Raw genomic sequence first — 121,318 nt, 5'->3', positions numbered from 1 at the left:
TTTACTTATTTTAAAATTATAAAAATTATTTCTTTGTCATCTATTATTAAAAGAATAATAATTATTATAAATTAGACACTAAAAAAGTTTTTCTTATAGATTTTTTTTTTCTAAGAGGGTACGCGCTAGATTTACTTTATAATTTAATCTCGTAATTTAGACAAGAAGAGATGATATATTTTGATTAAAAATAAGATATTTTATCTCAAATAAATTGAGATGATTTTAATTTTTATGAATTTAATAAAATAGTGGATTTCTAAATTATTAAAAAATATTTTTAATTATTAGATAAAAATATTAAAAATATATTAAAAATAAGAAAAATGACGGTGCAACTGCCTGGGTAATCCCCGTAGCATAGCGTCTGACATGACATTAATAAAAAATGACGCGGTTTTAATTTTTGGTCAATTACAAGTGCAGAGCCACCCTCCCATCCCATCCCATCCCATTCCCACGAGTATTATTTTATGTATCTTCTGAAATTCGGTTCTGCTTAACAATTAAGAATTTTCAGATAGAAATTTTAAATTTTAAAATTAAATATTAAAATATTATATTTTAATATTATTATTATTTTAAAATTTAGAAAAATTAAAAAAAATTTAAATTATTTATTATATTTTATATAAAAATTTAAAAAAATTGTAATGATGAGATAAAAATTTTATATTTAAGATGAAAAATTTCATTGATCAAACAGTAACTTAAGTCCTCCATTGATGCCACTGTTGAGGCTTCTCTAGTTCCTATCGTTTTGAGCCTTTTCCTCTAGCGCTGGATACCTCCATTTATCTCTTTTATTTATACTTATCTTTGACATTCTCCCCCCAAACTAAAATCAAACAAAACTTTATTTTGCAAATTTACTAGTTCTTCTAGCACTATTTGTCGGTTTTATGTCTCCGTGACTTGCTTCAAAACTTGAAGCGAACCCAGAAAGCAAAACTGGTAAGTCGATTGGCGCTTTGCTTTGTGAGTTTGGTAAATTTAACTCATGTGGGCCTGAGTGGTTCTGGAAAAGATAGAGAGATAGTTCTATCGTCCATTGGTGTTTTGCTTGGTGAGTTTGACGAGGATTCAAGAAAATTCTTTTTGCTTTTTCTTTTTTTTTTTTTCTTTTGTTTCCTTTTTCTTATTTTCATATTAAAGAAGCTGATGTGACATTGTGACAAGCTGTCAGTTGCCCTCGATTTTGCATGTTGGTTGTCCTTAACAGAGCTGTAAAAATATTTTTTTAATTGACTGTACTTCTTTTAATAATAGATAATACTGTTTACTGTCAGAGAATAATTATAATTGTTGGCTGTTAGTGTTTTTTAATGTTCATTGTCCGAGATTAATTGTAATTATTGAAAAACTTTTTAGATGACATACAAACTCAAGAATCATCATTTGGATACTCAGATGAGACCAGCGGTTTGGGAATTCAAAATGGGCTGTTGTTGGGTTTTTATGCGTGGAGCCGAATTTGTATTTGCAACAGTCCAATATGATAATTACAAGAATTTATCGTAATTTTTTAATGCATTTTCAATGAGGCTTATTTTGACTCTTGATCCGACCCAATTTACTGACTAGAGTTTACTATATTGTATTATTCTTTTGTATGACCACCGCACTATATTTGCCCATGATCATTTTCGTAAAATACATGTAACTTTTTTTATAGATGTAGACATGTTGTTGGATCATATAACTCTTATGTCGCGTGATTGATTTTATTTTTTATTTTATTTTTTTCTCATAATTCCTAACATTCGTACAAATAATTTTCTTTACAAAAATGGAAATCAACACTATCTAATTCATGGAAAATGATTTGCGCATCTATATTAAAAAGGGCTTTGCTAGATACAGTCAGAAAATGCAGTCGGCTATACGGAATGAATAAAAAAAATTATTTTATATTCAGGGAGACCTACATGAATAAAAAAAAATTATAAAAATAATTTTTTTTACATATAGGTCCCGTATTAATTTACTTTTTTCTCCATGACTGCACGCCGACTGTATTTTTCGATTGCAAAAAGTATTTCTCTATTAAAAAATAAAAAATAAAAAATATTCGTTTGAAAAGAAAATTCAATTCTATTTTTAAAGTAAATCTTACCTTTTTTTTTTTCAAATGAATTGTCAAGACTTACACGCATCTTCTACAATTTGAAAAGATATAGACATAGTATTTATACCCACTGCAATAAATATTGTATTATTTAATTTAAATACAGTAGAGGCTATACGACGTGTCCATCTCTCTCTAAATTGTAAAGGAAAACACTAAGGCCACCGCTGGCTCAATTTTTTTTTAATTTTTTCTTTTTTTTAATGATTAAGAAATTTTTTTTAATATTATTATAAATTTTTTATATTTTTTTAAAATGTTTAAAACTATTAAAAAATGATTTGAAAAAAAAAAACAAAAAAACTTTTTGGCCTAACGGTGACTCCCAGCTGGAGCCACCAACTGTGCCTGTAGCACCGTCCAATTGTAAAATATATTTGAGACAAAAAATTGTAGAATACGTTAGTCATTTTATTATACAAATTGGAAAACTAAAAATAATACTATAAATTTTTATTTTGCTAATTTTTATTGGTTACAAGTACTAACCTTATCGGTCCATTAAATATGAAAAATACTATAATCACAACAAATTTCACAAATTGCCATAATTTGGTGTGGCTCTTTAGATTGTAAAATTATTTTTATTGTAAAATATATTTAACATATCAAATAAAATCACGTCAATTTGTAAAATTATTTTTATATGATTCTTTTATAGATATAACACTATTCTTATAACACGTGGAGCCTGACAACCCATAATACTAATAATAATAATAATCCTATCTAAAACTGAGTAGCTCGTTCTTGTGACACAGAATTAAGAGGATCAAGCACAGTCGCGTATTAATCTGTGTACCAATATTGATTCATTCATACTTAAAATTATATTAACATTATTTTCAATAAAATTTACTTTTTAACCAATCACATCACATTGGTGTACAGATTAGTATATAATTATATTTACAACTATATTTTTTCCTTTTGGTAAAGCTTCAGTACAAGGGAAGGTTTCCATTAAATATTTACTGTCTTTAGGCTTTGGCTAAAAAGTTGTTAATTGGTTGCAAGTTGCAAAAGTGTTGATAATGTACGTATAAAATAATACTGTTAAACAGCAATATTGTACATAGGCTTAACAAAAGTTAGCTAAGATGTTACAAAAATACTTTACATTAGCTTAGCCATTGATCAATCAAGATGGAGTACTTTTGTTATTATAATGTCATGTTATTAGTGTACTTAACTACTGCCATTGTTTTTAGTGGACTTGGATGCTCATTTTCTTTATACAAAAATACAAGCAACTCGTTTGTTTGGTTTTTTTTATTTTTGTTGGTTTCTTTATGCAAGTGATATTATATATAAAACTATGCAGGTACAAAATACAAGATTTCATAAGGGTGAGAGTCTCTAACAATCTTTTCAAAACAAACAAAAGCAACACCAAGAAAAATAAAAAAGCGTGTTTCAGAGCTAAAAGTTTGGTTTCCACCCAATCTTACTAAGGGAATGTCGCTTGGAGCGGTTTTAAAATAATATGATGAACAGACGATTAAACTTCGACTTAAAGCTGCAATTGAGAAATGTGTGTTACTTTTTATTGATTTGGTCCAGTTAAAGGGGATTCTCACGACCACTTTATCTTGATCCTTAGGAGAAAAAACAAGAACTTAGAGACATAATAACTAGAAGATGTGTCGATACACCATCGAAAAATCGTCATCGGCTGTGTTGTTTATTTTATCTATATATAATATTACCCAAAGCATGGTAGATTCCGAGTATATAATGTAATGAGCTACCAATTAAATTAAAATGCTTTTGCTTGAACTTGGTCCAAATTCCAAACGACAAAAAGAAAGAAAGTGGGTGCATGCAGTTTGGATGCAATATTTTGGGAAAAATTTGATATTGAATTTTCGTATTTATTCCAAATCTTAAATGAGATGTGAAAATTACTAATTGGTTATATTGATAAGAATTCACATATCATTTAAATTAAAAGATTTACTTAAAGTCCTTTGTCTCCTGATGAATAGAGAGGAGATGTTGTTATTTTATCATTTGATTACGTAGGAGAAAAAACTTTTTATTTTCCCTCTTATTCAAATCATTTATTTGTCGTTCTTATAATTATAATCAGTTTGTCTAGACTCTACGCTTCATTGAGTAGCTTATAATAAAAATACAATATAAATCACATATTGGTTAATTAAAGCAACTTTTAATGAAGTCACTCACCCCTCAAATTATAGGGTAAAAAGGTGAGAGAGAGCCCGAGAGCCTAATCGACTTCTTTAACCCACCTCCTCCGTAAACCTTCATGAGAGGGGTAGGAGGAGCCACCGATTTAGCTGCTACATAGTAGCTTTTTTTCTTGCTTGTTTACATGCTTTGTCATCGATTTTTTGTTATTATTTTCTTTCTTTTTCCACTAGATTAGAAAATATTTTATCTATTGCTTTTTTACTGTTGGACTGCCACATGCGCCCCACCATTGTGCTTGCCAGCCACCAATCTTCAAAACTCCAATGGACAAGCCGCCAAACGACTGCCACGTGATCTGTTTATGCCACTCAATCTGTGTGAACTTTTGATGCGCAAATACGTTTTTCGACATTCTACCACCACATGCACAGCAAAATTGGACTCTCCACCTCAAAGTCATTTGGTTCTCTGTGCCTCTGCTCCGTCTTTACCAGCGCATGTAGGATAGACGTTGGCTCTACCATGCGTTCCTCCCAAATGCCACTGGTGATCCAAATTATCGGATTCTAGCTATTAGACTATGTTACATTCTAATTGAGAATCTAGGGAAAATAGGCCTGAGAATCTTCATCTGTGGCTCCATAACTAATGGCTGTAGTGCTTCTTTCGCGAATGCGGATTACATTTTATTGCAGCGGTCCCCTCCTTGGCTAAGGAATAAGGGCTTGGGTACAATTTGTTGATCACATTGCCCTTTTATTTTTATTTTTTTCTTGTATATTAAGCAATTTCCCGTAAAGAGATTTTTGCTGGAGCTTGTCATCTCCTCTTGTATAATGATATTATCTCTTTTAATTTAATGCAAATTTGTTGAAAACAAGTCAAAATATTTTTCTTTTATTATATAAAATCAAATCATTTATAGTATAAAAAAGTGACAAGATCCATTACAATTGAAGACCAAAAAAAAAATTCCTTGGGCAAACCAACTCAAATTAGAGCTGCCAAAAGGTTAACCCGGTTAACCTGTCCTTCCAACGTGATGGACGGTGTTCTCAACGTCCCCGAGCTGCGAGTAGAGAGCATAAAGCCATTTGCAGTTTTGGCACGGACTCGGCATTTCGCTTTTTTTTTTTTTCCAATGAAGCTAAATGTACTATTGGACCCCAGATTAAATAATAATTCTCGGAGTCATTACATCTTATATAAGTGCGGGACGTGTGATGTAAATAGTAGCTGGTTTGTAGTTTTGCTCCAGATGAAAAGCCCCCCGTTCCCCCTTGTCGCTCACGCACAAGGGACTGCGCCCTCGCCTTTTGCGGCTGCATCAGCATGTGAGCCCTGAGTCACAACTGACACATATCTCAGTGTCGGCTTATACGAACTTAGCCATTCCGTCCACTCCCCCATGTCTCTCGCTCGTGACGCCAACAGCCAATAAAACCGACCCAAAAGCCCATACACTGACCGACACACCCGCGCGCATCAAATCAACCTGAGCCACCGCCACCAATGGCCTTCTCCTTGGCTCCCGGCCTGCTTCTTCCTCTTCTTGTTGGTTTGCTAAATTTTGCTTCAAGCACCCACGACTACCAAGACGCGTTGTCAAAAGCCATCTTGTTCTTCGAGGGCCAGCGCTCGGGATTTCTGCCACAGGACCAGCGGATCACCTGGCGTTCCAACTCGGGACTAAGCGATGGCTGGATGTACAACGCCGACTTGACTGGAGGATACTACGACGCCGGCGACAACGTTAAATTCGGCTTCCCCATGGCCTTCACGACGACAATGTTGGCGTGGAGCGTGATCGAGTTCGGCGATTCCATGCCCCCAAATGAGCTAAGGAACTCACTGGTGGCGATCCGCTGGGCAACGGATTACTTGCTCAAGGCTGTGTCTCAGCTGCCCAACCGGATTTTTGTGCAGGTAAGTAATTGCGACAGTGGTGGTTGTGTAAATTAACTGTTGGGGGTGGGGCAGTTGTAATATTTTATGGCTTAGTTGATCTAATCTTTGAATTGATCGAGGAATGTGGTTCTCTTGACTCATGTGGTCCACTGGGTGGTCGAACATTTGACCTTTTTGGCCCACCGCCCACACAAGCTGTCTCTTGGGCATATAAGGGCTAGAAATCTTAATTATTTAATTAACTCGATTTGGCCTAAGAATAATAAGACAATATCTTAGACAATATTGTTTTTTATTTTCTTCTTCAACCTGAGTAATTAGCTTTGATTAAAATCGAAGGATTGAGAAAAACATAATCTTAAATTATTGCTCAAATTTAAGGATCTAACGCTGAAGAAAGATTGACAAATAAATGAGTCTTACAATATCTATCGTCGCACATTTTTAATGTTTAATAAATATTATAAGATAAAGTTGAGGAAATCTTGATACATTTTTAACCAATACTCTTACCTCTAGGTAATTTTGCAAATTAGTCATGCAAGATTGGACTCCTTTTCCCCTTAAAAAGTATGGATAAGAATGTCTAGAAATCGTCATCACCAGAGCTTTATGCTGCGTGGATATGGATTCACACGCCAAGGATGCCCGTGAATGTACCAAGCTAATATGGTATAAATTATCTACTAAAGTAACGTATTAACAATTTATCTACTAGGTGGGGGATCCAAACATAGACCACGATTGTTGGGAAAGACCCGAAGATATGGACACTGCCAGGACTGTTTACGCCGTTGATGCACCAAATCCGGCTTCTGATGTTGCCGGAGAGTCCGCAGCAGCTCTTGCAGCTTCATCCATAGCTTTCCGATCATCGGACCCGGGATACTCAGATACTCTGTTACGAAATGCCATCAATGCTTTTCAATTTGCAGATAGTTACAGAGGAGCTTACAGCGATAATTCCAATATTAAATATGGCGCCTGCCCATATTATTGCGACTTTGATGGTTATCAGGTATGCTTTATTAACACAAGACAAGCTAAATCCGTTGCATAGAAGGATTAAAAAAAAAAAAAAAGGATCAACATTTATGTACGTGTTCTAATCAATTTGAGGTGAGTTCTTATAATTAATCAGTAAATTAACTTCAATTTAATTTATTTAATTTTGGTGGGGTTGGACAGGACGAGTTACTTTGGGGAGCAGCATGGCTAAGGAGGGCAACTCAGCAGGATGCTTACCTTGATTACATACGAAGCAATGGCCAAACCCTTGGAGCCGATGAAAACATCAATGAATTTGGGTGGGACAACAAACATGCTGGCCTTAATGTTTTAGTCTCTAAGGTTAGTCTGACAGAATAAAACTGGTTTTGTTTTCAATGCTTTGAAAAATTGAGTCTATTTTGTTGAGATTGATTGATTATTTTTGGTCTTTTAATTAGGAAGTCATAGAAGGAAACATGTATTCTCTCCAGTCGTACAGAGCCTCGGCGGACAGCTTCATGTGCACGCTCGTACCCGAATCATCGGCGTCGCACATAGAGTACAGTCCCGGAGGGCTCATATACAGGCCCGGAGGCAGCAACTTGCAGCACACAACATCCATTGCATTCCTTTCATTGGTCTATGCCAATTCCTTGGCTAGAACATCTCAAGCTATTAATTGTGGGAGCATTTACGTAAGTCCGACTAGGCTTCGCCAACAGGCCAAGCGCCAAGTTGATTACATTTTGGGCGATAATCCTATGGGTTTATCTTATATGGTTGGGTATAGCAACTACTATCCGCAACGTATTCACCATCGTGGCTCGTCGTTGCCATCCATAAAGGACCATCCCCAGTTCATTGCATGCAAAGAGGGTTCCATATACTTCAACTCAACAGATCCTAACCCTAATGTCTTATTTGGGGCTGTTGTTGGCGGGCCAGGTGAGGATGATGTTTATGAGGATGATCGAATTGATTACAAGAAGTCGGAGCCCACAACCTACATTAATGCTCCATTAGTTGGGGCACTAGCATACTTTGTAGCTAACCCCAACCCCAGTTAGCACAAACACAAATCTCTGATCTCTCTCTCTCTCTCTCTTTCTCTCTCACAAATTCGCCGTCATCAACGTTTGAGCAGCATAGGGAAAGATGCCTCTCGTCTTTGGCAAATCAAAGAGAGCAGAGGTTTATGGGGAATTAATTTGCTTGATTAATTCTCGAGTTATAGCACTTTCCAAGTCACAAGAGCTTGTTGTGACTTTTTCAAGGAGGATTATTGGAAGTTTATTTCAACATGCAAAATTGAAGTTTGTTGCTAATTCCAATTTTTCTACATTGAGCATTTAATATATATTTGTGTTTTTATTTCTAACTGCATTGAAGTAGTAGAGCATGAATATAGCGTAGCAGATCCAACATCATGTTATATATAGTTATTATTAATATCTATAATAGTATCCTTATTGCTGATGTGATCTGGATATGATTACAACGCATGATGTGCAGCAGTGCCCAAAAGAAATTATGCCCATCATGAAAATCTGTTCCCTGCCTTTCAGCACTTGCGTTTTCGTGTCAGGTGTTGGGCAATGAACGGTCTAACGTAGAGATCAACAACCATTTAATCATGGCGTCTTACTTAAAAGGCCATTCACATTGTAGTATGCATATGTAAAATCACCTATTTTGTATAGAAAAATTTTTCTTATCATCCTCACACTTCATACATCACACTTATTTTAATTTTTTTTTTATTTTTTCTATAATAAATATATAATGTGTAGATGATAAATATAATAATTTAATTAGTTTAATAAGAATAAAATGAAATAAAAAATAAAAATAATAAAAAATATTATTTTAATATATAAAGTGTGTGGTGTAGGATGATGTGTAGCATTTCTCGTATGTATATTCACATTATCATTTTAACAAAATTTTTACATTGGCTTATGCATATTTAAAACAAAATAATAATAAAATATTATTATTTTATTTTATTTTTTGCCTAAATTTTTTTTTTTAGAGTGCAATTTCCATGTACTGATTTTATACATGCAATCAATACCCAATACATGGAAATATTTCAGTGCCACCGAACCTGTAGAATGAAATAATCTTCATTATTTCATGCATCCATACCCAGTTTCATGCATCCAAATTTACCAACTGTATATATAATAAAATTCATCAAATTTAAAGAGTATCAATCAAGCTTTCATAGAAGGAGAAATTCATCAAATTCATCAAATCTGTTACAACCATGGACCACGACCCAAGTGAGTCTTTCCCACCAACCCAATATACACCAAACAGCACATATTAAACATGTACTCAGATTAATACATTTGACTAATATCAACATTCAAAACTTACATTTGACTATATCAACTTCAGAACTTATATGTGACTAATTCTATGTATCAAAATCAACTTAATACAAGTTTCAAAAAGTTGATTTTGATACAAATTCATTACAATAACAACAACCAGAAAACAGCAACCAGCAATCAGAAAACAGCAACCAACAAATTGTATCATCTGTGAAACAGCAACCAGCAACAAGTCCAGTGGTTCCAGCACCCTTCAACAGCAACAAAAACAGCCTTGCCATTGGGTCCTCCAGCAGCTCCAGCAAGCAGTACAAAATATCCCACCAACAACAAATATTTACCCAACAAAATGTTCCCACCCACCACCAACCACCAACAAAATAAAAGGCCCATATAGATGTATAAAAAAGGGCTTGGTGTTCATAGCAACCAGCAGTATATAAATATCCAAGCTATGTCACCATAGTGTCAAAAAAAATATCAAAAACTGCACAAAACAAAGCATACAGGACTATGTACGAGATATGGCCTTATTTCTTTGTTCCTCAATAATTTCCATTTGAAGATTATGGAAATACTCTTGCTGCAAAGAATTCATGGAACCAATATCCAATTTCATAATTTTCATATCATTTTTCCTCTTCTTTTCAGCTAATATTATAGATCTTTCTTCTTGAGCCTTAATTTCCATTTTAACCTTTTTCTTCTTAATAGCAAATAACTCAGAATTGCAGTTTTCTAACCTCATTATGCTTTATTTTCTCTCCAACAGCATAATCTTCCTATCATCTGTCATTTCTCTTAAGGCTTCACTAAATTCTTTATCTTCTCTTTCCCTACTTTTTCTTTTTTTCTCTATTTCTTTTTCAGATTTTTTCCCCAGAGGTCTCTCACACTCCATGGGAACATTTTCCATTGGGTCCTCTAATTGTATTGAGTTTAGAGTACTACCTGAACGTGAGACGTTGTCTCTTCTTCTTACACTCTCCATGTGTGTTTGCCATTTCAGTTGATTTCTTAAAAGATTCCAACAATGATCCAAGGTGAAGTTGGTTTTTTGGGTCTCTCGGTACAAAATTTTTACCTTGTCAATTTATAAAATAATAGAACAATCAGTAGGACAAATCTGAAATTATTTTACACAATGACAAAATAAACGATTATACCTTGTCTAGCTCGGTTACACCGCTTGGATGCATTCCTTCAACTTGGGCCAAAGAACCACAAAATTTATTGACACATTTTTGAATGTTGACCACCGATTGGTCAAAGATGGTACAGATCGTTTTTTGCTGTTAGGTTTTTTATAAGTGGAGTAGTAATCATAAATTCTACTCCACAACTGTGTGGAGGTTTAGTCAGTCCTCCATATGGAATCTGTACTAACGTTAAGCCAAGCTGAAATGAGGAGAGTATCTTCCTTAATAGTAAATGACACACCCCACTGAGATTTATGTTTAGATGCCCTTTTTTCCCTTTGGGGTTGTGTCGCTTGGACATCAACGAAAGCAACATCCACAGTAGGGTTGCTTATACCACCCTCACCACTTTCCAACAATGTGGTGAAGAATGGATCCTCATCAATTAAAGTATTCATCTTTTAACAAAATATTGAAAGACAAAATGTTACTAAAACAACACATATTAAGCAAAACAGGGCCAACATGTTTAAATATTTCAGATTAAGTAAGGCCACATGTTTACAAAATTCAGATTATGTAGTTTTTAAGATGATGTACAGATTTATCTAAATATAGGACATAAAACAGGACACATAACAGAACATAAAATAGGACATAAAACAGTACAAAAGTCATCCATTTTTCTTGTAATTGTTCTAATAAAAATCTAAAATCTGGATGCAACAAGATCAAAACTATGTTTTCCTTCACTTGGTTCTGCCTAAGAGAGGTCTATACCAGGTAGAGATACACACTGACACATAAATGTAATTAAATGTAATGTAATGTAATGTAAAGTAAAATGAACAAGAAGCTAGAATAGAAGCTGCAGTCTATGTACAAAATTTCTATTATTATTTTTCTTTCTTCTATAATGGCTATCAGCTTCAGCAATAAGGTATCCCGGTACATATGTTCTAGTGGAAGCAGTCAAGTTGTAAGAATATGGGATTTGCAGAGGAAGAGATGTATTAAATGGTTGAGAGGCCATACCAATACAATAACAGGTGCAGTGTACAACTGCAAGGATGAACAATTGCAGTGTGTTCTCTCATAAAATGAATTGTTAGTGGGATTTCCTTTTTTTTTTTTATTGAATTTGATCAATCCTGACTTTTAGGATGAAATCAGGTGATAAAAGAAGCCAAGCTGGAGGAAGAGAAGGGAATTGTAGTACGGTTTGTAATAGGTCACATGTGGGTACTTTATATGATTGTAATGATGATCTTGAAAATGTACTCTATTTTTTCATCAATTTTTTTCTTTATTAAGTCTTGTAAACTTTATGGTCTTTCTATCAAGAAGATTATGGAACTAAGAGGTTTGTTTGCGAAGAAAATGTACTTGAACAAGAAATAATTTATTTTTTTGACTTTTCTATCAGCATTCATAAATCCTATGCTCTATCTCCTATTGTGGTAAGGTGTGTCCATGCATGATCTATCTAGCTCCTACTGTATAGATCAATAATGACTCAGATATAGTACTTCCAATTTTGAAACTCTTGCTATTTTAATGGATGGAGTTTGATTTATTCTCTCTCTCTCTCTCTCTCTCTCTCTCTCTCTCTCTCTCTCTCTCTCTCTCTCTCTCTCTCTCTCTCTCTCTCTCTCTTTGCCCATTCTATTGCTAGTGCCACATCAGGCGGTATTCTTGATAGAGCTATCGAAGCAGAGGAAAAAAAGCATGGGGATCTTTTGAGGTTGGTAATGCTTTTCTCTTTGTTCTTCTCAAACATCCCTGTTGATCTTCTTTTGACACTAAGAATCTCTGTTTGTGTTGAACTTAAGAAACAGCTAACTGCATTATTTTTTCCATCTAAATTTCATGGGAGCAGGACCATGTTGAGGGTTACCTTGAACTGTCAGCCAAGACAAAGACATACTTTGCCACTGCTGTTGCATTGTGGGATGCAGATTTCTATGTCAAAGTTGATGATGATGTACATGTAAATATAGGTAAAAATGCAACTTATTAACAGCACCCCTGTTGCTGCGTACATGTGGATATTTATTTATTGTTAATGCAGAGAGGCGCTTAGTTTTATTTTTTTTCCTCACTAATTGTTTGAGTAAAAGAAACATGTTCATGTAGAGCCTAAAGACTTTTGTCTGCACTTTAAACCTTTCGGTTTTTTTAGAATAGTGTTATTGTGATGTAAGCAGTGTCTTTACAAGACCATAAACTACAACAAAATAGTATTGTTGATTTGCCGGGAATAGAAATCGAAATGACTCATCAAAGTTCAGAAATCAACAAATCTTTGTCACTATTTTACTGGTTTTGAGTGAGAAGGGGATGGCAAAAACAACATGGCATGCCATGAGATTCACAGATCAGAAACCTAATCTAAATCAAGAACAACATGAAATTTCCAAATGGCAACAGAAAAACATCCACACACTTTCACCAATCTAAAACCCTAACTGAAACCGTGAAGATAAAGGGAGAAAGCATACCTGAAATAGCAAAAAAGTAAGAAAATCAGCAATCTTGATGATTCCCAGCAGCAGTCGCAGGCTCCGTCGACGAGAGGTGCACGGATTTGCTCCTTCTGGTGGGTGGTTTCGGTCGAGAGAGGGATGAGATTTGGAGAGGAGAAACAGAGTGCTATGCAAATGAAATAATCTCGTTGGGGGGGTGTTTCTGGGAGAGAGAGCGTGGGATGAGAGAGAAATAAACATTAAAATATAACTTAGAGACTAAACAGTGGATATAAAAAATTATAAATGTACTGTTTATAGTTAGCTAAATTTTTGGAGATAAAGAATCCAATGCAACTCAATTTATGTTAATATTATGTAAAATTGACTTTGCATATGTGGATGCATAGTCCAATGTGGATGCTCTAAGGGTGGCAATATGACATTAGGGTGGCAATATGACAATACATGACGTGTTAAGTACGATATGATAATAACATATTAGAATTTAGTCTTAATGGATTCTAATCGACCCGTTAACACGATTTGACACCCCTAATCCTACTTCGAGTTATCAAACATGAGAAATATTACTCTTTACAGAGAGATCTCTTTCTATGATCTATAATTTTTAAAGCTTATATATCCTCACATGCTTCTAAAATTCTCTAAGAGACTTATGGGAAATAAAATTCTCTAAAACATCTATTTGATTTTTTTATTTATTTAATAATTAAGGAAGTAATTATTAGTATATTAATATATATTTTTTATTTTTAAAATATTTAAATATTTAAAAAATATGAAAAATAAAAAAACAGAGTTTAGCCTAGGGCACCACTAAGCCTCATAGTAGCAACTCCATAATTAATGCAGTATTTAGTTACCAAGCCTAATTCAAGTCAACTCAATTCATATAATTTAATCATTGTAACTTTTCCAACTTCCAACACAAAATATAATAAACAATTTAACTTTTTCAAATCTTAATTCAATTTTTTCAAATTATAAAATGATAATAATATTAAAAAATAATATTTTAAACTTTCATCTCAACTCAACCTATTATCCAAACAGGACCTAAATAGCCCCCTTCATTTGGAGAAATTAAATAAAACTCTATATATGCATGGAGTTGGGACCATGAGTAGTACTACATGTGTCCCCATCCTGCATTATCCTCTCGATGGCTAAATTCATCCCTAGTATATAAATCATGTTAATTAGACTTGTTGGTAGAGGTACGGTAAATTAACAAATTAACGTCGAGATTAGGGCATAAAAGGGAACAATTATTTAAAGAAAATTAAGGTGGATAAGGTACACTAGCAAGTGAAACACATGTATAAACACGTACACCTAGGATTATTATTAATGCAGGAGACTGATGATGGACCGACATATTCATTAGACACATTAGTGGTTGGAGGATGAAGATGATGCATGGCCCTCCCTCACCTACCAAAATTAAAGTGCATTACGGCCTTTTAAAGCTAGCGGCAGATGCATCTGCAATTCCATGCCAGCCACACTCATAAATTGGCTCGGTACTTTTTGGTTGGGGAGTTATATATGCTAGCTGCATGGAGTAAACCCAAGCAAATTTAGGTTATGTTTGCTTGCCGAGCTGTTATCAGATAATTTATGAATGAATAAATCTACTATGTCACCTAAATGTTATCGTTTCAAATGACCGGTTATAAAAAAAATTATTATTTCTATTTAATAATTAAGAAAATAATTTTTAGTATATTAATATATTTTTTTATTTTTTAAAAATATTTAAAAAATATGAAATGAAAAATAACATAAAAATAAAAATACAAACTTGTGCTAGGCAACACCCCATCGGTCATTGTTGAGCTATAGCCTAGCATGATTATTTATAAATAGTAATGAAAAAATAATGGATAATAATAAGAAATTAATAAATAGTTTATAAATAATAGTGAATAGTAGTGAGAGTCCGTTTATACTTTAATCTTGTAAGGCAAGTTATTTTTTTTAAAAAATGTTTTAGCATACAAAACTTATTTTTATTATAAAATAAATTTAACGTATTATATAAAATTACCATTTTATAAAACAAATCGTTTTTCGTTTATTAGAATTAAGGGTGTACAAGAAATTGTGGAACTAGCTGTGACCAACTCAAATCGGCCGCCAGAGGTTGGAACAGGCCGAAACCGCCAAGGAACCGATTGGCAGGCGGCAACATTTTAACAAAACCGATGGTCGCGGTTTGAGGTTAGCTCAAACTGTTAAATCGGCCGATGTAATAATACCTTATTTTTTTAAAGTTATATTAATATAAAACGACGCCGTTCCACTTAAATTGGAACAGTGTCGTTTTACTCCTACATTTATATTTTAGACATAAATCAAACGACGTCATTTATTATTAAACCAAAAGACGTCGTTTTATCTATAAAGTGTAAAAAAAAATGAGTAGAACGGCGCCATTTGGTCGTTTAGATAATATGTTGTCTTCTTCCCCGTTTTGATGCTTTGTTTCTCATCTTCTCTTTTTTATTTGCAACTCTCTCTACTCTCTCAAATGAACGACACTGTTAGGGGAAACTTAGAATCGACGGTGAATCACTAGGGTCGATACAGCTAGTTATTCTCTTTCCCGTCGATCGGTTATGGTCAGTTACTTTACTGTTTTTCCTTTCGTCGGCAATTTTTTCCAAAAACCGTGCTGAATATGTTGATTTTCACCTATAATTAGAATGATATTTATGTAATGTACGATGATCACTGTGTAGTAAATTGTAGCGCGCAATTGTCGTTCAAAAATGGTAGATGCACCGATAATATCCAATAATATAGAATTTGGCTTAAATCTTATTTGAAAAAATGAATGGTTAAAATTATTTAAATGAAAAAATAAATTAACTTTTCTATCCATCTTCAAATCTTATTTATTTACTTTTAATGTATGGGGGTGAACTTTTAACACTGTATAAGTCGAACTCAAGAATATAGCATTTTTTACTGTTTATACAGCCACGTAAACAGTAAAAGCTTTTGCTTAGTAAAATTCTACACATTATACATAATTTTTTTATTTAGTCTTTTTCTTCCTGATTATGTGGTGGTATATAGATGATGAGTAGATGAATTTAATTAATTTTTTTAAAAATAAAAATATTAATTAAAAATAAAAATAATGTGTTATGTGGTTTATTAAGATTATGAGTGTTGAGCAGTCATTTTACGTAGTGAAAGTATAACATCTAAGGAATTGAAGAGTTATTTATAACTCTTGTTAGCAAGAAGGCATCCTCCGTTGTAGTCTAGTTGGTCAGGATACTCGGCTCTCACCCGAGAGACCCGGGTTCGAGTCCCGGCAACGGAACTTATTTTTCGATAATTAACCCTTTGATATCTAAAAGCGGGTTGATCTATGTGAGCTTGTATTATAAATTACTGGGCTTCTTGACATTATTTACATAGGTGTTAGGCAACAACATAAAGGCCCAACCTTGATTTGGTAGTCCGACAGCCAGAAGAATGAATCAGGCCAGACGTAATTAAGAGATTCATTCTGCTAAGAGGAAATCCAGTCCAAATACTTGTTTGCGCTGTGGATATAGGCAATTCAATTCAATTTGGAAAATGATAAGATGATTATTATTATTTATTTAATAATTAAAGAAATATTTTCATAATAAAATTATGATTTTTTTTAAATATTTAAGATGATTAAAAAAATACACATTGGTAGAATATCCGTAAAATTATTATTATTTTATTTAGTAATTAAAGAAATATTTTTTAAAAATGTTATGATTTTTTTAAAATATTTAACATGATTAAAAAAATGAAAAACTCTGCTTGCACATGGGGTGGGGGAATCCCTGCGTACACGTACAGCCACGTGTTATAATGAAATGATCCGTTTCATTATTAAATGTCACAGTTGAAATTTAAAATACAGTTGATCCACAACTCCTTCGATTTGAAATCTTCCTGAATTGACGAGTGTAAAGAAGAAGCATAGAAGAGAACCACAAAGACTGCCTCTCATCTTTCTCTCATTCGCATCTGAAACCTCATCCTCTTCTAATTTTTTTTATTTTTTTTAATTCTTCTCATCTGAAACACAACACCCATCTCGTATAGCCACGGAACAATTTTCCTCAAGTCTTTAAAGCATTCTTCTATTATTTATTTATTTATTCATCTCATCTGAAACGCAACACCCATCTCGTATACCCATGGAACAGTTTTCCTGAAGTCTTCAAAGCACTCTCTCTCTCTCTCTCTCTCTCTCTCTCTCTCTCTCTCTCTCTCTCTCTCATCTGTGCTTTCTTTTTTGCTGTGTCTATGATTTTTATCCGAAACTTCCATATTTTCATTACAAATCTCAAGACCCATATTATCTTGCACTTTCACGTTCATTTGTTTTAAAAAAATCAAACCTTTGATGTAAATATGGAGGAAGAAGAAGGTTTCAGTGAGTTGGGTTAATCATGTTTATTTGCAGAGGAGGGAGAGAGTGAGAAAGTGAAGTAAAAAAAATAAGAGAAATGCTTTTTACAATCGGGCTAGGGAGACGCTGCGGAGTCGTGTCCGACGTGGCTCTAGTTTTACTTAAACGGTGTGTTTCGTCTTATAGGGTTAACCAAGCGTTTCGTCTTATGGGGTTAACCAGGCGTTTCAACTGCTTCTCTTTCATTTCTTTCGTCCCTCATTTTCACTAGAATCACCATCCCCCATTTCCCCTTCTCTTTGACTGCAACTGCAAAATTTTCCATCTCGTTCTCCAGCTTCGATCCCATCTCATTCTCCAGCTTCGATCCAGCCATTCCATTTATGAGGTTATTTTTGGTGTATGTTTATGAGAGAAATATTTCTCTTCGTTCGATTTCACCATCTCCTTCCGTCGTACTCTTCATCTGAGAAAATCGCCGTCTGTCGTTTTCCATCTTCAAGATTGCATGTCTTGATTCCTTCATTTTCCATCGCATTCACCGAAACCCCAATCCCAAATTTTTATCTTTCTCTTCATTTCTCCCTTTTTTTCGAAAATCCTAACCCTAAAATTTTCCCTTTTCACGAAAGCTCTAAAATTTTTCCATTTTTTTACCGAAAACTAGGGGTGTCAAATCGTGTTAACGGGTCGTGTCAAAGCATGCATATTATACTATATAGCTCAACCCTAACCCGACCCGTTAAGCTCATTGTGTCAAAATCTCAAACCCTAACACGACCCGTTAACATAAAGAGTCGTGTCGTGTCAACCCGTTTTGATCCATTAGTGAATATTACGAAATAAGTTAACACGACACAATACGACTCGTTTCAAACTATTTATTTAAATAGGTTAAAAAGTCCGAAATTAACCAGTTTGACCTAATTAAATTTAGCATAATTTTATATAAATTTAAAAATCACAATATTTATAAATATTACAAAGCTAAATACAAGTCCAAAATTACAATCCAAACAATAAACATATCTATATTAAAATTCTAACAATTTTACTTATAAGTATAAGGGTATAATTGTAATTTTGACTTTCTTAACGTGTCATAACGGGTTATAACGTGTCATAATGGGTTGACCCGTTAAGCAATCGTGTTTTAACGGGTCAACCCGTTTTGACCCGAACCTGTTAAGACTAAACCCTAACCCGCTATTATCGTGTCGTGTTCGTGTTTGGTTAACGGGTCGTGTAACATATTGCCACCCCTACCGAAAACCCTAATCCTAAAATTTTTCCTTTTCCCGAAAGCCCTAAAATTTCACCATTTTTTTACCGAAAACCCTAACCCTAAAATTTCTCCAATTTTTTTTTTTTTCCTGAAAACCCTAACCCTAAAATTTCCCCTTTACCCGAAAGCCCTAAAAGTTTCCCAATTTTTTTCCAAAAACCCTAACCCTGAAATTTTTCCTTTTCCCGAAAGTCCTAAAATTTCTCCATTTTTTTACCGGAAACCCTAACCCTAAAATTTTCCCTTTTCCCCTTTTTCCCAAAACCTAACCCTAAAATATCCCGACATGGTCTTATTCTCGAGATGACTGACTAATTCGCTTAAAGCTTGGTAAGCTCTCTAACCCGTTTATTTGAAAAGTAATTATTTATAATACAATAGGTTCTCTAATATTTGGCATCTGATGAGTTGTTAATGCATTTGTAGGTTTGATTGAGTGTGCAAGAACCCTGACTCAAATTAGTTCTGTCTGGTTTGGATTGCTACATTATTGTGTTTTAATTTGAGGAAATCAGTTCTAATTTTTGTTTTGGATTGCTACATTATTGTGATTTAATTTAAGTAAATTAGTTATGTTATTTTGTTTGGATTGATACGTTATTGTGTTTCAAGTTAAGTAATGTATTTTAACTTAAGTAAATCAGGTATGTTTTTTGGTTTGGATTGCTATATTATTGTGTTTTAATTTACGTAAATCAGTTTGTGTGTTGGTTTGGATTGATACATTATTGTGTATTAATTTAAGTAAATCAGTTTTAATTTAATTAAATCAGTTCTGTTTTTTTATTTACATTATTGTGTATTAATATAATGATGCATTAATGGTAGCTTTGTCAAACTGGTTGATGGTGGCTATTGTTACTCCATGCTATTTATATTGAAGAAAAGTGATTCTATTTTCTGGTTTTGAAGATGTACATTATTGTGTTTTCATTTAATGAAGCATCTAATGGTGGTTTTGTGAAACTGGTTGATGGTTGCTATTGTTACTCGATGCTGTTAGAATTGAAGTAAATCAATTCTATTTTTTGATTTGGAAGAGGTACATTATTGTGTATTCATTTAATGAAGCATATAATTTTATATTTGCCTTATTGGTTGATGTTAGCTATTGTTACTCGATGCTATTAGAATTGAAGTAAATCAATTCTGTTTTTTTATTTGGAAGAGGTACATTATTGTGTATTCATTTAATGAAGCATATAATTTTATATTTGCCTTATTAGTTGATGTTAGCTATTGTTACTCCATGCTGTTAGAATTGAAGTAAATCAATTATGTTTTTTGATTTGGAAGAGGTACATTATTGTGTATTCATTTAATGAAGCATATAATTTTATATTTGCCTTATTGGTTGATGTTAGCTATTGTTACTCCATGCTATTAGAATTGAAGTAAATCAATTCTGTTTTTTGATTTGGAAGATGTACATTATTGTGTATTCATTTAATGAAGCATATAACTTTATCTTTGTCTTGTTGGTTGATGTTACCTATTGTTACTCCATAGTGTTAGAATTGAAGTAAATCAATTCTGTTTTTTAATTTGGAAGAGGTACATTACTGTGTATTCATTTAATGAAGCATATAATTTTATATTTGCCTTATTGGTTGATGTTACCTATTGTTACTCCATGCTGTTAGAATTGAAGTAAATCAATTCTATTTTTTGATTTGAAAGAGGTACATTATTGTATATTCATTTAATGAAGCATATAACTTTATATTTATCTTATTGGTTGACATTACCTATTGTTACTCCATGGTGTTAGAATTAAAGTAAATCAATTCTGTTTTTTGATTTGGAAGAGGTACATTATTATGTATTCATTTAATGAAGCATATAACTTTATCTTTGCCTTATTGGTTGATGTTAGCTATTGTAAAATGTTTTTATTTTTTTCTGTTGTTTAGATTATTGTATTGTGAATCTGGTTTTGGTTATAATGTCATCATCATCAATGTCTTCTGCATCTGTTGATAATCGTACTTTGAGTACACCAATGTGCTTCTGTGAGGTTGAAGCCACACTGAAATACTCAAATACTAGAAGAAATCCTGGCCAAGCCTTTTTAGGATGTCGAAAGTACAACACTGAGGTAATTACAACATTCATTTGGTTACATTTGCATTACGTTTTCAGAACTACTCAATATTCTTGCATATCTAATCTTTTGCATTAAAATGGTTACGGACTACTGTACTGCAAATTTTTCAAGTGGGCAGATAGTGAAGATATAGAACAAGACCTTCTGAAAAGAAAAATGATTCGCTAAGGAAAGAGATAGACCTGGTTAAGATGCTCGAGGATATTGAGAAAAGGGAGATTCAGCTCAGAAAGAAAGCGAATGAGATCAATAAGAAAGAGATTTTGCTGGCTAGCCTAAATGAGGAGATTATGAAAAAAGAGTGGATGCTTCTTCAGCAACAAGCAGAAATCAAGCACTCTCGCACACTATTCCGGCTATTTTGGGCTGCGGTCATTTTTTTGATTTGTTACGTACTAGTATGTAAGTGATGTTGGATTGTACTAAGGTTATTGAGAAAATTGTGTAATTGCATTTACTATTAAGTAAGTCAGAATTAGGTGGTAGTACGCCAGAAAATGTATTTTGGTCATTTTGAATAGGATATTGGTGTAATTGTATCACAGGAGGTTGAACCTATGTGATACGGAATTGCCATTGCTTTTGAACTCTTGTGGGAATTGTAAAAGGTTGAACAATTCTGGTCTGATGTTTAATACAAGAGTAATTATACTTAGCCGAAATATTCTGGTATGATTTTGTAATGAATATTCTGGTCTGATTGTTAATACAAGAGGAATTGTTCATTATCTGAATCAGGATGAATACCTATACATTATCTAAATAATATAATGTTGTTCCATATTGGGCATTCTGATTTTTCAGGTAACAAAACTTTCCCATTCAACAAAGCTTAAGTTCTTCCATGGTAAAGTTCCTGGTAAACATTATTGTCCAGGTAACTTAAGTTCAACAACTAAACTTAAATCTAAAATGTAAAAAAGGCAACCGTAAAGTGCAAGAGTTCATATAACCCACATAATCCACTATCCCTTTTAATAAAAACAAAAATAAACATCCAATTGTCACAGGCAAGACTTCATATAACCCACAGAACCCACAAAAAATCATGACAAATCTGCAATAATTTGTCATACACATAAAAATGGCACATAACCATGTTGTCTCCATCCAACCCATAAATCACAACCAATACAAAAGCATTAGGATCTAAAAATCTGCAACTCCATCAAAAGAACACAACCAAGTCAATTATTGCTGCTTCTCCACCAACAATATATAAAATCTGAAACTTTCAAAGAATGATTTGAAAATGTTGCTTCTCAATCAACCAAACTCTTCAACAGCTCCAACAGAACATTTTCATCGATCTACTGATTCTCTTCCCCCGGTTGTGATCCATCCAACCCAAGTTGCATTTGTAATGAATATAAGATAAGTTTCTCAATTTTCAAGTTAAGTTCATAAATTAAGGGAAAATTCATTATTTATTTTTTATTACACTTTCTTGAGTCCCCATGAATGCTTCTAGTAGCTACGTTCCACTAATGTCAACAGTTGAGCTGCTTAAAACAATCTGGTGATAAATTACAACAATAACCCCATAAGTAGCAATTCAAATCAGTATATAACAAATAAGCATATAACAAGATAGGAATATACAACTTTCAGTAAACAAAAATATGGGAATATACTTCTTCATGCAAGTTTCCAACAATGGGGTTATCTATATGTGATGGGCCAAATAAATTCCTGCATGTGTCTCGGATTGGTGCATCTCCTCCGTCTCCCTAATAATCACATAAGTTATAAAATGTGTATGTATTAATTTTTTTTAAAGGAAAAAATAGACCCGATGACAATAATAAAAACTATTATTAAGCAAAATGAATTTTTAAAATGGTGCACCTGTTTACGTTTCCTTTTTACAGGTGCCTTTACAGGTGGTTTTTGCTTCTTCTCTTTAACCTTTAGCACCCGTTTCTCCATCGTGGAAGCTCTCCTCAGAGATGGGGGCCTGCCCTTCCCTCTCACAACTAGTGGACTCAGCACCGCCTTTGAACTATCAACTGTAGTTGGCTCCAATGTCAGACAATGCACATTGGAACCTATTCGCGTCATAGATGGTGCTTGTTGATTATGACGATATAAGCCAATCATCCCATATAACTTTCTCTCTGCATCCTCAGTGTGCTCATTGGAACCTGCTGCATAAGTTATCATCTAATAATAGATATTCAACAGACGGGAATATCTGTTAGCATCTATATGGTGATCCCCTACGTCATAGCTACTGCAAATTAACGTGTATCTCCTTTTGATATCTTTTCTCCATTGATCTAAAATGTACTTAGCCGGCAATGATTTTATCTGGTTACATTAGAATATAGCCAAAATATATGCCTACACAGTATCCCCCTCATCTGAAATAACCCGCACGAACACTTTGCATCACAATCTTCCTCATTAAATTCCACAGAATATGTAACGCACTTACTGAACTCTTCAACATGAACCTCATCATCGACCAGATAAGTTTTAATTCCACCATCCCTTTTAAGTATAGATGGATCCATATCGAGCACACCCATGACTTGCTGCTGAACTTTCCTAAATTTAGCATTGGTGTACAGCTCTTAGAATTTTTTTTCAATTGGAGATCTAGATATGCAGGGAATACTGACATTAAATGAGTGGAAGTTTGAGTTATTTTCATTCTCAATTTTCTTTTTCAATGCATTGTCAAACTGGTCAAAAAACTCATTCAAGTTGGTTTTCGCATGTACATAACCATCAAAAAAAGCATTCATGCTCTCGCTTTGCTGGGCTGTACTCATTCCAGCCCAAAAGAATTCTCTTAGAAAAACTGGCACCCAATGGCCACGCTCAGCATATAAACTTTGCAACCAGGTGTTCTCATGCAAGTTGAAAGTGTTAATGAACCCCTCCCAACAACTCTCAAACTCTTTAATACTTTGTGTATCATATACACATTTCATCAACTGATTTTTCAGTCCAGTTTTGTAGGCACTATAAGAGCCAAGCTTCTAGGGAACGTTTTTTAGAATATGCCATAGGCAAAATCTATGTCGTGTTTCCGGAAAGACAGTAGCAGTTGCATTTTTCATTGCCTTGTCTTGATCTGTGATAATAGTTTTTGGAGTTATACCATTCATACATTACAACCAAGTCTCAAATAACCATGTAAAGGTCTATGTATCCTCACTAGAAATCAACCCTGCCCCTAGAAGAATTGATTGCCCATGGTGAGTTACACCAACAAAGGGTGCAAAGGGCATCCCATATCTATTCATCAGGTATGTGATGTTGAATGTTACCACATCACCAAAATACTGATAGGCTGCCCTATTACGTGGGTCTGCCCAGAATACATTCTTCAACCTCCCGTCATCATCTAAATCCATCAAAGTAAAAAACCCATCGTTCTTGTACTGCATCCTACAAAAGTACTCTCGAAACGCTCCGACACCACCTTTCCCAAGTCGTAGATGCCGTGCTTTGTCAATATAATTGCGACAATTTTTCTCTAAAAATGGGAGGTTCTCGAATCCACCGACGCCAACAACAAGAGATCCAAAGCTCTTGTTCATTCAAATGCCAGCCAAGTCGTTTGTATCTAGGACTCTTTTTAAGGAGTCACTCGCCTCTCGGTTACATCGAAAGAATCGGGATTTCTGCGGATTGAGGCCGTGATTATGGGTATTCTGAACAGTTGTCAATTGCAACTTTCCCTCTACTTTTAAGGCATTTATCTTTGCCTTACAATCCGTCTTTCCTGTTGGACGGGGTTTGGCGACATTTAACATCCTATTCCGAGCTTTCCCACCACGGTCACAACCAAGGGTGACATATCTGACACTGCCATCCTCTCCCCTCTCACTCTTTTGTGCCATCACTCCAAATCCACATTTCTTAGCATATTCTTTATAATACTCAATTAATTCTTTAAAAGAATTAAACTACATACCCGACTTTGGCTCCTCAATTAAATCATCACCATCTATTTGCATTATCTGAGGTGTCCCAATACTTTTGTCATCGGTTTCCTTAGAATCTAGTTTATCCTCTTTACTTGTTTCAACAATTCTAGAGGAGGTACATGGCGATTCAGTTTCCCTATAATTTACTCCATCCTCTTTATCTTTATCAACTGTTGTGCTTGTAGCGGAACATGTATTGATGACAGGTATTGGAGGTCTCATCCCATATTGAAATGGATATTGGTTGTCATCTGGATATGGCAAAAAAGTCGGTGACCATGTAGGCATTGCTCCATAATAACCAGGCATGTAATTTGCAAAGCTCGGACAAGTTATTGGTATATCCTAAAATAAAAACAACAATGATAATTAGCATTAAAGCTCAATGTTAAAATTTTAAGAACTCAAATATTGTATTTTTTAAACAATATAACATATTGGGGTTGGTGTATTTGAGGTAGATGGTGTTAACGGATGTGAGTGTTCTTCCCCTATTCCCATGATGACAATCCCAAGAACACCTATATATGCACACAGTGAGTATAGATAATACAGAAAATAATTCAAAAAATTCTAACTTTGTCATTAAGAAGTTAAGATGGAAAAAATCGAGGAAGGTAAAAATGCTTCTAAGCTACTAATCGAAGCAAGTGGTTCTGTTTCCGAATTGTAGATTTTGCAACTTTAGAAAGACACCAAATTGTATATAATTAAATTGTGATAGCCTTGTTTCACTTAGATTATAGATTCGTAGATTGTCCACAATCATTAAACAAATAATTTATGTATATATCTAGTCATTAAATTGCACCATATATAACCTATTTAATAATGAGAAATTAACATGTTCATATATAGGTGGGTTTTGATATCTTATGGGGTGTAGGAAGGAAGTCCATTAATAATTAGGTGGATTCAAATGGAGTAGTACATCAATGACTATTTCATGAAAAATCAGTTTTGCAACTTTACCAAGATTTATTAACATATATCTTAGCTTTGCTAGATCTAAAAAAAGCTATGTAGGGATACTTCTATACACTTGCATATTGACTTTCAAGCTCTTATCTTCACACAGAAGTTGCATACCCACCACCTATTTTTAGACTGCTAAGAAATGCAACTTACAAAGCTAGTAATTTGGTATGTCATGCTAAATTGTTCTCATAGATTAAAGCTGTGTTTTTTTTTGTTACAATATTTCTAAAGCTGTGTTTTTTTTTTTGTTACAATGTTTCTAAAGCTGTGTTTTTTTTTTTACAATATTATTAAAGCTGTGTTTGTTACAATATTTCTAAAGCTGTTTTTTTTTTTCTTACAATATTTCATCTTATCTTTGTACCATTAAAGCTTGTGTTTTTTTTTTTTTTTTGTTACAATAATCCTACACACATTTTCCTTTTCTTTAACAGGTCATAGATGACTGGTTTTATAGTATCTTTGTACCATTAAAGCTGATTTTTTTTTTTTTTGTTACAATAACCCGCACAAACACATTTTCCTTTCATTTAACAGGTCATAGATGCCTGCTTTTATAGTCTTCAACTAATAACCATGTAAAGGATAGATTAAAGCAGAGGAACAAATCAAGCTACAATTTTTTTGTTAAGGGTTCATAAATAGCTGTATCACTTCAACAAATCTACCAACAAACTCATCTGAAACCAATGCATTATTATCACGAATCTACCAACACACCAACACGTCAAAGCAAAGCAAATGAGTAAATTTTTACCCAACGCAGACAGAGGAAGAGCAGCAGATCTATTTGTTGCAGTTTCTTCGCCTCAATGTGCAACAACTCACCGAATAAAAGCTCCACTAGGTTGGCTCAGCCTTTAACGAAGACCCTTTTCAGCTCCGACAAAGATTCCGGCGTCCTTCCACCCTTCCACTTTACTTGTTGAGTTCTCAGAATACAATGGAAGCTGACGGCTTTTGAGAAGGTATTCTCCGTTCCGTTCAGCCTAGTACGACGGCAATGCACATTGTCCTTCCACTCGATGGCGACGAGCGGTGATGAGCAGCGACGACAACCAAGAGCAGGAATAATGTATGTCCTGAAATGGCGTTCCCCCCATATCTTTTTATATTTCCGTTTTTTTTTTTAATAAATACAGATGACGTGGCTTTATTTACTGCACGATTGTGCGGCGATGTATGTCCCAACTGTACCTAGAACTATTGAAAAAAAAAAAAAGTGAAAGGCCTATTGTTGTCGTATACTGATATATAAGTTAAAGATAAAGCTGAGTGGTATACTGCCACATCAGCGATTTTTCCAACGGTACCCAACGACGAGTACCTGTAGCAAAACTCTAAAAAAATACCATGTCGGGAGAATATGAGTAAAATCTTTGACTTCTTGTTTTATAAAAATTAAATTATTCTTTGTTTACAATTTAAGTTAGATATTTAAAATATATATTTAATAAAAATATTCAAATATCAATACAATAAATTAAAGTTAAAATACAATATATATATATATATATATATATATATATATGTTATTATTATTATTATTGTTGTTTCTAAGCAAGGTATCGGTGATAATTAGCTCTGTGAAGGGTTCCCCTCGAGTCCCTTGCGCATTGATCCCTATTTGCGACATTGTGCTTTCGAATCCACAAAGGTAAGCCGCTCCCGATGCTCTATTTTTCTTGCCTTCGAATATCAATTCCTTCCTTATCTTCCCGATATTATTAGTGTTCTTGTAGAGTTTTAGGGCTTAAGCTTCATCTCTACGCTTGCCTACTTGCTTCTATTGCTTTCAATTTTTTACCGAAGCCAAGAATTTTGCCTCTTTTTTTTCGAAGAGAGATGTTGCTCCCCGAGGCTAATTAAAGACAGTTAAAAGATTTTCCTCAAGGTCCGAAGTGCCAGAATTCCATGAAAAATTAGAGCCTTAATTGTGTTAATCACCGATTATCCGAAATTGTTATTGTTCTTGCAGAGTTTTAGGGCTTTAGGGTCGTCTTGAAGCTTGCCTAATGGCCTCTATTTCTTTCAATTTTTACCGAAGCCTAGAATTTTGCCTCTTTTTTTTTTTTTTTTTTTTCAAAGAGAGATGTTGCTTCCTGAGGCTAATTGAGGACAGTTTAATGATTTTCCTTAAGGTCCGAAGTGCCAGAATTACATGAAAAATTAGAGCCTTAATCACGTTAATCAACGATTTTCTGAAGAGTGCAAGTTGATAAGATTATCCCAAAGTTTAAGCGGATAAGACTGTTGGTGATTTAGAGTGCTATCAAAGTGATGATCCTGAATTCCGATCAATATTTTATCTCCAAATTAAAATGTCATGATAGGTTGCCCACGAGCTGTCTCCTTCATATATGAGGGTAGTGTTGAAAAATATATTGATGATTTTCGTAATAAGTTTATTCTTTTCTATCACGTTGAGCTTTGTTAATTTGACAGTTGTCTTCTTTTGCTCCAGTTTTAACAATATTCTTAATTCCATGAAATCTGTATTGTTTTTCATATTATGGTATTCATTAGGAGCCTTATCATAGATTCATATGTTGTTTGTTTATAAACTAGTGGATATGGTATAGATGACACTTGCTATTGATGCCCTTTTCTTGCCACATTTGTGATCTCTTTTAAAAAGATTGAATAGAAGGAATCTCGAGTCTGATAAACTGCATATTTGACCCAGGCACCCGAACTGCCATAACTCTCCTGCTGTTTGTGTGGTCATTATCCTAGTACTACTACTACTACTTGCTGTCATAGTGTGTGCAAGTGCCGCGCACTCTTTGAAAAAAGTGAGTAATATGAGATCCACATGAAAAATTAATTTTTTAATGGTGGACCCCACACTTTTTCAAAAGGAGTGCGTGGCGCTTGTATAACCCATGACTGAATCTAGCATTACTCGAAGCAATATCCTCTCATATGTGAAAGAAATGGTTGGCACCAGTGTTATGGTGCTGCTGTGCAAATGGTAGCAAGGAGGATATATCTTTTTGCATTTGATAGTTTTTTAGGTCTAACTGATTATGGATAAGGGACACTTGCACCTGAAATAGATGACAAGATAAGCATTTTTGAAGTTTTCTAATAGGTGCGACTGACCGGATTCGACATGCATGGAACTCCCAATTTAAAATAACTATTACTGAGGAATTATATCTATAATGTGTCAATTGTTGAACTTGTTTCCATTTATATGCTTTTGCAACTATTTTATTAAGAGAAAATGTTTGATTCACAAAAAAACCTCACAAAACTAAAGTTCACAAATTGGTGTGGCTTTTTGTGGTGCATCAAATTGCAAAGCTCTTTTGATTTAACATATTACATTTAACCACGTCAGTTTGTGAGTTTTACTTTGATGAGATCTCTTTGTGAACTTAGCACTTCTCTTTTTTAAAGTCCTTTCTCCACTGACATTGTTCCCAAACATTTACAGCCATGGATATAGAACATGTCCTGATGGATGGCTCTATTTCTTCTCTTACTCTGAGTTCGGTAGAGTCTGATCAGAGTGGAAGTGTGCTTTCCCCAGAAGATTTTGCTTGGGTTGACTCCTGCCTCGTCCAAGATCCTGAAATTTCAAAGGGGAGTTGCGATTTTCTAAAAGATGCCTCACAAGAAATTCTCAGTTCCCAATCCAGATCATTCAGCTCTGCTGCAATTAGTTGTTTTTTCCAAGAAGGAACTGATGTTGAAACACCACCTTCCTTGGAGGAGGCAGATACTGTGCATTTTCGAGGAAGAAGTGATGATGGCATCGTTCTCCAAACATGTGCTGCCATGGATGTGGAAGATGGCCTGATAGAAAGCTCTAACCTGAGTGGAGAAGTGTTTTCCCGAGAAGATATTGCTTGGATTAACTCCTGCCTGATCGAAGATCCCGAAGATTCAGTTAGTTGGGCGTCTCTGAAAAATGCCTTACAAGAAATTGTCAGTTCCGACTTCAGATCATTCGACTCCTCTGCTGCAGTTAGTGGTGGTTTACCCAAAGGAACTGATGTTAAAATACTACCTTCCCCCGAGGAGGCAGAGACTGTGCAGTTCCAAGGAGAAGCCTCGGATGACCCTGTTCTCGTTAACAAAAAAACAGAAAGAGATAGTGATCATCTTCCGCTCAAGTTTAAGAATAACAGTTTGCAGTCTTTAACTTTGAAGGGAAATCCATTTCTGCCAACTTACACTGAAGGCATGACAGAGAGTGAAAGTATTGAACTAAAACTTGATTTGGGTTCTTCAGTTTATGGGATGGAGCCCTCAACTGAGGATATCTTCAGGGTTTGGGATTTGGGCATTCCATCCGAGGAAGATGAATTTGATAAACAATTAAACAAGGAAGCCCTAACAGAAAGTTCATTCAAGCCAATGCCATCGACTTTGAATGATTTAGAAGTATCCAAAGATTTCGAAGAAGTGTTTCCTGACCATCTAGTTGCAGCCATGGCAGAGCTTTCTTTGAATCAAACTTCTAGTTAAACGAATGTGCATATTCCCTTTGTTTTTCCCCCTGCTGCTGACGTGTGGTTTCAAGTTGTTTTGATGTGGTCGTTAAACTTTCCCTGGAAATTGAAACTGCTATATTTCACTATGCATTGACAGATTCGAAATTTAGATAGCATCTAGCCCTAACAGTTCATTAGGTTATGACAGTTAGATATGAACCCTGAATCTTCCACAGTGAACCGTAGAAGATTTTGAGATTTTGTTCTTGTTTCCATTGTCGTAATACCAATTAATTTTCATGGAAAGTCAATTACGTGCAACTCTCTCTTGCAATGTAGAACTAGCAGCAGCTATTTGCAATGTTGAAGGCCTTGAACTGCATCCATCCCTAATGCTCACCGAATAGGGGTTCGACATTTTGATGAACGAAGTCTTCATGGAAACAAAAATCAGAAACAGGGCCCTGATATGCGCAAAACAATTGGCAGGACCTTAACCACACGTCATTGGCATTCTACATCCACCAATTGGATGGACCCACCCAATGATATGCCTAAACAGACAACGGTCAACACCAAGCTGTGTATGCATGGTGGACTACCTGGCATGGAAAATCATGGGTGATCACGTGAAGCAGATGACCTGGCAAGCTATCGACCGTCGACAGGAAAATCACAACCTCTTGTACTGTAAAACTTAACCATGGCCATTAGTGAGAAGCTAATTAATTCAAATTAAGAGAAATAAATAGCAGCCTCATTCTTGATTGGATTCCTTTTATGGTGAATGTGATATCTTTGTCCATACCTCTAACCCTAGGGAAAAATATCAGTTTTTTCTTTTAAGTTTTTCTTCTTCTTTTTTCCTCTTTATATCTCGTGTTTTTACGAGGTGGGAAAAAAACCATCCATTTCAACCACCTATGCAGTATGACAAGTCAGCAAGTTATCATCCACCTGGCGAATCGTGATAGGTTGGCTCACACCAGCCTCAAATGGGACATCTCTGAGAATACATGTACAATTATAAATACAGTGAGTGAGAGTGCATGTGTGGTAAAGAGGCTCAAAGCAGCTAGAGGAGATAAGATTGCTGCAATCTGCAACAAGAAGCTGCAAGCAATGGCATCGGCATCTTTCCTCAAGTCATCTCCTGTCCTTGATAAGTCCGAGTGGGTGAAGGGCCAGACCCTCCGCCAGCCCTCGTTCTCCGTCGTCCGGTGCCACCCGGCAACCGCCGCATCCGCCCTCACCATCCGCGCAGGGTCCTATGCTGATGAGCTTGTCAAGACAGCGGTATGTATAGAAAATTCTCTCCACTTTTTATCATTACTAGAGTAATACTCCTTTGTGCTTATCAAATTACATAAACAAACTCATGATAAGAACTTGGGAAGAAACATGTTCAAACACGTAGAATATTGCCTCAAAAAGTATAGTCGCATTCCCACAATTCTCAATTCTTTCGAGCTTTCGGTACTCTTGCTGCATCTCATACAGCCACACACAGGGAGAACTACTAATAATAATGTCTTTTCTCGGATGTAGAAAACCGTTGCATCACCAGGACGTGGGATTTTGGCCATGGACGAGTCTAATGCTACATGTGGGAAGCGTCTGGCTTCAATTGGGTTAGAGAACACCGAGGCCAACCGCCAAGCATACCGTACCCTCCTTGTGACAGCTCCTGGCCTGGGTCAATACATCTCTGGTGCTATCCTGTTTGAGGAAACCCTCTACCAATCCACTACGGATGGAAAAAAGATTGTGGATATTCTCGTTGAGCAAAAAATTGTCCCTGGTATCAAAGTCGACAAGGTAAGCGACGAAACAGTACTGATGTTTTGAGTCAGCTTTTGTTGTTGAAAAGGTTTCCTGGGTTTTCTTTTAATTTCGGTATATATATATATATATGCTTTCAGGCCTTGTGTACCTATATTTGCTATCAAAAAAACGAATAAAGATCGTCTTTGATAGACTGATCGAATTGGATGGTCCAAATCTAAAAAGGGATAAGATATACGAGACGGACTCTACAACTTTTAATGCTATCTAAGAATTTCGAACAAATCTTAGAGTGAGTGTTATTTAATGTTTTGACATTTCTTTATATTGGACTGTCCAATTTAATTTGACAGTTAAAAGAGACTTCACTTTCACTAAACTTGTACGTGTTTCATTTTCACTTCAATATCCTCTCTCTCTCTCTCTGCAATAAATGAAATGGATAGTTGGACACTTTTTAATAACCAACACATGCACATGTATATGTTATATATGGAAGTATGTAGAACATTTTGTTTCCGTGGAAAATAACGTCAAGATGTGGTTTAATTAATGAGAACAAAAGGGTTTGGTGCCCCTGGCCGGTTCCAACAACGAGTCATGGTGCCAAGGTCTCGACGGCCTTGCTTCGCGCACAGCTGCTTACTACCAGCAAGGAGCTCGTTTCGCCAAATGGTACAGATCCGAACCCCTATCTTTTACGAAGACTACAGCTCATATATATATATATATATATATATGTATATGTATCTATCGAGAATGTAATGTAACACTTATCAATTTGATCACTAGGCGTACCGTTGTGAGCATTCCCAATGGCCCATCTGCCCTGGCAGTGAAGGAAGCAGCCTGGGGTCTTGCCCGCTACGCTGCCATTTCTCAAGTAAGAACACATAAATTGTGTGTGTGTGTGTGTGTGTATATATATATTTGAGAGAGTGCTTCTGAAAGCAATGGAAGTAGTTTTAATATGGTAATCATGAATTGTGTTGGATGTTGCAGGACAATGGGTTGGTCCCAATTGTGGAGCCAGAAATCCTGCTTGATGGTGAGCACGGCATTGACAGGACATTTGAGGTTGCCCTGAAGGTGTGGTCTGAGGTTTTCTTCTACCTTGCTGAGAACAATGTCCTGTTTGAGGGTATTCTCCTCAAGCCTAGCATGGTTACTCCTGGAGCGGAATGCAAGGAGAGGGCCACTCCTCAACAGGTTGCCGACTACACCCTCAAGCTCCTCCACAGAAGAATCCCCCCATCCGTGCCCGGAATCATGGCAAGTGTAACAACATATGATAATAAAGTTCTATAAACAATTCTTGAATGTAGTGATGATTTAGGTACTAATTATGAATTTTCTTTTTGTTTGAGCAGTTTTTGTCTGGTGGCCAATCTGAGGTTGAAGCAACTTTGAACTTGAATGCCATGAACCAATCTCCACACCCATGGCACGTGTCTTTCTCCTATGCCAGAGCCCTCCAGAACACTTGTCTCAAGACATGGGGAGGCAGGCCTGAGAACGTCAAGGCAGCTCAGGACGCACTGCTTCTCCGTGCCAATGCCAACTCTCTTGCGCAGCTTGGAAAGTACACTGGTGAAGGAGAGTCAGAAGAGGCCAAGAAAGGCATGTTCGTCAAGGGCTATGTCTACTAATTAAGCTGTTTGTGCCAAAAGCAATAGATGATGATGATGATGATGATGGAGGGATGAAATACTAGTTTCTATGGATTGTACTGTGCTTTATAGCGTGGAAACTATTTTTGTTCATGATTACATGTACTTTTAGCTACTTAATAGCCTTCTAGTTCTTGATGAGATTAGGTAGTGCATGTGCTCTTAAATTTGCATCATCACAAGCTAAAGTTCTTGAACTTGATCTGTAGTTTGACATCTAAAATCTGGCCAGAATTCTCGCTAGAATCAACTCCTTACCATTGATTAGTTCGGTGTGGCTGTTTAGCTCATCTTCGAACAATGCCACTGGTCAGAGTATTCCAACATCAAGCTAAGTTCGTAAGACGGGGTTGTCGCAGAAGAAAGCATTAGTATATCTCACTGATTGATCTTATACCACTAGCACGAAGTTGATTTAATCTTTGGATCTGGTTGTTGGCACAAGAACAGCCAAACATAAATTCTTTCAGACCTATGAGCACCCCAAATTTTCAAATTTTCTTTGACCGTTAGTGCATTGCCAAAGCGTACCATACAAAATTTTAAATTCTCACGGTATTCTAGCCATGTTTGATCCGCTAGCTGGATTGTGTTACACCACGGTAATGAAAGAGTGATTCAAATGTTGCTTCAAAATGATTTCTTCTTTTGAAAGTTAAGGTCTCAGTAATTGGTATCCTGTGGGGTAGCGTGGATAGGACCAAAACATAAACCATTATCAAAGCAATTCAAGCCAAGGTTAATGCAGCAAATGGCTAAATTTGTTGCAGTTACTCATTGCGCATTATAAGTATAGCACGAGTGCTACAACAGGAGTTAAGTTCCTCTTTCAAGTTCAAAATTAACTGTCAGATTTAAATTCATGTAAAATGTGTTTTAGGGGAGAAGTTACTTGTCCATCCAGTGCAGAGATTATAGATGTAAGTAGAACATTTGCCTTTTGTCTTGGGATAAGTTCTACTCAGTCTTGTGCTAGTTGATCACAGTTGGTCAAAAGCAAAGATGAGGCAGCCGGTATTACCAAATGTGTGTGTGTGTGTGTGTGTGTGGAGAAAAGGCTGCCTGACTCTGTTCACTTCATTGCTTTCAACTACTGATTCATCAGGTTCTTCATATAAGAAAGAGCCTGGAAGCTTAAAATAGTTGCCTCTTTCCCCTTTACAGTCGTTAAATTCCATGCATTCAAGAACTTACTTTTCTCACTTAAGTAAACAGATGTTTTTTGTACCAAGTAAACAAATATTCATAAAATGTTGAAATCAAACGAAAGTTAAGTCAACCTTCAACTGCATTTACTTGTAAAAAAAAACCTTCGACCGCATAAAGGAGGATCCATGTCGAGAGATAATATACAATATACACAGCTCTTCAACAGCTTCTGTAACGTTGTGGTTTTTTTGTATCAACCTAAAAATTCAAACTGAGCCACCACACAGTAGCAGTTCCACTAATCCTGTAGCATTTATTGAAAATCATGTACTGTAGTGTGTTTTCCCAATTCGTAAAGCTGTAAAACATGGTGTCAACTTCATTGTGAGAGAGAGAGAGAGAGAGAGAGAGAGAGCAACATGAACCACTTCGGTTATTAAATATTGGTACCTTGCTCACTTTTCAGCTCTCATTTGAGATCCCATAGGAGACAGACTTGCAGAGTCATGATTTGTGCCGCTTCCAACAACCACATCCTGTTCAACCTCCCACAATATCTTTGAGTCCAAAAAATTAGAGCATAGAGAGATATATAATAGTGCCCCAGTGAAAGAACTGCTGACCTAGGTGGACATTGAAAAAACGAATACCTGGTTGGTTGAAGCTTGTTCATGTACCCGTTGGGGCCTGCTATTGAGGTCAATCATCTGGTTTTCCATCTTGCTATCACTACCAATATTGTTGTCTACCACTGGAATGGGAGGAACTCTGTGATTCTGCTGATTCTCTCTTGCCATGAGCCTAGGTGGCTGACTCTGCTCTTTTCTTGCTTCATTTGGATCAAGGGGTTGCAGCCCTAGTTCCTCCAAACGACCAGATTTATCCCCTGGAAACTACACAGAGTACATGGCAAAGATTCAGGTGGCCTATAAGAAACACAAACCCAAACCAGTAGTTGCTTGTACAGAGACACCAAACCTCAACTCTCTGCCTCAGTAGGAGATATCTCCCGTGGGTTCTTTTGCCACCAACATGTACAATCATATCGCATTGCAGGCAAAGTGAAGTGCCATCTATCTCACAGTAGAAGAAAGCTATGCACATACAAAAGTTCAATGAAAAACTATTGCAAAAAAATAAAGGAAGGTAAAATTTGCAACCAAAAGTACAAAATCCATTAATTTGCATTCCATTGTTTTGGGCAATTTTCACACTCGGTTTGGAGTTGACAATTTTTCATTGATATTAATGGTCGAATCCAAACCGAGTGCGCAATTGCTAAAAAGTGCTGGTTTGGGGTGCAAATTGACAGTTTTGATGTTTTGGGTTCCAAATTGTGAAAAAAAGGTAGTAGTGTGGGGGACCAAATCATTACCCCAAAAGACAACATAAATAAAATAACATACCAGGTGCATTTTCACATATGTCACAGCGCGGGACATCAGAGGGAGCAGCAAGCCCAACTCGTACATGCCTACTAGCAAGCTTGTTACACAAATGGACCTACAAGTCCAAAATACAGAAAACCATGTAATGCCGGTGTCATTGTTTTATTTGAAGGCCAGTGAAATCAGATTGATACAGAATTCACATAATCATCACCACTCTCCTATAAAAAACTCCTGTACATCTAAATGGAAAGACGACTTAAAAGAATTTTAATTTGTGGTACGTGAACTGATAGAACAATAGACATTAGAAAGTTACAATCATCTATCCGCTAATTTTAATTTAATGAGGCCAGTTTGTCATGTTTTAAAGCAATTACTCAAGTACAGTGAAAAAAAAGGCCTTATGTGAGTCCCCCCAGTCAAATCTCAACTCCCATATTCAGATCAAGTCAAACTTATATAAAAAAACTGATCATTCATGCATAGATAACAATGGGCACTAGATTATTTGATATTGGCTCCCTGCTAACCTTATTAATTGAACCCTATGAACAAATAAATAGATAACTAAACTTATTCTTCTCAAGAGAGATCTATATAAACCATCCAACCGATAATGCGTAATGCAAGTTGTCCAAGCAAATAACATATCAAACACTGACCATATCTAAAAAGAGTATGTGATGTGGGAAAATGATCTCAACACGGTGAGCAAAGCCCACCGGCAACCACATAGGAGCGAAATTCATCTGGTTGCATGCTCACGTTTGACAAAGAAAGTCGCATACCAACATGAAAAAGGTAAGGGGAATTTTATTGAATTCAAGATAAAGGTCGGCCAAGAACATACTATTCGAGATGAGCAATATGGACACTGAAACTCCTCCAAATGCGCGTGCGTGAGAGGAGCGATCGAGAGAGAGAGAGAGAGAACAGTTGCATTGAAGCCAGACGAGACCATAGAACTTGATTGACAACGATTATTTAAATAAATGGCAAGGAAATTACTACTTATACACAGCTCTAAATACTCGATTAGCTCTAACCCACCTCAGAAAAAACCTAAAAGAAACATTTTGTATATTACCCGACTCATCAAAAACATAACAGGACCCCTCAAGTTTCCATTTACGGTGCCACTGAGTCGAATTATACATACGCAACGAAGTTCTGATCAACCCGATTCTCGAAGTCAACGTTTTAAAGATTAAATATGAACCAAAAAAAAAAGAGAGAGATTACCTTTTCATCGCAGGCACGGCAAAGAGCAGCCTCGTCGGCGGCGCAGAAAAGGATGGCAGGGGCGCTCTCGCAGACGTCGCAAAGTGTTCGCATTTTCCTTGACTTGCAATCTGCTTCTAGTCATTCCTCCTTTCTCATCTTCAATGTCATAATTTTTTTCTTTTCAAAGATAAAAGGGAGTCAAAATCAAGAACACAGAGTCAATCAGACTTGGAGAGAGAGAAAAATAAAAACTTTAAACAGATGAAAACAGAGAGATTTGCTGTCTGTATTAGAATAAGAAATCGGGTCAGTGGAGGATGTTCTGAAGTAAACGACCGAGCGCCGAGGAAGATGGAAGAATATGTAACAAGACAGACGGTAGATGTATTCTCTGTAACAATTGACACCTGGCTATTATCCCTTGGGTTGGTGTACTTTGTCTTTGTTAAGTAGGCTCTATTACTCCATATCCATTCATGAGTAGTAAGGACTAGGACTACTACACAGTTCTTTTCTTTCTTCCCTGGTTTCAAAAATTATGATGCCATTAAAGATAATTAAATGAAAGACTTGCATAAAAATTCTAGTACATCTAATGGTTTTTGTAGCTTGATGGTATTTATGATGTTGTCTTATTAGAGACATGGAAAGAAAATAAAGACCAACTCCAATCTTAAAAACACTCTTTAACTATTTCAAGTTTTTTTATTTATGGATTGATTATCTTCGTCATCCTATATAATGTCATAATTAATAGTAAGGCTGTCTACTTAAAAAACATGACTTTGATAATGTTTAGTTGCTTATTACGATCGTGATAATTTGTGGTGGGATAAAAATACCTAATCGTGATAGTTAAGTAAAAAGAAAAAAGAAAAAAGAAAAAAAAAAGGAAATTTGCTGTACCAGAAGTTGGTACTAAAGGATCAAAGATGGATTGGAGATGCCGTATTGGGGGAGAGCTTCTAGATGTAGCAGAGACAGAGAGACCAATAGAGATACAAAAGGCCAAAAGAAGAGAGAGATGTGTTGTTTGTCTGTAAAGAAAATGCAAGGAAATTCGGGGAAACAGGTGTTTTGTGGTATACTCACTTTATCCAAAGCCACAAGATTCGAGAGTGGTGAGTCATTGAAAGCTCCATCCAGCCCATTCTCGACCACCACCTTCATATCTGCCATGACCCCACCTTTTCTTTCAACACCTCTCCTTTTCCCTTGTGCTTTTCTATGGTCTACAACTTTCTTTTACTCCCTACTTTTCTGAAAATACCCTTATCACCTCCTATTATCAATAATTTTATCATCCTCCAAAATTAGGAAAGTCATTCATTCCTATCTCAAAATTATCACTTTTTGATAATGAGCGATAATGTTGATCAATATCTTATCATTTAAATTACGTCTTATGTATTATTTTTTATCAAAAATTTTATATACAGTTATTCTTTTATGTATTTTAGTAATATATTTGATTATATTATTTTTTTAATATAAAATAATTATTTTACTCAATTACATCAATATAATATAAAAAATTAAAAGTACCTAACAGAATTTTATTTATTTATTGACGTTTCTTCGTCATAATTTCTGTCTTCATATTAATCCATCCCATCTGAATTGGGCTATTCAGCCTATTCCGAACGCGTGGCCTAGCTATAAAGAAAAGGGAATAGCTGGCATTGAGAGGGTGGTAAATGAACTGGGCCCCCAAGGTTTATTATTTTATTGTTTGTTTTGTGGGCTTATTTCGAAACCGTATTCAATTATTCATTCCTCGTTTGAAATGTAAGTGGGTATGCTATTTTTATTTTTATTTATTTTTAATTTTTAATTTTATGATTTTTAATTATATTTATTAATTTAATTTATTGTAAATGACTGTTAATTTAGGTCACAAATATATAATAATGTCTAAAATATATCACATCAAAAATTGTCATTAATTGAACCCCTTTCCTTAAACCATATGCTTTCAAATCGATGGCCCCATTGACAAAGCCATGCCAACCCTCCAAACTAACCCAGCCCCATTCATCCAACACTTTAGAAGGACATGTCCTGTTATTTTACCCATCTTCTTTAAAATCATTATTCAGAAAATCCAAACCGAACCCATTGCCACCAACAGATAAAGCCAAGAAATTAAGGCAGTCTAGGGTTTTGGAAGATTGACTCTCTCTCTTTCTAATGGGGCAGTTCCCTAAAGATAAGAGTCCCCATGAAAGACTTTAGGGGCTCCATGAAATATTAATGTATCTATTCAGTATTGACCTTCTACATAATATTATATATTGTCTCGACTTAGTTTGATTAATTTTATATTAGTAAACTACAGTTGATTAATACCTTTTTAATCTAAATCAGCGTTAATTTGTGGCGTAATTTCAGCTAAAATGGATGGAGATGAGATCATGATCATGGTGTCTTTGAAAATAACATGCAATGTCTACTTTGTTTGATAGTATGCCCTTACTTTTCTACTATCTTTGATCCTAAGGGTTTCTGCAGGAATATTAATATTCCTGAAAAATATATTGTCCATTTTTTATGTAGCTTAGGATACCCTTGTCTTAACCATAGGTAGTCAGACCATGATTTGGAACGCGCATAATTGGAAGATTAGGCTGTATTTGGATGTTGAGATAAATGGAATTGAGTTGAGTTATTAATAATAATATTTTATGGGTCTTATTGAGATATATTTAACTTTTATAAGTTGAGATAAGTTTAATTTTTTAGATTTAAATGTATAAAATAAGTTCAGATGAGTTTAACTTTTTATAAAAAGTTGAAAAAGTAGTGAGTCTTATCAATAATTGATTTAAGATGAGTTGAGTTTGATTCAACAACCAAAACCTAAAATTGGCATTATCATATCCATAATGAAGTTGTTGAGTTAAATAACCACAATTTGATGTGTAATCATTTTATGGGAGTTAGTAGGATGTTTAGTCATGTGGTTCAAAACCACTTTCACTGGTATGTGGATATTCCATTAACTAAAGTAATTATTGGTAATGAGATATAAGGAAGACAATTTGAGGAGGTGCAGAAAATGAAGAAAGAAAAACTATTGTAAATTAATTTGTAATCAATAGTTAAGTCCAACACTAGTAATGATTCTACCGTGATTCTCAAGTAAACGTATATTTAAAAGAATAAGAATATTGTAAAGCAAAAGTGTTTAGATATGATATTATAAAAATAACTTTATAAAATAATATATTATGTTAAATCATATTAATTTATAAATTTTATTTTACAAAATTTCTTTTATGAACCAAAGTGATCTCCTTTACGATTTTTCACATTCATCATTTTAATTCTAAGCTCACAAACATCTTTGGTGACATATCTAAGGATATTCAATCCTAAACTTCAACCAAAGAAGAAAAGCTGTAAAAGGTATACATATGGCTCCTCAGGATATTTTTATTTTTTGAGTTGGCCTTCTTAATGATCACGAGATGCATCTGGAGGGGTCCTCCTTCAACTGGGTTATCTGTTTCTCTCTCTCTACAAGCTCTAAATTTATTACATAGAAATGATATTTGTAGTCGTGGTTGAGCAAGTACCGTACAGTCGCTTTGAAAAAAATGCATTAATATGGGACCCACATGAAAAAAAAAATTAACTTTTTAATTGTGAACTCCACTCTTTTTCAAAACGATTGCGCGACGTTTATAATTTCACGACTGTATGTAGCATTACTCTTTATTTCAACTTTCCACCTTGCATGCTGCATGCATAGCATTAATGAAACTCTGGTGGGAGGAAATCCTATGTAAAGTTATTTTTACTCTAAAATAAATCTAACGTATCATATCAAATAACGTCAATTTATTAATTTATTTTTTTAACATTTTTTTATGACTGTAACACTTATCCAATTGACAATTAAGTAATAAAGTTAGACATATATGCACCAATATTGCATACAACCCTAATGAAGAAAATCATCGGGTGAGTCCTCCAGCTGCAGTATTTGCTGATCATGATCAATGAGTTATGAATTTTGCAAGGATTTAAAGCAATTAAATCACCCAATATTCAGCTATGTATATATATAAATATATAGCTGATCTAATCCAATAATTAACAACTGTCTTTAATTTTCACGTGGTATTGCTTTCATAGTGGGGAACCTGATGGACCCATCGAATAATAACAGGTACGCGTGCATGCAACATATATAAACCAGATAAAGGTTTTGTAAGTCTTTGACTATATATCTTTTAGTACAATCGTTAATGATCTTGTTTAGTGGTACTATATGCATACATAAATACATATATATTCTTTTGTCAGCACTTGATATGCCTTATATCGTGCCGCCATCATGGTCATCGAGATTAAGGTCGGTTTTGTTATATAAAATTAAACTATTCCATCTCATATTATTATTATAATTTTTTAAATTTTTATATAAAATATAATAAATAATTTAATTTTTTAAAATTTTAAAACAAAATATCTTATTTTATCTTATTTGAACCGCGAAATCAAACGAAACCTAATTCTCCGAATTGATCACAAGTTTATGTGCAAAGATTGTTTATTTGTGTATATTTGTAGTTTGTATAAATATCTACTCATGAAATTTACACGAGTATTTACTGGATTGGTTAACCAAAACTAAATAATCTCATATCATTTCATCTTATCTAATCATTATAATTTTTTTTTAAATTTTTATATAAAATATGATAAACAATTTAACTTTTTTAAATTTTAATATAAAATTAATATTAAAAAATTATATTATAATAATATTTTATTTATTACTATCTAAAATATCTCATCTCTTCTAATCTGAACTGTATAACTAAGTGTAATCATTTCAAGCCATAGATATCAGTCTCTTTCAAATAATTATTATCATATATATTTTAAATTTCAAATGTCAACAAACGCTCCACCGACTCTATTTGCAATCATGTATTTCCATCTTTTCTATTGGGAAAAAAAAAAATGCTTTAAACATTCTTCAATTAATGGGAATAAAAAATTTAACTCCTTTTTTCAGAAGTGATTATAATTCTTTCAAGTGTACAACAAATAGTGTAAGATCTAAGAGGAATATCATCATCAGCCTTTATTTATTCAGAGTGAATTATTTTTTATTTTATTTTATTAAAGAAAAAAAGAGCATAAAATTTAGAGGTAAGCACGTTTATTAACACGTACGTCTCTTATATATGTGTGCTGTGAAATTATTTAAAATGAGTTAAGGATCGTTTTAAGTCAAATAAATATTGTTGGAAATAAAAATTATTAAAAATTAGCCGTTTGCTTATAACAGAAAGTGAGCCCCCATCAACAAGAAAACAAATATGAAATGTACCACCCCTCAATTCAAAGGGACATCGGCTCTTGCTACCACATCAATCAATATGGAGGTGGCCTTCCTGCATCTTTCCCTCTTTTGACATCTTCACCTACTTCCTCTTAACTTGTAATCCATTAAAAATAAAAAATAAAAAATTGAAATCTATATATTTGTCTGTGGATTTTTTAAAAAGATAAATGATATTTTAGTATTAGATATACAAATTTTACGTATTTTATTTGAAAAAGTGAATAAATATAAAATTTATATAAAAATATTATTTTTTAAATAATAAATTGTACCTTTTTTTTTAAATAAATAAAGTATCTAAAATTTATACATTTCAAAACCTAATAAATAAAAACACTTGCGTTATTCGTTTCAAACCAAATAAAAAATAAATAAATAAAATCATTATCCGATCGTTGTTTGCTATTTATTTAGGGATAAAAATTCTGATTATTTACTTTTTTGTCCCCCCGCTCCGATATCTCCTGTCAACGCATCATAAAAAGAAAATGATCGAATAATTGTGATTTCGAGAGTCCCTTTTTCAGGTTTTCTTTTTCTTTTTCTCTCAGTGCTTAAAAGTGAAAAGCCCATGTCGTTTAACAAAAATCACACCAAAGTTTTGTTTTTTTGCCCCAATATTTTTAGGAATTTCAGAAATATCACTACAAATACGACAATTTTTCATCTATTGTACTTGCTTTTATTAAAGAAAATCATGATTTTCAACTTCCAAACGTACGGTTCGAATCTTTTTTTTATTTTGTTTGTTTAATGACTCAATAATTATTCATAATCTTTTTTCTTTTTTTTTTTTTAATAATTGGGACTGCATTAAATCCTATGAAAGCATAATATCCATTTAATAATTATTAAAAAAGGGAGGATGGAATTATCATGAAAAAGAAAGATGCAATTGGACGGTGATCAGAAAGCTAAGCTACCTATTAAATTAAATAAAGAGAACCCACGTGGCGCGAAGTTAACCACCTCTGTAGCACTTTTATCACGTGACTTGGCGGAGTTCCTCACCCCATGGCTCTCGGAACAAAAGCAAGGGCACGTAAGTAAATTCAGCACTCATTTTCCATAGCTCAGCGGAGAGAAACTACAACGTTGACGCCGTGTCAGAATTTTCTTGGAGCTTTGCTACGTTCACAGACACGGACACAAAGGGAGAAGGGAGAAGAGAGAGAGAGAGAGAGAGAGAGAGAGAGAGAGAGATGGTTGGTGTCTGAGTCTTGACGCCAACTGTGTCTCTCTCACATAGTGTTTGCTACGGTTCTTCTGAGATCGTGGAGGCCGAAATTTCGCCCATTTTCACTGTTCTATCAACTTCCGTTCAGTTCAGTTCCGTTCCCTTCCTTTTTTTGTTTTGGTACTTGTTCTTCGTTTTTCCTCAGTTTCTTTCCTTTTCCAGCTTTCATCGCTTTATTCCACTCGTAAAGCTTCATTGTCTCTGCTTTTGCTTCATATTTGCGCTTCGAAGCTACGTCTTTGTATATATTTTTCCCGTCTCTCTAGTATTGTGGTCCACAGAAAGTTTGCTTAGGTCAGTGAAATTAATATTCTTCCTCGACTTTTGTGAGAATTATGGACCCTATTGTAAAACCGTTTAGAAGATCTACTGGATGCTTCTGATTTTCAAGTAATTCGAATTTCGAAGTGTATTTCCTAGTTCGGAAGGTGAATTATTTGGATTTGAAGGGGTTTGGGTATTTTCATTGAATGCATTTACCGTTGGATTTATTTTAAGCACCAACGTTTAGATGCGCTAAATTCGGGGAGTTTATGGGAAACCGTTTTGAAGTTCGTTCAGGAGCGTAATATATACTACATTAGTTTATAAAGCGGTTTTGGATTTTGTGCTACAGACAACGGACGTTGAGGAAGAGCGAGCAGAGAGAGTAGCCAAGCCGAAGCGTTCAGAGTTGGGTTTTTTTCACAACAACGCGGGCAAAGAGGCTGAAGCGGCGACGTATGCGGGACTCAGAAGAGAATCACCGAAGGAATTGGAGCTTCTCTGTTCTCTAACGCCTAACAGCTTCGTGAAAAGGACAAACAAACCAGAGGTAAACTTCACATGGTAAAAGTCGTTGTGCTTGTAAATGATGTATGCGTGTGTGTTGAGAGAGAGAGAGAGAGAGAGAGCGACGGAGCGGTAGGTTGGGGGACCGGCCTATCTGCAAAGTTCCAAGCTCGGTTGGCCACCGAAAATTATGTGATATTCCGTTACTTCGTCTTCAAGCGTGGTGGGTTGCCACTAGTGTAAGTCTTTCTGTTCTTAGATGCCATCGATTGTCGTTGAAGGAAAGAGTAAAAATGCAAAACAAAATTTTAGATAATTAGGAACGAGGGCAACCTGTGAAAAGTAGTAATAATAGTAATAGTAGTAATAATGATAATGATATTATTAATGATATAATAATTATTATTATTAGGGTCTAAGAATTATGATATGAGTTAATCACAACAAACCCACGAGTAAGAGTAACCTTCTTTTATGCTTTTCCATTTTATTGGGTGCTCACCGATAATCATGATTAGCTTGTCGTTGCAGATACATGAAAGCCTTTTTATGTTTTTGGTTGTTGGATAAAACGCATGGTTAGCTTGGTGGTGCTGGTGTAACCCTTAGTTAGTTCGTTTCTCTTTTTGCATGTTTCCTTTATTTTTCTTGAGGTTGGTTGGTTAAGGCCCATGATTAGCTTCTTGTTGCAGATGATGATGCGTCTAATATCGTTTAACAAGTGCAACAACCTTGCTTTTAACACCTAAACCGTCTTGCATTTTAGGAAAGCAATAGCAACTGTGAGTACTTGACCACTAGCACTTGTTTTTACAAATTGAAATTATGGATTTATGTTGATTGAATTGGCTTTTGGCCCTTAGAGAACTGTTGATAGAAACTGGAAATTAAGAAATGGGAGCAATAGGTGGGGAAGAGCTAATGAAGTGGGAGAAGATGCAAGGAGTGAGTGGTCGGGAGGAGAAGATTCTTGTTCTCGTCAGATTGAGGCCATTGAGTGAGAAAGAGAGTGCATCGAATGAAGTTGCAGACTGGGAATGCATCAACGACACCACAATCTTATACCGGAACACCTTGCGCGAGGGATCCACATTTCCAAGTGCCTATTCTTTTGGTAAGGATGCGTTAATCTATATGTTTACTCTGTCCACGGCTAATCCTTTTCCATGGTTGCATCTTGAGTACAATGTTACATGTAGCTTGTATGGATGAGGCATTTGGAACTGATTTAGGAGACTTGTAGCATACACACAAGCAACTAACCCTTTGTCATGATTAAAATTTGCTGGCTTTAAATAGAATTTGTAGAGCTTGGAATGCCATTGTAGCTTTGCTTCATCTTCTTCTATATTGTTTTGGTCGACACTTTCGTCAATTTAATTGGACTAGAAAGCTTTAAATTTATTTTTCCCTGAATTATCGTGCATGGCTTATAAAACCAAAACATTTTCATAGGTTAAGTGTTGAAACTAGGCTTAGATCTTTTCAATGCATCAAGCATCAAAATAGGTGTTACCGTATTCGTGTTGGATTTTACAGCAGTTTCAGTTGGCAGATGTTTTAACAGAGTTCATAAGAGTTATAGGTTGGTGTATGTTATCTCAGTTCTTTTCCTTTGGTCTTATTTTGGTGACAGACAAAGTATTTCGGGGTGACTGCTCTACAAGACAGGTATATGAGGAAGGGGCCCAAACAATTGCTCTTTCAGTTGTCAGTGGTATCAACTGTAAGTATGATAGTGTCCTGGCTATCGATTTTCTACATGTTTCTTACTTACACGTGAGAAGTTTCCACCATTTTGTATTTTCAGCTAGTATTTTTGCATATGGGCAAACAAGCAGCGGAAAGACATACACTATGGTTGGAATTACCGAGTACACAGTGGCAGACATATTTGACTATATACAAAGGGTAATAAAAACTACAAATTTGGTGTTTGTTCCAGTTGCAATTTCATATTTCAATAAATGTTCTTGTTTGTAGATCTCGTTGACAATTTTTTTTTTTTTGTATTAATTCAGCATGATGAAAGAGCGTTTGTTTTGAAGTTCTCAGCAATTGAGATATACAATGAAGCTGTCAGAGACCTTCTTAGCACAGATAATACTCCTCTTAGGCTGCTAGATGATCCTGAGGTGGTTATCAGTTTTCTTGTAAGTTCCTTCTATGAGTATATGTATTGATTTTGTGATATCACATTATCATCAGCGAGGGACTATCGTGGAGAAAGTTACAGAAGAAACTTTGAGGGACTGGAACCATTTTAAGGAGCTCCTTTCCATTTGTGAAGGTAGAGTATTTTACAAAAATTCTGCCGTTTTCTGATATTTTATATTTTTTTGTAATGAAGTACATTATTGCAGCTCAAAGACAGATAGGAGAGACATTGCTGAATGAGAGAAGTTCCAGATCTCATCAAATTATCAAATTGGTTTGTCCCTTCTCCTTCCCCTTCTCAAATTAGAGCATATTTTTACACACATTGTTCTTGTTTTTAACCTAAACCTTCTCTGCTTATTCACTGTTGCAGACAATCGAAAGTTCTGCTCGCGAGTTCTTAGGCAAAGGCAATTCAACCACCCTTGCAGCAAGTGTGGTATGGACAAATTATTTCCCATTCAATGTGATGTTCCATAACAAAACATTGCCTGTGGGTTTTATCAGAAGATTCCAGGGCACAAAATTAAATGCAAAGGTAGTTATATTGATAAAAATTTTGAAGTCTGTGTCTGTGTTTATATGCAGAATTTTATAGATTTGGCAGGGAGCGAGCGTGCATCTCAAGCATTATCGGCTGGGGCAAGATTGAAAGAAGGTTGCCACATAAATCGTAGTTTACTTACTCTGGGAACCGTTATTCGTAAATTAAGGTAGTCTTCTTCTTTCTTAACAATTTTCTCCTGCAAAATCATTCGCCAGTAGAATTTTCTAACCTATCATCAATTAGGGTGGGTGTGGCTATTTGTTAGTTATTGATCATGTCTATTTCACTCCGTGTAGAACACTTTTATAAATAGTAAGCTTTAGTGCAGTTCTATATTTGTATTGAGTTGCTATCACAAAAATTGAAGCTTGGTTGCTTCTACCACGATGTTTAGGATGTTGCTTGTAGTGAGAATTCTTTTGAGACATTAATTCCAGTACACAATATCTTGTAATGTTATTGTCTCCAAATTTTTGCTTGTTACTTGTCAGATGCTACACTGTGCACTATGATGAAGATAAATTGTTAAAAATATTGGAAGGGTAGTGACTAGTTTCTCTCTACAGGTAAAATCTAAGCAACCTTAATGCCCTGTGAGAACTACATATTACCTTGTTCATTTATCATTAGTTTGTCAGATGCATAGACACTCGAACCTTGTTCCCACATCATTGGTTCATCTCTCTCTCTCTCTCTCTCTCTCTCTCTCTCTCTCTCTCTCTGTGGGTGGGTATTTGTGCACATGCGAGCTATTTTGCTTGATTTTTCTGCCTTTCTTGAGTTATTTGGTGATTGACAGCTATAGTGGTAATTATATTATTCCTAGCTTCATAATCTGGTAATATGATTGTATGCAGTAAGGGAAGACATGGACACATCAATTACAGAGATTCTAAGTTGACTCGCATTCTGCAGCCTTGCTTGGGTGGCAATGCTAGAACTGCCATCATTTGCACTTTGAGTCCTGCACGAAGCCATGTTGAGCAGACTAGAAACACACTTTTGTTTGCTTGTTGTGCAAAAGAAGTGACGACAAAAGCACAGGTCAATGTTGTCATGTCCGATAAGGCCTTGGTGAAGCATTTGCAAAAAGAGCTGGCTAGGTTGGAGAGTGAGTTGAAAAGTCCCACCCCTGCTTCCTCAACAAGTGATTATGCAGCACTACTGAGAAAGAAAGATCTCCGGATTGAAAAGGTTATTACTCTACTTTCTCTGTCTCAACTTCCCTTCATATGTGACCACAGTTACACATTTTACTATATTTATAAGTCAAAATGTTATTTGCACTATGCTGGGCTCACCTGCAGACTAGAGAGGGGGACAAGAACTGAATGAGAAATGCTGAGTGATGTGATTAAGAAATGTCATGCTGAAGTTGTTCCTCTTTTTCTATCACAAAATGTTGGGAAAAAAAAAAATGTCGTAAGAGATGTTAGAGGGTTAGCATCTGAACGTGTACATGTTATAGGTTTGTTTCCAGAAGTGGCTGGATCTGATTCAATTATTTAATCTGTATTAATATCCATACTGTATTCACACATTCTGAAACCCCCTTTACCATAATTCAGGAGGCTAATAATATGACCTGGTGTCACAACCAACTTAAGCATTTTAGATGTTTAAAAGGTATACGAGATATAAAGAGCAAGCAACTTGTTACATATTGACTGATTGTTTATTTGTTGTTCTATCATGCAGATGGAGAAGGAAATTAGAGAGCTAACTAAGCAACGAGATCTTGCCGAATCGCGGATTCAGGATTTGCTTCGCATGATTGGAAATGAACAAAATTCAACACAAGTACATAGTTTCATAATCATTATTGAGTTCCATTGCATGTTCACTGTTCTAACTGCTAACTCTTGTTTTTATTCTTTTCCAGGCTAGTTTTAGTGATCATCCTATATCTCATGGGGAAGATATGTCAGATGATGATTGTTCAGTATCAGAATCAAGTGTTGCTGATCATGGTTATCCAAATGTAGGTGTCAGAAAGTTTGAAAATCCTCATTATGATGATGGAGATGGAGATGGAGATGGCAGGATCTATCCAGAGGACCATTCTCTTTCTGATGGAAAGCAATTGGTTAGATCTCATTTTAGTCAGAGGCAAGAGGACAGTGCAGTAGGAACTACAGAAGATGCTGATGACTACTGCAAGGAAGTTAGATGTATTGAGATGGAAGAGTCAAGCAAGGACAATAATTCTGAATCCCGTGCCTTAAGAACTGGTAGAAATGAAGAAACACTGGCTTTGAATGTGTCTAGGGATGGAGATGGAGCTGGCCAGGAAATTATGTCGACTCCTGTGAATGCAAATAGAGAAGTAAGTCAAATCCAAATTGTTTCTTAAATATGGCGTGTTGGAGCAGAAACTCCATGATGTGCAAATGACTATTGATTCTCTTGTTAGTTGTTACCTAATTATGTGCAAATGACTACTGATTCTCGTCAGTTCTTACGTAATGAATCATCTCCACAGGCCATGGAAGCTGGTATGATGAGCTCTGGAAGGCTTAAGTTAACGAGGAGCTGGAGTTGTAGGGCAGATCTCATGACTGACTCAATTGAGAGCACCCCACTTAATTGGTTTGAAAGAGAATTCCCTGGAAGACCAGAAAGTTTTAGAAGGAAGTTACCTTTATTAACTTATGATGCCAACGCTAGAAGCTTGTCAAGAAATGATTCTCAGTCTTCTATTGGGACTGCTTCCATAGATGAGCAACAAGCAAAGGGCACCAAAACTTCTGCAGATGTGGAAATTACAAGCATCCAAACTTTTGTTGCGGGACTAAAGCAAATGGCTAAACTTGATTATGAGAAGCAACTTGTTGACGGTCAGGTGAGACCATGCCTGTTTACTTATATTTTAACTTCTGCTATGCAAGTATTACTTTTCTCATAATGTCTGTTATCCTTTTGTGTCGGTTGAGGTTTTTTGTATTCATGTTAACAGGAAAATACTATTAGATGCAACAAAATCCTTGTATGGGCTTGGAAAAATACTGAGAGAATAGTAAATTGCAGTGTGTAGAAATTTTGGGCAGGGTAAATCTCATCAAATTTGCCTCCATTTTCTATGTGCCTGCTAGGATCAGGGGACAGGACCAACTGTTGATAAGTTTGGAAAGGATGTGCAAGATGTAGGAGTTGATCCAATACTTCCAGCACTAGAAGCTCCTCTAGATTGGCCTCTGGAATTTGAGAGGCAGCAGAGAACGATAATTGAACTCTGGCACACCTGCAATGTATCACTAGTCCACAGAACCTACTTCTTCCTGCTCTTCAAAGGTGATCCAACGGATTCCATTTACCTTGGGGTGGAGCTAAGGAGATTATCTTTCCTCAAGGAATCATTTTCTCATGGAAATCAGACTCTGGAAAATGGTCGGACTCTCACACTGGTCTCAAGGTTCTCTCTCTCTCTCTCTCTCTCTCTCTCTCTGTAAGCATCTATGTGAAGAAACCTTATGAACCTAAATCTGAAACTTTGGGATGAGAAAATGTTATATGGTACCTTTTTTATTCAAGACCTTGTGCGCCTTTCTTTTCTTTCCCCCTTGGGAATAGCGGAGGGGTGTCCTGAGAAAAATGTGGTAGAAGTTTATCTTTCTTTCAACTCTTTTCCCCTCCGTTCTGAGGCTTAGTAGATGCTACACTTTTGGTTCCTAGCAACATAGAAATTGTTGCACGGGTGTTTTATGCACAAGAAACTAACATACTTGTTTGGAGAGACAGCATGAAGGCTCTTCGTCGGGAGAGAGAGATGCTGAGCAAGCTATTGCAGAAAAGATTTTCAGAGGAAGAGAGAAAGAGACTTTTCCAAAGATGGGGTATTGCATTGGACTCAAAGCGCAGGAGACTGCAGCTGGTCAACCAACTGTGGGGCAACACAAATGATACGAATCACATCATAGAGAGTGCTGCTATTGTTGCAAAGTTGATAAGGTTTGTAGAGCGGGGGCGGGCCCTCAAAGAGATGTTTGGGCTTAGTTTCGCTTCTCCGAATACAAGACGGAGATCATTTAACTGGAAAAACAGAAAGGCAATCCTCGTGTGAGCTTGTTTTTATGCCCATACATATATACAATTATAGAGGTGATGTCTTTCGGGTTAGATTGGCCATATAGATTTCTTTTTCACGATTGAGATTGTGACAGCTTGTTGATGATTGTAATAGAAGCCTAAAAATCTTGACTTAGAATACGTCATTGTTTGGGAATCTGGCTTTGTTGTATCTTTCTTTCATGAATATAATCCATGCGTGTCAAACTAGCTATACAATTTCATAAATGTAATTGTTAAACTGCAGAGGATTTTGGCTTATACAAAAGTAGCTATATACCATACATCAAGACTTGGAAAGAAATGCGACAACTGACTCCCCATCTAATGACGGAATAAAGTCGCTTGAATTGGGCGTTGACAAATAAATAATGTGACCGAGGTTGTCGCATAAATCATAATGGAAAAATAGAGTTACAAGTATAATTGTGTATTAATATGTGTACCAATTTAATATAATTAGTCAAAAAGTAAATTCTATTAAAAACAGTGTTAATTTAAATTTTAAATATGAATTAATTAGTATTAATATGTATATTAGTACACAACTATGTTTATATGTAACAAAATTCAATCATAATTGTATTACGTCAGCAATACAAAAATGTATCTTCCGACTTCCATTTTCAACAATTTTAAATTTGAAATGTTAGTTCCGAAATAACATAATGGGCCACAAAATCGTTTCTTTTCGGCACCATTGGGCTCAAGTCTCAAACACAACTTTTTAAAAAGCTGATATTAAAACAAAAGCCCATAAGAAATCCTAATCCAGGGTGTATACGGTGTCGTTTTGGTCCTTCGACAACAACAACCTTCCGCTGCCTGAACCGTGCCACAAACGCCAAAAGTACGAAGAGTTTAGCGAGAGAGAGAGACAGAGACAGAGGGGGATGAGCGTGGCATCTACAGCAGCGTACGCAGCTCGGAGAGCAGCCCAGAAGGAGAGGGTTCGGATCCTGTACAGGCGAGCCCTCAAGGACACTCTCAACTGGGCTGTCCATCGGCACCTCTTCTACCAAGATGTACTACTTCTCTGCATCATTCTTCACAGATCTTTTGTTCCCGTTTCGATCTCGTCGACTCAAATAGTCTCAAATTTTGATTCTTTCTTTTTTTTTTTTTCTGCTGCTTCTCACCTTTTCCGTTTTTAAATTTTCTTGATTTCTCTATTTCAGGCTTCAGACCTCCGTGAGCGTTTCGACGGCAACAAACACGTGGTTCGTTCTCTTAGCCTTTTCCTTCAAAAAAATTTCTCTTCTATTCGTTTAGAAGTAATTGAATTTCGCTGCAAAATTGATTTTTTAAGTCTTACCAATGTAGTGGACTTTCTGTTTGGAAAATTATAACTATAAAGCAAGCAATCCCTACTTTGATTGACGGGTACTTGTACGAATGGGGCATTGCTATGGATAAATTTTAATTCGCGTTCTGATATTTTTTTTCCTTCTGTTTTTGGGTAGAAAATACTTCCCGGGTATTGAATTATGAATGGTAACTGGCCAAATCGTTGTGAGGGGGATTTTTTGATCCTGGGTTTCGGAAATTAAAGGACTATACGTTTTAATAAAATCAAGAGCATTATTTTTCTTTTATTTAGAGTTAGTCGTGTTTTCGTTTTATTTTTCTCTTTCTTTTTTTCTTTTTTTATAAGTAAGAAGACAGTTTTATTAATACTAATGAAATAGGCGATGCCATGCGCACAAGGAAGACAGCTTTATTAATGCAAAAGAAACACCTAAATACATTCTAAGAAGCAGAAAATGTGAACAGAAAATCATGAGCAGTAGCTCTGTTAATCGTGTTTTCTTAGAGATTCTTATGATGGTAAATTCCTGAGTTTTGAATGTTCAAATATGATAGGAATCACCCTGAAAGAAAACAAGAAATAACAGATCGGAGCAAGTTAGAATCTATCCTAGCGTGCCCTAAACCTACAGTCAACTAGCTACTTGCCTCAGTTGTCTCCTGATAGAAGCGTGCCCCATACCTACTACCAAAGGGATTCTTAAACGTCCCTCCATTCCAGACGAGAGAACTCAAGTCTGATTCTCATTTCCCGCTTAGTCACTCACTGGATTCAGATAGGGGAGCAGCAAGTATTTTCTGAAAAAACTACCTTATTCACGTTTTTTATTTATCTATATGGTCTGTCTTTTGACCATAAGTACTGAAGGAGAAGCTCCTTCTTACTTCACGTTTGTTATAAAATAATGAGATGTCAACTATAATGAACGCTATTAGATTTTAGAATCAACACTGTGATATGTTGTTTCTGTAACCTGAAAATGTTTATATCTTGAACTGTAACTGCAATATGAGCTAGGCAACAAGTCTTGTGTGCAATTCACATATCATCCAATTTTGTTTCAAGTTTCTCTCACGTAGTTCAGATGTTACTATCGTTTTACATGACTATACAAAACATAGATAAGCACAGAAATTTGCATAGTATGCCAATATCTAGTATACAAAGCAGTTATCTGCAGAATTAAAGAAGGCTTATAAATTATTAGAATTGTGAATACGATTATGATATGATGGTGAAGGCAATAAATTCTTGTACCGTATTCAAATGCAACTCCATGTGACTAAATTCTGTTCCTTTATTTTGTTAGTCTGTCTGATGAATTGTTTGGTATGTGGATTTACAGGAAGACCTTGACACAATTGATAAAATGATAGCTGATGGTGAAGCAAGTTACAATAAGTGGCGGCACCCGGATCCTTATATTGGTAAGCAGTATGGTCGAATGTAATTCAGAATTGAGGTTAAAATATCCTTGGTGTTCTACTGCAGCACCTCAGTGAGAATTCTTTAGTATTATTTTGATGACATGTTCATGATACTTCGTAAGGTTTGGAAATTACTGACAGAGAAAATTCATCTATGTCTTGGATCTTAACATGCGTATCAAGGTTATGACCCTTGTAGGATTGGCATTTGTAATATTTTTGGGACATTAGACAAAACTGCATGCATTGGCATGAGGATGGACCGTGCAAATATATTACCAAGTTTTGTTCAGTCATTGTTGAATGATGTATTTAATTGTGAAAATACAAATCCAGCAGTGCTTTATGTTTATAGTTTAAGCCTACCTATGCAGTATGGAGCCCACTTATGACTTCCTTTTTCCTTCATTTTTTGCAGTTCCTTGGGCTCCTGGTGGTTCAAAGTTCACTCGAAACCCAACTCCGCCATCTGGGGTGAGTTATTATGATAATTTTTTTTTGCAGACTTGATATAGAATCACTTTTCCTTTGTCATATTATGTAGTGAAGGCATAGCATTCTCGTTACCAAGCCTGCACTTGTGCATTTGAAACAATTGTTAAATGAAAGACTAGATTGATTTTTGTTCATGTACTTGAATGTTATGTACATGGGAGAATTAGGGATATTTGGACATGGATAGGCATTCTCCTTACGTTGATTGTATGACCGTGGCCATATGAGATGGTTTCATTTTACTTGGAGAATCCTCATAAAAATGTATTTCTACCTTTTTACCTTGTATACAACACTGGAATGTAAAAAAATGTGAGAACATTGGGAAAAAGAAAGAGGGAGATTCTATATGTTTAGGAATAAGGTTGTTTTCATGTGTTGAACTACTATGTCCTTTCTGTTGATGTCCCATTATTCCCATTAGATTGTGAAGTGTAGTGGTAATATTACATGTTGATCGATGTTTCAGTTCAATTCACAGCCTCTCGGACTTCACCACACTTGTAAGTCAAGTGATGTGGTTTTCATTTGTTTCTGACACAGTTATGATATTTTATTGTAAATGCAGATTGAGATAGTATACAACTATGGTCGAGAAGACAATGACTAAAACTGCTTTCTATTTGTGGCAATAAATAAAGGTTAGTTATGTAATTTGCTTGACAGCGTGTTTTTTGGTTAATTTTGTTTGAGCTTGTAGCTTAATCATGAAATCATTTTGTATCAAGTACAATTGCACAATCACTGCAACAGAATTCAATGAATATGAGGATGGGATCAATTAATTTTATGTCAACTAGATTTGGTTCTATGTTACCATTCTTTCTTTGTGGGAAAACATGTAACGCAAGATATTAAAGACATTTTGTTGCTTATTCCCCTCTAGCATTTATATTAGCGAGGTGTTCGACACGCACACCCTATCAAGTATTGCACACAGTAGACAATTGGAAGGGGTTGGGCTTATTCATTCTCTCGACGTGTTATAAGATCTTTTCAATATTTAATATGAACAAAACTACTGGTGCAGATTGACATGGTCAATGACTCCAAAGATGATGATGGTTTTGATGATCAAGGCTGGTGTCTTTGATGCTTTTTTTTATATGTGATGCCAAATGGTGGCTTTGAACGCTTGAGATGTTCACTTGCTCATTCATGTTTATTTGGTCTTCCCTGGAATTGGAATATAAAAGACCTCCCAAGTGTTAACTTAGCATGCTACATGTCGCAAATTCAGCATAAGCATTTTGATGAACACCTTGATTCTGTCCATCCGCACTCGTACCATGTATTTTTTGGCCCAGTCCGGAATTAGGCAATCATTCAACGTTAATCAGGGTCTATCCAACCATGAAATTTGTACAGTCCGCAATTCCCAACCATTTTTGACCAAGTAAATTAAATGAGATGAGCGGATGGTGCATTAAACAAGACTTTGAACCCACCGAGCCACTTTGTATGCCAACAGGATCATATCCATCTGGTGTAAAATATTAATAATTTCATTTGTTAAAATGATAAAAATATTTCACACTCTACTCTAAAATGGATACCATCCTTTTCAAGTGAAATGGAAAGGGAAGTTTTACATGGGACTTGATCATGCATGCTAAGGAGGCTAGGAAATGCTTTTTCTTTGCTCTGTATGTGAAGAGAATCTCTAAAGATAATGTTCCTTCCAGACATTTTAGTTTTGAAAAGGCCTTTGATCTGTTAAATAGATTTACACCGTTATCCTCGTGTCAAGATTTGCGAATCCAAAGGTGAAACACCATCCAAAGTATCCCATTCCCTGGACGGCGAGTTGATACTTCCAATGAAACAGGTTCAGCTTTCAATATGTGCCAAACCTCTTTCTAGGTTAGGTTTGGCCATCAAAACAAAATACAAAATTTTTATTTCATCTCATTATTATAATTTTTTTAAAATTTTTACACAAAATATAATAAATAATTCAACTTTTTCAAATTCTAAAATAATATTAATATTATAAAATAATATTTTAAACTTTTATCTAAAATAAAAACTTTTCATATCCAAGGTCAAGTAAGTTAATCCGAACAGATGCTTGCAGCTCTTACGTGCAATGTAGCCTTGCCTATAACATAAAGCCCCGGCACTCTTAAGGGCCATATCCATGTTGAATCGTGAGAGGAAATTCATTTCCCACGCTCTCAAATTATTTAAGATAAAGCCTGCCCCTGTTGATCGTAGCAAGTTCAATAATATTAGCTATTGCCTGTTCAACCTTGATCTTTGTTGTAACGTGAAGAACATCACTAGTTAAAAATGAGGTTGAAAGGGAGGGGCCAAGGAGTAGAGCTGGGGACCTCGACCTTGTCCTTGAATCTCTTCATCTTCTTGTCCCAACGCCCGCACACAATCGGGAATTAGAAATGACAATATGTTATACGACTCGTTAATCCAACATGAACACGACACAATAATAGCAAGTTATAATTTAGTATTAACGGGTTTTAATAAAAACGGATTAATCAGTTAAGACACGATTGCTTAACAAGTTGATAACGTATCAATTCATTATGACACGTTATAACCCGTTATGACACGTTAAGAAAATTAAAATTACAATTATACCCTTATACCTCAAAATAAAATTGTTAAAATTTCAATTTTGATATTTATATTGTTTGGATTGTAATTTTGGACTTGTAGCTAGCTTTATAGTTTTTATAAATATTGTGATTTTAAAATTTATATAGAATTATGTTAAATTTAATTGGGTCAAATTGGTTAATTTCGGGTCTATTCAACCCATTTACATAAACAATTTAAAATGTGTCATATTGTATCGTGTTAACCTATTTTATAATATTTACTAATGGGTCAAAACGGATTGACAAGATACAATCCGTTATGTTAATGAGCCGTGTTAGGATTTGAGATTTTGACATGATAAACTCAACGAGTCGGATTATAGTTAAACTATATAGTATAATATACATACTTTAACACGACCCGTTAACACGATTTGACACCCCTATCGGCAACCACCCCTCCTCCTGCTGATGTTAGAGCATGTCGTTGCGTCATCATCACCTGCCTTCTACTTTGCCGTACCACTGCATCAACGCCATTTTCTCGTGCTCTTTGTTTTGTGCTGCACATCAATGGATGCCACCATGTCCTGTGGGGATGGAAATGAAATGGTAATCAGTTATCTATACTCACCCAACCCGATTTGAATATGTTGGTTTCATTTTGAATCAATTACGATATATCATACCCGACCCGAAATCTTCCAAATCAAAAGTCTTGGAAATTTTTTAAAAATTTTTTGTTTGAGTTTTAAAAAATTTTGTTTGTGAGTTCAAGTTGTGTTAAGAGAAACATTCTATATGTAATTTAATTTAAAATTTTAGATTTTGTAAAGAAAAATACTATTTGTATTTATAATTTTTACTTATATAATAATATATACTGATGTGTCAACTATTAATATGTTGAAATTCAAAATTTGAATTATTTTTTTTTAAAAGAAAAACTTGATAAAATGAGTAAAATTATAAATACATGTAGCACTATTTTTTTGCAAGTCAAAAACTTCATTTTTAGTCTTGAAACCCAAAAAATTAAAAATATAGATCATCATGGATGTCACAATATTCTTATTATATATTGCAGAACAAAAGTGCCAATATTCAAATTCTGAATCTACCTAAGAATTAAAGAAGTCATCGATTACCCAAATTCCTACAAACAATAGAATTCCCTCTCTTTTTTTCTTTCAAGTTGATTCTCTAACACAGATGGGGAAAAAAAAGCTTTTTGCTTTACTTCTGCCCAAAAAGAAAAAACGTTTTTTTTTTGCCTTACACAGCTGCAAGGGATTCCGATGGCTGAAGTTGGAACTGACAAGCACTATATTCAAAGTTAGGGCCAACCCCAATTCACAATCTTTCCTCTCTGCTGTCATATTCGTTGATTGTCATCATTCCATTCTTTTCTTCTCTTCTCTTCTCTTCTCTTCTCGTCTTTTTGTCCTAAGCGTCATCATTCTGTATATGCTGTTATAAAGGTCATATTAGCAGGAAAGTTAAGTGCCTCATCCTTAACCCTTTTGGGCCTTTCTAAGTGCATCTTGTCTTTTGGAATATTTTAGATTGTTTGTAAATACTGATCGGGTGGGATTTGTGATGACCAAAAGCCTTAGCCCACTGGCCACAGCATTGAAACCCACTCCACTTTAAGCACGCGAGAGAGAGAGAGAGAGAGAGAGAGAGAGAGAGATCTTTATCAGAAAAATGGGTCTCTGTACTGCACAGAAATTCATAAGGAAAGGTTTTTATCTTGTGAAAAGAGTCTTGCTCGTGTTTAAACACAGGACTGGGATGTCTGGTTCCTTAACCCCACTCCACTTTAAGCACGCGAGAGAGAGAGATCTTTATCAGAAAAATGGGTCTCTGTACTGCACAGAAATTCAGAAGGAAAGGTTATTTATCTTGTGAAAAGTCTTCCTCGTGTTTAAACATAGGACTGGGATGTCTGGTTCCTTAACCCCTAAGACTCAAATCGATGCTTGTCGTTTCATTCATTTTCCATCCCATAAAATGCAGTATCAATTTTTCTTTTTCTTTTTCTTTTTTTGTCTAAATTCGTATCTCGACATTTATGTGTTTCACAGGTCACAACTCTCCGGGTCCGGTCCCTACATCTCTTGTCCCATGTTTTTAACATTGCATCCAAATCCTATCCACGAATCGTCTGGAGACTTAAAGCTACGCAGAAACACACAAATTTAAGATCGGAGAACTCTCTCTCCATGTTTAAAAAACAAAACAAGTCCATCAAAGCCTCCCCACCCTTTTGAATGAGTGCATGGAAAGAAAAGACAATCCTATATTTTTCTTTTTTGTTTTTAATTTCTAAGACAGAAGACACAGAATAATCCGGAGGTATTTAAGATCTTTTAGATTTCTTGATCAAATCTACGTGGAATTTCTTTTTGTAATTTGAATCACCATTCCGTCGTGGTAAAAGGTAATATAAAAAACACTTTGATAGAGATCAATCCCGTTCACTGCGCATTAGGCCTGGCTACTTGCCCAATATGGGGTAGGCACCAACCTGGGTGGGGTTAGCGATTTGGGCCATATGGCACCCCACCCCAGAGGCTTACCGCACATAACCAAGGGATGTGTAGTAAGATATTAAGATATTAAAAGAACGAGAAATGCTACACATCATTTTATATCACATATTTTATATATTAAAATATTATTTTTTATTTTTTTATTTTATTTTATTCTTATTAAACTAATTAAATTATTCTATTTATCGTCTATACACTACATATTTATTATAGAAAAAATAAAAAAAATTAAAATAAGTGTAGTGTGTGAAGTGTGAAGATGACAAGAAGATTTTTTCTAAAAGAATAGAGTAAAAAGAGAGAGAGTAGCAAACGCAATTTTGCTGAATTTTAAGATTCACGTAAGTCAAAGTGACACGCACAAAGTGCTGTTAGTGTTTACTGGCCTAAAAGACATAAACTATAAATCAACCCAACCCCACAAATCATGATTGCCGAATCTCACTGCTTGACACTTCCCCTTAAGATTCTCGCACCGTATCCATTGCATCAGTCCAAACAAAACAAAACAAAACCCAAACCATCCAGCCAAGAGGACTACACTACTACACCGCATCAAAAGTTAAATAGAGCAACAATTAAAGCAAATTAAACAGCCAACAAAGTAAATCTATGAAACTAAAGTTGTGAACAGATCAAAGTCTAATTGAAAAGAGAGTAAAATAGAGGGGATAAGATCCCGAATTTACAAAAGGCGGATTCGGTTCTCAGCCCCCACCTTCACTGCTTACTACATGCAAAGGACCGACCATCTACTACTTTCTTCTACGTCCTTTGCCCTTCATGGAATCAAAATGAACATAAAAAAAAATAAAAATATAGAAACAAACACTTGAACAAAAACAATTAAAGACAACGACGACGACCTCAAGCACAAACAACCAAAGCAACTGCACAAATCTCAAGCAACACCATAAGACCACTGCTCGTCCTCAGCGGCAGCTGGATCATTGTAGGCATCCTCGTTGCAATAGTAAAAACCGCTGTTATTGATAGCAGTCATGCTGCAAGAAGACGCTCCCACCACCAGATAAGGCATGTTCCGGAAGGAACGGGCGCAGGCGGCAAGAGAAGCAGTCGCAGCAATGCTGTTCCCATCAACACACTCCTCTGCTCGGTGCTTGAGTGTCTGGAACATTAGCTCAGGCTCGTGCTGCATCACCCGCAGAACATCCTCACACGACGGGCCTGGCACAGCCCGTGTCACAGCAAAGCTTTGCGGACCGTCGCTTTGCGACACCCGCACAACGCTCGGTCCGCCGAACAGATTGTGAAGCCCACCGATCGCCTCCTCATAAGCCCCGCCCAAGAACATTCCCAAATAGTACCGCCCATCGCCTTCCAGCTCATGAAGCGGCAAGCTCGACTCGCCGCCTATAAACTTGTCAATCTTACCATCGCTGTCACAGGTTAAATCCGACAGAATTCCCCTCCCGGACGGCCTTTGATCGAGACGATGAATGGGAACTATCGGAAAAATCTGGCCAATGCCCCAAAAATCAGGAATCGAGGTGAAAATAGATAGATTCACATGGTAGGTACGGACTGGATCGACTGCTCCTATTTCCTTTGATACCAAATCACACAACCCATCAACAGCTGCGAGTTGCTCCATCCCCAAAGACCCATCCTTGAACTGATCGACACAGCGTTGCTTCAACTGGTCAGCGTAGAGCAAACAAGTCTCGTACTCACCCCTCATTGCCGCATCCGATAAGTTCTCATAATCGGCACGAGCTTCGTCCGGAAGCCCCTCAACGATATACTGTAACCCAAACGGAGACACCGCTGGGGACTCATATGTACTGGCTGAAACAGCTTCAAAGATCAAAACCGAGTGATGGGAGACAATAGCTCGGCCACTTTCGCTGCATATAACCGGGTGCTTGACAGACCTGCGGTCGCATGCCAACCGAACAGCTTCAACTACAGTTGACGCATAGTCTTCCAGACTATAACCAACCGATATATCGGACTCGCTGGATTTGGATCCGTCGTAATCGATACCCAGACCACCTCCGATATCGATGACCTGCATGTGGGCGCCGAGGCGAACTAATTCGCAGTAGATCTGTGCGGCTTCGCCGACACCATCGCTTAGTAAAGCTGTGGAAGGGATCTGAGAGCCAATATGGAAATGCAGCAATTGCAGGCAATCAAGCATATCCACCTGCTCAAGCTTCCTCACCACGCGCAAAATCTGAGTCGTTGTCAACCCGAATTTCCCTTTCTCACCCGATGTCGACCCGAAATGTCCCGAATGCTTCGTCCTCAGTTTCGCCCTTATACCAATTACAGGTCGAACAGAGAGCTTCTTGCTCAAATCGATGACCAAATCAAGTTCCTCTTCTTGCTCAAGTACAATCACAGTGTTCAGGGCGAGATTTCTTGCAAGCAAAGCGAGGGAAATGTACTCTGCGTCCTTGAACCCATTACAAATCAGAAGTGACTGTGGATTACCTTTACACAAGCAGCTCATCGCCAAAAGGAGCTCCGGTTTCGAACCAGCCTCCAAACCGAACCGAAAGGGGGACCCGAATCTCACTATGTCCTCGACAACGAACCGGTCTTGATTGCATTTCACAGGATATACGCCCTGGTAATGAGCCCCATAGCCCTGGGACTGGACCGCGAGATCAAAAGCAGACTGGAGGGACTGGAGCCGGTTCTTGAGCACGTCAGGCAGGCGAACAATCAGGGGCAACTGCAACCCCAGCCCACCCAACAATTTCGGATCCGAGACTTTCTTTACAATCTTCAGTAAATCTATCTCCTGGTGTGCCAGCGTAGCCGCTCCATATGGGCGCACCGACAAGTTCCCAGACTCGTTGACCGAGAAGTAAGGCGCGCCCCATCCGTCGATATTGTAGAGCTCGGCCGAAAGGGAAGGCGACCAATGGGATGCCTCCACGTTGTTGCTTGCTGGAGGAACGCCGGAAAGTGGGACCGGCGCGAGAAAAGAGCTACCCGCCGCCGGCGTGGCAACAGCGTAGCCGGGAGGGAATCGAGCTGTAGCAGCGTCCACGCAACACGCCATGGCCGGCATCTCTTTCCGCGACGATCTCAAGAGTTAATTACAGAGAACCAAAAAATGAAGGGAAAGAAATGGGTCAAAAACTGTTGTTAGGGTTTTCTTGAAAGAATCGTTTTTCCATATGGTTTGTGAAGGTGGGGGCTTTAAAACCCGCCGAGGCCGAGGCCCCGGCTACCCCCTCAAAAGAAGCAGTAAGAGATCTATCGAAAAAGAGAAACCCCCCCTACTTCTACCCTACAAGTCCGAATCCTCACGCCTAACCCTCAGAAGAAGGATTTCACAGCTTAAACGGATCTGTTCCGTTCCGACCGGGAAACAAATCAACGTTTAAGCTGCGAAAACAGACCCTACCATGCAGATCTGGGGAAAAATGAGGGAGAATGGAAAAGTGCAAGTTTCCCGGGAAAGTGATGGGAAAACGGACGAGGATCCTGAAGGCGAACGAGGGGCTTTACAGGTTGTGTATGAGCGAGAATTGCATGGAAGATGAAGAGGCTATTTATAGTGGGTAGGGTTGGGAGTCGGATGGTTGGCCCGGAGCGAATATCTTTTTCAATTTCTCGGGTTCTTCTCTTTAATTATAATTTTTTTAATTTTTCTATTTTTGGCCCTGAGTCTGGGATTCCTCTCCTAACGACTAATCAGCGTCGAGTTGCCGCGTGGCCTGTGGGTTGTGGGACCCTTTTATTCGCAGTGCTCTCTCTTCCGAGCCTTCTTCGCGGGGATATATCGCCGAGAGGCTTAAAGTAGCGTATAATTCGGAACGATATCGAAGTAGGAAGCCAGCACGAAGTTTCTTTGTGATGTGGATTTCCTTCAACCGCCCTGATTTTGCCACGTATCCATTGAGTTGTTACGAATACCTGGTCCTATCTTCAGTTTCCACGACAGGTGTTTTTTTCCCCCTTAAAGTAGGTCACGTGCCGGTCGCCCCCCCACTTGGGTAAACCTTCTTCATCTAAATTAATACCGAGTCAAAAAATAAATATATAATAAATACCATACCCACTTTCTAATCATTTGAGTTGGACTTGCCTTCAAAAGTTTCTCCCTTATCGTGTAAATATTATCAATGTTTTCATATTTTTTTTTTTAATAGAGTGTCATTTAAGTTAGATTTGAATAAAAACACATTTTATCTCATCTTATCATTATAATTTTTTAAAATTTTTACATAAAATATAATAAATAATTTAATTTTATCAAATTTTTAAATAATAATAATATTAAAAAATAATATTTATTTAATATTTTATTCAACTTTTATCTCAACTCATTATCCAAACCTTTTTAATCTGTCTATTTTTTATAAACAACTAATTTCTCACATACCATCCAAGCCACGTGACATCCAATGAACACATGCCAACATGGCATCATTGATAAGTATTATGTCAAGTGGTGTTAAATAGTGCAACACAAGAAACAAAACAAAAAAAAAAAATCTTGCCCAAAACATTCACTTACCAAGATGCCCATATTGTTTTGTATTCAAAATAGAAACAAAAGCTGTTTGGATTATCGCATTCTTCATTAAATAAACGCACAAACTGATAGGATACTGCAATAAAATAGTAAATTTTTCGTCAATTAAAAATATGTATATATATGTGAAGAATAGCATAGTGTAGTCTCTTATGGTGACACCTAATGAAATGCAACACTTTCATGAAAAAAAAAAAGAAAGGCTTTAACAAGATGTCTCTAGTGCTTGCATTTGAACCTTCTACAATACAAATTAACGTGATATTGCATGTAATAGTGACACATCAATTTAAGTTAAAAAACAAAAAATAGAGTGTCGTCAATTTATAATACATTCCTTTATTATATAGTACTGAATCTGGTTGACGTAACAAAAAAAAAAATGCTGGGTAAATAGAATAAAAGAAAAAAGTACAAATTTGGCCCTTATAAATTAATTGAATCGCGAGAAATTGAGGGGCATTCAAGAAGCACAACTGAAATAGATATAGACCCGCCTCATCCTTCTCGGCTAATCTTATCCACGAGAGAATCTGCAAGGTTGACGCTCCAATTTTTGAAAAGGTTTTAACGGCTCTGATGCGATGGGCCCCACCTCTTAAATTTCGTTGACGCGCATCATACGCGTAGCCCACAGGTCTGATACGAATTCCAGTTTGGTGCATATCAATACCTATCTAACATAAATTGATTTATGAATGAATTTACAAATTACATCTTAGAAAATTTATATTTATAATTCATGTACATAACAAATTCAACAAAGTCTTCATATGAATTTTATTTAGATAAAAAGTTATAAAATTTAAATTTTACGGATGAAATATTATTATTTAAATAATTAAATGATGTATTTTATATACCAATTTGAAATATTATCATTTACGTGTTGTAGTGACCGAATAAACGTTATATCGTTTTGGTCTTTGGTCACCGCCACACATAAGGTTGTTTGTTGGTATTTTACCTAATGCATCTATTTTAAATATTTTAAAATATTCAACATAGTAGATATTGTCATTTGAAAATAAATCAAATATTAATTTAAAAGAATCATTATAATACATTAAAAAATAAGAATAACTCTACTATGACAGCTACTTCTTACCTCTCCATTTGACCACTTAGAAAAAAAAATTGTTACTATAATTAAGAAAATAATTTTTAGTATATTAATATATTTTTTATATTTTTAAAAATATTATTTAAATATATTAAATATATATATAAATAAAAAAATATAAATGTGCTAAATGAAATGTCCAACGGTCATTGTTAAGCGGCAACCTAGCACAGTTTAAAAAATAAAGAATTCTACTTATCATCTCTTACATCATATATTAATATGTGATTTGTTTTTTTTTTTTTTGTATTTAAATATTTATTGATGTATAAATATATATATTTAAATAAAATAATAAATTATATATTTATAAATAATGTAGAAATAGATAAGTAGCATTTTTAATATATATATATATATAGAATATTATAAACTGGATTGGAATTATAGATGGGGACATCACGGGTGGGAATATCTGGGCTAGGTTGATTCGGTCACCGCAGCCGCACAAGCCAGTCAAAAAGTGCACACAACGGGCCCACAACCACGCATTAGCTTGCGTCTTGGTGAGATGAAGTTACATATATGCCCTTTCTCGTTTGGAGTTTTCCCAATAGGATCTTGCATGGGCTCACGGGTGCCTCTTGGAGATGAGAGCGGTTGGGTATATGCAGGAATTATTCACGTCGTGAAATGGACGACAATACCTTGTCAATCGTGTCAAACTACGTGTTCCACTCTGTTTGCATTTTGTGGCATTATGGATTTTTGAAATTTTGTGTTCAAAAGAAAATGATTTTTTTTCTTATTTATTTTATATAAAAGCAAAATCATTTCTATTAAATAATAAACGGAAGACAACTATGTTCACAGGTAGAAATCCTCTACCGAAATGTTATTTTATTTTAATTTTTTTACTTAATAATTAAGTAAATATTTTTAAATGAATATGTATGTTTTTTATTTTTAAAATTATCTAAATAGTTTTAAAAAATGGTGAAATAAAAAATAAAAAAATAGATTGCATCTGATGGGTGAGGATTCTCCAATCAAGGAAGCAGACAGTCCGTGACTATTGCAGCTTGAAAATTAAGGGATGTACGAGTCGACAGTAGAACCACTCGATCTGTCTGCAACATTTTGTTCCAATAAATAAAAACAATATCATTAATCAAATACTAATGTACTTATATTTATTAATAAAAGTATCAATAAGGTTAAAAATTATTTGTTATGAATTATCTTCGCTATAATCTTTTCATGTTTATTGTCGTTGTTGTTAGTTTGGAACATTATGACAAAAACATGTCAGCCGTCAGTATTATTCTGTCACGTTATTATTATTGTTGTTTTTATTATGAATATTATTGTCATTATTATTCTTTATACCTTTATACGAATTTTCTTCAAATTTTAGTCAACTTGATCACCCTATTAAAAACACCATAGAGTATCCAAAAAAGGCATCAAATGATGCGTATGGGTCAACGTACGTAAGATGGTAATATTAAAAGAAAAATACATACATACATATATATATGTCTTCGTAAAATAAATAATCGTTTTCATTACAGATAACTCGTAAAAAATAATTATTTATTTTAGTATTTTTAACATACTAAAATCAGAACATGAGATGATAATAATATTTTACCCTTAAGTAACAACACACTTTGATAAAATATAAAGATTCAACGCATGAAAAAGGTAGACCAAGAACTCAAGAAGACCACCTTTTACACGGAACTCCGTGTTATTTGACTATGAATTAATAGGCCATCTCGCACGTGTGTTAATTATGTATTTTTAGCAATATCTTTTTTGTATTTTTATTTGTGTGTCGTTGCAAAAGTGTAATCTAATTGGTTGATGTTGATCTCTTACGACCGGCCCATATCCAAGATTGTTAAACACGAAACGATTGAGTAAAATTAATCAACCTGCCTTCAAAATTCTATAGCATTCCAGACGTAAGTCGAAAGGCCGATTAAAGTTGGAGTCTTGGACCCAACGTCGTACGACAAGTATTATTCATATTATTTAAATTATTATAAAAGCATCAATACATGATTTCTGCTTTTCTCAATCAAAAGAGACATCAAAAGGTAATGAAAAGTATTTTTATATTAAATAATCAATCCAATTGTCGACTCTTAACAATAGGTTTATCTATTCAAAAAAATGGAAGAATTAAAGCCATAAAAAAAATAAACTCATAAATTGTTATATATTAAATTTATTTTATAATAAAAATAATTTTATAATATAATATATCACATCAAATATGTCGTATTATAAAATTACTTTTACGAAACTTTATCGTGACCAAAGCAGATTTTTGAAAAAAATATTTTGAATTCAACCATATTTGTTAAGTGGCAACTGATCATGCTTATAAGCAACCCTTCGTGCAAATAACAAGTAATTGACTGACCATGTTTTCTTAAATACGTAACAAATATATTTAATTATTATTATTAAAAGTCTCAGGTTTAATCACATGTATCAATAAAATATATTTTAAATAATTTCATACGTTAGAATAATGTAAAATAGTACGTTAATTAAGAAAATGATAGACATGTAATTTTTTTTATAATTATTTTTAAATAAAAAATATTTTCATAAAATAATTTATAAAAATAACAACACTTTGTATAAATATTCCCATTTTAAAAGATGGTAAAAATATGTTGTAATTATCGTTACTCTTCTAATTAATCATATACAGTGATACAATTGCATGCCACGTGGTGAAGTAGCATGTTACCCCTGCATGATTAGTGGAGCAGAGAATCAGAGAGCAATAGCCATATGGGCATTTCGGACCTTTCAATGGAGCCGGGTTCACGAGGAAGAAAAAGAGTGATTTGGGTCGGTAGGGCCGTAGGGGGGGAGGGGGTGCCATGCTAATCTTTCTGAGGCGGCAGAATCCATAGATATGAAGGAGGTATCCAACGCGATCCCCGCTACTTTACTTGGGATTAGACAAGCGATTATTTCGGAGTTCTGATCCAAGTGGGGCCCACCAGGAACCTGAAATTAGGATCTTCTTTTCCCACACTGTGGGCCCATCATCCAGATTCTTTGACCGTTGTGGATTTCCAACTTAGATTAGGTCGGTAAAAGTATATTATATTTGAATAAATAGCTATATTATATATAATATTTTTATATATTTCTTTTATTAATATAATTAATTAAAATAATTATTTTATATTAAAAAAATGACATCAATAAAAAATATAAAAAAAAGACTATACATAAAATTTTTCTTAAATAAACTATATTATGATATACAATAATATTAATTTTTAATAATTTAATACCAAAAAATATTAAAATTATAATAATAAATAACATTACACTCCCAACAAATCACATCAATTACTTATTTTCATTCAACACGAGCACCAACAAACTCATATCGATAAATTCAATTGTTCATGCTAAGTAAGGAATATAGGAACCATCGAGTTGGCAATGTCATCATCCATGAGTTGTTTGTTGATTTTTGGACAATAACCAACAAACACACCATGTGTTACTTATATTATCTTGTCACCATTTCCATATTTTCCATCTCTCGATATACAAAACTATGTGAATTATATATAGATATATATTTAATCGACCTTTTTAATATGGTAACATATAAACCATAATAAAGTGCTAAACCAGAATTTATTGAATTCAAACTATATAAAGAAAAAAAAAAAAGAGAATAATATCTTGAACATTAAAATTCTTTACCACTTGAACATTCTACAAACAGGCCGAACTTTTTATTCCGAAACAAAAAAGTAAATATTCAATGCTTTTGCGGTCCCTCCTGCAATAAAACTCTGCTAATTAACTTTTTTCATTGGCTGTTTCCACTTTTCCAATGTTGGAATCTCACCCTGTTTGGTTCTTGTTTTCAAAGAAAATTTTTCTTGGTTGATTACAATAATTGGAGATTTATTATTATTATTATTTTTTAATTTCTTGAACATGCATGCATGGTTCAACCTCTAAAAGAAAATTTAGCATTCATTGTGATTGCTACTTCTCGAGGGAGATTCCATGCAACAGTCATGTGACTTGTCTGTCGAATAGGGTCGAGTTCGATGATACTGGAATATTATTGTCTCTAACAAAAGCAATCATTTTCATTTAATTTCTAATAATAAAATAAATTGTTTTTTTAATTAATATAATATCGGTGATAATCGATAGATCAGGACCTTCTTTATTGCAAATACCGGCTCCTATTTGTTTTTACTTCTTATAATAATCGATGTAGCTGCTTTTTTATTTATATATATATATTTATTGCCTTTTCATGTCTCGAGAAGCTAGCAAAGAAAAAAGGGGGAGGGGATCGACAAGATAATGAATGTCTTTTTATCGAGAGAGAGTAAATAAAATAGTAAATATGCTTGTTTTATATATAAACATTAATTGCTCCAGAAGTGTTGCATGAAAGGCTATATTTCTTATTTTAATTGTGTATTTCAACCAGAACAAAAACTAAAAAACAAAGTTGAATTAATTGCAATAAACTTTTGTCGGCAAAGTTTATTGGATGGTTGAAGCCGCATCATGCATGAAAATGTGAAATATAGCCTATAGTTGCTTTGGTTTTTGTTAAGCTTAAATTAATATGACTAGTCTCTACCCACATGCATCAAACACATACGTACAACACTCCTACTGTGCATTGGCCAACCAACACCGCGCGTCATTAGATGTAATTACGTAAAATAGATAATAAGAAGATGATGATTAAGAAAATGAGAAATCTTCTTTAAAAAAGGCATGTACATCAACCACACGTAATTATCTTCTAAAAGTAGCCTAGTCAGACACTTTTCATCAAAAGTGTAAGTGCATACACACACATATTTATAAATTATACTTCTCATCAATCCTTTAACTCATTTTGCACTTAATATTTTACATGACAATCAGATCCAATTACTACAAAAAAGATAAAAGTGTGATGAAAATTTTACGAGGAGGAAGAGATAAATGAGAGAGATAGATTCCGTGATGATAGATTTAACATTAAAAAAAAGAAAAAAAAAGAAAAAAGAAAAAGGTAAGCTCAGGTGTGAGGTATAGGGTGAATAGTATATGAGTGAGAAATGATAATGCACTATTGCGTAAGATTATCTCTACAAGTCCATGTTAGGGTAATATGTGGAACTTGTCTACTGTTTAGTAGAGAGTATATTTAATTTATTGAGGATGGAGACACCCACATTGTCTCTAACTGGAGCTAAATATTAAAATCCTAGCTAGTTGGTTAGTTGATCATCGCAAGTAAATTGGTTTGCATTGCATGACATAAGTGGCTTTTATATATATATATATGCATTGACAAGATACTAAAAAGTGTTAACTTTTCTGTGCTTTTTTCTTTTTATTTAATGTTCTTTAATAATTAAAAAAGAGGGATACGAGAAATGAAAGATATGCATCCAAACAAGCCGCAAGATTAAATAATTGGGAGCCAACATGAAGATGTTATCATGCATCCATGGCCAAGCAAAAGATTAGAAAAGCAGCATGTGAAGGAGAAAGACGCTGATCATGACGCAAGTAGTACTGAAAATGTGGCTTTCCATGTGAGAGTGGGAACGTTGGAGGAAGAGATAAGGGTATTATATATATGTGTGTGTGTGTGTGTGTGTGTGTGGGTTCCAACATATGCATCTATGTAATCCTTTAACTTATTGAAAGGTGACCTAATATTTTCAGGTTGTGAAATCTGACCCAACTTCCAAACACATTGTCACTATTATATATACCCATAATGTATGTTCCCCCACTATCCATTGATAATGTGCATTACTACGAGTTTAAACTATATTAATGTCATGTGGCGAAAGTTAGTAGATCACCATTTATTTGTCTATTCTAAATTCATTTAAGGCCCGTTTAAATTTGATAAAGTATCTCATTTCAACATGACAATTTTTTTTTTAAATTTTTTTCACGAAATATAGTTAGTAATGCTGAATGGTTCAACTTTCATGGCCTCAAGCAATCATTGATCAACGCTTACATTTATGCGGGGATGTTAATATGATGATAATGGCTAGATCTAGTTGAGATTCGTTCGGTAATTGTTTACACGCCATCATTGCCCATCTACTCAAGCACGTCATCTCCATGAGCCATTGTCTTCAAGCCCTTTTACCAATATTTTGGACACTAGCTTGTCGCCCAAACTTATGTTCTTTATTAACGATTATTTCCTTGTTTTCATTTCTCATTCTCTTCTCGAATATTAATTTGATCAAATTTTTAACTTTTAGAATTATAATATTCAATCTGACATCTACGATCTTACCAAAAGTCTCCTAATATTAGGCACCACCATTGGTCCAACTTTGAACCATCTAAAAAATCACATGGATGATTATCTTTTCTTGACATCAAGCTCAAGAAACATAGAACCAGCTCGACGAGCCATTTCCCGATAATGTATTTTTATATTCTTTGCGACTTAATTATTACTTTTTTTTTTTATCACTTCAATTCGAAAAATATTGCATCCTCCAAATCTTTTTCTCCAGTTTATTTCAATCAGAAGAACCGACCCCAATGCCCTTATGTAAGTATACATTTGACAACCAATGCCCTTATGCTTCAGTATCCTATTTCTAAATGGCAAGATACATCAATAGATAAAACCAAATCAGAGTAAGCTTCAGAAGCTTTTATTAGACACAGAAATTCAATCCTACTTCTACAATCTCAATACCACCAAATTGCTGGCAGAGCACCTGCTTCCAACAAATCAATCTAGAGAGCTCACTGGTACCTGTCCACAATTAATTTCCTCCTCAAAATTACACAAATAAGTAGGTAAAAAGAACCTTCAGCAACACAGCACCCTTCTTAGTCTGCTCTGGACTGGCCAGCTCTAGAAGACAAGATAATGCCGACAATAAGACCATAGAGGGCAAGTGCTTCGGCAAAGATGAGAATAAGAATCATTCCAACGAAAAGTTTTGGCTGCTGTGCATTAGCTCTGCAAAACACATTCATATCCTCAAGGGGCAGCACAGATTAATGGAAACTACTATGAAATGTGGAAGGAGTGCTGATTATAATTTCACTACCAAGAAAAAATCCAAAAAAAGCATCCCACAAATCCAACAAAAGCATCCTCAAGAAGTAAACAAACTTCTAGAAAGTCCATAAATTACACCACTTAAGCATAAAAATCAATAATGCATCATAGTCCAAACAGTGGCACAGGACTACTGAGGTTTGCAATACATGAGCTATTTTGAATTTTTTCCATTTTTCCTACAAAGTAAATCAGGGGACCTACTTGTTTCAAGCATTAAGTTCTCTGTCCAGACCTGAGCTCTGTTTCCCCTCACGTCATAAATGACACTAACCCCTTAAATAAGCTAACGGATCATCAGTTTATACCTTATACCATTATTGATATCATCTTTGTTGTATAATATGAAGCTGACATTTCAATCGCAAATCAACATTGGATCCCAGCTATCCCCAAAATGTAGACTGAAGTGGATGGTCACAAAATACAACACAAGGGGAGGACCAACCGCTTTATACATAGTAGAAAAGGTAACCTTTGCTCAAAAGTGAATTTTGACTTACAGAAATCAAACGAGAAGTAACAACATATTTCTGGAATAGATAGAAAAAAAAAAAAAGGAAATGCATTCACAAATACAAGCTGGAAATAGAGGATTTTAGAGAAAGGATCGATCATAATTATTTTAAAATCGATAAGAAGATACCACTCAGAGCTTGATATCATGATAATACTTGATCTAGAATAGCTCCTAGAATAAACAAAGGGATCACTAACCAATATGGCTGCCATGAACTACCCTGTGCAGGCTAGTAAATCTTAAGGCATGCAACACGCTTTAGTTACAAGTCATTACTTCTACAAGGTCAATGTAATTCTAACTATGGTTAGTCTAGAACATCCAATAAATTAAAAAAAAAAAAAATTTGAACTTCAGAAGAGGTGAAGATGAAGACCACTCTTCAAAATATAGAACCACTGCATGCTCTTGAAAACACAGTCCTTTATCATCCTATTGGAACTAGAAAGCATGGGAATGCCAAATAAAACATTCACGTGGTCCATGGATTAAAATCGGATGTGGTTCATCAAGTTCCACCTGAATTACCAACCACTAATAAAGATAACCTCATTCAGCAACAACATAATGTACACACTAGAGATCATTATACACTAACCCCATGATGACCACATATTTTCATCTAGCGTGCAAGGTTCAGGAGAAATGATCCCCTAGCTGGACAAGGAGGATTAGAGTAGAAGATACAAAGATAAAAGATACCCCATCTTTCTTACATGAATAATAGGGATATTTCCTTCAAACCCTTCCATGTCAATCAATTAACCCATTCCATCCCCCCCCCCCCCCCCCCCCCCCCCCCCCCCCCCAAAAAAAAAAAAAAAAAAAAAAAGAAGAAGCAAACAGATGACCCAAGAACATCTTAAAATAAGGCCCCGTTTGGTTGGTTTCACTGATGGTTTCAACCCATCTCATCCTATCTCAACTTCCAAACACCATTCAAACATAGACACTTTTCAATTTCAAATTTTCAACTTTTTCATCTAATCAAACTATCTCACTACTATTCACAGATTTCTCATATCATCTGTGTAACCAAACAAGGCCGACTTTTGGATTGGTCTTGAAAATGTTTACTAAATGAAGAAACAACTATAAGCTATTTCAGTAAGTCCTAAAATCTACCATGAGAAGGTTAGCCGGATATTGCAACCAAACTTGATGGTCCAATGAACAAAATGAGTAATTCTAGGGCCAATATAAACTACATGAGCAAACAAATAAAACATTAGTCTGAGGCTGACACACAACATTAGAAACAATCAATTTAAGAACCGACCCTAAGTCCCAGAACCATCCAAGAAAATAAATCCACAACGCAGTAAACAGAAATTAATGATAATAGGAACTGGATATATGTGTACCAAATTCATATAAGAGATTAGAAATATACCTAACACCAGCATCACCAACAATACCGATCGCCATACCAGCAGAGAGGCCAGCAAGACCACAAGCAAGCCCAGACGAGAGATGTGCATAACCATCAAACAGGTAATAGGACTTGGCCTTTGGGTTAATCCCGGTACTGATGATAACGGCAATAATAAGGCCGTAAATACCCAAAACTCCAGCCATAACAACCGGGACAATGGACTTCATCACCAATTCAGGCCTCATCACACCCATTGAAGCCACACCAACGCCACTCTTTGCAGTCCCATAGGCAGCTCCCATACCTAAAGACGAAACAAAAATAATAAACCATGCAATTAGCACTAAAGAATCACATTGTTCCTAAAAAAATTAAAGAAAAGCAATTCCTATTAATTTTTAGAATCTTTTCTTTTTATTGCCACTGGTGTTCAAGAACAGTGTCCCGACTAATCTCAGGGGTGCACAACCCCTCGACAATGAGTTTCCTATAAGTACACATTGAGTAATTCAAGGAAAAAATCCCTCAGTCTAATGGCTCTTAAGAATTGTTTGCACCTAAGATGATTCAAACATTAGAGTCAGAGAGAGCATACAACCAAGACCAAGTCGTTTACCACTTGAGCCAACTCCTAGGAGTTTTTGTTTTTTTTTTTCCCCCAAGAATCTTACTTTTATTTGGTTAGCCTACATAGGGTGATGGGTTCTCTGGTCGAGGCTTTAGATAATAAATAATCAAATCTAGAAAATCGTAGTAAGGTCTACACCAACAACACTAAAATCTGCAATAATGACATAATTGAGCGCTTTAATCAAATCTTACATATTACACCACTTGATCTCCTAGGGAAACGAAAACTATACATCAAACTAGCGTTAGTTGATATATTTTTTCCGAGCTACATGTAATAATAAAATCGATATCAGCCATCCGACAATTCCATACAAAAAGCAATGAAAATGGGAAAGAAAAAAAAGAGTAGCAATCATATGTTAAGTTTCCGTGAAAATGACGAATGAACCTGAAATACAGTTTCTTTGCAGTTGGGAAGAGGTTACAGGCTTTATTATCAGCCAAACATACCCAAAAATACAAAATGGAGAACCGAATTTCGGATTTCTTTGGTTAGAAAATAGTTCTCCCGAAATCAAACAGATAAAAAAAAAAAAAAAAGGAAAATTCAGATCGATCTAGATGAGATAGAATGTATCGGTCAAAGAAAATGTAGGTAAGGTTTAGGGTTCAGTTACAGGAGAAAACAAGAGCAGCAGCGGCACCAAGGAAGCCGAAGAACGGTGCCGTTTCATCGCCGCTGAAAGGAGACATTTTCGATCGTGGATATGCAACGGCTTTCGTTCGGGAAATGAGAGCTTTTTTAAGAGAGTTATGGGAGCTTCAGATCTTTCCCTCTCCGCGTCCTAATTTTTGTTCGTTTCCGTCCAAGAAAAGGCATGGAAACTGGAAAGAATAGGACGATCCACGGGCTTTGTAATGACTAAAGGACACCTTACGAATCCGACGTCGTATCAAGATTATAATTCAATTTAATAAGCGAATTATAGTATTATACTGCTTACAATTATTATTTACTAACTAATTTATTTTCTTCGAGGTTTAAAATAAAATAATATTTACAGTTTTACATTCATATTTTTTTAAAAATAAATAAATAAATTTATAAATCACATTAAAAAATTATTTTTTAAAAAGAATCAAATTCACTTCTTGTTGTAAAACTTATTACAACTATAAAAAATTAAGCATCAATACTTAATTATTACGCTAGTTGATGTAAAAAAACTTCCAAAAGTATTAACGTATCGCCAAACATTAATAAATAAACTTATAAATTATTATTGTTTTTATTTTTCTTAATAATTAGCCGTCGCGTGCAGTTTGATGAGGTTGGGCCGATCAGAAAATTAGACACAAGAGAGACTCTATGTCTGCAACGTTCCCAATTCCAACGGAGCCCCAAAATTCCTATCTCCTTTTTACCACACGTTGTTACGTCATGTCACTGGCAATTTAAACCCAATTATCATGGCTACTACGTACTGGCAATAATGATGTCGCAACCATGCATGCACTTTTCTCCCTATTTGACTGTTTTAAGGAAAATATTATAAAAATGAAAAAAAATTAAATAAAAATAATTTTATAAATTAATATAATTTAATATAATATATTAAATTATAAAATTATTTTTATTATAAAATAAATCTAATAGATAAAATAACGTTTTACCAAGAGACCAGATTATACATCCTTGATCTGGCTCCTGCTGGACTGCACGTACGTGTTTGAATTAATGTCAGGTGCCGGCATGCATGTTTCATGGGGTCCAACCTGCATGCATGTCTAAATCGTAGTGCACATGTAGCTCAAACATACAACCACCCAAACTTCTGTTTTATGGTATCACTTTATATATTTGAGATCATGATAAAACTGTTCTCTATATTTCACCAAATGATCAAATTACGACAGTTGTTAGAGACTGAATTAATGACGTGCGGTCAGCTTTGGCAATAGAAGAGACCAGCTTGCGCTATCTTTTCAGATTTTATCTTTGGCCCATGCATGTTTGTCTAACTGCATGCATGCTGTACTAGATTATGTAATAGAGTACCTGAATTATTGCTGCTTCACATGTCTTTCTTGCCGTCCAATTATCGCAGATGTGAATTATTGCTGGCCAGTAATTGTTGGGTTGTCCACGTCGGTTATGGCGGAAAGAGCTTATAATCAATTTATAAGTGCGAGAATAAGTCACACATCTTGAATTGGCTTTTGAGATTGAGAAAGATTTAAGATCATCTAATACTAGTATCAGAACTCAGATTTACTCAACAGTCTCAGGCTACCAAGTTTATCCAATTATCTTTGCTTTGACCCAATACCCGATGTGTGAGGAGGAGATTTTTGGAATTATTCTATATCAGTTGTAGAATGAGTCGGTGGTCATGAGTTTATAAGTACAAGTAAAAACTTCACCTCTTAAGTTAGCTTTTGAGGTCAAGAAAGACTCAAAACCACTCAACACTAATGAATAAATAGGAGCTGCATTCGCTGCTGTACATATTTATTGCTTCAGGAGTACATAACACAGGGACAGTCAATACATGTCATTGCTTCAGTAATCACATGTATTGCATGGTGCATAACATATCATCTGTGCTGTAACCAGCTTCTTGTGTTCTAAAAGTCTCCACGACTTGAACAAGCACATGCATGGTTTTAGTACAATGGTAACCACAGCTAGCTCACAGATTAATTTCCCAACCGACAGGCCCCATTTAACACGACTACACATAACATTTATCTATATTTAGGTGTCAGTATCATACACGTTTTAATCATTCAAGTGCGTGCACAAGGGTGAGCACTGAGTAGCATTCCAGAGAGGAATAATAGTATGGGTCAGTTTGCAGGGCAACAAGAGATGGAAATTACACTCAACAACGGCTTCCGGATGCCAATGATAGGCCTAGGTGTTTGGCGCATGGAAAAAATGAAATCAGGGACCTCATTATCAATGCCATCAAGATTGGCTATCACCATTTTGACTGTGCTGGTACTCCCCCTCACAGCTTTTAGCTTAATTTATTTGTGCCCCTACGTATAAATTTGTTTGATTTGCAATCTATACAGGCTAGCTAAATGTTGGCAAATCAGTCAAGATGTTAGAAGGATTTTGTGATCACTTTTTTTGTGTGAAGTTTGGAGTTCGAAATAAACCCTGCAAGGAATAATGAGAGATATGTTTAAGAGAAATACATATAGTATTAAAAGGTCTACATGTAATGCTACAATCTTGGGATGTGTCAAGCACATGCAACTTTATTGGCTACTGTCTAGCAGCAAATAATCCTAATCGGTTGACCGAGGTAGTAATGACACTACCATCAAAGCGATAAATAGCATTAGTCAATGGGAAATAATACATTCATCCAATGTCACCACTTTTTCCCTACTAAGTATAGCGTAGGCAGTACACAGGTCACACTGCCCTGCCCTTATAGGAGTGATCAATTCCTTTTCATAGTTTTCCTTCTCTTAATGGCTGTGTTAACATGGTGCCCCACGCATCTTCTGTTTTATGGTTTTAAGGCAGACGATTGCTGACAGGGATGCTTGCATTGCAGTTCATTATAAGAATGAAGCAGAACTTGGGGAGGCATTTGCAGAAGCTTTTCTAACTGGGCTAGTCAAGAGGGAGGATCTTTTCATTACCGCCAAAGCCAGTTTAATTTGAATTATTTACTTGGAAATTTTGATCTTAGTTTTTGGTTTACTATTAGTGGTTGATTATCTCATGTTGTCTGGCCAGTGACAAAGTATTCTTCGCTGCAATGCGTCTTGATTGCATGCAGCTCTGGAATTCAGATCATGGACATGTTGTGGAGGCCTGTAAAGACAGTCTGAAGAAGCTTCAGTTAGATTATCTGGATCTGTACCTTGTTCATTTCCCCATAGCCACCGGGCATAGTGGTACTTACTGCCTACCCGTTAATTGATCGTCGTTTCGGTATTTTTATGTTTATACGATCAAAATAAGAGGTTGGCAGTTCATGACTTGCCAAAACCTCCAAGTTTCTGACATCCACTCTCTCTTGTAATGTTAGTCTACTCACAAATGATTTTCTGCGCTTTGCAAACAGCATATTAAGCTCAAAATAATAGTTCTATCAGGAATTTGAAAACTATTAAAAGCCTGGTTGTTGTATATGACGATTTACACTTCTCATAATTGGTTGTATACCTGTATCCCAAATGCATGCAGGAGTTGGGACGAATGCGAGTGTTCTGGGTGAAGATAAGGTGCTAGACATAGACACAACCATATCCTTGGAAACTACCTGGCATGCTATGGAAGATCTTGTTTCCACGGGCCTGGCTCGTAGCATAGGGATTAGCTGCAAAGGGCATAGACTTTCCATAATTTCCAATTACATTCACTCTACAGACTGAGAATTCCGGCTAAAATAATCCACCGGAACTAGAATTTGGCCATTTTGAACCTCTTTCCGGCTAAAGAAAAGTAGACACAAAAAATTATTTGCAGCTAAAATAATCCACCCGAAAAATATTTGGCGATTGATCATGAAACTTGACAAAACTTTTTATAACAAAATTTTATGACATTTGCGGTTATTAATGTTGTCGCAAATAATATGTGTATCTGCCACTTCTCATAGTAGTCGAAAAAATTTTAATTTGGCTCTTTAATAGCGGCTAATTTTTGACAACTGAAACTAACCGCAAATAATTAATAACAGCTACTTTTTATAGTATTTCCGGCGACTTTGATAGCTGGAAATGATATATTTCTTGTAGTGGAACTTCATTCAATCATGACTTTGCATGCATAGATCTATAATTCTTCCTACTTTCTTTGAGATGCGTTTAAAGTTTGTTAAGAAGAAAACATGAAGTTATTATATACGTTCACTTTTTAGAAGATATTATTCAGCTATCGATTAAATGATTTGACTCGAGTTGCGTTTACCCTCTTCTTATTAATTTGCAGCAACTATGACGTTACCAGAGATTGCTTGGCCTATTCCAAAGTGAAGCCTACAGTTAACCAGTTTGAATGTCACCCTTATTTCCAGCGTGATTCTTTAGTCAAATTCTGTCAAAAGCATGGAATTTGTGCTACAGCAGACACTCCTCTTGGAGGTTCTGTTGTCAACACTGAATTGTTTGGTTCAGTTTCTTGTCTGGAAGATCCGATTCTCAAAGTAGGTTTAATTCTTAGTTCCTACTTGGATTGCCACATGACTCAGTACTACTGGGCAATTTTTTTAATTAATTTGCTTCTGCAGTGAAAGCCAGTAGTTATTAATAGCCAGTCTCATTTTCTTGTTTCAGGGTCTGGCTAAGAGGTACAGAAAAACTGTGGCTCAGATTGTTCTGCGATGGAACATTCAGAGGAACACAGTCGTCATTCCCAAGACGTCAAAACTTGAGAGGCTGAAAGAGAATTTTCAAGTTTTTGATTTCAAGCTCACTAAAGAGGACATGAACCTGATCAAAACTATGGACAGTAAGTATCGGACCTACCAACCTGGCAAGTATTGGGGCATAGATGTGTATGCATAAAGCAAGCATCTCCAAGAATATTATTCCAGTATTTACTACTTAAATTTCCCTAATGATGCTAGCTAGCTCCTCCCTCTTCTGGCAATAAGGGAGTACTGCTGATTGTTTTTAAACAATAATCCTCCGAATCTGATGATCTAGATATGCTATCCAAAACTCTATGTGAGTGTCTTTTTTTTTTTTTTTTATGTGCTGGAAATGATGAGAAAAATAAAACAAAATTGTTACCAAATTATATATCGTGACGAACTCGCCTCAAAGTTTATTGTTTTCACTTCCCTAGCTCATTGTTTTCAGGATCTGGATGGAGCCTACATATGGCAAAATATTAATATGCGATTTGGATAATGAGATGAGATAAAATGATTTTTTATGAAAGTTGAATAAAATATTATTATAATATTATTTTTAATATTTTTATTATTTTAAAATTTGAAAAAAATTAAATTTTTTATATATTTTGTATAGAAATGTAAAAAAATTATAATAATGATATGAGATGAAATATTTTTATTATCCAAACGGAGCCTAAATATCATTCCTTAATGTTCCAATATTTATACCATTGAAACATCGACCGAACAAAATTAACTGTATCGTAAAAAGCAAACGACGTAGGTTGTTCAGGCTCAACCTTAGGGCCTGTTTGGGTTAATGTTAAAAAGTGCTCGAATCGGGTCTATATGAATCGAACTTAGAGCCGAGGCCCGATGATGAACAAATCTACTTAGCCCTATAAACTGTTGAGTTAAAGAGAGATGTTTCGGCTTGTGTCTAAGACGGGCTTCAAAGAACCTTGCCCGAGCCCATTAAGGAAGTTTTATCCCTAGTCCCGACCCATCTTTCATGCTCGAAACGCAAGTCCGAGCACGCTCAAATAAGCCCATTAGTGATCAGGTCTACGACAGAACGAACCGTTCTCTCAGCCGTCTTCTCTCAGAAACGCGCCGTTGTTTGTGTCCACAGTGCGGCGGCGTCCGCAAGACTGCACGCCTGGTACCGCTTACACTTAGCGACTCGTGCTGCACCTCGTGGTCCTCATAAATCCACTACAAATCTGGTGGTTTTATGGCCTTTCTTTTTAACTAGCGGTTTAGAACTTGTTGGGCTTGGTTTTCCTCTGGGTTTCTTCGAAAATGAACTTGTGGCTTGTTGGATTGCTGAGAGCAGCTTGGATTGCTGGGACTTTGCCTATATTGATAGCTTCCGTGCCGTCTTCTAGGCTGTGTTGGTTTCGTGATACTCTTTTGGGCTTCGCTAAGCGTGGGAAGACATTGCAGTCTTCGTCGAAGGTGAGTGATAGTTTTGTTCGATGCAAGTGTTTTTGGGTCTCCTTCGTTGGGTTAGTTTGGTTGCAGAGAAATTGAAGGGAAAAAAGAAGGAAACGAGATGAGAATATTGTGATTTGCGTCTCCGTTTTGGTTTTTGGATAATAATAAGGAATAGAAAATCAACCGTTGTGTTGGGCTTTAGCTAAAATGATCTGTTGTGTTTTCATCAGTTCATTATGTTATATTGGAGTTTCTTATTTCTCTAGTTCATTCCTGGAGTTTTGCTGATATTTGTTCTCCAACATTTTTTGGCAACTAGAAGCTTTACTATATTTTTTGGAGTAATCCTACCCAGTTTTGATGGAAGTTTAGCCTTTCTTTTATCCATGTCCTAGCTTGTCATTCTGCTGTTCGTTTAAAGAATCATACGAAACTTTCTGTCCTCTGAAGTTATTCATCTTTTAGGGTGTTCGTTTCACAGGACACAGGTATGTTGTAGCCTGTGTGCGTTTCATTATCAAACTTCGCCGTATTGTTTATTTTATCATTTGCAATGAATAAATGGAATGAGTGCGAGTCCTAACGTTTCACCTCAAAGAGAATGAGAAGTCCTGCCTCAATCTACCGTTCCTAAAAGAAGAGAGAGAGGAAAGAAAATCATACTCTAATTTAATCTGTGTTATTGGATTGCAGAGATTTACCGTTCCTCAAAGGTTCTTTCGCCATTTTTATTGGGTGGCTGTTGTGTGGACAACACTCCTGCTTGGTTCAACTTGGATGTATGCCAATTACACAGCTCAGTTGGTTTCAGAGGTTTCAGAGCCATTGCTTTACTCCAATATTGCCAGCTACTTGACTGGAGGCTCACATATATCATCTTGGTCCAAATCACATTCAACATCAATAAAACAAAGACTTATGATCTGGAGATCTGTTTTTCTTCTTTTGTTGATGGAAGTTCAAGTTTTGAGACGACTGGTTGAGACAATATATGTGTTCAACTATAGCCCCTCTGCTCGGATGCATATCTTGGGTTATCTAACTGGCCTGTTGTAAGTTTCTTGAAAACCATTTGAGTTATTATTCCCTTGCGTTGGTTGTTTACCAATTAAATAATTCTAATTTTGTGAGTGTAAGATCTCAGATATCTTATTAAACTAGAAAAATAAAAAGATCCCAGATATCCGAATGTAGTCTCTCCAGCTCATATAACAAACTCTAGTACCATATTAGGGTTGTAATCTTAACTCCTACGGTGAAATCATGAAAAAAAGCATTTACCCTTTTACACATGAAGTGACCTCAAAACTCAAACCCTCACCTTTATGCTTGACAGCCCAAGGCTTTTACCATTGCAACAAGACATGAGACATGTGATTGCACATTTTTCCATTGACTACTTAACACAACATTTTATTTTTTTTGATAGGTAATCAAAGATATTATATTCATAGAAATAGGCAAAGCCCAGGCACACAGGTAGTATACATGAGGAACGCCTAGCTAGAGGTTACAACTACTTAACACAACATGATTGTGACCAACCTGATAAACTTAAGATATTGAATTGAATTGAATTGATCTGCTGTTATACATGTAGTCGAATAGATCAATTTTAGTCGGGGAAGACTTATTTTACTGGTTGAACCTAGGTTTTAAATTCACCATAAATAAAATTATATGGTTCCTAATAACTGGTGAAGCCTATTTCCTTACATAAGTAAAGAAATATTTCTAAAGATTATTCTATTAATAAAATTGATTTTACCTATGAAACAAGAAATATATCTAAAGATTAACCCTGCGGAGGTATTTATGTTTTAAAATGTGAAATACTATTTTCATTTTAGTGATAGTCTTTCGTAGAAAACTACCCTGCTTGCAATTATTGATATCAAATTCCTTTCCAAAATAAAAATGAAAAAGATACAAATCATAAAACCTTCATTTAATCTTTTAGTTCCATGGCGGGAATGCTATTAATTGATAATTACAAACTATTTTCAGCTTTTCTAGTTCCCTGTTGTTGGTATTGTTTGTGTTAGAATTAAGTGATGATCTGCTGACATATTTTATTTTCTGGAATCTGGATTAGTTTCTACACAGCAGCACCACTGTCACTTAGTTGCAATTGCATACCAGAGGTTTATGAATTTCTAGTGAGTGGAGTGGCTGAATTTATTGTCAGAGGCAAAAATCAGATGCCAGCCATTGAAATTCATTTGTGGGAATTTGTGAATCCTCTTATGAAGCTTGGGTGGTGCCAGTGGATTGGTGCAGCTATATTTTGTTGGGGATGGATTCATCAGCAGCGTTGTCATTCAATTCTTGTTAGTTTCACTATTTCAGCAGTCATTTTGTTGATTTAGATGTCAACTTATTAGATCTTTGACTCATTGTTAGTGGAAGTTTTATTCGTACGTATTGTTAGGGAGCGGCGTTTTTTCTTCTCTTTATGTTGAAAACAGATGTCCTTGTGGGTTATTAAAATTTGAAGAAATTGACATTATGGAAGCATAATTCTAATATATGTACACACGCATGCACATCTATATTAATGCACCTACTCCCATATTATATGTATGGATACGTGTGCTTAAACATCGAGACTTGGTACTATTTCATATTTGTCTGGCACACGATAAATTGTTGTTATTTACTTGGGACATGAGTATGTTAAAACTACATTTTGTTCTTTCTTGTATGCTCTTTATTTGCTTTTCTAGTTCTACTTTCCACATTCAAGTTGGTCAAGTAAGTGGGAAGTGAAGTAACGAATTTGCCATTGGTGTTGTCTTAAACAGATATGCAACAATATAGAATGATCACTTCCATTGGTGTTGCCAACATACATGCTCACTTGTTTTATCTTGGATATGTGGAATGAAAATGTTAGTTTGCATGCTGAGACAGCCGCTAAAATCTTCACATTTACCATCCTACTGTTGTTTGACAATGCAAGTTTCTTCTCAGGGCTCGCTACGCGACCATACAGAACAAGTTGATGAATATGTAATCCCCCATGGTGATTGGTTCGAAATTGTTTCATCTCCGCACTATCTGGCTGAGATTGTACCTCTCTTTCTCTTTCTCTGTGTGTGTGTGTGTGTGTGTGTTTGTGTGCGCACAAGTGTTATCATTCCCCATGTATTGTTTTGATATTACGGAACATCCTCCTATTATCGTGTGCCAGTTAATATTTGGCAAACCGTTAGAATTCTCACTGCTGTTCTCATTATAATTTGAAGGTCATCTACTTATCAAAAAAAATAATTTGTAGGTCATCTATGCTGGTGTTGTGGTTGCCAGTGGAGGAGCAGATCTCACCATATGGTTACTTTTTGCATTTGCGGTATAGTTCTCTCTGCCAAGTTTTTCATAATCATCTTTGTTTTCCTTTCCTTTGTGCTTCACTTTGATCCTCATCTAAATGAAGTTATTTTTTCCTTAACAGGTGGCGAATTTGGTGTTTGCAGCCGCAGAAACACATAGGTGGTACCTTCGTAAATTTGACAATTACCCAAGCAACCGGCTTGCTGTTATTCCATTTCTTTACTGAGCCTATGAAGAAAAAAAATTAGGGGAAAGTTGGCTTTGGGTCTGTACACAATCAAATGAGTATTTTTAGTATTTTTGTGGTGATAGATAACAAGGAGAAGTCTGGTTAAATAAACTTGTGGATTGGTGCGACGCTAAATAGAAATAAGTTAGAATCTTGAGCATGGCCCTGAATCTTATGGAAGAATTGAGCATTCCCTTGTTAAATAGAAATAATAGTTTCAGTCGTGAATGTTCAAGTGTCATGTAATTATTTTGAAAAAAATAAATAAATATAAGATGCACATGAAAAAAATTAATTTTTTAATAGTAAATTTTATTTTTCTTTAAAGTGACTGTACATTATTTATGCAGTTTGTATATTTTATAACTGTATATATAGTACATTGAGATGTTTTTTTTTCGAAAGTGATATAATTCATTGAAAATATGAAAAAAAATTGTAAGATATGGTTTTTATTTTAGTTTTTCTATAAAAAAAAATGTTTTTTAATTTTCTTGATTCTGAAAACTGAATTCCAGCCACGTGCAATGTGCATTGGAACATGCTAAGGGTCTGCATCTGGATTAGATTTTTTTTTCGGTTCAATTAAAAATCTGAAAATCCAGATGATCTGGACAGATAACCAGTCGGATTGGGTCCGGGCGGATACTATTCAAGAAGGCAGAAAATAATGCATAAGATATGGTGGTGTATAGGATTTGAGTTTTGCTATATACAAGTAAAGTCGTGTACTAATCTGCGTATTAATATTGATTTATTTATACTTAAAATTTAAATTAATATTATTTTTAATAAAATCTATTTTTTGATCAATCACATCAAATTAATTCACAGATTAGTACATAATTATATTTGTAATTATATTTTTTGATAAAATTTATCAATAATAAATTGTGAAAGATTTATCTGAAATTTCTTTCATTTAAAAAATATAAAAAAAAAATAAATATCAATACAATTAATTAAAAAGAAACTGGAGTAGGCCCGTAGTATTGCAATCGGAGCACTGGCGAAACCAACCAACATTACATCCTCTTCTGCCTGACTAGTTTTTATTTTTGTTGACAGTCTCTGAAAATTTGAGGATAGGCGTTTTCCTCTTGGAGCCTGTCCGTTTTCCATCATCATTGTGAGTATTCTTCTTAATCTCTTCGCCCTCTCTTTCTCTCTCTCTGAATTTTCACGATGTTTATACATTTTTTATTTGCACCTCTCTGGGTTCGTGCTAATCTGTTTACCTTTATTTTGGATTTTGTTTTGCTCAAAAAACCTCAACGTTTACTTAAACTCGCCCTTACAACACTCATTTTCTTCGGATTCGAGCTGTTGTTTTCTTTGGACTCGTCATATTTCGTTGGGTTTACTCGAATTTGGTGTTGGGTCAATTAGTCTAATTTAGGTGTTCTGTAAGTGGGATTGAAGTCGAAGTTTAGAAAAAGAAACTGGAGTTGGGATTTTTCTTATAGAAATTGCATTATTTTATTTCAACTCTTTCAGATAAGCTTTTTCTGTTATTTTACTGTTTCTATTTGTTTCGTAACTTTCTAGTGAAGAAGTTTTTTCCCCACTATATTGAAATTTGATGTGTGCAGGAGTTCAACCTGTGAGAAACCGAGAATGCCGTGGGACTCGGGTTCCAAAGCTAATGTCTTGTATGATCTTCGGAAAAGCTAGTCCATCTTTTCATGGGTTTCGATAGTGAGGAAAGAAAGAACGTATCTGGAGATTAGTTGGTGGGGCATACATCTAAGTCAAGGTCATAGTTATTTTAGACTTGATGGATGAAAAAGTCGATGATACTAATGAAGAGGCCATTTTGTGAAACTATTCTTGTGAAAAGAGGTATAAGTTAATGGCATCTAACGACAATGACGATTTTTTATCTTCACTAAACACGTTTATGGATTGAAAATCTACAAAATCTCTGTGGCTGGTGTCACATATAGTGAAAGTGGTCTTTTTTCTCTCTTTCTTTCCCTGCTATTGTGAGCAGGGGTCAGGTAAAATGTTTAGATTTAGTCGTTTGCTTTTGTGAGTCATTAGTGCGAGTCATTTGAATAAATTGGACTTTGATTGGTATTATATATATACACACGTATGTAAAAAATAAGAGGCCTTGCTATGAGGGCTCGGTCTCTTCAAAACATATGCTTTGGATGCTTATGCTGTATCCTTGCAAGGTTAAGGCTTGATCTTCTATTTTTTGGTAGTTTAAATGATGCAGTGGGAGTTAGGCTACCTTTCAAAACACTGCAGCTTATTATATAGGCAATGATAAATTATAAGATCTTAGAGAATTTTTATAATTGTTGGTTTATATCTGCTTAATTCTTTTATAACTATCGAGATTTTTCCCCTTTTTAGCTAGTTAGCTGCATTTAGAGAAGACTTATGAGTGGGTTGGTTGCTTAACTTTTATGCTGTGAGTTATGGTTAGTTAAAGCAAATGAAAAGTGGTAAGTCATGGTTAAAAAGGGTAAGGTGTTTTGAGTGCTATTCCTTTTTTTTCAGTGTCCATGATGGGCAGACAAAGGTCCTCTTTATTCTGTGTTTGAGGCATGCCATTAAAGTCGACTCTCCTGCTGTGAGAAGACTAAAACCTTTGCTGGTAATAAGTTTTAACCACACATACAGTGCAATTTTAGATTCGTGTTGTACTTTTAGGTGGTGATGCTTTTTTCACAATGTCTGATACTGGCTAACCTAACACTCCCTCCCCCCTGCGTGGTGGGGGAACAAAAAGAAAAAGAAAACACATAAGCTCACTAAGCACTTACAGATCATGCCCTCTAGCTACATTATGGCAGTTGTAAATAGAAGAACTCTTAAAAGTTGTGATGTTTGCCTTTTCCTCTGCCATTCTTATGGTTGAACTTCTTTTCTTAAAAGTTTGACGCCAGAAACTAAATGGAGGCATCATTAGCTCTGTTGTTATTTGCTGTTTGACTTGGAATTCAGCTTTTGGTTTCTTTGATAGCAGACCGTGTCTATGAGATGGAAAAGTAGTTGAGGCCAATTTCTGTTCAATTGGGAGTTTGAGAAGCTGCTTGAATCCGATTTCTTTCTTCACTGCTAGTAATCTGGACCTAAGATGGATGATGGTCGGAAACATGAAAATGGGAGACATAAACTGGATTATTACAGAGAATCACATTCTCCGGTACTATGAAAGCAAAAAAAATCACCATTTTCTGTTGCTATCTTTTTTTTTTTTTTTAGCATACAACAGTTCTATATAATTTGAATGGGATAGAAATGAAATTTGCAGTGGAATACGGTGCCCCAGCATCAACTGAAGGAACCAAATGCCTTAGTCATGAATAAGAAGATCATGTCTATTATTTCTGAGAGGGATGCTGCCATTCATGAAAGGAATGCAGCAATATCAGAAAAGAATGAAGCCTTGGCTGCCCGAGACGAGGCACTCCATCAACGAGACGAGGCGCTTGCTCAGCGGGATAGTGCCCTAATGGAACGAGACAATGCCTTTGCAGCACTTCAATTCCGGGATAATACCATGAACTTCCCATTGAGTGGCAGAATTCAGCGTGGTACAAAGCGCATGCACCACCTCTCAAACCATCCAGATAACATGGCAGAAGCTCCTTACAACACAAAGGAAGCACAGATAACCAATGCCTTCCCGATAACTGTTATAGCTTCTGCAGCTGTCAAGTCACATAGAGCAAAGCGTACAAAGGACAACAAGGCAGTTTTCTCTAAGCAATCGAAGTCTCCAAGAAACGGGAAGAAATTAGGTGAGGATTTGAATAGGCAGGCTACTTCTGTTGGTACAAAGTACAGATCTGAGTGGGACAGTCAGGATGTGGGCTTGAACCTGGTTATTTTTGACGAGTCTACCATGCCAGTGCCAGTTTGCTCTTGCACTGGAGTACCCCGACAATGCTACAAATGGGGGAATGGTGGGTGGCAGTCATCTTGTTGCACCACCAGGATGTCAATGTATCCCCTGCCTCAGATGCCAAATAAACGCCATGCACGAGTGGGTGGCCGAAAAATGAGTGGAAGTGTCTTTACGAGATTGCTCAGCCGGGTGGCGGCAGCAGGCCATGATCTATCACTACCATTGGATCTCAAGGACTCCTGGGCCAGACACGGAACAAATCGTTACATCACCATCAAGTAGGTTATGGATTCAATCTCTGGGATGGAGTGCATTTTCTTATTGAGCCTCTTAATCATATCCTAAATTCTACCGATATCTTCATTAGTAAAAAATGCTGGACTGAATGGAAGCAAAAGATGGAACATTGATAGAGGGTCCAATATAGATGAATTTTATCTAGGTCTTAGAGTTTGTACTGATTGCACTATAGATAGCCAGACTTAAAAGTGGTCTGCTTGTTTTGCAGCCTCACCAAAATTCCTCCTAGAAATCTTCAATCCAATAGCATCAGCTACATTTAAAAGAAAATCTTCCATTTCCAGAAATCTTTCTTTCTTCCGAAATCAGAGAATAATGAGAGCAAAGAAACTGGAGTGAAGACCTCCGATTATATTCATGTAAATGGCATTTGTCAAAGACAAACCATTTGACCACGAAGATGAGATGGAAGAAATCAGTAGCTGCAGTCCACATTCCCTAACTAGAGCTACCCTAATATGTTCAATCCATATTCCCTCGTTATCTTCAGAAAGGGCTTGGAACTTGGAAGGACTCCATGTACATTTCCTAATCTTAAAAGATTACATCCAAACAACATAAATGGAATTTGCAATCTTATGGTGTACAAGTTTTATGCACTCCTTTTGAAAAAAAATCTGGGACTTACATAAAAAAAGAAATTTTTTATGGGTCTGACTTTTTTTCAAAATGAGTTCGCAGGGCTTGTGCATCATAAGACTGTATCTAGTATTACTTAACAAACAAACACCCAATTTCTAAATTCCAAAATTCAAAGAAAATAATGATGAATTTGGTAGAGACTAGGGATTAGAACCTTCGTTTACTGAAACAACACTTCCAAATTTAAAGACGCATGAGTCTAAGAAATAAAACAACAAAAAATGAAACAAAATTAATCAAAACTCCCCTTTATTTACCAAGAAGCTTACTTTGTCTGATCTCAACATAATGTTAGTACATGTCAAATTATCACTATATTGAATCTCTAGGCTGATGCAATTTCTTAAGATGGAGATTTGTATAGTTAATATATCTGTGCATATATATATATTAATATATATATATATATATATATCGCTGGTTTTGAGTTGATCGGCAATGTCGAAAATGGGCCAACTATGGGGATGAAGCTCAGTTTGTGCCATTTAGTTAAGGAGATAATAAGATTTGAACTTCCACATTGGCTTTTTTCAAAATGGAAATCAACATAAGAATATGAGAGAGAGATAGCCAAGACATAAAGTAACGATGTCGTTTGGTATATTGGGCCCCCAAGAAAGGACAAAACGCATTTCCCTTTCCTAGTGTAATGGGCTTTTGTCCTGCACAACGTGGGCCATACTTACTCGTTTGCTCTTAAAAAGTGCTTTTACGGTAGCAGATAAGCTTCCCTTTTTAGTTGTGCTCTAAAAATTTGCCACGTGTTTAGAAGGTCCTATGACCCCGTCTGGGTCGGTGGATCCCAGTGCTTAAAGTCAACATGAGGATGTCATAAAAGATGTCATAAAAAACGGTGCTTTTATGTCCACGTGTAAGCTATCCACATATCCATTGAAAACTAATATTACTATATACATTCATAAATATTATAAGAAATATATTTTGTAGCACTCTTTAATTCTTAAGACACTAAACTTTTACTCTAAATTAGTTTTTTCTTTTGGAATAATTTTAAAATTTTATAAATTTTCAAGCTTAGAAAAAAGGCCAAAATACCATTATGGTACCGACCATAACCTTGATCAAATCAAATTATTGCCCTTTTCTACCCAAAAAAAAAAAAAAACATTATTGTCCTCTAATTCACTGAAGTGCAATACATGTTATAGAAAAAGACTATTTGTATGGCTTATATATATATAAACTTAATATATAATTGAAGTGAGTTATACAACGATGAGAAATATGGTGTTTTAACTATTTTTTTAATAATTATAATAAAAGAAATTATGTTTATAATTTTTAGATATGCAAGTTCCGTATATTCTATTTATAAAAAATAAATAAATCAGAAATTTATATAAAAAAAATTTATTTTTTAACGATGCACTTCACTATTTTTTAAATAAACTGCACACCGCTCTCAACTCGTGCGAGCTACTGTTAGTTTTAATTAGGATTTTTTTTTTCTTATATGTATATTTTAATACTTTTAAATGTTTTAAAAATAAAAAATCATAATATTATTAAAAAATAATTTTTTAATCATTAAAAAATAGAAAAATTATAAAATAAAATAAAACTCTATTTTATATGCTTGAACCCCTTAGCCAAGGCAGACATGGTTGGCAGCTTTTGTACGGTAATCCCATGATAATGTGTAGTTATTTCCCTGCAAAGAGTGACTGATTTCCAAATCACTGCCCAAAAAGTGCCATATTTAAAAGGTTTTAGGTGAGTGTGTAAGATGCCAATTTAAGATGTTGTTTTCCAAAGTTGCACGTTCTGGTTGATTTCACTTTTAGACCCGGTCTTTTCCCCTAATCAGGGTTTCGTATTTCAGGATTTAATTTAATTTAATTTAATTTTTATTATAATATGGAGTGTTATTAAAATAAAAATACAAAGGAGGAATTCATCATGAACAAAGCTTATCAAACAAAATTTTCAATTTAAAATCATGGGATATTAAGAATTATGTCTTAGATGTTAAAAGTAATTAGAGCTAGATATAGCACGTATAAGGTAAAAAGGTAAGAGTAATGATTGATACATAAGTCTCGTGCATTCTGATTTTTTTTTTTTTAACTTATAATTTAAAAGTAGATTTTTTATAGAGATTTCATATTGAAAAATGATAAACTCGCAATATTTGTCGCAACATTTTACACAATTATATTTTAAAAATTAAAAGTATTTTATAAAATGTCTCATAAAAATATTTCTATTTTAAAATATAGTTATAAAATATATTGGAAAAAGTATTGTATGGATATGGTTACTTGGGATTCATTTCACTAAATTATATCGCTAATTTCTTAATTTGTTTAATGCTTTAATGTGAAATATAGATTGATGGGATAAATATTAGTTATCCTCATCCATCTAATATTTTTAAAAGTATGATAATAAAATATGACATGTTTTTATCAAATAAATATGATATATTTTTAATGAAATAGATATAATATATATTTTAATATAAACAGAGAACAAAACTAATAATATTTATAAAATGTCATTTTCCTAACTATAAATTTCAATGTTGAAAGCTCTTATTTGCTAGGCAGCATTCCCACATACTATATTTTTAAAATAAATAAAAAATATTTTGTTTTATTATTTTTACACTAATTAAATTCTTTTATTCATTATTTTTAAATTATATATTTTTTAGGAATAAAAAAATTACATTAATGTCACCCTTGTGCTATATGCATCCACGTATTTAAGTTAAAAGTAGCAATAAATTAGAATTATATAATTAATAACTAGACCAATAATACAAATAGACTATATATCTATAATTTTCGATAAAATAACTTTATTTTATTGAGCCGCGTTAAATGACGATAAATTTAAATAAATTGAAAGGTCATAAAGTTTTAAAAATTAAAAATTATCCGTATTTTTTTGAATATATAACATTTCATATTTTCTATATATAATTTTAAAAATAACATTTTTATCTTTATTTAAAATATTTTGAAAATCATAATTAAGATTTGAAAGATCAGGAGGAGTGCGTGTTTTATGCTCGAATACTAATGGAATATAAGCACAAAAATAGAAATAAACAAAATAAAGTCCTAATTATCACAAGAACAAACCAAAAAAGATAAAAGTAAACATTAGTGGAGTACGCAGCCAAAATGACAATAAAATATATTTGTATTTTATTAAAAATATAATTATAAAGAGTAATGTTATATATAATTATAGAATATATAAGTACTGTGTAGTTATTTTAAAAAAGAATAAAAAATTATTATTAAAAAATAATTTCTTTTCATATAAATTTTTTATTTATTTATTTTATTTAAAATAATTATACGAAATTTATATACTTATAATTACCATTTCTAAATTATGAAATAATTTTAAATTTATTATTTTTTATATCCAATTTTGAGAGAGAATATATAAGCTGACGAGAGAGAGAGAGAGAGAGAGAGAGAGAGAGATGAGGTCGGAATAAAATTGAAATGCGCAGGAAATGCAAATTCCGCCCAAATGAAATTCCTATTAAATTCACGCGTAGCCAGCCATGAAATCCGTGTCGTAGTCATCGTCGGCGTCATCGTCGTTTGAGAGAGAGAGAGAGAGAGAGAGTGAGAGAGACACGAAGAAGGCGCTTTCTTGAGTTCTTCTCCTTCTCTTTCTTCTAGAGAGAGAGAGAGTGCGTGAATTATTTCGCAGAGACTCTGGCTTTGGCATTTCCGCCAGACTTAAGTTAAATGTGGGGGACAATCTCATTTAGAGGTGCCATTCTCCAACGCGCACCATCTCTGTCTCTGCTAACTTTTGTTGGCCGGCAATTTTTTGCCGTCTTGTTGTAATGCCACCTTCTCGGAAGGTATTGTTTAGAGAATTCTGGCGGTTATACCTTTTGAATATCCTGATGCGTTTCCCCTTCTTGTTTGTTTAATCTTTGCTTTTACTCATTTTGCAGATTGTTGAAATTTAATTTGCGTCACCGAGTGAGTTTTGGTTTAGACAAACCTTTGAGTTAAGATTTAAGAACTCTGTCAAGTGGTAGTTTAATTATCATAGAGTAAAGGAGTGAGCTTTGAAGCAAAATGGGTGACACGGAAGAAGCTAATAGTGATACGATGCAAAGACTTCATTCTTCATTTGGAACTTCTTCTTCTTCCATTTTAAAGCCACATTTATCAGTGGATCAACTCAATATACGCCAATTGAGCCCTTCAGTAAACCGTGCCCGTCATTTTCAGCCAAATTTTAGTGGAGATAGTACCAAAAGAATTGGTATACCGCCTTCACACCCCCATCAGATCCCACCCATCTCGCCGTATTCTCAGATCCCTGTGTCCCGGCCGGTAAACCAGCAGACGGGTTCTCAGAATTTTAGCCCGGGGCCCGCTCATTCGCGGTCCTTGTCACAGCCGTCGTTCTTTTCGCTCGATTCATTGCCCCCCCTGAGCCCGTCTGTGTTTCGTGACTCCTCATCCACGTCGATTTCTGATGCGGTGCCGGGTGATGTGTCAATGGAGGATCGGAATGCGGGATCGCGTTCTTTGTTGCCTCCCTCACCTTATTCGAGGGGAGATACTTCCCGGGTTGGGGATGGTTTACCCCCTCGGAAAACGCATAGAAGGTCAAATAGTGATATTCCATTTGGGTTCTCTAGTATAATGCAATCTTCAACGCCCCTCGTTCCTTTGAGAGCAGCGGGTGGTTTAGAGAGGTCGGTGTCTGGAAGAGAGCCTGCTCAACTTGTTAAAAAGGAATCGAGTTGGGGGAAAGGTGGTGAAATCAATACCGAAGGTATGGATGAGAGGAAATCAGAAGGGGAAGTTGTGGACGATCTGTTTTCTGCATATATGAATTTGGATAGCCTTGATGCATTGAACTCTTCGGGAACAGATTACAAGAATGGAAATGAGAATCGTGAGGACTTGGATAGTAGAGCAAGTGGGACAAAGACTAATGGAGGTGATAGCAGTGATAACGAAGCAGAAAGCAGTGTGAATGAAAGTGGGGGCAACATGCAGATGGCAGGACTAAACTCTTCAGCTGGGAGGAAGGAAGGGATAAAAAGGAGTGCAGGGGGAGATATTGCCCCAACTACCAGACACTACAGAAGTCTTTCTATGGATAGCTTCATAGGGAAGTTGCACTTCGGTGATGAGTCACCTAAACTTCCACCTTCACCAGGAACTCGTCCTGGACAAATGTCACCCAGCAATTCAGTTGATGGTAATTCGGCTGCCTTTAGTTTGGAGTTTGGAAATGGCGAGTTTAGCGGGGCAGAACTGAAAAAAATTATGGCAAATGAAAAACTTGCTGATATTGCGTCGATGGACCCAAAGCGTGCGAAAAGGTATTACATTCTCTATCCTTCATAAAACTCATCAGAATAAATCACCAAGAAGCATGAATGGCCGTGCTTGGTTTCCCCTTTTTTGAGAAAAGTTGTGTGAAACTTTTTAGATATATTCTATTAACCTCAGTGGTTGTCTAAATTAGGATTTTGGCAAATCGTCAATCAGCTGCTCGTTCCAAAGAACGGAAGATGCGGTACATTTCAGAGTTGGAACATAAGGTTCAGACTCTACAGACAGAAGCTACCACATTGTCTGCACAGCTTACCATATTACAGGTGGGGATTTGAACTGCTGATATTTTGTTTCTGTATGCCGTCATTAACCATTTCCTAAATTGCTTTGCTTTGTCTTCTTCACTTTGTGTGTAGAGAGATTCGGTTGGTCTATCGAACCAGAATAACGAATTGAAGTTCCGTCTCCAAGCAATGGAACAACAGGCACAACTTCGTGATGGTACATATCTTCTCTTCTAATTTTGCTTTTTTCCATTTCGTTGGTAGATTTCACAATGTGCAACTATTGGCATGTTCAAGTTTATTTAGGAAGTAGTTAATTAGTTATGGATAATTACTAATTGCTTCTTATGATTTCTCTCCTATATTTTGGGTATTATTTTCTCTAATTTTGCAGAAATATCTTTATCATTATACATTCATCATGAATTGGCATTGTTACTGTAAGCTGACCACCTATATGGGTCTTAATGCTTCATTACTCGATAGACATATGAACTGTTCACTCATTGTTGGTGTATGATGCTCCTTTCACTATAATGGGAAAAGAGAGCCTTATACTTGAGCATTGCTTTGTTCAGTTGTTTGGTTCTTTTCAGCTATATATATCAGTTTGCGGCACTTCAGCTAGACAGAAAGTCTGGCCATGTCAAATTGTGAGGCATCAGGTCCCCTACTGCTAGAAAGCAGAAACAACTAACTTGACCTAATTGTATGTGGACTAGATTCATGAACTCCATAGATACTTAAATGCAAAGATCGAGGGCCCTACCAACTTCATTCGCCTGCATTCATAAACATTTTATTCGTTGAACAAGGCAATTAGTGTCATTTTTTCTCCTAACACTATAATGGCAATAATATTTTGAAACATATGCATGTAAAAGCATTTGAGCATGTGGAACTTGATTGGCTTAGTAAAACAATCTTTTTGTTTGCAAAGAATGAATTAGTCAGTTGCATATATCCTCAAAATTCATTTCCAGTTCCCAACCTTACAGTTGGAGGAACGTATAAGATACTGACCTAGAAATATCCAGGATACACATCACTAAACATGTGATACCATCAGTTCTCTTTCTGATGCTCCATTGACTGTTCCCATCTACATTTCATGTCATTATTCAATTTTCAACACACAACGTTAACACCAAAACTCAGAACCATTTGTGCTACATTGGGCTGCTGATGTGACTTTTGTTGCTTGTGGCATAATGGGATAGCTTTAAATGACGCCTTAACAACCGAGGTCCAACGGTTGAAGCTAGCTACGACAGAGTTGAGTGGGGAGAACCCTTCAAAGTGCATGGTTCCACAGCTTTCTGTTAATACTCAAATGTTCCAGTTGCAGCAGCCTTCTTCTACCCAGCACAACATTCATCAGTTGCAACAGCAGCAGCAGCCACCTCAGTCACAGAACCAGAATAGGAACACCACCTCGAAACCCAACTCCCTCCAATAGGACGTGAAATATGGGTTTGTTGATTGGTTGGCCCTTCGCATTATCACTCACTATAGTTTAATATCCGGTAGTAGTTACTAGATGCATTCATTCGTTCATATACCGTCTTCAATCAAGGTGTGTTAATCATTCATTCAACCTGTAATGCTTGTCCAGCTCGGACTATGGTATGAATTCAGATACAAATCCCAACACTAATTTATGTTCTTATCTTTTGCTTAATTCTGGTAGATATGTTGGAGTGTAGACATTATTGAGCACAATTTCGTGTATTTTTATGACTTTGGAAGAGTTAAGTCACTTCCACCTGTGTAAGAATGATACTTATATTTGATTGCTTCTTCTTCTGCTCGGTGGTTAAGCTCACCGCATTATCTTTGGTTGCAGATGAAAGCTTTTACCGGCCAAATCTTGGCCGTTCATTTATGATAATTAAATTCAACCTTTTCAAAATTTCCTTCCGTGTGGTAATAAAAATAAAAAATAAAAAAAAATATTTTAAACATAATGTCAAAAGGAACAGTTTTCTCCTAACAACAAATAATAAAGAAATAAAAATATTCATTCTTGGAGTACTACTCCATGGGAAAAAGTTGAGATTAATTGAGAAGATTAGAGATATTTTTATATATTAGACTATACTCAACATTTAAACACGCACAAATATTTTCATATGAAGTGGGTCATAGTATTTGTGTATTTTAAGCAAAACATATAAATAAAATAATTATTTTATAACTATAACAAATTAATCATTAATGAGTTCTACTATTTTTTCAATTTTTTATAAACATATCTCAAAATACCCCACACTAACATAAAATTCACTTAAGTATATTAACTTATTACTATTCACAAATAAATTCAGATCATCTGAGATATTTTAATTTTAGATATTTTGATCAGAGATATTTTCATCTGAAGTGGTATGGACTATGGAGTGGGTCATATTATTTGTGTTTTTTTAGTAAAATATATAAATAAAATAATTATTTCATTATTATAACAAATTAATTATTGATAAAATTTATTATTTTTTTAATTTTTTATAAATATATCTCAATTTACCCCCACACCCTTAACATAAAATCCACTCAAATATCTTAATTCATTATTATTCTAAGATGAACTGAGATATTTTTAGCATTCAAACAAGGCGTGGATTTTAGGACATGTTTTGGGGTTAAATCTGGTATTTCATTTTTAATTCTACACTTAAGCTGTAAATCTGAAGGAAAAGTTCGATATTTGACAAATTTAAGGCGAAAGTTTCGGTAAAGTAATGATATTGCACAAAGATTGCCCACGAGTTGCGGACACAAGGGAAAAGATAAGAAAGCCCATTGTTCTACAAAGAGTACGTGAATTCTAAGATTTTGTACCGACACATGGTCCCTCGCCCTCACTCATCAAAGTCAAGGCGATGAGTGAGTCGGAGTGACCATTGCGAGTATTTTACAGAATATGATATCATTCGTGAGAAATTATATTTAATTGTTATGAAAGTGTTAATGAATATATAAGATGGAGATAACCAGACAGTCAGTCAGGATGGCCGAGTGGTCTAAGGCGCCAGACTCAAGTTCTGGTCCTCGTGAGAGGGCGTGGGTTCAAATCCCACTTCTGACATCTCTATCAAATTTTTTTCCCCCCATCTTCTCGTTCTCTTCATGAACGGTAATTAATGTAATTTATGCCAAACAAAAGCATAAATCATAAAACCTATAATGCTTGTGTCGGGCAGAAAATGGCCGACTCTGCAGTTTGTTGATGCTGCCATGGCCAGCAGTCGCACTAAAAAGTCTTTCTTTGACTTGCCCATTTAACGCCAATGATCTTTCCGAGGTGCGTGGCAAAGAGATCACGGATTGACGTCCGTACTATAATTTTCAAAGTTGGTTTTGCCAGCTGATCACCCAAATGTTGGAGCTGTGCATTGGTCATGCGACAACATTTGTAACTTTCTCAGAAGACAATAACGTGAAATTTTCATATCATGTTTTTTATTATAATTAATAACATTGAAACCTTCTTGAGGTTGATATATATATATATATATATATATATATTATCAGGCTATCAGCTGTACCCTATTAGATTTCTTCTGTTATTTTGGGTGACTTTAAGAGGTCAATTGGGTTATCTTGCACATGCTGACACATCGAAAATTGGAATTATTAATTAAGGATCGATTTGTCTTGTTCTGTGGAAACTTGGAATTATTTACTTTGGTAGGATCTTTGTTTTTTGAAGCATCCTCAGTAGGCATCCTCAGTAGGCATGGAAGGTATTTTCACATTTAATACAACATCAATAACTTTCATGGTGCACGATTTGGAAAGAATCAGAGAATTTGTTCAACTCACATCAAGCAATTCATCCATGGAAAAATGCTGAATACGTTATGTAGCAAAGGGGAAAAATGGTAGTGGGAAGAGAGCCAGGAAGCAATGGTAAATACTCAGTCCAGATATCAGAGCAGACCTTGATACACAAGACTTGACCTTGGATATAACAAGACAATGCAGTTGCTCACAGATCATTGTCCATCATCACAAATACTAAATACTACGACTAACAAAATTGTACAAGCATTATAGCTTTAAGAATCCGAATTCATTTGAGGATGCAGATACAGCTGCATTTAGATCATTAAAAAAAGGTCTTATACGATAAAGCCGACAAATCGAAAGCAACACAACCATCCGTGTATGACGGGCATTAGGCACCACTAACCTCCAATTCTGTTTTGGGTTTTGCTTGAACCCAACCTCCATCAATGGAATCTAAACTCCCATTTATGCCATCATTGACAAAATCACCAACCCTTTTCACCTTAAGTTCTCTAGGTTCAACAGGATACTTTCCAGAGAAGCAAGCATAACAATAATTGGGAGAATCATTACTCAACAACTTCTTCAATCTATCTAATGGCAGAAAAGCAAGCGAATCTGACCCAATAAACTCCCTAATCTCCTCTACGCTCATCCTATTAGAAATCAACTCCTCAGAACTAGGTGTATCCACTCCATAATAGCAAGAACCGATAATGGGTGGACTTGCAATCCTCATGTGAACTTCCTTAGCTCCTGCCTCCTTTAACAACCTAACAATCTTGGAAGAAGTTGTTCCCCTCACAATCGAGTCATCGACAACCACAACCCTCTTTCCCTCCAACACTGCTCGCACCGGTGACAACTTAAGCTTCACACCAAAGTCCCTTATCTTCTGAGATGGTTCAATGAAAGTCCTCCCAACATAGTGTGACCTTATTAACCCCTGCTGAAATGGCACCCCAGCTTTTGCAGCATAACCAAGCGCAGCCACTACCCCAGAATCCGGCACTGCTATCACAACATCACAATCAACGGGGGATTCAGTTGCAAGTATCTCTCCAAACCTGTGGCGTGACTCGTAAACAGACCGCCCGAAAACCACCGAATTGGGCAAAGCAAAGTATATATGCTCAAAGATACATTGTTTTGGTTGACGATGAGGCATTAGGCAAAGTGAATGAATCCCACTTTTTTCAACCACCAAAACTTCACCAGGAAAGACCTCCCTCTCGTACGTGGCTTCAATCAAATCAAGAGCACAAGTTTCCGAGGCAAACACCACAGCACCGTTGCTCCTCCTTCCCATAACCAAAGGCCTAAACCCAAACGGGTCTCGCACCGCGACCAGCTTGTCCTCGGTCAAGAACACCATTGAATAAGCCCCCTCAAGCTTCTCGCATGCATCCACAATTCTCATAACAAAAGGCCTTTCTTTTGAAATAGCAATAAGATGAAGCACAACCTCTGTATCAGAGCTAGTATTGAAAATTGAACCATTCTCTTCGAGCTTAGCCCGTAGCGAACGATAATTCACCAAATTACCGTTGTGGGCTACCCCAACAGAGCCAAACCTGTACCCTGCAACAAAGGGCTGCACGTTCTTCAGCATAGAAGAACCCGCAGTCGAGTACCGCACGTGTCCAATAGCCAAATCGCCGGGCAAGCGATCGAGTTTCGACTCGTTGAACACTTCGGAGACTAATCCCATTCCTGTAACCGATTGGAGCACGTCGTCTTTAACGGCAACGATGCCGGCGCCTTCCTGGCCACGGTGCTGCAGCGCGTGGAGAGCCAAGTAACAGAGCCGGGATGCCTCCGAGTCGCCGAATATTCCGACGACTCCGCACTCTTCGCGGGGCTTATCGTCATCGTCGAAATCCAGAGAATGATCTTCCGGGCATTGTTTTTTTGAGGGGAAAAGGTCGGATAGAGGGTTTTTGGATGAAGCTGAGAGAGGGGTTTTGTGGGTGTGAGAAGAGGTGGGGTAGTGGGAAAAGCAAGGTTTGTGAGGGAAGGAAGATTTTGGGAGGACTTTGGAGGATAGAGAAATATGGGTATGGGGTTGGTTCAGGGGGAGAGGAGTGGGTTTAGCGAGATAAGAAGAGACGGGGGTGAGATTGGTGGCGGCCATGGAAGAGAGTGAAAGAGCTTGAAGAGGAAGAGGAAGGAATAAAGAGAGTTTGAAGCAGCGAGAGGTTTTTAAAGGTAACAAGGACTGGGTCGTCTCATTCTAGACTCCGAGGGAAACAAAAAAAAGTGATTACGTTACAATGTATTTTGATTATATTTAACTTTATTTCATAATTCGTATATATTATTTCCTAAATTATCCCAAAAATACTCTAAAGATCAAAATCCAAAACTAGACAACATAATATTTTCCCTCAAAATCCGGGGATTATTTGGTTTTGTTAGCAGCCAATGATAATTTCTAATTGTAGAAGGCTATAGAGGCTCTGATGATGTCGTTTTCCATATATCTGACTACTGGGTTAGAATTGATGCATCCAATTTCTTTTTTCCTTTTCATGGCTAGTCGGCTGGTCCATGACTTTAGGACGATAAGGAGGCGGTCAATGTAATGAACACTTTGCCCATCCCCACGTTTGGATGCATGTTACATGACATGTTTGGATGAGTGGGGACGTTTGCTTTGCTTTTAATATTTCACATTCCTATCGAAGAACTAAAGCGACATTTTGTTTTAGAAAAGAATAAATACAATTATTTTTATAATTATATTTTAAATGAATCATATTTTTGTTAGATATTTTAGAAAAATATCCTCTTTTATTCTGCAATTTGGGCAGTCTCAAAGTCAAGTTTTTCTTTTTTTTTTAAGAACAACCTTAAAGTTAAGTTGGGAATACGGTTAAGTCAATTGGGCGGTGCATATCATATAACAATAGCTACCAAATGTACTTTTGAGTCAATAATGTCATGCTACGCTATTTGGTTGGCGGATGGGACTTGCGAGAAGACATTGAAATTCGATACCCCGTGCTTGGGCCGACGGAGCAAGTGGGACAACTTGTGGAAAAATCTACTCTCCAACTCTTTCCACACGGCTGGCTAATGGCTATAGGGTAAGGAAGAGTTGGAATTCCTTTGGGAGGGCCACGTCATCCAAAATATTTCTTAAACTTTTCTTTCCTTTCTATTTTTTTTTCTCTTTTCTTTTCTATCCCTTTCGAAGTAATATTTTAAGTGGGGTCCTCATGTCAATGGTGGTGGAACCCAAAGTATCAAGGCTTTCCATCGTCCCCACAGAACGGGAGGAGGTGCCAGTCGGGCGAAAGGTGCTGGATTACGTACCCGTTTTTGGGTTTTGAAAGTGAGTCCTAAAATCCCACGCTCCAAGAGAAATGGGTAACAAACATAGGGACGATAAAGGAGATACAGGACTACACCACAACCTCAAAGACACCAAAAGATATACCATTACTACCACAGCCTGTCCTTGTCTTACCCTGTTCCATACGTTACTATTCTCCAATGAATGTGTTTATGTGGGTCAGGCACCCACTTGCAACCTTCGAATCTGGTATCTGGTCCGTATTCCGACATGCTACATTAACATCAATCCTTCTTTCAAGAAAGATAAAATGAGAGAGAATCTAAATTTCAATGGAATGCGTCAACCGTAGCAAAACAACAAAGATCCTTTAGACAACCTTTGTTTGATGTACATGTTGTTCCTTCTTCGGATGGTTTCTGCAATATCTTTTGATTGTAATTTTTTATTTTTTTTTTGAAAAAAAAAAACAGGAGAACTAAGCTCCTAATTTTATTGAAGCCTCGCTTTTGGCATATAAATACTGTGAAAATAAAAATCAACAAATGAAATCAATAAATAACAATAAAAAACACATCTTTTTAATTTTATTGAAGTCTCATTTTTAGAAGAGGAATACCGTGAAAACAAAAATCAACAAATGAAATGAACAAATAACAAAAAAAAAAACACATCTTTTTAAATCAAATTCTCATATAAGTAAGACTCAATTTATCAGTCATAATCAGACCCCTTAGAGCACTAACAATGACTTATCTATCTTTATCTTTATTCTCAAATTTGAATAAACTTCCTTTAAAATCATCTACATTAGCTTATCTATATCTATAATTTTAAATAACTATGAATAGTTATTATTTATCTTTGAAAATGTCTTTTTCCTTCTTCAAACATTATTTTTATTATTTTTCCTTGTCTAAGTTATGAATTTCTATGAAATTAGACCACACATAGAGTATGTGTGGATTTTTCTATGTTGCTGAATATATATATGGTAGATTGAATTTATTGGACTTGGATATTAAATTTGACTTGAATTTATTGGACTATCTAGATTTTAGGAAAAAAAATATAATAATAATTTTTTATTATTTGGTAAAAAAATACATAATTTAATGTAGAATTTTTTTTTCATCTTCAAAATTAATCTTCAAAAAATGTGATTTTGAAGATGAAGATATATAAACTATTGCCAGTACCCTTAGTAAGGAAGGGACCAGAATCAAGAGCGCACTTTTGAATGTAATTCATTTACCTATTATAAAGGATTGCATTAAAAATGGTATTTTAAGGTGATGGTTAATAATTAATTAATTAATTATATTTTAAAGCACTAATTTCAAATGTTCATAATTGATAATTGTATTATTATTTGTCATTCTAAGATTATTTAATTGCCGAAAAGTGTAAGAGATGTTAACATTTTATTTTAGTTAAAAAAGTGTTGTTTCGAGAGAAAACGGCTGAAAGTTTAACGTCGTTTAGGACTGAAGAAAAAGAGGTCGTCGTTTCGTGCTTTAATTTATTGGCCCTTGGAACTTTTGCAGGCTCCCGTCTGTTTTGATTTTTCTCTCGCTCGCACGCACAGATCCGAAGAATAAGAAGAAACTTCCGATGGCGCCGCCTCCTGGACCTTATTCCGGAACCAGCACCCTCGCTTTGGTAATCTGGTTTCTCTCTTTCTCTGTTTGGTTCCCAAGTAAGAAAAAATGAAAATGTCAAAACTTCATATCTCGAAGCTTTGTAAAATCCGTGGGTTTTTGGGATTTTTCTTAATAGGTGGCTCGTGCTTCGGCTTTCTCTATTGGACTCGTTTACGGTAGCCTTAAGCTCAAGTACCTAAAGGTACTTCCAATCGTTACTTATTTATGCAAAAATTACTAATGTTCGATTGGATTGCAAAAATTCATTTTTCATTTGCATAAAATTTCTTAGTTTTGGAATTTAGAGCTCAGGCAGTAAATGTCAGATTGACATACATATTTGAAAGTTCATTCTTTTAATCATGCACTGCTGAGATTCGCTCATGAAAGGTTTTTTTTTCCATCTTCAGGCAAAGGCTAATTCTCACAAGAAAGCTGAAGTAAAGGCTCTTCACTGATGGGAATAGGCTCCCATTAACGACGCTATTTTGGCATGTCTTCTGTTTGGAATAGAAATAATAAATAATGATTGATTGTACCCATTTTTTCATCTTTGCTTTGAAGCATTTTGGATTCTGATACCCGGCCTATAGCTGCTGAAGTTTCCCATGAGCCATTGTTTTCTCTGAGATCTCTTTACATGGTCGCCCCCAATTTTCATGACATTTCTGTTTTTACTTCTGCGAACCATGGGGGAAAATCTTAGATGATTGTATCTTCCATTTGTTTTGATTAATTATCATTTTTGGCTCTGAATTCCTATTGTATGATTTCTGCAGTGTTTGATATGCCTTTACCCTCTTGGCATTTGTTGTCTTAATGATCTTTGGGATGAAGCTGAATCTGATAATAATTCTAGGTCGATATGTGGTTTCAACTGCTTATTTTCGACAAAAGAAACTCAGAATAAACTTATAGATGGATTTGTTGTATACCTTGTACCCTAGGTGCCATCATACTTTACTCTAAAAAGATGAAATTGATGAAAGTTTTTCGTTTGGATTGGGGAATGCCTAGATTGAATTCATTAGGCTTCTTGATTGCAATTTACCCAAATCTGTGTAATGTCACACCAGTAACAGAAGCTGTAATTTTGTGCTCTCGTGAAGCAAGTAGAGCTGTGGGTATCTGTTCTGATCTAATGCACCGATTTGAGAACATTTCATTGCTGAATTTTGTGAGCCAGCTAAGGACTGTTGTTTACTATAATTATAAAAGGACGCAACTGGTCATTCTATTTGAGGGAGTGGGTTCCCTTATTTTTGAAAGAAAAAATGAACTCCATTCTCTTGGAATCAAATGAGATGCCTGGAGTTCTGCCACAACGTGCATTGTTTGCCCTTCCTCCTACTCTTAGAAGGGAATATGAAATTAAACATTTGATTCTTCATAGGATAAGATGAAGATGGACATGTTGAATTGATAACAGGAAATGTTCTCACAAAACAATGTCCTGGCTAGAAGGGATCACCAACCGTTTATGACCTTCAATGTTCCTCACGAAGAACAGCGTGAAGGCTGTGAGCATTTAAGCCGTGGCACCTAGTTCATGGAGGATGTATCCATGGCTATGATTGTGTTACCAAGTTTCGGTTGTCTTGCAGGTTTGTCCTAATGTTCATGGAGAGGGGAATTACAGGACTTGCTAAGTTTCCGAGTACTACTGCTAGTAGTTTCACTTTCATCTCCATAAAATACCTTGACTCTCTTCTTATTGGTAATTGGCTTAAGAATATTAATTCCCTACTCTATTGGCTTAATAACGATAACAAAACCAGGCAACTTCTCAATACGAAGAGTGTCCATTCTGTAGTTGCAAATGAATCTTGGCTTGAGATATACGTAATACGAACGTCAGAGTTCTTCGGAGGTGCTGGGTTAATGCTGGTTGGGAATCAAGGGATAATATTACACTTAGGCCTCCTACCTATTAGGCCGAAGAGACTGCTGATGGGAAGAACAACTTGGGCCTCTTCCTTAAACGTAGTTAGGTGGAAATAAAGTAGCCATGGCAGGGGTGGACCTCAGCGTAGTCTAGATTTTCTAGTTCCTCCCGAGTCCAGGTATTTGTGATGCTTACCTAGTTACTTGGGGCATAGAGATGAGGAACATTTTTGCAGGTTTGGAATGTAGATGACTCGGATAGTAATAGTCCGCAACAAGATCGCGCGCATCATAGCATGGACTATATCCAGAATTCTCACTACTAATGAAATGGGAACCGTTCATGATTACCTGCTGACGAGCTGCGGCTCATCTGATTTGGTTTGTTTTTTGGTTTTTTGTTTTTGACTCTTTGATTTTTGTAGAATTTTTCTTTTTGTATTGTGGTTTGGAGTTTATTAATTTTTTGAGGCCTGGGTTTTGATTATTTATTTTATTGTTATGGAAATCTGTAACCCCAGGATTACAGTTTTCCTCTCTAAAAAGTAAGGGTTATTAATAAACTTGGGCTATCGTTTTTTTTTTTAGGTAAAGAATCTTCAAATTTTTTAGGCTCTGAGGGTCCAATAGTATCACCATGAACCACTGGCTAAGGGGGTGATTTTCAGTCCGAACTCTCTTGTTTTAACTTGCATCCTTAACTGGTATTATAACTACATAAACAATTTTCTCACTCGCAAAGAAATGAGAACTGGCCTAAGATTGGAGAAGCAAAGCTTTGCTTATTTGAGATGCAGTCGAGAACTTTGGCTTTTGGAGGGGGGGATCTTTTGTGTTCTGATTGTTCTTATAGAAAGTTATTTTTGTTTTCTGTCTTGAGTTGTACGGACAAAACTACCGTGGCTTGCTCACCTCAAAAGTGAACTGTAACATGAAATAAGATCGAACTTTTTGGGTGAAGAACTCATAAATACAAAAGAGTGGAAGGGATTAGAAGAAGGTCATGATACTCGATCAAAATGCTAGATCGACTCTTTCAACCAAAAGAGTGAGAGCTATAATTGGAGTTTAAACCCTCGAATGGACTAAATTTTAAGCAAAACCAACCTATCACAAGTTTATTCCTAATGATTTTGGGAGTGGTTATGTGCCTCAATTAGTGGTAGACACAGAATTGGGTAGTGCAGTGAACCAAAAGATTTTGATTCCCTGTTCCAGAAGACACATGATTTTGATTCCCTTTCACTTGGCTTAAGTTCAATATAAAATACTTCCTCCATAATAGGACTGCAAAGACTTCTTGATTCCCAAAACATGCTTAGATCCATATATATTGGCCCATCTAATCACTCCTTGAGCAGGTCCCAGTATAAATTCCTTATATCCTTCATTATTTTCTATTTTAATCCACAGTACTATGTTAATAAGATTACAGGGAGACAGGAAATCAAGGGATCGGAAATAGCAGAACACAAAAAATATGGACTGCATCTGTTCCTTTCAGCTTTAACTTTTGAACTTTACTTGCTGTTATAGCCTTGTTCTGTTCTGCTAAACCCTTGTTTGGGAGTTTCAAGTGTTGAAGATGTATATGTTTCAGAAAAAGGATAGAAAAACTTGAAACATGTCTATGGTCTCCATCTTTCTCCCTCACCAAATTTACTGTATATGCTCACTTTCTCCATATCTTAAATGCTCACTTCTTTTCATGAAAATTATCAGAGCTGATGTAACGAATCCATGAAAATGATACAGAAAAGCTTTGAGTTAGGTTGACGCAAGTAGTTTTTAGAGTGAGCTCTGGTACCATGTGGGCTTTTCCATTGCAAAGGACAGACAATCTACCCAAATCATATCAATTGTATCAAAAATATTTATCTCAAACTAAATGACACTAATCGATGAAATAGACATTTGTTTAATGCAACATCCCACTACAATTTTTGGAACATCTCCCAACAATAATAATACAACATGCACTTAAAAGTATATTATTTTAAACAAGCAATGGACATAATCTTGTGATTATCTCCAAATTTAAGGCTACTCTTCCCCTCCTGAAAGTTGAAACCATGTATAAATACCCTTCTGCTAACAGTTTCCTCAGGAAATTCTCAACGAGCTCCAACCAAGTCGCTCTAAGCACTGCATCGTCTTTCTCACACTCACTTTAACCCCCTATATTCCTTCACTTTCCAGAGAAAATGTTCCGGGGGATGGGAAAATGCAACAGCATCCGCCGCATTGTCAGGATCCGACAGATGCTCCAGGGCTGGCGCGAGAAGTCGCTCATCACGGCCTCACGTGCGCCGTCCGATGTTCCGGCTGGACACGTGGCGGTCTGCGTGGGGAGCAGCTGCAAGAGATTCATCGTACGCGCGACGCACCTGAACCACCCGATCTTTAAGAGGCTTCTCGTGCAGGCAGAGGAGGAGTACGGGTTCTCGAACCAAGGCCCTCTAGCGATCCCGTGCGACGAGTCGCTCTTCGAGGAGGTCATCCGAGTCGTGTCTAGTAACTCATCCCGGTCCTCGAGTCTGGAAGACTTTCAGAGGTGCTGCCACGTGGAAATCCGGAGCCATCTTAACTTCTTGGGTGAATCCAGGCCGTTGCTTTGCGCGCCTTCTGAAAAATCAATCTGCTGAAATAAATATCAACTGATATTAGAATTTATTAATAGTATAAATTATTTAGTTGGGTTATGCATTAGGGGTTCGTATATAAATAAAGAGAAATATTTTATTCACAAAAAAATTATATAAAATTAAATTTATAAATTGATATAATTTAATACAGTACGTTAGATTGTTAAGTTACTTTTAATATAAAATAAATCTAACGAATCACATGAAGTCACATCAGTTAATAGATTTGTTTTTATGTAATTTTTTTTTTTGTCTTAATCAGTTCTCATCAATCAAAGCTTAGGCATTATACTGAGTCAGCTCAAATTGAATCGGTGGAAGGTAATCAAGAAGGGTTGCTATTATCTAATTATGTCTCTTGAACACTTGGGATGACCCATTGCAGGATTAATTGTAGAGATGTAACAAAATTTATATTATTTTTAAGAGAATTGTTACAGATACGAACAGGTTATACAAAATAAATTTATAAATTAACATGATTTTATATAATCTGTTAGATTTACTTTATAATAAAAATGACTTTATAATCTGACGTACCACATCAAATTATATCAGTTTATGAATTTATTTTTATGTATTTTCTTTGTGGCTAAAATATTTTCTTATTTTTATATAATTATAACCAATGCTTGGAAAAAAAATCTATCTGCAAATAACATAATTAACCCGAGCCTTTTCCGAAACGTACAATGAGAAAAATTGGTAAAATGTGTTTAAATGATTTTTTGTCTTTTGGAAATGAATCATTTTTGGATATTTGGTTGGTATTTTAGAGCGATGCTATATATTATATTAATATCTTATTTTTATTTCATTATATAAAATGTGGCATTTTTATCACTTTTGATTTTTTGAATTATTTTTTAAATATTTTTTAAAAAATTTTAAAAGTTGACGGGACAATATAATTTTGTCACGGTGAAATGAAAATAAAATGAAAATATAACGTATAAAGTTTCCTTACCGAGGAGAAAGAATATCTACTTTTTATCCTTTTTATCTTATTCTTTAACACAAAACTTGACATGCAAACTTTAAAAATGCAAAACCAATTAAAAAGCAATTGAGTGGTTAATACTCAAATGGTCTATTTCTTGCGTCTAGAGTCAAGATTTTGAGCCCACTCGATCTTTAGATTGTAGGTTTCGTCTCAACATAAGTAACAACCCTATAAAAATAAATAAATAAATTTTATACATTACACTATTGATTTATTTTTATTTTATTATGTAAGATATGACATATTTATTATTATTTAATATTTTTTATTAGATAAATTTTTATTATCTAACGGTGATAAATGTACCATATCATATATAATAAAATGAGAATGTAATATATACGAAGAAAAAAAAATTTCTTTTTGGTCGGAACTTTCATCTCAACATAAGTTATAACCCTATCATATTTAATAAAAAAAAAAAAATTTATACACAATATTACTTATTTATTTTCATTCTATTATATAAGATATGACATATTTATCATTAATATTTTTTATTAGATAAATTTTTATTATTTAATAATAATAAATATGTCACATCTGATATAATGAAATAAAAGTAAGATGACAGTGTGATATATAGTAAAAAAAAAAAAAAGAAATTTCTTTTTGATTGTTAATTGAGTACAGCCCACGATCTCCAGTTACTTGCATTAGTTGTCAAATGAATGAGATGGATGACACTAACCACTCTGTATTATGGTGATTTGTTGGACACGGCGATGCAATTTCGCCTTAATTAGTGCGTAAATTGAATGTAAAGTTGCTGCAATCTTGGTGGATCCCATAAACGACATTCACGCATACTCGATCTCACAAAGATCCCACAGTACATGAGCGATGAGAATTCGTTTTCTACTCCTTTTTTAACAGTGCACGGTGCACCTCCTCCAATAATAATAATATAAAAAGACTTCAGAAAGTGAAAGTGGTCATCCTTTATTTCTTTTGACGTCTTTAAATAGAAAAATTTTATGTATAATGTAATTAGCTGACGTGACGGACATAATAGAAAATAAGATAATGGTTTGAATGTTTTCCTTCCAAAGGTGTAATGCTATTAATGCTACAGACTACATCAACCAAGCTAGCATGATATTCGATCGTTATGATGATGGAGAATAAAAAATCAACGGTCGAATATAATTTCAAAACTCAATGGAACAAAAGACAAACTTTTGTGCACTTTGGAACAAAAGGGAGCTGCACCGAAGTGTGTTGTAAAGAAAATAATACAGATAGATGTTAAAGTTGATTGCACTATTAATTGGAAGATAAGGATGGAAAAGAATGATTTAGATGTAATGAGCATCTTACTCATCATACACATTACACCCTTTTGGAGATGAAGCTTTTTGAGGAGCTCGGAGTTCCACACACATCCCCAAAGCTATATGCCATTTTAATTTGAAATTATCTAATAATTACTCTTGCTAATTTATACTCACCCTGCCGGACTTGGACTAGACAAGCGTAGATTGGGCTGAAGACCAGGCTGGAAATATTGCACATTGGGCCCTCCCGGCCATCTCTGATTCCCACATTCAAGAAGCAAGCTTTCCTAACTGCATGCTATTATATCGTCGGGCACTCCCAATGGAAACAGAAAAAATATTGTGCAAGATCATGTCGACATTCAAGTAGTCAGTCGGTCAAAGAGAGAAATTCATGTGATAATGTATAATTAGTTTTTAGCAGATCAGAAGATAAAGCATTAATTACTAACAAGCAGCTGGACACATCATTCGAGTTTATACATGCCTAGGAATCCTACAACTTATAATTAGCTTGAATTTGGTGACCCATTTTCTTTTATTTTCTTTTCACGAGCAAAAAAGGATTGCCTGACTATAACATCATCCTACTCGCTGAGCATCAGATAGGGGAAATCTAAACTGTGGAAAACTGCTCAAATGAATGCATGCATGCATACATACATATAGGCCTGCAACCCAACCAGCCCAAATCGGGTTTGGGTCCGACCCTACTTGAAAAGGAGCATACAAGCCAATAGGACGAATTGACTTGACCTGAATAAAATGAAATCGGGTCGAACCCGTATGACTTGACATTCCCCTAAAAAACCATTTTGATCTCTCTTTTTCTGTTCTCTCTCTCATGATCACTCATTCACTCTCTCTCTCTCTCTCTCTCTCTCTCTCTCTCTCTCTCTCTCTCTCTCTCTCTCTCTCTCTCTCTCTCTCTCTCTCTCTCTCTCTCTCTTTGTTACTTGGCCATGCATATTAATGACAGTTTCGCCGCACCACCCAAGTCAGCCGTGCCTCCTCCATGTCGGCCAACCACCGGCTTGTTTCCCTCTCGACATAACACCGTCTTTCCTCTATAATTTTTATCGCTGTCGCTGACCTCTCTCTCTATGTCTCTGTTACTTGGCCATGCAGATCAACGACAGTTTCACTGCACCACCCAGGTTAGTCGTGCCTCCTCCATGTCAGCCAACCACCGGCTTGTTCCTCTCTCGCCATAACACCGTCTTTCCTTTAGAATTTTTGTCGTCGTCGTCGACCTTGGTTTGATTGCCTGGAACAATAGTCACGTACCTCGTCTTCCCCACAATGACTTCTGTTGCCTTGGGTAAGCTTCTGCTACTGTCTTAAACTTTTTCGTTTGTGAGTTTTGTTGAAATGTAGAAACGTTATATCTTTGTAATCAGTTTCGAATATATTTTCAGAATTCATACTTTAACGCGATTTGATTCGACTCAGAGAAAAAAGAGTGAGTATATAATCATGTTTCATTGTAATGGTTTTGAGTCGGGTGTCGTTGAAATTGGTCGGATTGGGTGGTTGTCAAAACCGACATGTACTCAACCCAATGTTAGCGGTTCGATCTAATCGGTTTGTGCGGGTAGTGTGGTCCAGCCAGTATTTTGCACAGGCCTACATACATATGCAGGTGTAATATTATGATTTGGGTAGGGGAAAGAGGAATTAACGCATGCAAAAGTTGAAAAGGAGACGAAGAAAGAGCTAGAAGTCAGTACCCGACAAGACAAGCAAGCTCATGGTACGTATCCTTTCACAATTTGTATGGAGGCCGGCAGCCGCCAGGCCGCATGCAGCATCATGTCTTTCCCAAGTCTCCTACTCGATCGACCTCACAACTTGATCCTTTCCTTGTCGTTCAACCGATTCGACGAAACACTCATAAATACAACCTGGAAAAAAGATAAAATAAAACAAAACATGAATTAATGACAGACAAAAGAATAATATATATGTACCATGAATACTATTGTATCTTATCCATGCAATATCCACAATAACAATGCTGTTTTTCCTTCCGTACGTATATGTTTGGATCGAATTTGATCTAATCCCAAATTACAATATAGTTAGCTCTGATCAGAATAGAGTATATATCCACCTTTTGATGATCAGGTTATTAATAATCTCTAAGCAATTCATATATGCTGCTAAATCGTAGGATAAATGATAGTTACAGTTGTGAGTGTATAAGTGTTGTGCAATCATTTTGAAAAAAGTGAATAAATACAATACCTTTAATTTTTTAATAGTAAACCTTTTTTTTTAAATATTTGCATGATACTTATGCACTCCACGATATATATAAAATTATTCTATATATATAAATATTTTCTAAAAACATAATGTCGAAATTCAAGTGCGGAAACTCAAGTACTAGTGATTATAAGTTAATCTATATATGCTAGTGCGAACTTTCTGATAAATATTGAAAGCATGGTGTAGGTTAATGGTTGTTCAAATGATCTTGATCTACATATGCTGCATGCATGTGCCATTTTAATTTTGGTTGGAATATTTGTGCCATTATTGCTGCTTTATTTTTTTGTCTTGACCATGATTGGCTCGCAAATCCATGGAAAATTATAGAAAAACCAATTAATTAACAAATATTTAAGGAATTAGGTGTGCTTGTTCTATCATATCACATATACATAAAATTAAGGGAGTATAAGACAGTCACATTGCACCAATATCTCTGCCTGTTTGGCAAGCTTGATCTATAAAGTCAATACTATTTGGGACGTTCCTGAATTATTTATATTAATTAAGCAGGACAAATTTATATCATAATTCCACGTGATGATGATAGTCCAAAGTCTGCAAGACAAGACAACATATATACGTTCGTAGCTGTGCATGGATGCCTATATATATTTGAGATTAATAAAAATTAAACCTGTTTAGACTGATCAAAAGATTATAATCACGTGGTTGGAGCCATCTGAGAACACATCTGATCAAAATCCTTAGTTTTTCAATGTTTTTAAAATGTTCATAAATTATATCTAATTTGTCTTGGCATTAGATGAATCTGATGGTAGTCATCTAGCTCCTCACATGCTGTATACATTAACAGTGAATCGATTAATACAGAATTATTTTCACTGGAGAAGAATTAATGGAGGGTGAAACTGGAGCAGGCAAGGCTCCTTCCAAGAAACTGCAAAGAACGTGGGGGGTGGGACATTTGGCTTTGGGACAAAATGCTGCAGAAAACATAATATTTCAGCCAACTGTACTGAACTTGTACGTACGCCTGATCAATTGAACTCTCCGTCACTTTTTCTCTCAAATTGATGTGAAAGATATGAATCAATTCTTAGTCAATCACCCTGTTTGTACATGTGAATTCTGTCCCCAAACGTATTATTGATCATAAAATGGCCAATGGGTCGATCATGGGGATCGAATGATTAGATATGGATTCATCATGGGCAGTACGAGAGAGAGAATTAAACATTTGCAGTAAAAAGTATAATCTTTCTCGGCATGCTTGTAAATTATCCTCTAAACGTGAATATTAATAGTCAAGAAATAGTAATGATGTACAATAATACCACTCATAAGCACGCTGACTCGCTGAGAGAGAGAGAGAGAGTAAAAAGTCTTTGGGTCATACTCATGACTGTGGATGCTAATAAAGTATCACATGAGATCACGCGACCAATATTTCAGGCCGGTGAGAAGTACCAAAAATGTCTTCCCAAGGTTATAGCATCCTTAAAATGATAAATTTATAACCTATTTACAATTATTTTACAACTCCATTTCATATAATGCCCCTGAGAGGGGGTGGGTTGTTAGCAGAGACGGGCACGAAAGAACAACAGACGCAACATTTCTCCTTTTTTTTTTTTTTTTTTGGGGGGGGGGGGGGGGGGGGGGGGGGGTTGGGAGATTTTTCTGAGGATGAATTTCTGAATGGATTGGACAAGTTGTTGTGGGGAAGAGCTGAGGCCTGTACTGTGTGGCTGTAAGGAAAAGAAGCAAAAGATGCATTAATATCGAAGAGGACCACCTTAACTAGAGGAACTCTAATTTGCTTCCATGCTGGTCCTGCTTTACGGAAAAAAGTCTTTGAATTTACAAAAACTCTACATGGGTTGAAGTAGTGCTTTATATTGTAAAGTTATTTTTATTAAAAATAAGATAAAATGTATCATATTAAATCATAGCAATTTATGAATTTTATAAGATCTCTTCGTGGTCTTAGCACTTTTAAATTAGAATTGAGGGCTGCTCAGTCTCTCTAAATGCAGATATTCCAGTGCATTCAAACCATCCCAAGTGAACCTGAGTACTTAACCATGCATCTATCGAAAGCAATCTTCAATGCTTAAACCTCCAATAATTCCACTTGCATGCATAATACATCCAAGGAAAAGGAAAGATAACTAAGTTTCAAAGATTCCATTTTATAAAAATATCAACCATGCTCAAGATAATGCTTCAACCTCTTCAACTCACTCTGAACATTGAGGACCTTCTTGACATAGCCCTAGCTTCAAAGAAAATCTCTATCAATAGGCATATCATGGCTAGCAACACTGAGCAAGTACCTTCGGAAATAGTACCTATGATCTTTCTCCTTCGCGATCACTCGATCGGTTCATTAGTTCTTGTGCCATCATCTCTACTGTCAGTCACTATCCCGTTCATCCCATGCATGCATATACGGTAGCAATATCATTTGTAATGATTCTTCAAACTGTTTAATGTCCATTTGTTTCTTTTTGTATTTTTGTTTTTCAAAAGCTACCAACTTTTCATGTATATTGGGGCACTCCGAAATCAAAACCTAATCTAGCCAAAATAGAAGAAAAAACCTCAATCTAATCATGATAGATAATAATTACCCCACATTCTTTGACAAGCTATTCTGTTTAGTGTTGTAGTGCTTTCCTTTCAAATCCACCTTTTATTATAAAGAATCTTACATACTCTCCATTTGATTTGATTCAAGATCTCGTTTTTGCCGAAGTTACAAAGCACTGAGGACATATTATCTATCATACAGCATCTAATTATAACAGTGTGTTCTAGTATCACACACACACACACACACAGATTTGAAGAGTTAAACAGGCAAATCACCCTTGCTTCCATTAAACATCAACTCATCTCACAGGGTGTAGCACCCACCTCTGTGAGGAAAATTTCAACCTTTATACATCTTCATACGTTAGAGTCATCGAATATAAAAATCCAGAATGGCTCCCTAACAAAAACTGAAGGCCAAAAAAAGAAGGATCATGAACGAGAAATGGAGAGAGATGTAAAAAAAAGAGAGGCAGAGTTTTCCTGCTTCATCTTAGCCATCTTCTCCAAGAAAACCCATCAAGTACTAGTTGATCTTCTTTCATCTAAGCATGGAAGTTAGAGAGCGGAAAACGACTTCTTCGCAGGGAATGGTAAGGCCCATATCTTGATCGAAGCCGAATTCTTCTTCAGCTTGGTGGAGGAGGCACTGGAACTCAGGGTGACTCAAGAATGAGATTGGGACTATATACCTGCTTCTATTTTCACCAACATAGACAGCAAAATGGCCCTTTGGGACGTCTAGGGGAAAGCTATCCTCGTCGTAGCCATGCTTCTTTCCCAAGCTCGAACATCTTTTGAGGATTTGCTTGATAACTGCGGTTTGAGGAAGTTTGTTTGATATTCTAATAGCCATTTCGAAAGTTTTGAGACAAATGGTTGTCTCGGACAAGAGAGATGGAAGCTAAGGTAGAGATATGAGCTAGATCGGTGAAGTGGAGGTGGTGGTGATAGGAGGGGTGGGGGGGTATTTATGATGAAGGTTGAGAGAGAGAGAGAGAGAGATCATGTGGAGTGTGGGGGCAAAGGACAGACCACGGGTGTTTTGGGGTATGTGTAGTATAGATTGCAAGGACAGGGTGGGAGCCAAGCCCATGGGTTTACTCTTTGTGTTGGTCCTCCTGCTGACAACATGGACCCCACCCCCCCTTCTCTCAAGTTGTTGTAAATTTATAGTTCTCGCGGTTCTTTTCCACAAATTGATATTTAGATTTTTAATTAATACTAAACCGAAACCGCACCGTTAGTTTTTTAGAACAAAAAATCTACGCAATCTTTTATTATTCACGCAACTTCTACGCACTATTATTTTTTTAATTTTTATTATTTTTTTTCTTTTATCAAATAATTAATATATAAATAATAAATAAAAAATTGAATTAATTTAAAAAAAATAAAATCAAAAAAATATTAAAAAATTAAAAAAAAATAGTGTGTAGAGGTTGAGAGGTTATATAACATTGCTCTAAGAATACATTACAAATCAACTTGAAATTCAAAAAAAAATCACAAATTAAAACAAACAAACAAATAAAAATAGTAGACCTTGAGTTGCAGAGACGTTGGGGATGATGGAGACTGAGAATAATAGAGCTGAGAGAAGCTTGGCAATGCGTGGGGTAGTGGCGATGTAGCGTTCTGCGGGGTTGGCGTTCCAATAGAATTTTGTTTGGTTCTCTTTGTCCTATCTAATCTCTTTTTATTTTTTGAATAAATTGAAATGTGATGGAGAGTTTTGCAGAGACAATCTATATCTGCAGGTGAAATAAATCAATTAATTTTAATTTTAGAGAAATGCCATTGTTCATCTTGAATTTCTTCATTTGTAATTGATGTTCAATCAGTTGATATATGGAGCTATACAACTGCATTAGACTATTAGTCACTGTGGTCACCACTCTTACCTGAAAGTATATCTTTCCTATATTTTAATGTTCTACTTAAAATAATTAGATTATAGTTCTCTCTCTGGTCTCTCTACCTGAAATTGCGTAAAATAATTTGTACTCTTCAGTACAGTCCCATTGATCCTGACTTTTTCCAATTGCATTGGCATTGGCTTCGTCAAAAATCAAGTCAAATGTATAAAATGATGAATATGTTTAAATCAAAACTGCATTGGATTCATCAAATAAGAAATGAAGAGTTTTGAGCTTCAGTAAATCTATAGTTTCCTTCAAATTTGAAGGATTACTATACACTCATCAACCAATTATTTTACTACATTTTAATTTCCAACTGTTGTACTTTATTTTTCTACTCTCATTTTTTTTCCCTGCAACCTTAGTTTCATTTCAGTTTTAGATTTATGGTTAGCCCCAAGTATAAAATTAAATTATTAATGTACTTATAGTTAGTTTAATTGCTAAAAATGAAAAAAAAAATTATTATTAAAAAAATAATATTATATTATTATTTTGATGAATTCAATAGCTAATCCAATGTAGGATTATGGATATGAAGGTTTTAAATTTATGAAAAATTTATAGTTTTTATTAAATTTTGAAGATAACTTTGATGGAACCAATGTAAATGCTCTTAACTTGTGATTTCACCAAATCGGTTATAATTAAAAAAGGGTTGAGTTGGGAGAAAGTTAAAATTAAATAAAATATTATTAAAATATTATTTTTTAATATTTATATATATTAAATAAACGTCTCTATAAAAGTTAAAAAAGGTCCGGCAAAACCATGTGTAGGTCACTGCAACATTTGCAGCTTTTGAATACCCTTCAACCCCCAAATGGTCACACTTCCTGAGGAAGTTGAAGCAAAGCCAAAAGTCTCCGAATTTTTTTTCTACTTGCATTGATTGCTATATTTTCATATTCTCAAGTTCAAGTGTTGCTTATTCACATGTTCTCCAGGATCCTAACTTCTTTCTCTTTTGGACCCAGGAGAACTGCACTGCCTTTTTGTGGAGTAAAGATGGCTATTTGATTCATACCCATTTAGGGGATCCCCACAACCAAATGGTTGTAGAGATTAAAAGGACTGTTACCATGACTTCTTGCCAGTCGTCAGGAACCTATTCTAGTGGCACATAATTCAACAAGTTTTTTTGTCACAACTTTAGGAGATGGAGAAAGCAAAGGTAAATTTATAACATAGAAAGGCAACGGTACGTTTGTTAAATTCCCTAAAAGAACATCTAATTTCCTATAATGGCAATGTTTGGAACAAGAAAGAAGCGTCTCCAGAACAAGGGGCTGCTTCTCATTTGGTCCAGCTGATGCCACCACCACTCTTATAGAGGAGTTGTAATCAGACATAAACCTACTCCAAATTTGCAGCACTAAAACCTTTCTACTTCCTACCTAATTGGCTCTATTAAGCAAAGTTCTCCCCTCCATGTTCTAAGGCTCAGAAAGAGATGATTTGTTATATACATTTAAGTGCCCTGATACAGCAATGCCAAGTTCCGTTTTTCCTATTTGTTTTTTCTTTTTGCCTCAAGCCCTCAAGAATCGTTTACAGTACACACTGTCCCTGCCATGCACGGAAGCCCTACAAACCCATCAGAAAATACGTCCTTAATCGGTACCTTAACTCGGCATTTTTCCAGAGGGACAAGTCTTAAGTCTGAAAAAATCTTTATCAGCTGAAAGACAAAAGTATTTTATTCTTTGAAAATACTTTAAACATAAATAGATTATATTAAAATAATCTCATAAATTGATATAACATGATGAAAATACTTTAACCCTAAATAGATTATATAAAAATAATTTCACAAACTGATGTAACATGATGTGATTCAGGAGATTAATTATAAAGTTATTTTTATTATAAAATAGATCAATAGATCACATAAAATCACGTCAGTTTATATAATTACTTTTATATAATTTCTTTACTGCCGTAACAATACTCTTTATTTCTTTATCGTTCACCTAGTAATTACATGTAAATGGGGGATTAGACTGGAGCTGGAGAACCTGAAAAGTACAATGAATAATTTTGTGTACGTTGCTGTCCTTGGGAGCAACTCGCCCATGTTCTGTGAATGAGATTGGTCCGGAGGAGAGAGGATAATAAACAGGAGAGGGACTAGAAAGGCCTACCAGTCTCACCTAAATCATGCAGTTCCTTGCAGAGCCAATAGACTAGACGATTTTCTTTAAGGTTGATGGTGACTCTACCTTTGGGTTTTACACATGACGGCCATGTTACTCTTGCCCCAAACAAAAGAGTTGCGAAAAGGACTGCGTGCGCCTAAATAATTCACAAAAAAGTTGTAAAAACTAAAAAGGGTTATATATCTATCTTCCTCTCCATGAATCCATCATTACATAAGATTTATGTAATGATGTCATGAGGGTGTACATAAGAAAACACCATTCACACCCCCGTGGGTTGTGTGGAACGAAGAGTCTGGATTTCAATGATGGAACTCGGTGACGATGGCAAAAATAGCCCTACTCATTAAAATGGAAAACGAGAAAATTAATAATGTCAGAGTAAGCTTTAAGATGGTCAGAAGAAAAACGCTCCAAGAATGGAGGATGGCATGTAATAGCGGTGCTCAAAAAATGAGGGAAAGATATCCCAGAGTGGGCTTCAAGGGAAATTGTCAAAAGAAAAAGGCAATAGCAGGTGTGCATGACATATAACACAAATAGCTAGAAGGGCAAGTCTGCAAATACCAATCATTACATTAGAACCTTGAGTATAAGAAGCCTAGAATCAGATAAGGTAATGCAATAATAGAGAAGGAATTTAAGAGGATTTATGAGAGTTGAGGATAGGCTCAAACCTGGCATGTGACAAACCAAGATGTGAGCGATAATGGAAATAAAGTGCACTGACAAGTACAGCAAATGCTGGCACTTCCGAAAGCTATTGGGAATGGCCCCATTCCTAATACATCGTTTATGAGCATCAAAAGGACTAATGGAAGTACTTCAGGAGGGGCCTCAGCTTTAGTTGACATGTGCTGCATAATTTATCAAGGGAAATTGGAAGGAAAATTTAACTAACC

General features: G+C 35.5%; 15 protein-coding genes, 2 non-coding genes and 1 pseudogene across 32 annotated transcripts; 13 read left to right on the top strand and 5 right to left on the bottom strand.

The window, feature by feature from the left end:
* Window positions 1-5,503: 5,503 nt before the first annotated feature.
* Window positions 5,504-8,508, top strand: LOC122314000 (endoglucanase 24-like). Its single transcript, XM_043129363.1, has 4 exons — window positions 5,504-6,211; window positions 6,912-7,211; window positions 7,382-7,543; window positions 7,642-8,508. Exons 1-4 carry the CDS (start codon window positions 5,798-5,800, stop codon window positions 8,248-8,250), a joined length of 1,485 nt encoding a protein of 494 aa, XP_042985297.1. The 5' UTR covers window positions 5,504-5,797; the 3' UTR covers window positions 8,251-8,508.
* Window positions 8,509-16,414: 7,906 nt separating this feature from the next.
* TRNAE-CUC lies at window positions 16,415-16,487 on the top strand. The gene has a single exon. It is a non-coding gene; the product is annotated as a tRNA-Glu (tRNA).
* Window positions 16,488-27,393: 10,906 nt separating this feature from the next.
* Window positions 27,394-30,631, top strand: LOC122314258. The gene is made up of 2 exons (XM_043129737.1): window positions 27,394-27,532; window positions 29,318-30,631. The coding sequence occupies exon 2, from the start codon at window positions 29,320-29,322 to the stop codon at window positions 30,352-30,354; it is 1,035 nt and encodes a 344-aa protein (XP_042985671.1). The 5' UTR covers window positions 27,394-27,532; window positions 29,318-29,319; the 3' UTR covers window positions 30,355-30,631.
* Window positions 30,632-31,361: 730 nt separating this feature from the next.
* On the top strand, window positions 31,362-33,972 carry LOC122314257 (fructose-bisphosphate aldolase 1, chloroplastic). The gene is made up of 6 exons (XM_043129736.1): window positions 31,362-31,616; window positions 31,869-32,138; window positions 32,671-32,780; window positions 32,898-32,988; window positions 33,108-33,377; window positions 33,476-33,972. The coding sequence occupies exons 1-6, from the start codon at window positions 31,443-31,445 to the stop codon at window positions 33,752-33,754; spliced, it is 1,194 nt and encodes a 397-aa protein (XP_042985670.1). The 5' UTR covers window positions 31,362-31,442; the 3' UTR covers window positions 33,755-33,972.
* A 960-nt stretch (window positions 33,973-34,932) lies between these two features.
* Window positions 34,933-38,566, bottom strand: LOC122314259 (B-box zinc finger protein 19-like). Of its 6 annotated transcripts, none has more exons than XM_043129742.1 (7): window positions 38,446-38,566; window positions 37,558-37,716; window positions 36,331-36,427; window positions 35,903-36,018; window positions 35,575-35,817; window positions 35,375-35,481; window positions 34,933-35,282 (listed from the first exon to the last, which is right to left on the bottom strand). In XM_043129742.1, the coding sequence occupies exons 2-6, from the start codon at window positions 37,648-37,650 to the stop codon at window positions 35,380-35,382; spliced, it is 651 nt and encodes a 216-aa protein (XP_042985676.1). In that variant the 5' UTR covers window positions 37,651-37,716; window positions 38,446-38,566; the 3' UTR covers window positions 34,933-35,282; window positions 35,375-35,379. The 6 variants fall into 6 exon arrangements, with proteins under 6 accessions (XP_042985676.1, XP_042985675.1, XP_042985674.1 ...); XM_043129741.1 differs by lacking the exon at window positions 38,446-38,566 and adding an exon at window positions 37,947-38,178; XM_043129740.1 differs by lacking the exon at window positions 38,446-38,566 and having other exon boundaries at window positions 34,933-35,228; window positions 37,558-38,176.
* A 5,443-nt stretch (window positions 38,567-44,009) lies between these two features.
* On the top strand, window positions 44,010-51,888 carry LOC122313328 (kinesin-like protein KIN-7E). 7 transcript variants are annotated; one of them, XM_043128221.1, is made up of 17 exons: window positions 44,010-44,566; window positions 44,755-44,952; window positions 45,602-45,691; window positions 45,773-46,023; window positions 46,546-46,635; window positions 46,720-46,820; window positions 46,931-47,044; window positions 47,118-47,199; window positions 47,273-47,340; window positions 47,440-47,505; window positions 47,655-47,779; window positions 48,471-48,807; window positions 49,312-49,413; window positions 49,496-49,939; window positions 50,096-50,455; window positions 50,712-51,025; window positions 51,352-51,888. In XM_043128221.1, exons 4-17 carry the CDS (start codon window positions 45,804-45,806, stop codon window positions 51,671-51,673), a joined length of 2,745 nt encoding a protein of 914 aa, XP_042984155.1. In that variant the 5' UTR covers window positions 44,010-44,566; window positions 44,755-44,952; window positions 45,602-45,691; window positions 45,773-45,803; the 3' UTR covers window positions 51,674-51,888. The 7 variants fall into 7 exon arrangements, with proteins under 7 accessions (XP_042984155.1, XP_042984151.1, XP_042984153.1 ...); XM_043128217.1 differs by having other exon boundaries at window positions 44,011-44,225; window positions 50,706-51,025; XM_043128219.1 differs by having other exon boundaries at window positions 44,011-44,230; window positions 50,706-51,025.
* A 620-nt stretch (window positions 51,889-52,508) lies between these two features.
* On the top strand, window positions 52,509-56,169 carry LOC122312521 (NADH dehydrogenase [ubiquinone] 1 beta subcomplex subunit 9-like). Its single transcript, XM_043127158.1, has 6 exons — window positions 52,509-52,703; window positions 52,857-52,898; window positions 54,333-54,414; window positions 54,833-54,888; window positions 55,478-55,550; window positions 55,940-56,169. Exons 1-5 carry the CDS (start codon window positions 52,572-52,574, stop codon window positions 55,517-55,519), a joined length of 354 nt encoding a protein of 117 aa, XP_042983092.1. The 5' UTR covers window positions 52,509-52,571; the 3' UTR covers window positions 55,520-55,550; window positions 55,940-56,169.
* Window positions 56,170-60,644: 4,475 nt separating this feature from the next.
* On the bottom strand, window positions 60,645-63,542 carry LOC122313148 (arginine decarboxylase-like). The gene has a single exon (XM_043127902.1). It carries the CDS (start codon window positions 63,069-63,071, stop codon window positions 60,927-60,929), a length of 2,145 nt encoding a protein of 714 aa, XP_042983836.1. The 5' UTR covers window positions 63,072-63,542; the 3' UTR covers window positions 60,645-60,926.
* An 8,743-nt stretch (window positions 63,543-72,285) lies between these two features.
* LOC122312304 (V-type proton ATPase 16 kDa proteolipid subunit-like) lies at window positions 72,286-76,088 on the bottom strand. The gene is made up of 3 exons (XM_043126859.1): window positions 75,879-76,088; window positions 74,647-74,932; window positions 72,286-72,631 (listed from the first exon to the last, which is right to left on the bottom strand). Exons 1-3 carry the CDS (start codon window positions 75,952-75,954, stop codon window positions 72,499-72,501), a joined length of 495 nt encoding a protein of 164 aa, XP_042982793.1. The 5' UTR covers window positions 75,955-76,088; the 3' UTR covers window positions 72,286-72,498.
* A 1,985-nt stretch (window positions 76,089-78,073) lies between these two features.
* LOC122314094 lies at window positions 78,074-80,951 on the top strand (annotated as a pseudogene).
* Window positions 80,952-81,604: 653 nt separating this feature from the next.
* Window positions 81,605-85,729, top strand: LOC122313174 (polyprenol reductase 2-like). 4 transcript variants are annotated; one of them, XM_043127947.1, is made up of 6 exons: window positions 81,605-82,028; window positions 82,701-83,059; window positions 84,196-84,356; window positions 84,979-85,079; window positions 85,288-85,359; window positions 85,462-85,729. In XM_043127947.1, exons 1-6 carry the CDS (start codon window positions 81,873-81,875, stop codon window positions 85,564-85,566), a joined length of 954 nt encoding a protein of 317 aa, XP_042983881.1. In that variant the 5' UTR covers window positions 81,605-81,872; the 3' UTR covers window positions 85,567-85,729. The 4 variants fall into 4 exon arrangements, with proteins under 4 accessions (XP_042983881.1, XP_042983879.1, XP_042983882.1 ...); XM_043127945.1 differs by having other exon boundaries at window positions 81,608-82,028; window positions 84,103-84,356; XM_043127946.1 differs by having other exon boundaries at window positions 81,611-82,028; window positions 84,103-84,337; window positions 84,981-85,079.
* An 813-nt stretch (window positions 85,730-86,542) lies between these two features.
* LOC122313175 (protein BASIC PENTACYSTEINE4-like) lies at window positions 86,543-90,004 on the top strand. 2 transcript variants are annotated; one of them, XM_043127949.1, is made up of 4 exons: window positions 86,543-86,698; window positions 87,162-87,411; window positions 88,550-88,729; window positions 88,838-90,004. In XM_043127949.1, the coding sequence occupies exons 3-4, from the start codon at window positions 88,661-88,663 to the stop codon at window positions 89,714-89,716; spliced, it is 948 nt and encodes a 315-aa protein (XP_042983883.1). In that variant the 5' UTR covers window positions 86,543-86,698; window positions 87,162-87,411; window positions 88,550-88,660; the 3' UTR covers window positions 89,717-90,004. The 2 variants fall into 2 exon arrangements, with proteins under 2 accessions (XP_042983883.1, XP_042983884.1); XM_043127950.1 differs by having other exon boundaries at window positions 88,823-90,004.
* A 3,930-nt stretch (window positions 90,005-93,934) lies between these two features.
* Window positions 93,935-97,793, top strand: LOC122313576 (bZIP transcription factor 29-like). Its single transcript, XM_043128689.1, has 5 exons — window positions 93,935-94,232; window positions 94,329-95,720; window positions 95,867-95,999; window positions 96,093-96,177; window positions 97,181-97,793. Exons 2-5 carry the CDS (start codon window positions 94,456-94,458, stop codon window positions 97,417-97,419), a joined length of 1,722 nt encoding a protein of 573 aa, XP_042984623.1. The 5' UTR covers window positions 93,935-94,232; window positions 94,329-94,455; the 3' UTR covers window positions 97,420-97,793.
* A 1,171-nt stretch (window positions 97,794-98,964) lies between these two features.
* TRNAL-CAA lies at window positions 98,965-99,048 on the top strand. Its single transcript has one exon. It is a non-coding gene; the product is annotated as a tRNA-Leu (tRNA).
* Window positions 99,049-99,868: 820 nt separating this feature from the next.
* On the bottom strand, window positions 99,869-102,005 carry LOC122314054 (amidophosphoribosyltransferase, chloroplastic-like). The gene has a single exon (XM_043129436.1). It carries the CDS (start codon window positions 101,884-101,886, stop codon window positions 100,141-100,143), a length of 1,746 nt encoding a protein of 581 aa, XP_042985370.1. The 5' UTR covers window positions 101,887-102,005; the 3' UTR covers window positions 99,869-100,140.
* Window positions 102,006-104,551: 2,546 nt separating this feature from the next.
* LOC122313011 lies at window positions 104,552-105,449 on the top strand. The gene is made up of 3 exons (XM_043127697.1): window positions 104,552-104,712; window positions 104,830-104,895; window positions 105,104-105,449. The coding sequence occupies exons 1-3, from the start codon at window positions 104,665-104,667 to the stop codon at window positions 105,149-105,151; spliced, it is 162 nt and encodes a 53-aa protein (XP_042983631.1). The 5' UTR covers window positions 104,552-104,664; the 3' UTR covers window positions 105,152-105,449.
* Window positions 105,450-108,653: 3,204 nt separating this feature from the next.
* Window positions 108,654-109,279, top strand: LOC122314286 (auxin-induced protein 15A-like). The gene has a single exon (XM_043129783.1). It carries the CDS (start codon window positions 108,782-108,784, stop codon window positions 109,220-109,222), a length of 441 nt encoding a protein of 146 aa, XP_042985717.1. The 5' UTR covers window positions 108,654-108,781; the 3' UTR covers window positions 109,223-109,279.
* Window positions 109,280-116,585: 7,306 nt separating this feature from the next.
* Window positions 116,586-117,325, bottom strand: LOC122314288 (auxin-responsive protein SAUR50-like). Its single transcript, XM_043129785.1, has one exon. It carries the CDS (start codon window positions 117,189-117,191, stop codon window positions 116,877-116,879), a length of 315 nt encoding a protein of 104 aa, XP_042985719.1. The 5' UTR covers window positions 117,192-117,325; the 3' UTR covers window positions 116,586-116,876.
* Window positions 117,326-121,318: the final 3,993 nt, after the last annotated feature.

Source organism: Carya illinoinensis, chromosome 6 (genome assembly GCF_018687715.1).
Source record: "Carya illinoinensis cultivar Pawnee chromosome 6, C.illinoinensisPawnee_v1, whole genome shotgun sequence".
Taxonomy (NCBI): Eukaryota; Viridiplantae; Streptophyta; class Magnoliopsida; order Fagales; family Juglandaceae; genus Carya; species Carya illinoinensis.
This window is presented reverse-complemented; position numbering and strand designations above follow the sequence as displayed.

Excerpts from the sequence above, each read along its gene's own strand:
- LOC122314000 (XM_043129363.1), top strand. The coding sequence starts at position 5,798 with ATGGCCTTCTCCTTGGCTCCCGGCCTGCTTCTTCCTCTTCTTGTTGGT. Across the intron at positions 7,212-7,381 it reads GCGACTTTGATGGTTATCAG|GACGAGTTACTTTGGGGAGC; the intron begins GTATGCTTTATT and ends GGGGTTGGACAG. Across the intron at positions 7,544-7,641 it reads TTAATGTTTTAGTCTCTAAG|GAAGTCATAGAAGGAAACAT; the intron begins GTTAGTCTGACA and ends TCTTTTAATTAG.
- LOC122314258 (XM_043129737.1), top strand. The coding sequence starts at position 29,320 with ATGGATATAGAACATGTCCTGATGGATGGCTCTATTTCTTCTCTTACT.
- LOC122314257 (XM_043129736.1), top strand. The coding sequence starts at position 31,443 with ATGGCATCGGCATCTTTCCTCAAGTCATCTCCTGTCCTTGATAAGTCC. Across the intron at positions 31,617-31,868 it reads ATGAGCTTGTCAAGACAGCG|AAAACCGTTGCATCACCAGG; the intron begins GTATGTATAGAA and ends TCTCGGATGTAG. Across the intron at positions 32,781-32,897 it reads GGAGCTCGTTTCGCCAAATG|GCGTACCGTTGTGAGCATTC; the intron begins GTACAGATCCGA and ends TTTGATCACTAG.
- LOC122314259 (XM_043129742.1), bottom strand. The coding sequence starts at position 37,650 with ATGCGAACACTTTGCGACGTCTGCGAGAGCGCCCCTGCCATCCTTTTC. Across the intron at positions 36,019-36,330 it reads CATATGTGAAAATGCACCTG|CTTTCTTCTACTGTGAGATA; the intron begins GTATGTTATTTT and ends GTATGTGCATAG. Across the intron at positions 35,818-35,902 it reads TACTGAGGCAGAGAGTTGAG|TTTCCAGGGGATAAATCTGG; the intron begins GTTTGGTGTCTC and ends TACTCTGTGTAG.
- LOC122313328 (XM_043128217.1), top strand. The coding sequence starts at position 45,804 with ATGGGAGCAATAGGTGGGGAAGAGCTAATGAAGTGGGAGAAGATGCAA. Across the intron at positions 46,821-46,930 it reads TATTTGACTATATACAAAGG|CATGATGAAAGAGCGTTTGT; the intron begins GTAATAAAAACT and ends GTATTAATTCAG. Across the intron at positions 47,506-47,654 it reads CCACCCTTGCAGCAAGTGTG|AATTTTATAGATTTGGCAGG; the intron begins GTATGGACAAAT and ends GTTTATATGCAG.
- LOC122312521 (XM_043127158.1), top strand. The coding sequence starts at position 52,572 with ATGAGCGTGGCATCTACAGCAGCGTACGCAGCTCGGAGAGCAGCCCAG. Across the intron at positions 52,704-52,856 it reads GGCACCTCTTCTACCAAGAT|GCTTCAGACCTCCGTGAGCG; the intron begins GTACTACTTCTC and ends TCTCTATTTCAG. Across the intron at positions 54,889-55,477 it reads ACCCAACTCCGCCATCTGGG|ATTGAGATAGTATACAACTA; the intron begins GTGAGTTATTAT and ends TTGTAAATGCAG.
- LOC122313148 (XM_043127902.1), bottom strand. The coding sequence starts at position 63,071 with ATGCCGGCCATGGCGTGTTGCGTGGACGCTGCTACAGCTCGATTCCCT.
- LOC122312304 (XM_043126859.1), bottom strand. The coding sequence starts at position 75,954 with ATGTCTCCTTTCAGCGGCGATGAAACGGCACCGTTCTTCGGCTTCCTT. Across the intron at positions 74,933-75,878 it reads TGCTGCTCTTGTTTTCTCCT|GTATGGGAGCTGCCTATGGG; the intron begins GTAACTGAACCC and ends TTTCGTCTTTAG. Across the intron at positions 72,632-74,646 it reads GTTGGTGATGCTGGTGTTAG|AGCTAATGCACAGCAGCCAA; the intron begins GTATATTTCTAA and ends TGTGTTTTGCAG.
- LOC122313174 (XM_043127945.1), top strand. The coding sequence starts at position 81,873 with ATGAACTTGTGGCTTGTTGGATTGCTGAGAGCAGCTTGGATTGCTGGG. Across the intron at positions 82,029-82,700 it reads CATTGCAGTCTTCGTCGAAG|AGATTTACCGTTCCTCAAAG; the intron begins GTGAGTGATAGT and ends ATTGGATTGCAG. Across the intron at positions 84,357-84,978 it reads TGTTAGTTTCACTATTTCAG|AGGGCTCGCTACGCGACCAT; the intron begins CAGTCATTTTGT and ends AAGTTTCTTCTC.
- LOC122313175 (XM_043127949.1), top strand. The coding sequence starts at position 88,661 with ATGGATGATGGTCGGAAACATGAAAATGGGAGACATAAACTGGATTAT. Across the intron at positions 88,730-88,837 it reads ACAGAGAATCACATTCTCCG|TGGAATACGGTGCCCCAGCA; the intron begins GTACTATGAAAG and ends TGAAATTTGCAG.
- LOC122313576 (XM_043128689.1), top strand. The coding sequence starts at position 94,456 with ATGGGTGACACGGAAGAAGCTAATAGTGATACGATGCAAAGACTTCAT. Across the intron at positions 96,000-96,092 it reads CACAGCTTACCATATTACAG|AGAGATTCGGTTGGTCTATC; the intron begins GTGGGGATTTGA and ends CTTTGTGTGTAG. Across the intron at positions 96,178-97,180 it reads ACAGGCACAACTTCGTGATG|CTTTAAATGACGCCTTAACA; the intron begins GTACATATCTTC and ends ATAATGGGATAG.
- LOC122314054 (XM_043129436.1), bottom strand. The coding sequence starts at position 101,886 with ATGGCCGCCACCAATCTCACCCCCGTCTCTTCTTATCTCGCTAAACCC.
- LOC122313011 (XM_043127697.1), top strand. The coding sequence starts at position 104,665 with ATGGCGCCGCCTCCTGGACCTTATTCCGGAACCAGCACCCTCGCTTTG. Across the intron at positions 104,713-104,829 it reads GAACCAGCACCCTCGCTTTG|GTGGCTCGTGCTTCGGCTTT; the intron begins GTAATCTGGTTT and ends TTTTCTTAATAG. Across the intron at positions 104,896-105,103 it reads TTAAGCTCAAGTACCTAAAG|GCAAAGGCTAATTCTCACAA; the intron begins GTACTTCCAATC and ends TTCCATCTTCAG.
- LOC122314286 (XM_043129783.1), top strand. The coding sequence starts at position 108,782 with ATGTTCCGGGGGATGGGAAAATGCAACAGCATCCGCCGCATTGTCAGG.
- LOC122314288 (XM_043129785.1), bottom strand. The coding sequence starts at position 117,191 with ATGGCTATTAGAATATCAAACAAACTTCCTCAAACCGCAGTTATCAAG.